The sequence below is a fragment of the Thunnus maccoyii genome, chromosome 15, assembly GCF_910596095.1.
Source record: "Thunnus maccoyii chromosome 15, fThuMac1.1, whole genome shotgun sequence".
Taxonomy (NCBI): Eukaryota; Metazoa; Chordata; class Actinopteri; order Scombriformes; family Scombridae; genus Thunnus; species Thunnus maccoyii.
This window is the reverse complement of record NC_056547.1, coordinates 1,491,114-1,633,187: the sequence shown is the minus strand read 5'-3', so window position 1 is coordinate 1,633,187 and position 142,074 is coordinate 1,491,114. Positions and strand designations below refer to the sequence as shown.

Genomic DNA, 142,074 nt, shown 5'->3' with positions numbered 1-142,074 from the left:
CGGGAAATTCAAATCAATACAGCTCAGTGACAGCATCGGCACCGCTGATACACTTAGAAAATGAAAATATCAAAGCGGTGCCCAAAAACGGCTTGACAAAGAAAAACCTGCGGAATTTTGTGCCAAATTTACGAAAATCACGACTATATTTGAAACGGTAAATCCTGTCAGACGTGAAGAAGGATGCAGTATGTTAACAGGTGGGTTCCTGCATAGTTGACAGTGTTTAGCTTAGCAGCTTAGCTTAGCAGCCTTATTGTGTGAAGTTAGTTAGCCTGTATGTTATGCTGAGTTTTTTTCAGAATAATATATTGTTATAAGGCTTTCATAAACGGCTATAGCCCACATACAGAGAAAAATATAGCTACTGCCACACAAGTGTCAGGATAGGATGAGGATAGGCTATTTCAAGGCCAAGCACGGTTACATTGCGGAGCTGATGAGGTTGCTGGTGTTGAAATTAGCAACACTAGTGTCAGTCCTCGAGACTAAAGCCTTGCACACTGTACACGTTGCCTCTTTACTGACGGGACTTTCCAGTGTAAAATATTGGCCAAATTGCTGATATTTTGCTAACAGCTAACGTTATACTGTTTATTGGAGATCAGTTCTTCTTCGTCGCTCTAAAACAGTAGTTGCCAGTGGTTGCACAGCGCAGCTTGCTCTGTAGGCTGCTGTTTTGAAGCAGTGAAGAAGAATTGATTTCTGGGAAAACTGCTGTTTTATCCGGGTTTATTAATAAATTACATGATATCAGATCAGTGCACAGACTGGCATACTCGCCGATACACAATCCAGCATTTAAGGCTGTATCGGAGGCATTTCTGATATTGATATCAAGATTGGAACAACTCTGATCTGGGGAGCTGGAATCAGAGAATTTTGACATTTTCTTTCTTAAAAATGACTCCAAACAATTTAGCCTATCGATTATCAAAACAGTTGCCGATTAATCGACTAATCATTGCAGCTCTAGTATCAAGTTTATAAACTTTTAATACATATTTTTCTATAATGTGTGTTAATTGTTTCCTGCAGATGTCCAGCAGCTGTTGGAGAATAAAGAAGTTCCCTCTGAGCAGCAGGAGAGGAGCTCCGGTCTGGACCAGGAGGACCCAGAGCCCCCACACATTAAAGAGGAACAGGGGGAACTCTGGACCAGTCAGGAGGGAGAGCAGCTTCAGGGGCTGGAGGAGGCTGATATCATCAGGTTCACATACATTCCCGTCCCACGTGAAGATGATGAAGAGAAACCTCAGTCCTTGCAGCTTCAGAGCACTGGAGAGCCTCCAGCCAGCAGCTCAACTGAACAGATGAAGACAGAAGCTGATGAAGACCACTGTGAGGGACCAGAACCAGTCAGCAGCTTCGATCCAGATAGTTATTTACAACCACTCAGTGAAGACGAAACGTGGACGGAGACCAGAGACCCTCTGTCAGGTTTAAAGGCTCTGAATAATAATATTGTTAATGACAATATCGTTCATAAACTCCTTGAAAGCGAGGACGAGCGAACTGATGGTACAAAATCATTTACCTGCCCTCAGTGTGATAAAAGTTTTGACCGCAGGGAAACCCTGAACAGACACATGAGGTGTCACACGGGCGAAAAGCCGTACAGTTGTCTAGTTTGTAAGAGACTTTTTAGATGGAGAGCAGACTTTGTGGCACACTTGAGAACCCACACAGGGGAGAAACCTTTCATGTGCAGCGACTGCGGGAAATGCTTCATCAAACACGGAACTCTCACGCGACACATGAGAACCCATACCGGCGAGAGACCGCACGTGTGCACGGTCTGCGGTAACGGTTTTCATCGCAAAGAAGATCTGACCAAACACACGAGGACCCACACCGGGGAGAAACCCTTCAGCTGCAGAGTTTGTAACAGACAGTTCTCTCGCTTGTTTCGTGTCAAAAACCACAAGTGTGTCGTTGAGAGCAGCGATACATGAAGCTGCTGAGAGAGTTGGATGTTTTAGCTTCCCGTGTTCGATATCTTACCACCTACCTCAGTGTTTGAAATTAGAAAAACTAGTCGTAGTTACAATTTGCTTAGAATCATTCAAGTCAGTTTTTATTTATATAACCCAGTATCACAAAGCAGCAGTACAACATCCTCTATCCTTTGATCCCTCTGTTCAACTCAGGCATTATCTATTAATCTTCATTTTTTTTCTTAAATAGTTGTTTACTCCTGAAAATGGTGAAAAATGTCAATAGATGTTTCCCAAAGCCCAAGATGACGCCCTCAAATGTCTTGTTTGGTCCAGACCAACAGTCCACAACCCAAACATATTCATAGAGGACTAAAGAAACCAGGAAATAATCACACTTGAGAAGCTGGAATCAGAGAATTTGTGCATTATTATTTCTTAAAAATGACTCAAAATGATTAATTGGTTATCAAAATAGCTGGCGGTAATTTTACTGTTGATGGACGAATTGATAAATCATTGCAGCTCAAGATTCAAACTGTCAGAAAAAAAACCTTTAGTGGAAAAAAAATGGAAGAAGCGTCAGGAAGAGTAACGGAGAAGAAATCCCTTACAGATCTGCAGGATGAGAAAATTATAGAAGGATTGATAACATATGAAGAAACTGATCAGGAGCCGCCAAAAGACAGATAAGACCTGAGCCCAGCGACCACCATCACCATGGAGACAGTCGAAACTATAAACATAAGATCCTGATTAAACTTTACAAGACTTACATGTATTTAAAAGTGTTGAAAAAGACCCTTTTTTATCATTAATCTTCATTGAATTTGTCATATTTGTTTTTCAGCCTGTGATCACATGACATCTGTACTGTATAACTGTCCTGATAAACCAGACATACAAAAAATATGTGCAATTAATAAAGTCTGAAGATTTTTTGAAAAGGACTTTGTATGTGTTGCTTTTCTCTACAGACAGCAGAACATTCTGGAAATGCATATCTGGCATTAAATATAGCCGATCCGTTGGTGTCTTGGTGTTAATATAACTTCACTTATTCAAAATAAAAATAATAAAGAAACCTTCGAACCTTTGAGGGCTGTAACTAACCATTATTTTTTTTTTATTTTCAATCAATTATCTTGCCTGTTAAATGAACTTGTGGTCACGTCTTCAAATACCTTGTTTTATTTGATCAACAGTCGAAAAACTAAAAGATATTCAGTTCATGTGTGACACAGAAAAGCTTCAAGTCGTCACATTCGAGCAAAACTGCAACCAGAAGATTTTTTGCATTTTTGCATTGAAAAAAAGCATGAAATTACTAAAGCTATTATTTGATTATCAAAATAGTTGCCTCCTAGTCTTTGGAGTCGTTTCTAAACAAATTAACCAAACTTCATGATGAAGGAACATGTCACTCAGTGCAGCGATGTGGCTCACTGATGTGTTTTTTATAGTTTCTGGACAACAACAGAGGAATAAGATATATCAGGCTTTGGTACACACACAATACTTGTTAATAGATCAGTTCGTTGTTGGTTTGGATGCAAACATGAAGAAAAATATGGAAAATCGCCAGACTTATCCTTTTATCTGTCTACATTAATATCAGTAAAGTCAGACAGGAATCACCGCTAGAGGGCAGCAACTTAAAATGATCCTACAGTCTAAAGCGATCAGCCGTCAATGCGGAAGTCAGTCGCTCTGTTTTTTTCCTCTATGGCTGATAGTTGTGCCGTTATCACGGATGTATAACATGATAATAATGATAATAATAATAATATAAGAGAACCAAAGTGCCCAGAAAAGTTGTACACTGTTCCCCGTGGTGTCGGCTCATGAGCGGGTCAACCACTTTCTGCCGTCGGTGGAATGAAGGAGAAGAAGCGGCTGAAGTCCCGCCGCGGTTCACCGAGCGGCTGCTGCGGAGATGATCGGTGTCTTGTAGGCAGTGTGACGGAGTGACGGAGCGCTCAGAGCGGGCAGAGCAGCGGGTCTGCTGCCGGAGGACGAAACCACGATGAAGCCTGAAGACGAGCAGCACGGAGCGGGTCAGTCCAGACAGAACCACTGTTATTTAGTTATTACTTACTCATTTATTCACTGACTGACTGACTGACAGGGGTTGATAGTGTCAGTGGTTTGAAGAGGCAGACTTCAGGAAGTACTTGTTGGCAGCACTATTTACTCCCTCCAGGATTTCACTGAGGTTTTTGTGATTATTGCGGACAAAAATGTTTGATTTTGCTGCAGCTTTTCACAAAAATTGCGATACAATTTGCAATGTTTTATGTGCTCTCATTGTGGTAAAATTGCGGGAAAATTTGCAAGCAAAGTGATAAATAATGCGATTTAAAAAAAAAAAAAAAAAAAAAAACTACTTCCAATAAAGAGTCACATGTAATCACTTCCTTGATTAAAAAGCTTCCTGCAAAGAAACAACTATATCTCAGGACTAACTTTTAATGTATTTTCTGAACATGAGAATCATGGGCTCAAAGTTATGTAAAAAAGAAAATACTGTTCTTGAGTTATTTTATTAAATAAACTTTCACCTCAGTATTGGCACCAAATATGTTGTTCATTGATTGCAGAAAGTTTTCTTATGCTTCCTGATAGAAAAGTGACTGTCTACTGAAGATTTCCTCTTGTTGTTGACCACAATGTTACAAGGAATACAAAACAGTTTCCCTCCACTGTTCACTTATGTTGGCAGGTGAGATCTGTCCATCTTCCACCTGAATGTACCTGAATCTTTGCTGAATGCGCTGCGATGATGAAAAGGACCAAATTGAGACAACTGGTCCAAATCACAAGTGTCTGTTGAATTGGACATTTCATGCGGAAAAGTTGCGGAGATTTCTTGAATTTGCATTAATTATTGCGATCGCAAAATTGCAATTTCCTGGAAGGACTGACGATAGAAAGACTCCAGACAAAGAGTCGGGGAAAGGATTTTATTCTGTAAGTCACAATGACTCATATTTCCATTCTGTAAAGGTGTTGTGGTCTGAAAATAATATAAAATGAACAATATACATATATCAGGAATCACTGAAGTGTTGTAAAAAGCTCACTGACAGCTTGATAACTGAATCGGCAAAAATGCATCTCAAAATAATACCAGCGAAAATAACACAGTTTCAAATAAAAGTCTCCCATACTGTGAATTAACTAGTACTCATAACAGTCACTGAGACAGTCCGTCTGTTCAGATAAACATTAGCAGAAGCACAAGATGAAACATCTGACCACTATAGCAGTCACTGATTGGCTCTGGCTTAATCACCAATTAAGAGTGGCTGTAGCACAGGTTTTTATCATAGACTGTATAAAGATATGGACGTAGTTACCGTGACGTCACCCGTTGGTTTCTGAAGTGCAGTTTTGAAGCTCAAAGTGAGCCGCTCCGGCCGTCGCCATCTTGGCAGTGCGTGACGCTGTCTAACTCCCAGCCAATCAAAAATGGGCAAAGAGGCGAAACAAGCCACCTAGCGGCTGGCGGACCTGTCACTCAAAGCAGCCATGTCCTTCATTATGCATGACTTTACGGCTTAATGAAATTTAAACGGGTGAGTTATAAAAAAAATCACCCCCCGTACAGTTGTCATGAAAGGAGAAATTAGCTACAGAGACCAAAACCGTTGTTTGTACCAGGCTGTAAACATGTTTATTTCTGCTGTAAAGTTGGGCGTTTTAACATGGGGGTCTATGGGGATTGACTCGCTTTTGGAGCCTCAAGTGGTCATTCAAGGAACTGCAGTTTTTGGCACTTCCGCATTGGCTTCATTTTTCAGCCCCAGAGGTTGCTGCTTGGTTTTAATACAGACAGCAAACATGGTTAGAGAGAGAGAGGCGATATGTGTGAGTGTGGGGCTCAAAAGTATTATTCATTCATTAAAAGTGACATTTCCAGACAATATTCAGGTCTTAATTGGTGAATTCTGTTTGTTTAACTTTAAAAAAAACACACTTATATGATGCCTTATCAGTATCACATCCTCACCGGTATAGAAAATATTGAAATTTGTTTAAATTTATGTTTGTTTCACATTTATGTTTAACTTTTCTGTTGGGTTATACTTATGGTTCATATCAGTTAACTTCATACAAAGTTGAGTTAACAGAAGAAACCTTAATGAAATCAATATCTGCTGTCAGCCGATTCGCCTTAAAAGGACTCCTTGTTCTTCTTGTAGCTGAAGACAGTTCTTCATGACTCTGACTGGATGATGGTTTTGCATTATAGAGAAGAATCTAAACATCAAAACTGCCTAAAACTTTTGTACAATACTGTAATTGTTTTTACAGAATTAGTTTGAATTAGTTACTTTACCTGCTTGTGTTTAATTGTTTGATTTAGGCCCACAACCAACAATTATTTTAATCATTCATTAATCTGCCAATTATTTTCTCAATTAACTGATCATAAAATGTCAGAAAACTGTGAAAAATTCTCAGCAAAATTTTGTAAAGCTCCAAGCTGACGTCATCAAATATCTTGTTAAGTCCAGTCAACTGTCTTCAATCAATTTACTAGAATGTTAACAGAAGGAAAAGCAGCAAATTCTCACATTAATGAGCCGGGACCATCAAATGTTGGGAATTTTTGCTTGAAAACTGACATAAGAGAATTAATTGTTTATCAAAATAGTTGCAGATTAACGTTCTGTCGATTGATTAATCTATTAATCGACCACTCTTTGATTGTGGATACTGAACCATGACCAGAATGCACACATTATATTTATTTCGTTTTCACATTACAGAAGATCACGTTAACATGAGTCTGACAGTAAAACATGGAACTTTACATGGAGGCTGTTGATGGTGTGGTGTGCTGGATCTAAGTGTAATTGGACATTTTACCATTTCAACTAGTGTGTATTGATGAAAATGCATCAGAAATAATAGTGCCATGTTTCACCATGATAAATGTGTATTTACTGTCATTCAGCTGCTTTAATAATATAACCATTTTAACTTATTTTTGAATTTAGATACTTGACTCTCTGACTCATCAAAAAACAGACTCTTAGTAACAATTTACAACTGAAATATCAGAAGAAATTCACAATGTGTGTGTTTGTGTTTCTTGCAGACATCCAGCAGCTGTTGGAGAGTAAAGAAGAGGTTCCAGCTGAGCAGCAGGAGTTGAGCTCCAGTCTGGACCAGGAGGACCCAGAGCCCCCACACATTAAAGAGGAACTCTGGACCAGTCAGGAGGGAGAGCAGCTTCAAGGGCTGGAGGACGCTGATATCACCAAGATCCCATCTACTCCTGTCCCTGTGAAGAGTGAAGATGATGAAGAGAAACCTCAGTCCTCACAGCTTCATCAAAGACAAACTGAGGACATGGAAAGAGAAGCTGATGGAGAGGACTGTGGAGGATCAGAACCAGCCGGGAACTCACATCCAGATAGACATTTACAACCAGACACCATGAAGACTTCACACTCTTCTGAATCTGAGACTGAGGACAGTGATGGTGATACTTGGAAAGACACCCGTGAACCTCAATCAGATTTAAACATCCTGAACAACAGTGGAGTTATTTCGAATGATATGGGGTGTAATATTGAAACTAAATCATACAGCTGCTCTGAATGTGGTAAAATATTTGGCCAGAAAGGGACTCTGCAGAGACACATGAGATGTCACACAGGTGAGAAACCATTTAGCTGCACAATTTGTGGCAAAAACTTCACACAGAGCGGACCTTTGGTGTACCACCTGAGAGTTCACACAGGAGAGAAACCATTCAGCTGCTCAGTTTGTGGCACAAGTTTCAGTCAGAAGGGGACACTGGAACAACACATGAGAATCCATACTGGGGAGAAACCATTTACTTGCTCAATTTGTGGTAAAAAGTTGACTCGGTACCAGCATTTAATCGGTCACATGCGTTGTCACTCGGGAGAAAAGCCATTCAGCTGTTCGGTTTGTAATAAACAATTCAGATGGAGCGGAGACGTCGCGTCTCACATGAGAATCCACACAGGGGAGAAACCTCACTGCTGCTCAGTGTGCGGGAGACGATTCAGGCAGCGTTCGTCGTTGTTCACACACTCAAAGAGTCACACCGAAGAGAAACCGCTCAGCTGCTCAGTTTGTAACAGAAGATTTCATCTCAAAACAACATTAGTGAATCACATGCGAACGCACACCGGGGAGAAACCTTACAACTGTAAGGTGTGCGGTAAAGGTTTTAGTCAAATCGGAGCCTTGAACAGACACATGAGAATCCACACCGGAGAGAAACCTTTCAGTTGTGATGCTTGTGGGAAAAGATTTAGACAGCAGACACACGTCAGAAGTCACAAGTGTGTTGTTGAGAGCAGCAGCAGGTAGAGTTGGTTCCAGTAGCTGGTTCCATTCCAAAATACACATATTCGCTTAATATCTCAACAACTACTGGATGGATTGCCATGAAATTTTGTACAAGTATTAATTTTCCACATGGGATGACTCTTACTGGCTTTGATGATCCCCTGACTTTTCATCTAGTGCCACCAGCAGCTTGACATTTTTGGCTTTTAGTGATATACACTTTATTAGGAACACCTGTGTTTAGCGTTATATTGAAAAGTATATTTTGTCCACCAATTAACAGACATGAGGGGAGCAAAATATTAGGAACACTTCAATATAATGAACTCCGGTACACCACCACCACCACCCGCTACAACGTTGATAATAAAAAAAAAGTAGAATTCTCACCTTTCTGACAATCTCAACAAAAACATATAAATGTATAAGCTTTGTAAAAGTAGAATTTATGGCAGAGTTGTTGTATTGGATTGCCTTAGATCGCACAGGTGTTCCTCATTAAATTGGTTTACCATGAAATTGCAATGTTTCACCTCTGCAATGATATTTTTGGTGTCTTTTAAGTTTGCGCAAGACACAATAAGTAACATAACTAAGTATGTTTATTATCAGGTCTGTCATGTACTGACCGCTCAGATATTAACCAGTTAAAGCATGTTAAACAGCCTTAGTATAAACTGTACTTTGACTTTTGACTAGCAGGTCTCAACACCTGTTCAGGAGGTTCTGCCTTTTTAAAATACATCCCAGCAAGTTCTCCCACATGCAGCATTTGACTCTCGATGAGCAGAACGTTCTCTGTTTAAATGGACAGTTCTTAATATACTGACAGATACCACCTGTGGGGTTCCTCAGGGTGCAGTTATAAGCCTCATCTTTTTCTGTCTTTTATGTAATGTCTGTATTTCCCCGCCTGTTCTTCCTCTCTTGTAACAGATGGATTATTGTTTTTCATATTTTAATAAAATAAAACCTGTATTTGCATGTGTGTTTTTTTTTTAAATGCTGGTATTATAATTCTATAGATCAGCTCCACTGAACTGTCATGTGTTAATGTACTGTCCTCCAGTGTTAGATAGCAACAACTACAGTCTGAGTTTAAGTATTCTTTACTGAATAGCCTTAAAATAACTTTAATTCAGTACAGTTGTGTGTACCAGGAGTGTGTGTTAGATTCAGTGCAGAATACTGCATTTGTTCTGCTGCCTGCTGGGAAAAAACAGCGCTGACAGAGCAGCCGATAGTGAACTCATGCAGAAGGTTGTTGGTTTGACTCCATGCTGAGTGCTGGTTGTGTTGCCATGTGTGACAAAGACACAAACATGGTAAGAAATGTCAACAGAAAATGAGACAAATCAATTTTCCAACTCAAATGACCTTTATTTAAAACAGGTTTTCAGCAGTCAGCCATAAACTAGTGAAGTATTGTGTTAGATGACGTAGCTGAGTGAAACGATACTGACAGAAAGAATCGAGCTGATTTTACTCTACATACGGCAGGTTCAAAGTCGCCTTGTGTACCCATATTACAAAAATGTGTCCATATATTAGTAATTCACCTCAAAATTACTTCATTTCTTTCTTCTACTTAGTAATTTGTAAGCACAAAGAATATAAACAATCTATTATCCCATAAAATCAGTGTATGGCAGCAGTTCCCAACCTTTTTTTTGTCTTGAGGATTAGAGGAAAGTCTGAAAATAAAGATTTTTGTGTTGCAAAGGATGCCAAAGAGATTTTAACAGTCAAAACTCAAAGTACATCTATACATTTCATCAAAGTATCAGCACTTTTCAGAGAGTTTTTCATTTTCTACAAACAAAACCAGATGCTATCATATGAATCATATGAAAGACACTATAATCACATAATGCATCCATCACATTATGCTTTTACATTGTCCATAACCTCATGACACTGTCTTGAAGCCAAAGCAAAAAATTAAACAAGTAGTGCCAAAATAACAACCAATGTAGCATCAAAACTGTATGACAGAGTGTACGGGGGCAGAAACAAATGGAATTAAAGCTGCAAGCAGCGTTGGACGGGCCTTCGCGCCCTTGCGCACGTCGGGCCGCGGCGCAGTCAGTTGAGCTTGTGGGAACCAAGAAAACGTTTGGAGATGATCAGTGTGAGAGTCTTTTGACACACAATACTAACTACTTTCTCTCCGTGAGCGCACGCCTCTGTTTATCACAGATAATTATGGCTTATGAAATTAAAATATTGTTAACCTTAATCAATAATTCAGGCACCAACTGTAGCATGTATGAGGAACACAGTTGATTATTTGCCATAATTATCAATTATCTAAGATAATTAACTAATTATAATAATTAATAGAATTATTAATATGAACTAACAAGCACGGAGCACCACCCGGAAACCAGGACCAATAACCGAACAAGGTAATCTCATAAATGGGATTTCACCTAGAATGCTAATATCTGCGAGATATCAACATTCAAGGGTGAACAAAGAAGGGTTGAATTCAAGCTCTGACTCCTTTAATCAGCCACTTCTCACAATGTGTTACACACAATAATGACAAAAGAACTTCTCTTTAAAGATATAACATTGTTTATTAAACTTAGCAAAATTAACAAAGTTAACAAATACTTCATTCAATAAACAGCTATTCTAAAATCTAATTCTACCAAACAAAACACAAACAGCTTTGCACAGAGTTGGACACTTGCAGGGGAATGCGTGTGTGTGTGTGTGTGTGTGTGTGTGTTAGTAGCAAGAGAGGAAGGAGGGAAAGCGATCGTGAGAGGGAGAGAAGCGGCTCTTTTGACCACAGAGAGCGCACGTACGGACGGCAGTCTGTAACGTACGTTGTCTGGTTTCTGATCGACAAATCAATTTACTTTCTCACTCACGGTGGCACAAAAGTAGCAGTTGTCCCGACCGGGAAAAACACAAAATAGTCTAGCGTGGTGAACACAACTAACAGGCAGCAAACTTAAAATACTCCTCAGAGTAAAGCAGAGAAAAATGGACTCGGCGGTCCGTCAACTCACACAACAAGAACAACAGCGATAAAGCTAAAAAGGCTAAATGCTAAACAACAGCAACTGATGCTGAAAAGAACACACAACTAACACTGCCTATGCCCAGACTTATGCCTCTTACTTGGTCGCTTCAGAAAGTGCGCAGGTTGTGTGTGTGTGTAGTCCGTCTTAATGTCCATCTTTGTTCTTGGCTCGGAGGCAGACGGTGCCGTTCTCGCACGTCGTCGAAAACACGGCAGCTGGCTCTGAGTGGAGTGGCGGATAGAACAGCAGAGACGACTCGGCGAAGACGCGCAGGGCAGAGCCGGTCCACGTTATCCCGAAGTAACTTCATTTCCTCTTTCTCGGGGGAATTTGAGGACGCTGGTTGCAGCAGCGGTCTCTCTCGGGTCCAGGAATGTGTTCGGGTGAACACGGGCAAAGTCTCGTCTCGTCCGACGAGGGGAGTCTTCGATGAGGGGAAAACATGTTCGTGGGGTAGTCAAGCTAACTCACAGGGGAACAGGAGTTACCCCTTGCTCAGTGACATGGGAAAGACGTGTAGTTTGGGCGTGCTCGCTTATAAAGGGGTGGTGATGTCATGGCTGCGTCCTCAGGACGCTCCGCTGTGCAGGAGCGTCTCCGCCAATGAGGGACCGATGTTGACTGCTCCCTGCTGAAGTGTGAAAATCGCAAAGCATCCTTGGAAATGGAGTTTGCTCCACCCTCATGGCAGGTCCATTACAGTTTTAATACGGAGCTCCGGAACTCCAGCCTTCCTGAGTTTTTCCCTCATATAGGCTATAGTTTTTCTTAATCATTACTACAATATATGATTACATATGTAATAGTCTCCTCAGCCAAGTTAGAAAAAGTATGTGCATGTATGAACAACAGCAATTGGAGAAGATGACAGTCAAAAAGTAATCATGTTAAATAATCATGATCTCAATATTGAACAAAAATGATTGTGATTATAATTTTTGCCATAATCAAGCACCCCTAAAAACAGCAAATTGTGATTTACATACACATACACACACACACACACACACACACACACAGTTTAAATATGTATGTGATAAATTGTAAATATGTATGTAATGAATTGTTTTCTTTAAGAAACTCTTACTTGAACATTTTTCAGTGTGCTCCTAAAGTTATATGTATGCTCCTAATTTCTGTCATTTAGGAGCACATACGCTCCTTGAAAAAAAGTAAGGATTGAACACTGCTGTCACTGCTGCAGTCCAAGGGCTTCTGTCACAGGCAGTAGATGTTTACTTTACCCATCCCCCCCCTCCCATTCTCTCTCTCTCCCTCACAGCTGCAGAGAAGATTTTAGTGTACTCTACTTGTGAAATATGCTCATAAATCCCATAACTTTGGCCAAATCCTACATAAAAATATCATTTTTTTGTAGGAATTTTCGTCGCGAATCCATTGATACAGGTTTGAAAGTGGTCGGACTTATAGTTTAGACGCCAGATGCCCCAGTTTGGCACAAAGTCCATGCCCAGAATTTGCCTCCCCATTGGTTTACATTGTAAGGTGTAATGTCGCACTCCAACTTTCAGGGCTTACTAAATCTAAACCGTTCGAGTTATTACAAAGTTTTTAATAACTTTTGCTCAACACAGTGTGATAAGTCATGTATTCAAGTTTGAAGCCGATACCATTAACGCCCTAGGAGGAGATAGCGTTTATTCAAGGTCCAAAATTGGCAAAAAATCATACTTTGAAACTGACATTGCAGATTTCCTGTTGGATTTAGGTCAGGGGTGTCAGCGTATGATTTGTAGGTCTTGATGAGACGAATAATTGGGTTTTGGTTCGATCTCTCTACGACATTCCTACGGGCCGTGGTGGCCGTTTTAGATACATAGGTGGCGCTAGAGAGCACATTTTGGCACTTTGGGGTTTAATTTTTACATTTTATCAACTTTTTCACCATTCCTGATGTGCGTGCCAAATTTGGTGAGTTTTTGAGCATGTTTAGGGGGTCAAATTTAGAGTTAAAGTGGCGTAATAATAAAGAAGAAAGAAAGAAACACACGAAAAACAATAGGGTCTTCGCCCTTTGGGCTCAGGCCCTAATAAATGTTGTAATTGAATGCTATCAAACAAAGAATCAGTCATTCTCGAGAAAGATTGTTGATATTTGAACTAAACACCCAAACGGTGAACACCCTTCCCTTCGTGCTCCTTCAGAAGCTCCGCCCCCCCCCCAATTCATGGACGTGCATTGCCATGGCAACGACGAAAAGAAGCGGGGAAAAAAAAAATTGTCTCATGTGAGCACAAGAGTCCGTCCACACTCTCCTCTGTTTGTTGATAATGAGACAAACTTTAAAGCACTTTACGGACACAAATAAAGTGATTCTAAAACACAAATGACTAATTAGACAAACTATTAATTTGACAGTATGAGTCATCAATTCCTGTGGACAATTTTTCCAATTTGAAGATATAGTTTACTATATTTGTGTGCATAAATTATCAAAGATTTTACCCCTGACTCAAGCTTTACAGTTTGCAGACATGGCTCCACTCATTTGTAAGATTCGTCTTTTCTGTTAATCTTTTACCACAAAGTTGCCAAATTCGCATCAACAAGCTGCTCTGCAACATGCTGCTCCTCTCAACAACACATTTATAATAATAATATCAGTATTTATAAATCAACTGTATGCAGTGTTTTTAAATGTACTAAAAAAGGTTCCTCTCCTGTGTCGACTCTCAGGTGTCTTTTTCTTTAGATGGAAACGTTTGCTACAGACTGCTGCTCCTCTCAGCGACACACTTATGATTCTTGACTCGCGACCGTCTGGTGAAGCGTTTCTCACAAACGCCGCAGCTGAACGGTTTCTCCCCCGTGTGGACCGTCATGTGGCCTTTCAAAATCCTCTTTTGCGTGAATCTTTTAGCGCAGACGGAGCAGCTGAACGGTTTCTCCCCCGTGTGGACCGTCATGTGGCATTTCAGATTTCTCTTTTGCGTGAATTTTTTTGCGCAGACGGAGCAGCTGAACGGTTTCTCCCCGGTATGGATTCTCATGTGTTGCTCTAATGTCACCGCCTGACTAAAATTTCCATTACAGACCGAGCAGGTGAACGGTTTCTCTCTCCTGTGAACTTTTCTCACGTGTCTCCGCAGAGTCCCCTTCTGGCTGAGTCTTTTACCACACTCTGAGCAGCTGTACGATTTTATACCAGTATTACACCTCATATCGTTTATAGGTGCTATACTATTGTTGAGAGTGTTTAAATCTGGTTGAAGTTCTCTGATCTCCACCCAACAGTAAGTCCTGTCTTCAGTCTCGGGTTCAGGAAAGTGAGAGGTCTTCACATGTCTATCCGGTTGTAAATGTCTTTCTGGACATATGTTGCTGGCTGGTTCCTCTCCGTCAGCTTCTGTTTTCATTTCCTCAGTTTGTCTTTGATGAAGCTGTGAGGACGGAGATTTCTCTGCATCATCATCATCATCTTCACTCGTCACAGGGACAGGAGTGAAGGTGAACTTGGTGATATCAGCTTCCTCCAGCCCTTGAAGCTGCTCTCCTTCCTGACTGGTCCAGAGTTCCTCCTGTTCCTCTTTAATGTGTGGGGGATCTTCTGGGTCCTGCTGGTCCAGACCGGAGCTCCACTCCTGCTGCTGCTCAGGGGGAACCTCTTCTTTACTCTCCAACAGCTGCTGGATGTCTGCAGCAAACACTGAAATACAGACAAACAAACATATTCATTTGTTTGTTAGCTAAACACTGATACCATGTTTCATTATAGAGCTCAGTGATGTACAGAGGGACATTTTATTCACCAAAGAAAATAAATTCAGAGGAATGTTTTCGTAATAAAAACCTACACAGATCTTCATATTTGCCAATATGTCAAATGATCTCATAATGATGAGAAAGCTAAATTGGAGATTAGCTTTATAATAATCTTTCTTTAATCATAAAATTAGTCCAGGTTCTTGGCCGAGCGCCCCCTAATTCTCTATTAACAGTAAGAAAACACAACTCGATGAAACTTCTGAACCACTCATCTATTTTTCACTCATCAATCAGTCAGTCATCAATAAACGGGTGATGAATCCTTAAATAAACTTTCAGAGAGCAGAGAGAGTATATTCTTTAGGTTTATGGAGAAAAAACATTCACAATCACATTATATTATGGTCCTGTGTTACTTAAAACAACAGGACATGACAGTCATATAGGTTCCAATTAATGTTATTGATTGTGAAGAATGCAACAACATTTCTGAATGGTGATTTTTTACATTTTTGAATAAATGCAGTTCACATTTAACCCAGAACACCCTCTGTAGTTTGTACAAAAATTAGTCTCAGCTGCACAAAATTTTTTTAAAAAGTTGAAATATTTCAATATATTTGTATATTCTGGGTCACTTTAGGAAAAGTCATCAAATTTAAGGCTAAAATAAAGATGTTCAGCCGTGGTGGAAAGTAACTAAGTACTCAGGTTGATGCCATTTTATACTTCCACTCCACTACATTTCAGAGGGAAATATTGTACTTTCTACTTCATCACATTCATTTGACAGCTGTAGTTACTTTTCAGGTTACATGAAATGATATATAATAAGTGTATGAATAGAAAAAAATCCTCCTTGTTACAGATGTTTAAGTTGTTCACAGTTCTACCAAATAAATAAATTGTTCGAAGCCCAAAGAGGAAACACTTTCCAATATTTCACAAAAGAGCAACGTTCAGAGAAAAGTCTGAAAATTAATCAAACTTTGTGTGGCAGAACTTATACCCGTCTGATTTAATATATCTGTCACAGCGGCCGATTTTCTGCAAAACGAGTACTTTTACTTTTAATATTTCACGTAAATTTAGCTTGTAATTCTACTTTTACTTAAGTATGATCTTAACTGCAGGTATTTAACCCGTAACGGAGTAATTTTACTAAAGCCTGACCCATTTTTCTGTCAGCTGATTTTATCGGCTGATATCGGCCTATCACGGATATATCAGTATCGCAGACATGTTGTCCGATATACACCAATATGAAACCTTTTTTTGTTTTTTACAGAGCGTAATGCAGAAAAAAAATGCTTGGGGTAAGTTATGAATGGTGTCATCACATAGTGCTCCGACTCCATTGGTGGTTCAGAGTCAAGCGGTGTCTTCACTCAGAATATTAGCCGATACTCCCTAATATCGGTATCAGCGCCAAAACTCCAGTAGTGGTTGGGCACTAAATTTTACATTGTGGTAATATTACTTTACTTAAGTAAAGGACCTGAGAACTTCTTCCACCGCTGGTGTTCAGAGTGTTTTTACTGCTGTCAAATATAAAAATGGGTCAAATTTGACCTTGACGGTGTTTAAGTGTTTAAGTAAAAGTACAGAAATATTGGCAGCGAAATGTACAAAAAGGATCAAAATTAAAAGTACTCAGTATGTGAAATGCTCCTATCAGAGTGTTATATTAATCTTCTATATTAATGTAATATTAATGAATACAGATTAATTATCGTGTCCATGTAAGCAGCACTGTGATGTTGTCAAGGTAGAGCTAATTTCAACAACTTAAACACTGCATATGTTATGATCACTTTATGTATAAAACATTGATCTGAACAGTATCCAGTTACTACAGTTATTAGGCTAATTAATTAATGTAGTGCAGTAAATAATATCTCCCTCTGAAATGCGGTGCAGTAGAAGGATTAATTATTACCGCTGGTTATAATTGAGTCAGTGCAACATTAGTAGAGAGATAAACATGTTTCGGTCGTAGTAAGACAACAGACCTGCTGTAATTCCAGGTCTGGAAACCTCGTCCAGCAGCCTGCGGTGTCGGCGGTCCATCTCCTCTTCATACTCGGTTATTGTCCTCTCAACATGTCCAAATATCTCCTCCACAGCCGCAGTTAACCGCTGCTGGACGAAAACCTTCAGACCCTGAAAGCTGCACATTTCCCCCCGGAGTTCAGTCACAGCGGAGGAAAAGAGAAAACTAACTAATTAACGACGATCTCTCTCTAGTTGATATTCTTCTTCATCTATTTCTTCTTCTTCTGCGTCTTCTTTCTTCTTCGAGTTTTAATGGCGGTTGGCAAACCAGCTTATAGGCGCATTACCACCACCTACTGGACTGGGATGTGGAAAAGTACAATGGCAGAAAAAAAGCAACTTAATTAATGTGAATGCTGAAAGCTACATACTTTGAGCGACAGAAACCATTCAAATATCAAAATGTTCAGCTCTTTATCTTAATCCAGTGATTTTATATATTTTTTAATATTAAAATTCCTAATGGAAAGTCTATGGGAGGAATGTTTGAAAGCTAATATCTCAAAAACTAAAAGTACTAAACTGCTCATGTTTTATATACACGTGTCCCATCTGGAAAGGCTTAACATATGAAAACATGGTATCAATAGCGCCACCATGTGGTCAGTAATTAACTGTTTTGCGTTTTGGCTAATGACTCATGAACGATAAGACCTATCAAAAAAATATTTGGTCAGGATATTCCTTGAATGATGCTGAGTAGATTGATATAGGCCACGCCCATTTGCGCCTGTATAATTTTTCCGCCATTTTGGTTTTTTTTTAATAAACATATGTTTTGCTTCTGTTGGCACATATTTCATACAATCTTCACCAAACTTGGTACATACGATGTTTAGAGGACCCTGAACAAAACGCATTCATTTGTTTTCAGATATCATTTCCGGTTTGTCTGTTATTGGTTAGCAAACTTTTGAAGGCGTGGCCTAATGCACTTAATGGTCAATAACTCCTGAATACTGAATCGGATTGCAACCAATTTTGGGAATGTTGTACACAATGTGACCTTACAGAACTGTGTAACATTTCATAAAAGTCTGCCCAAAGAGGGCGCTAAAGTAACTTTTTAACATGATATTTCTGCAATTCTGTTGTCTTTAATGAAATGAAACTTGGTAGATAAGTTTTCCATGAGAATCTGCACAACATACTGAATCATGGCACCAATAGCCCCACCTTGTGGTCATAAATAAAACACCGCCATACAACTCATTAACTGCCAAATCTGTTAAATGTAACATGCCATGGTAATCAAACTGTATTCGTACAGATGGGGATCCTGAACGAGTCTTTAGTATTTTCAGCAATGCTTTGCGATTTAGTATTCAGCATTCACACGCATTTCCCGCAGGAAATGCATTTCCAGTTCTCTCTAATATTCCTGTTACTCTCAAGCAATTAATTAGAAGATTGATGATGATATATTTCCCAGCATCTTCACCAATGTAATATTGTGTTTTCCATCATTTAGTACTGATATTTATTCCCTTCTTCCTTCATCATATCTGTTGCCATCTATCAGTACATGTCTGACCGTTTCAGGTTTATTATAGTGTGTACATAGTCCAGATGGCTGCTCGCCTGTTCTATGCAGTGTTTGATTGACCTTCTCTTCTCTTGGGCCCCCACCCCGTATTATACCAAAGCCTACATGTTTTTGAATACTGTAAAGACGTCTTCCTGTGTCAATTAAGTTCCAGTATTCCTGTCAGGTTTTTCTCATATAATCCTTTACGGTAGTTTTAACTTACTGGGACCACCTAAAGATGTTTGTGTTGTCCAGTAGAAGAAGAAGAAGTAGTGAGTCATTTTATTTAAATAAAAGGATCAACACCTCACTATGAAAGAAAGTAAAAATTTGTAAAAATCTTGAATTTCATTCAAAATTTTACGGTACAGAAGTTTCACAAGTTCCTTAAAGTCCCCTTCCACTCAAAAACATGTGTTTCTTCTTGTTCCTTCAGCTGGAAGTTGTTCTCTGTGCAGAGTTTGTTTTCATATTCATTTGCTGAAAGTGGCAAATGGAAAATCCAGTTTTAAGGGGCGGGCCTATGAGCATGACTTGTGACATCACAACTACTTTGGAGCCAATCGTGGTCCAGAATGCAACCTACACAAGTGTGATGTGAAAACTTAAAGCCTCCGGTGCACAAACACTGAAAATGAACTTTACGGTGAAGTAGGAAACATCTGGTGTCCAGCAGTTGAATATCTAAAATTAAATCTATATTTGCATATTTATTGATTATAGAGTTTGTAATGAGAGAGAAGGAGGAGATTTTTTTGTGGAAAAAACATATCAGACACACATTATTGTAATAATGTCTTAAAGGATGGGTTCACAGTTTTTCAAGTGTGTCTTCAAACAACAGTCAAATGAACAGTGAAACCTGTTTTTCTTGCTGTAATCATTCCTCCTGTTCATACTGACCATTAGAAGATCCCTTCATAATGACCTTACAATGGAAGTGATGGAGGACAAAATCCACAGTCCTCCTTCTGTGCAAAAAATGTATTTCAAAGTTTATCTGAAGCTAATATGAAGCTTCAGCGTCCAAATGAGTCAAATCAAGTAGATATCTTTCAATGTTACAGTCTTTTTAGTGCCAAAGTTCCTCTTTTTGTTACTATACTTCCACCTGCAGCTCAACAGGGAAACACTGTCCGAGGAAACACAAAGAAAGAAAGACTGTAAATGTGTCAGATATCCACTTGGTATGACTAACTCAGACTGATGAAGCTGAATATAAGCTTTTTGTGATTCTCCCTCCGAACAGTAGATCCTGTGCAAGATTCTGCAAATGAATTATTGCATTAAATACAACTTTCCACTGATGTATTGATGCTAATGTTACACACAAACACACTGAATCAAAAGCAGACTAGTAAGGTATCCTCCAAATCCACCACTAAAGGGCAGCACATTAACACAGATCAAACCTGCAGTTCAGTCACATGACTTCAAAACCAGAGACTCCATAGAAAACTGAGTTTGTTTGTTAAATTGTTGATAATGACTGATGAGACCTAAAAAATCATTTGATGCTGGCCCGAAATTTAACCTGAATTTACAGCAATGACTTTCTAAAGAATACATCTTGTGTTATATGTATTTTTCTATGTGTCAACAAATCTCATGAAAGGACCAAATCAGCAATGTGTTAGTCTGTCTCCTAACCTGGATGTGACTCTCGTTCAAAGTCCCACTGGTTTTTTAATAAAGACATAACCATTATAGTTTGTAGTAAACAAACAGGAGGAAATAGTGCATTTGTTGGGGTCAGCAGCAGATGACATTTGATGATCTAGTGAGTATTTCTGACAGCAGGATGGTTTGTGTGTGTGTGTGTGTGTGTGTGTGTGTGTTCAGTGAACTGTATCAGTCTCTGCAGTAGCTTCCAGCTGCAGCAGTCAGTTCAGTTTCTGCTCAGTCTGACTGAGGGAGGTTTTTGTACGATGCTTTTTCACTGTGTGAACACAGCCTGACTGTTGATATACTGTGTACTCTGACAGTAATAAACTGCTGCATCTTCAGCCTGAACTCCACTGATGGTCAGAGTGAAGTCAGTCTTTGTGCCACTGCCTGTAAAACGATCTGGGGTTCCTGACACGCGATTATTCGTCCAGTAAAAGAGGAGTTCAGGAGTTTCACCATCTCTCTGGTGGTACCAGGATAAGACGAAGTCATTGTACACAGCACGATCAGTTTTACAGCTGATGGAGACGGATCCTCCCAGAGCAGATCTCACTGCTGCAGACTGAGTCACTGTGACCTGGCCTCTGGACTCTGAGGATACAGAGACAAAAACATAAAGCAGCGTCATGGTTTTGATGGTTTTGATGGTCTTGTGGGCTTCATTTCAGAGGGACGGATGTTCATAGAGGAGAGGAGTTTGATTCTCTGGACTTTACCTGTGAAGCAGCAGCAGAGGAGAGTCCAGATGAGGACGGAGATCAAAGTCATGTTTTTGATGAGGAGGATTTCTGTGGCTTCTGATGTGATGAAGGACAGCTGTCAGTCATCCAGTGTTCAACTCTCAGGACTATAAACTCTCCCAGAGCACTGGAGCATGGTGCTGCTGATGCAAAGTGGCTCTCTATGGAAATGCTCTGACTGAGGTTTTAACAAAATGCGTCAGTGTTCACGTTTTTGCTGATTTCTATCAGTTAATTCACATCTTCAAATGTCTACTATCTTATTTAGAACTGTAAAGGCTGTCAGTTTCATTTTACCACAAATTTAACATCATATATGAAACATAATTATTAAGTTTGGAAATTTGTGGGGTTTTGCTTTAGTGAGTTTCTGTATAAACCAGCTGTGTTTTACAAATACATAACGGTTTTAATGAGTTTCTTGACTTCATAACCAGAGAGCCTGCCTTTAAAACACCTCTCTTATTACACTTACTGTTCCTCGGGTTTCTTCATCTGCACATTTTAAAGCTGCTGATCACACTGATATCATCATATATTGTTTTATATCACAACACTCTTTAGATACAAACATGATGGAATCACTGGTTAATTCACTGACAGACTTCATTCACGTCAGTGTTGCTCTGAGCTCAGTTTGGTCTCACAGAAAGTCACAGTACAAACCTGCTGCTACATGATAAACAGTATATGTAAGGTCTGACCATACAAGTCCTTATTCTGTAGTAACCACTTTCTTATCTAGTTTTTTTGAAGACTGAAAACATGTGATAGTGTTCAAAAATAAAAATAATACTTTTTTTTTTCATTGTTTTCTGTGCAGCCAGTTGATTTAAAAGCATCTTTCTCATATCTCAGTGTGTTACTGCTAATGATGAAAAACCCCAAAGTTTTGCCTTTTTGCAGATGATATAATTTTCTACACTGAAGTAGTTTAATTGATTGACATTTGAATGATCTGCAATTACACTGAGGCTGGTTTTAGTGAAAGTGGTGTAAGGTTTGATAAAACTAAGAATATATATTTTTCTGGCTTCTGCTGCCAAAATAGAAAATAAACATACATTCTCTGTATGTGACTTTGTTGAAATCTAATTCCTGCCTCTGTTGCTACAGTATAAATCATGTCTCATTGATTGTTGTATGAATGTAAACTGCTTGAGCTTAGATTTGTAGATTTGTCAGTCTGGGTAATGTCCACAGATGAGTGATGCAGGGATGATAAATAACAGGAGTGAAGTACTGACAAGGTATTGTTCTTTGTCTGTTATTAAAGTGTCCTTTACTGAAAGAACCACAGTTTATGTCCTCAAATGGAAATATGGGTCTTAAAAGAACAGTTTTTTTCAGTCTAGTGAAAGAGTTAGGGTTAGGCTGTTGGTTGTGATGGTTAAGTTGAGGTTAAGGGGCAGAAGAATGCATTATTTCAATTAATGTCCTCAATAAGATAGAAATACAAACATGACTGTTCGAACGTCTGTGTGTGTGTGTGTGTGTGTGTGTGTGTGTGTGTGTGTGTGTGTGTGTGTGTGTGTTCAGTGAACTGTATCAGTCTCTGCAGTAGCTTCCAGCTGCAGCAGTCAGTTCAGTTTCTGTTCAGTCTGACTCAGGGAGGTTTTTGTACGACGCTTTTTCACTGTGTGAACACATTCTGACTGTTGATAGAGTGATAACTCTGACAGTAATAAACTCCTGAATCTTCAGCCTGAACTCCACTGATGGTCAGAGTGAAGTCAGTTTTTGATCCACTGCCTGAAAAACGATCTGGAATCCCTGATGCTCGCTCATTAACCCTGTAAATCAGTGGTTTAGGAGCTTCTACATCTCTCTGGTGGTACCAGTGTAAAAGATCTTTACGGCTACTGCTTCCTATTTCCACCTGTGGATTAGTTTTACAGCTGATGGAGACGGATCCTCCCAGAGCAGATGTCACTGCTGCAGGCTGAGTCACTGTGACCTGGCCTCTGGACTCTGAGGATACAGAGACAAATACATAAAGCAGCGTCATGGTTTTGATGGTTTTGATGGTTTTGTCGCCTTCATTTCAGAGGGACGGATGTTCATAGAGGAGAGGAGTTTGATTCTCTGGACTTTACCTGTGAAGCAGCAGCAGAGGAGAGTCCAGATGAGGACGGAGATCAAAGTCATGTTTTTGATGAGGAGGATTTCTGTGGCTTCTGTTGTGATGAAGGACAGCTGTCAGTCATCCAGTGTTCAACTCTCAGGACTATAAACTCTCCCAGAGCACTGGAGCATGGTGCTGCTGATGCAAAGTGGCTCTCTATGGAAATGCTCTGACTGACTCCAACAGGGATTTGGATTACTCTGATGATGCGGTTTCATCAATGGATCAATCAATTTACCAGCTTATTGATTAATTATGTGTCAGTGATCATTTTCTGTGTTTCATTTTCACTGAGCTGATCTAAAACACTTTAAAGTCTCAATTTTATTGTTCATTTCTCCTCTTTAACCTTGAAGTTGAACTCAAAGCAGCTTTACTGAACTTTTCTTTACATGTTCCAGTTAGTTTGTTAAATGTGAACAGCAGAAAGATTAAAGAACAACAATCCTACTTTTAAACATGTTTTTAAATTTTAATCTTTAAATCTCCATTTTAAGTGAATGTTGAGTTAAATTTATTCTGAACAGTGTGGGTGATGATAAAAAATGCTGCACATCTCTCATCATATAAAATGACAGAAATTGTCTTTTAACCTCAGTTTGAAATATTTCTTTGTTCTTAAAGATATTTGTTTCTTTAATATGTCTCAACATGTTGTGTATATTACGGCTGTCTCTTAGTTTTTGCTCATAATGTCCTTTAACACTGAATCTGAATAACTGTTGCTCTTTTGATAGTTTTGAAAGTAAATATGTTCAAAATCAATTTATAAGATATATATTCAAACTTTATGTCCTTATTTTCAGTAAATAGTGTAAAATAAAATGCAGTAAAGAGTCATATGAGGACTCTTTCTGTGCTGATCTGCATGAGAGGTTTCTTAAAGGGAAGTGAAACAATGTGTGAGTGAGTGACTGGGGGAGCAGAAAAAACATCTGACAGAAACTCCTTAAAGGGGAAAATCCACTCTCACACAGTAAAGGTGTCCAATTGTCTGGTGTTCAACTGACAGCTGTGTGGTCCCTGTCCTCTAATCTGATTGGTGTCTCCTAGGTGATGTCCGTCCCACCCTGACGGTGCTGCCCCCCTCCAGCGAAGAGCTGCAGCAGGGGAAGGCCACGCTCATGTGTCTGGCCAACGATGGCTTCCCCTCAGACTGGAGTCTGGCCTGGAAGGTGGACGGCAGCAGCAGCAGCAGCTTGGAGCAGAGCAGGAGCCCCGGGGTGCTGCAGAAGGACGGTCGCTACAGCTGGAGCAGCACCCTGAGGCTCCCTGCAGACCAGTGGAGGAAGGTGGGCTCTGTGACCTGTGAGGCCACCCAGGGCTCCCAGACTCCAGTCTCAGAGACACTGAGGAGAGACCAGTGTTCCCAGTCCTGACCTGACTCACTGCTACTGCTTTTACTCTGCTACTGCTCTCACTCTGATCTCTGCAACTATCTCTCTCTTTTATTTCACATGTTTCAGTAACAATATTTACTTGCTTGTTGTAATGTTTCAATATAATTTCAGTATTTCCAGACAATAAAGATCTGTTCATCAAATCACTTGTTTTCATCTTTATTATTATAAATGTGTCTTTATTATTTTCTCTTAATGGTAACAGTAATCATATTAAATCCTGATAAAAACTGAGTTATAAATGTTTCAACTGCTCTATGAAGACTTCAGAAGGAAAATGTAAGATCACATAATGTATTGATTCATATACTGTATATTAGGAAAGTATTTACATTCAAACAACACTCTTAGATATTATGTGATTAATGCTACACAGTCATGGTGGTAGTAAGTCCATAATTTGTTTTCATACTTTACAGTAAAGTCATAATAATTGTAGAAAATGCTTTGCTGGAGTCACTTCAGATTAGTCAGTAATAATTAGTAATTGAGTAATTTTAATGAAAAATCCTCCAATCATCTTATGTTACTCAAGTGTGTCAGTGCAAAGAGTCTAATATTTTTATTTTTTCAGATGTATTAAAAGCATATACATAATATTTTAAGCAAATTCACAAAACACTCAGAAATATGTTCTAATTCTGAAATAAAAAGCAAAATATCATCAGCATAAAGAGATATAAAATGAGCGTGATCTGACATTTTAACCCTGGACATTTTTACAAACTGCTTCTGCTGAAGAGCTGAAACACAAAGACAAATGAAAGAGATGAAAAGGGGAAAGAATTCAAGTATTAATTAATTACATAATCAATTAAATGTGTTTTGGTTTATATTATAAATACTTGCTGCTGGAATAAAAACATGCAAAATGACAAATATATGTCACATGACATGATTAGTAATTTTACAACACAAATGATAGTAGATTTTATCATGATAACATTTTGTAATTTATTTCTAAAAAAATTGAGTTTGAGTATCTATGAAAAATTGTAAGAGATCAAATAAATAAATAGTCATAATAATATAGTTTTAATATAATAAATAATAGTTTTAGTGTTCATGTGTTGTAGTCAGTAGATTAAACTTATTAAAAAATTTCAACAGAGGTTAGATTTGATGTTCAGCCAAATGTTTCATATTCTGTATTAATGAAGTATTTAAAATAAATCTTTTTTTTGGTAAAATACAATAAATGTTTAGTGTTAAAATGTTCAAATTAAAAGATTAAAACCTCTGTTCTTTTAGTTTGAGTGCAGCTGTTGAGTCAGATCAGTTCCTCTTCAGCTGAGGGAGGTTTTTGTACGACGTTGTATCACTGTGTGAGTGGCCAGCTTTGACTCTGCTGACAATAATAAACTCCTGAATCTTCAGCCTGAACTCCACTGATGGTCAGAGTGTAGTCAGTCCCAGATCCACTTCCACTAAAACGATCTGAAACTCCAGAACGACGGCTTGTAGCATAATAAATCAGGAGTTTAGGAGCTTCTCCATATTTCTGAAGGTACCAGTCGAGGTTGCTATTAGCATTTGAACTGGTTTTACATCTGATGGAGACAGTCTGTCCTGGAACAATAGACTGAGATCCAGGAGACTGAGTCAGGATGATTTGTCCTGATGAACCTGGAAAACATGAAAAAGAAGAGAAGTGTTATTGAGACAAATCCAGCTTGGAGAAAGATGATCAACATGAAAACAGAAGAGTATCATTTCTTTAACATGGAGAATAGATGGAAGAAGGTAAATGCTGCTTGTTTCAGTGTTTCTCCATCACAGCAGAACATCATTGTGATGAACCTGGTTGCATCCTGAAGCAAAGTTTTCACAAGAGAGTCTCACCCTGAACAAGGAGCCCCAGGGTGGCCAGCAGTAGAGTCAGTGACATCATCATTGTGCTGCTGGCGTGTCAGTGGCTCTGAAAGGTCTGGACAGCCACTGATCAACACTGGCCTCTTAACGGCTGGGAGCAGAGAGGTAGGACAGATATGCAAACACACAGAGTCAGTCAACTGTAGCTGTCCTCAACATATCATGCTGTTTCCTCCTCACTGCTGGGAGAACTCAACATTTACATCATCCATAACATAAAGGAGTGAAAATCTGAGGGAGAGAATTTCATTAAGCAGTTAGAAAGACTGATGTGAAATGTGTAAAGGAAGGATTTTGAGGCTTAATTCACAGAATTGTTTTCAGTTTTTTTCAGCATGGTTGATATTTTGTTTTTTTCTCAAGTACAGAATGTGCAACGAGTGATGTGAAAGGCCCCAAATCCACCAAAGGTTTGTCAATAAATCTAAGCTTGTCCCACGTTAAAATCTATTGAAAACACCTTTCAGAGAGCCAGTCTGAATGTGGAATGGCAGCTGGTGTAGCAAATGAGAAACTGATTCTCAGACGGACATGAAGAGTTTTGTAGGTGTTTATCAAGTCAGACATCAGGAAAAATTATTCTGAAATTCCTATTGATCTGCAATGTCTTTAACATCGAGGAAATACTTGAGTTCTAATTCTTTCATGTCAGTTTGGTAAAATGTGGATTTCAAACAATGCAAAAGATTTGCTGCACATTTAAAATAGGATTGAGAATAGTTAGAACACCTGTTGTAATTTCTGATATGATTAGTAACTGAAAGAAGGCAAGATGAGGATTTTGTGATGATTAATAGGATGTCATCAGCATACAAAGTGATCATTTTGATAGTGTGAATGAAATGATGCCTGAGATACTGATGGATTTGCAAATGGAAAAAAGAATCAAAGTCTAAAGAGCAGTGGAGAAACAAACCATTTATGTCTAATCAATATTTCTATTTCGGGGGCTGTTGGGCCATTGCATTTTTGAGGGGTTTGGGATGCTGGAAAACTCATGAATATTGGCACATATGTCAGAACTGGCGAAAATTGCAAATTTCTGTAGTGATTGCGCTTGGCTGTGAATAATAAAGGTTGTTTTACACCTCTCTGTCTGAGCGTCTATATTTACACCAGCAGATGTTTGTGCTTCATCTGTTGGAGCTCAAAGGATCATAATGTAAGTTATCTGCAACTTTTCAAACAATAATCTTCATGTAGCTGCGATTCACAAACTGTAGACACCACGAGAGCTTTGATCAGTCTGCAGCTGCTTCCACATGTTCAGTGTTCTCACTGAATATCTGCTCTTCCAGTGGAGCTTTTTCTTTTCATTCTTTATTTATTCATTGATTTAATTCTTCATTTAAAGGACCAGTGTGTAAGATTTAGGAGGACCTATTGGCAGAAATGAAATATAATATTCATAAGTATGTTTTCATTAGTGTATAATCACCTGAAAATAAGAATAGTTTTTGTTATCTTAGAATGAGCCCTTTATATCTACGTAGGGAGCGGGTCCTCTTCCACGGAGCCCGCCATGTTGCACTACCATGTTTCTACAGTCGCCCAAAAGGAACAAACCAAACACTGTACACAGCAGAGTATTTGAACCCACTTTTTCCAAGTTCAGTGTGAACAAGAGGTTCAGCTGATGTTAAAATACATTGTAAGTACTGTATTTAAATGTAACCAGAGATCAGAGGGAACCAGGCAGTTTTTGCAGTAGAGCCTCATAAATAAACAACATTCAATGCTGCTGCCTTCTGTTTGTTAAGGAGGACCATCCCACCTTTTCATATAAGATGCGATGGTGAGTGAGGAATTCATCAACTGTGATGAAGAGCAGTGCTCTGTGATACACTGAGTCAAGAAGCTTTAAGGTGGAGGGAGAAGCATGCATATATAAAATATCACCATAATCAAGCGCACACAGAATTGTAGATTGTACAATGGTCTTTCAACTAGCAGAAGAGATTCTCAGGATGAGAGAGAGGAGGAACACAAACCAGTGTTGGAGAGTTGCTGACCACCATGAAAGTAGGAAAGGTGTGAAGGAAGGTAGTCGCACACTCGTAGCCATGATTTGATATTTATATGGAGATCTTTACTGATGTTCTTTTGATATATTGTATAACTAACCTTTTTTCAAATGTATTGTGCATTTATATTGAGATGTTTTTTTGATGCACTGTATGATCTAAGCTATTGATCAAACGTATCATGTTTTTCTGATGTGACTTTTAAATGTCATGTGAATCAGGTACTCGCTCCTCCAACAGTATGTAAATGTGATTGAGGACACTCCTCCCCATGACAGACACACCTGTGTCCTATCTCCTATATAATGTCTGTTGAGCTGTTATGTCCCTCAATACCCTGAAGAAGACTGTCATGTCAAAACGTTGGTAAATTATTAAAGTATATTTTTAGTAAAGTGGTGACGAGTGTGCGACAACCTTCCTTCACAGACTAGCAGAAGAGAAACATGATTTGTTTCTGTACAAAAATCCATTCTTGACCTTCAGTTTGCTTGATAGGTGTTCCACATGGGTCTGAAAAGTGAGTCTGGTTTTTGATTTTTGACTTTAATGCTGCAACAATTATATTATCCTCATCTAACAGGTCCACCACTGCCAGTCCAAACTTTCTCTTCAGCAGTGTTGTTACTGCTCTGTATAACAAAGTGAATATGAGAGAAAGTAAACACAGCTAGAACAGGTAACAGGTAGAGTCTACACAGAACTGTCAATCACCTGCTGAGCTGTGGAGACACCTTGATACAGAAGATTATTTCAAGCTTTAAGGAATCTGATGTTCTCAATGTATAACTTCATATCACATTTCATATGTTTTAATAAAGGAACAAAATACCTGTTCTGCCTCTTTTTTCATTTACTTCAATGTTACTAATTCGTTTCCTTCAGTTTCTATCAGGTCATCAGTACAAAGTTGTTACTGTGTTTGTACCACTGTGAGACCAATCATGAAAAATATTGTGATTATTATCTGTGATAGATTCATATTCGTTACCACAAACGTATAAATTAATTGTCTAATGGCTTATTCTAAATTTCGCTGTGTGTGTGTGTGTGTGTGTGTGTGTGTGTGTGTGTGTTCAGTGAACTGTATCAGTCTCTGCAGTAGCTTCCAGCTGCAGCAGTCAGTTCAGTTTCTGTTCAGTCTGACTGAGGGAGGTTTTTGTACGACGCTTTTTCACTGTGTGAACACATACTGACTGTTGATTTCATGAACACTCTGACAGTAGTAAACTGCTGCATCTTCAGCCTGAACTCCACTGATGGTCAGAGTGAAGTCAGTTTCTGATCCACTTCCACTGAAACGATCTGAAACTCCAGGCTGAAGGGTCGTAGAATCATAAATCAGGAATTTAGGAGCCTTTCCATGTTTCTGAAGGTACCATTGGATGTAGTTACTAACACCTGTACTGGTTTTACATCTGATGGAGACAGTCTGTCCTGGAACAACAGACTGAGATCCAGGAGACTGAGTCAGGATGATTTGTCCTGATGAACCTGGAAAACATGAAAAGAGGAGAAGGGTTATTGAGACAAATCCAGCTTGGAGAAAGATGATCAACATGAAAACAGAAGAGTATCATTTCTTTAACATGGAGAATAGATGGAAGAAGGTAAATGCTGCTTGTTTCAGTGTTTCTCCGTCACAGCAGAACATCATTGTGGTGAACCTGGTTGCATCCTGAAGCAAAGTTTTCACAAGAGAGTCTCACCCTGAACAAGGAGCCCCAGGGTGGCCAGCAGTAGAGTCAGTGACATCATCATTGTGCTGCCGGCGTGTCAGTGGCTGTGAAAGGTCTGGACAGCCACTGATCAACACTGGCCTCTTAACGGCTGGGAGCAGAGAGGCAGGACAGATATGCAAACACACAAAGTCAGTGAACTGTAGCTGTCCTCAACATATCATGCTGTTTCCTCCTCACTGCTGGGAGAACTCACTGTAATTTGTAGCTGATACCTCAGATTTTTACATGGTACATACTGTAAATAATTAGATGTAGACATGCTGATGTAATTGAAGGCTTGTTTTGGGACTCACACACGTGTTGAATCAGGTGGAGTTTATATACAGACCTTCTTTGTCAAATGCTGAGTCAGGTCACAACCAACGATCACATTCATTTGATGTGACGGTATGCTGATGATATTATGTTTTTTATTTCTAACGCTACAACAGTTTTACAAGCTCACATTCATTCAGAAGGTCAAAGACGTCATGTCAAAATGGCCCAGGTGCACTCAATAAAACATTATTGGGAGAATAATTCAGAGGGCTTCCTCGTGATGTTAAAGCACCTGAAATAATATTTTAACACACAGTATAAACACAACTTTATGGCCTTCAAAAAATTTTAAAAAATGTAGGATTTAACGAGTTTTCAGACCTTGAAAGACATGTTTACAATATCTGACAGTATATCACATGGAATATGTGCACTCACAAGTAACTGTGTGTAGACTGTCATTGCTCTGTGTTATTTAAAACATTTTATTCTTTTATCTGAATTTAAATACTTTCAGAGTTTCATTCTTGATGTTTAAACTGGAATTAAAGTCTATTTCCTCTTTGTGAAAGTTACATATTTATCTCAGCCATCATCCCTCCTCTGATGTCTCATTTGAGGTAAAATACAAGAAACATGGAGGTAAAACTTTCCAACCAATTGTTACGATTTAGAGATGAAAACACAAAAAATCAAAAAAAACAGAAGACTTGTGAACTTCTACAGAATCTTTGACTCATGTCTGCACACATTTTGGACTAACAGGTACAAAATGAATCTGTCAGTTTTTTGAAGGCCTTTTTAAAAACATCTTTATATTTTATATCAAACTACACAAACTTTTAATAAGAATAAACCTCAGAGATAAAAACTATCTCTGTATTTACAGTCAGTTGTTATCATGGGCTCATCAGTTTGGAGTGTTTGGTGTCTTTAATGTATTTGGTCCACAAACACAGTTTGTTCAGTGACATGTAATGTATGAATTGCTGAACACAATAAATTATGATCATCATGATCTGCAGATGTTGATGCTACATATATTATGTCTCTGCTAGATGTGATTGACACTTTTAGTACCTTTATTTATGTCATCAGTGAGTGTCATTAAGATACAGATCTGTTATGACAAGAGAGACCAGAGAGCAAGAAACAATTATGATCAGAAAACCAAACAACCAGCAAACAAGAACAACACGTCTAAAGTCAGACAACAAACAATAAAGCAACAATTACAATTAATATCAATTATTACAGGAATCATGAAAACATCAGATAAAGCTTAAAAATCTTCAAGGGGAATGAAAGAATCTAGCTCGGGGCAGTTTGCACTTCATTTAATTTTAACAGATGAAGAGTATCTGGAGCAAATTCTGCCAAGTTCACTATGTACTTTAGTTTACTAGATTGAAATGAGAGAAGACGTGAGGTAGTTTGGAAGCTTTTACAGTTGACTTTTATGAGTGAACATCATGAGATGATTATTCTATCTTGTCAGTTATGAAGTTCATCCAACTTTTTTATACAGAGAACGATGATGAGTGTGACATGTGTCATAACATAATGTGATGAAGAGGATTTAACAGCTGAGGTGATGATGGGGCAGCATGAAAGAACAGAATGTCTCTGTTTGATAGATTTTACATTTTTGAGTCAAGATGAATCTTGAATGACTAAATATTTGTTTGGCTCAGTAAGAGGTTGTTGAGGTGGGAGGTGGACTGTTTGACCTTCAGGAGGAAAACTGATAGAGACACTATGAACATCATAAATCATCTGTGTGTGTGTGTGTGTGTGTGTGTGTGTGTGTGTGTGTGTGTGTGTGTGTTCAGTGAACTGTATCAGTCTCTGCAGTAGCTTCCAGCTGCAGCAGTCAGTTCAGTTTCTGTTCAGTCTGACTGAGGGAGGTTTTTGTACGACGCTTTTTCACTGTGTGAACACATACTGACTGTTGATATTGTGACGACTCTGACAGTAATAAACTCCTGCATCTTCAGCCTGAACTCCACTGATGGTCAGAGTGAAGTCAGTTTTTGATCCACTGCCTGAAAAACGATCTGGAATCCCCGGTGCTCGCTCATTAACCCTGTAAATCAGTGGTTTAGGAGCTTCTACATCTCTCTGGTGGTACCAGTGTAAAAGATCTTTACGGCTACTGCTTCCTATATCCACCTGTGGATTAGTTTTACAGTTGATGGAGACGGATCTTCCCAGAGCAGATCTCACTGCTGCAGGCTGAGTCACTGTGACCTGGCCTCTGGACTCTGAGGATACAGAGACAAAAACATAAAGCAGCGTCATGGTTTTGATGGTTTTGATGGTTTTGTCGGCTTCATTTCAGAGGGACGGATGTTCATAGAGGAGAGGAGTTTGATTCTCTGGACTTTACCTGTGAAGCAGCAGCAGAGGAGAGTCCAGATGAGGACGGAGATCAAAGTCATGTTTTTGATGAGGAGGATTTCTGTGGCTTCTGTTGTGATGAAGGACAGCTGTCAGTCATCCAGTGTTCAACTCTCAGGACTATAAACTCTCCCAGAGCACTGGAGCATGGTGCTGCTGATGCAAAGTGGCTCTCTATGGAAATGCTCTGACTGATTAACAGAATCATCACATTCTCAAGTGATATTTTTCTTTGCTTGCAATAATGCTGATATTCTCTTTATGTTAAATTATTTAAAACATAGTCATCTAATCATATGTGTCCAAGGCAACATATAATTTCAAGAATGACTGCTGTCACATGTTACTGTGTTCAATGAATCTACAGACACTGAGTTTGTCTCTGGGTATATTCACAGGGATTTTATCATTTTTTTGTCACCATTTTACACATAAATGATGATATATTTTTTAAAGCCTGTCAAAGTAAAGGATGAAAGGAGAACATTTTAACAGAAGTATTGAGTCTGTTCTACATGGTGTCTTTCACATCTGTCCAGCTGTGTACTACTACAGGAGACATGGATTACTCTGATGATGCTGTTTGATCAATGGATCAATCAACTTTCAGAGTATTGGTATGGATGTGTTTATATTCATTTTTATGTGGTTTGGGCTTTTTTTTAGGATGTAATTTCTTCCATCTAAATGTATTACCACAAAATACATCACATCAATTAAATTTAAAATGGATTCACTTCACACTACAATATAGAAAATATAATGACACTCAGTTGATGTCAGAGAGCCGTGTCTCTCTACAGTGGGAGGTTTTTGGTGGAGGAACCAGACTGGATGTTGGACATATGTTTCTCTGCAAATATTACATAAAATTTTCCATGTAATACATAAATGTATTTTTGTGTGCTTAAATAACCTTTGCCTTGACTTATATGAAAGATCTTGTTTTAATTTTAACACTTTGGTGATTTAGTTTAACTCAGACCACCTTCAATGAACTGGTCTTTACACATTATTGTCAAACTGAAATGTGAACAGCTTGAAATGAAGAAAAGATTAAAGAAAAATAAATACAATTTAAAAATGATTACCAAATTTACTTTTACATTTACACTCAATAGTTAACTATTATTAAGTTAAATTGAAATTAATTTCAACAATGTACATTAAAAATAAAAATGTTTTCATATCTCTGTCTATCTTACTGTAATTAGTTTCTTACTGTAAGATAATATTTAGTGTGATTTATATTTTTTGGTGGTGGGAGCTGTGATTATGAAAGTTTCTGATGCTGATCTGTGTCTTCATAATTTCTTTTAAGGGGACATATTTGAGATAGATGTGATCCAGTAGGAGGCTGAGGTCAAAGGTCATGACCAAGACATTTCTTACCAGTCAGGTCAGGAAATGGGTTCATTATCATTTAAAGACATTGGATCAAACCGTAACAGGCTAAGAATGAATGATGAGAAGCTGTGATGAAGAACTTTGTTGATTTCCACAAAGACAATCATCATCCAGAAACCGTTTTACTTTATACGTAATACGTTTTTACATATTTTTATTTGTCCTAAATGCTACAATGTGCGAGTTGTTAAATCCATTTAATGAAATGTGTGTGTGTGTGTGTGTGTGTGTGTGTGTGTGTGTGTGTGTGTGTGTGTGTGTGTGTGTGTGTGTGTTCAGTGAACTGTATCAGTCTCTGCAGTAGCTTCCAGCTGCAGCAGTCAGTTCAGTTTCTGTTCAGTCTGACTGAGGGAGGTTTTTGTACGACGCTTTTTCACTGTGTGAACACATACTGACTGTTGGGATAGTGGAGACTCTGACAGTAATAAACTGCTGCATCTTCAGCCTGAACTCCACTGATGGTCAGAGTGAAGTCAGAGTTTGATCCGCTGCCTGAAAAACGATCTGGAATCCCTGATTCTCTGTAAGTAGATCTGGTAATGAGCAGCTTAGGAATTTCTCCATCTCTCTGTTGGTACCAGGCTAAATAGTGGTAGCTCCCAATAAAAACCTGTGGACTGGTTTTACATTTGATGGTTGTGGAGCCTCCCAGAGCAGATCTCACTGCTGCAGGCTGAGTCACTGTGATCTGGCCTCTGGACTCTGAGGATACAGAGACAAAAACATAAAGCAGCGTCATGGTTTTGATGGTTTTGATGGTTTTGTCGGCTTCATTTCAGAGGGACGGATGTTGATAGAGGAGAGGAGTTTGATTCTCTGGACTTTACCTGTGAAGCAGCAGCAGAGGAGAGTCCAGATGAGGACGGAGATCAAAGTCATGTTTTTGATGAGGAGGATTTCTGTGGCTTCTGTTGTGATGAAGGACAGCTGTCAGTCATCCAGTGTTCAACTCTCAGGACTATAAACTCTCCCAGAGCACTGGAGCATGGTGCTGCTGATGCAAAGTGGTTCTCTATGGAAATGCTCTGACTGATTAACATAATCATCACATTCTCAAGTGATATTTTTCTTTGCTTGCAATAATGCTGATATTCTCTTTATGTTAAATTATTAAAGACATAGTCATCTAATCATATGTGTCCAAGGCAACATATAATTTAAAGAATGACTGCTGTCACATGTTACTGTGTTCAATGAATCTACAGACACTGAGTTTGTCTCTGGGTATATTCACAAGGATTTTATCATTTTTTTGTCACCATTTTACACATAAATGATGATATATTTTTTAAAGCCTGTCAAAGTAAAGGATGAAAGGAGAACATTTTAACAGAAGTATTGAGTCTGTTCTACATGGTGTCTTTCACATCTGTCCAGCTGTGTACTACTACAGGAGACATGGATTACTCTGATGATGCTGTTTGATCAATGGATCAATAAACTTTCAGAGTATTGGTATGGATGTGTTTATATTCATTTTGATGTGGTTTGGGCTTTTTTTTAGGATGTAATTTCTTCCATCTAAATGTATTACCACAAAATACATCACACCAATTAAATTTAAAATGGATATGGATCAATCAAGTTATGAGGTTAATGTACAGAATGTTTTTATGGTTTCAGTTTCCTCTCACTGAAAGAAAGTTATTTTACAATGTTTCATATTTATTTCAATATATTTCTACAGAAATGAAAATCAAATTCACTTAACACTACAATATAGAAAATATAATGACACTCAGTTGATGTCAGAGAGCCGTGTCTCTCTACAGTGAGAGGTTTTTGGTGGAGGAACCAGACTGGATGTTGGACATATGTTTCTCTGCAAATATTACATATAATTTTCCATGTAATACATTAATGTGTTTTTGTGTGCTTAAATAACCTTTGCCTTGACTTATATGAAAGATCTTGTTTTAATTTTAACACTTTGGTCATTTAGTTTAACTCAGACCACCTTCAGTGAACTGGTCTTTACACATTATTGTCAAACTGAAATGTGAACAGCTTGAAATGAAGAAAAATAAATATAATTTTAAAATGATTACCAAATTTACTTTTACATTTACACTCAATAGTTAACTATTATTAAGTTAAATTGAAATGAATTTCAACAATGTACATTAAAAATAAAAATATTTTCATATCTCTGATCCTTTTACTGTAATTAGTTTCTTACTGTAAGATAATATTTAGTGTGATTGATATTTTTTGGTGGTGGGAGCTGTGATTATGAAAGTTTCTGATGCTGATTTGTGTTTTCATAATTTCTCTTAAGGGGACATATTTGAGATAGATGTGATCCAGTAGGAGGCTGAGGTCAAAAGTCATGACCAAGACATTTCTTACCAGTCAGGTCAGGAAATGGGTTCATTATCATTTAAAGACATTGGATGAAACCGTAACAGGCTAAGAATGAATGATGAGAAGCTGTGATGAAGAACTTTGTTGATTTCCACAAAGACAATCATTGTCCAGAAACTGTTTTACTTTATACGTAATACGTTTTTACATATTTTTATTTGTCCTAAATGGACAAATGTGTGTGTGTGTGTGTGTGTGTGTGTGTGTGTGTGTTCAGTGAACTGTATCAGTCTCTGCAGTAGCTTCCAGCTGCAGCAGTCAGTTCAGTTTCTGTTCAGTCTGACTGAGGGAGGTTTTTGTATGACGCTTTTTCACTGTGTGAACACATGCTGACTGTTGATATAGTGTTTACTCTGACAGTAATAAACTCCTGAATCTTCAGCCTGAACTCTACTGATGGTCAGAGTGAAGTCAGACTTTGATCCACTGCCTGTAAAACGATCTGGAATCCCTGATGCTCGAGTGGTAGCACGGTAAATGAAAAGTTTTGGTGTTTCTCCATCTCTCTGTTGGTACCAGGCTAAAAGGTGGTAGTTGTTCCAATATTGAACATCCTGACTGACCCTACAGTTGATGGTTGTGGATCCTCCCAGAGCAGATGTCACTGCTGCAGGCTGAGTCACTGTGACCTGGCCTCTGGACTCTGAGGATACAGAGACAAAAACATAAAGCAGTGTCATGGTTTTGATGGTTTTGATGGTTTTGTCGGCTTCATTTCAGAGGGACGGATGTTCATAGAGGAGAGGAGTTTGATTCTCTGGACTTTACCTGTGAAGCAGCAGCAGAGGAGAGTCCAGATGAGGACGGAGATCAAAGTCATGTTTTTGATGAGGAGGATTTCTGTGGCTTCTGTTGTGATGAAGGACAGCTGTCAGTCATCCAGTGTTCAACTCTCAGGACTATAAACTCTCCCAGAGCACTGGAGCATGGTGCTGCTGATGCAAAGTGGCTCTCTATGGAAATGCTCTGACTGACTCCAACAGGGACTTGGATTACTCTGATGATGCTGTTTCATCAATGGATCAATCAATTTACCAGATTATTGTACAGAATGTAATTTTTATGGTTTCAGCTTTTTCTCTCTGGACACATTTTCTTTCAGAATGTCTCATGTTTATTTATATGCATATTTCTAAAGAAATTAAGATCCATTTATCTTTAAAACATGAAATAAATGTACACATTCTGGAAATATCTGTCACTCAGGTGATGTTACTTGTAATTTTACTAACAGAGACTTGTTTTTTTGAGTGAGCCGTGTCTCTCTACAGTGAGAGGTTTTTGTACGACGACTCAGTCGGTTTGTATCACTGTGGTTCACGTTCGGTGGAGGAACCAGACTGGATGTTGGAAGTAAGTTTGTACTCAAATATTACACATAATGTTGACATTTAAAGCTTTAATGTGTTTAAATGTTTGTAGTAGATACAAATATCATCTGTGTTGATTTATATCACTTATATTCTCTTCTGTTTTAATCATGATGTAACTCAGACCAGCTTCAATAAACTGGTTTTTACACATTATTGTCAAACTGAAATGTGAACAGCTTGAGAAGAAAAAAGATTAAAGAACAATACTTCGACTTTTAAAATGTTAACAAAAATTAGTATTTAAATTTCCACTTAATAGTTAACTATTATGAAGTTGAATTAAAATTTATTTCAACGATGTAAAAATGAAAAATGTTTTCATATCTCTGATCCTCTTACTGTGATTGGTTTCTTACTGTAAGATAATATTTAGTGTGATTTATATTTTTTGGTGGTGGGAGCTGTGATTATGAAAGTTTCTGATGCTGATTTGTGTTTTCATATTTTCTGTTAACAGGATATAATTGAGATAGATGTGATCCAGTATGAGGCCGAGGTCAAAGGTTATGACCAAGTAATTTCTAACCAAAAGTCTCCAGCCAATCTCTCTCCTCATTGGACGGTAAATGGGTTGATTATCATTTTAAAACATTGGATCAAATCATAATATGGTAAGTATTGATGGAGAGAAGCTGTGATGGAAAACTTAATTGATTTCCCCCGAGGCAATCATTGTCCATAAACTGTTTTCCTTAAAGTGTTCTGACATATTTTCATTTATCTTAAAAACTGCAATGTGCAAATTATTTAATCTATTTAATATGTGTGTGTGTGTGTGTGTGTGTGTGTGTGTGTGTGTGTGTGTGTGTGTGTGTGTGTGTGTGTTCAGTGAACTGTATCAGTCTCTGCAGTAGCTTCCAGCTGCAGCAGTCAGTTCAGTTTCTGTTCAGTCTGACTGAGGGAGGTTTTTGTACGACGCTTTTTCACTGTGTGAACACAAGTTGACTGTTGGGATAGTGGAGACTCTGACAGTAATAAACTGCTGAATCTTCAGCCTGAACTCCACTGATGGTCAGAGTGAAGTCAGAGTTTGATCCGCTGCCTGAAAAACGATCTGGAATCCCTGATGCTCGAGTGGTAGCCCAGTAAATGAGGACTTTAGGAGCTTCTCCATCTTTCTGTTGGTACCAGGCTAAGGAGTCTAAAGAACCATAATATTTGTACACAGCAGGATTAGTTTTACAGTTGATGGTTGTGGAGCCTCCCAGAGCAGATGTCACTGCTGCAGACTGAGTCACTGTGACCTGGCCTCTGGACTCTGAGGATACAGAGACAAAAACATAAAGCAGCATCATGGTTTTGATGGTTTTGATGGTTTTGTCGGCTTCATTTCAGAGGGACAGATGTTGATAGAGGAGAGGAGTTTGATTCTCTGGACTTTACCTGTGAAGCAGCAGCAGAGGAGAGTCCAGATGAGGACGGAGATCAAAGTCATGTTTTTGATGAGGAGGATTTCTGTGGCTTCTGTTGTGATGAAGGACAGCTGTCAGTCATCCAGTGTTCAACTCTCAGGACTATAAACTCTCCCAGAGCACTGGAGCATGGTGCTGCTGATGCAAAGTGGCTCTCTATGGAAATGCTCTGACTCACTCCAACAGGGACTTGGATTACTCTGATGATGCTGCTTAATCAGTGGATCAATCAATTTACCAGTATATTGATTACCTATGTGTCAGTGATCATTTTCTGTGTTTCATTTATGTTCTGTGAACAGATTGTCTTCAGAAATGTCTGTTTTGATTCATTTTACATCTACAACACTCAGTTTTAATTCAAGACATAATTTAAAATACAGTAAACATGAAACTAAATTATTAATTTTAAAATAAGAATATAAATTATTGACCTACTGTGATATATTTTCATATCATCCAGCTGTGTTTCACAGACTGAGGCTGTTTTTGTAGAGTTTGTTGTGTTCAAAGTCAGAGAGCCGTGTCTCTCTACAGTGAGAGGTTTTTGTACGACGACTCAGTCAGTTTGTATCACTGTGGTACACGTTCGGTGGAGGAACCAGACTGGATGTTGGAAGTAAGTTAAACTTTTAAAGTATTTTATTAAATCCTGAGTGATATTTTGGTTTTTGCACACATGTTCTCTCTAGAAATTGAAATTTCTGATTTTACATCTTCACTTCTAATTTTTGACCAACAGTTGTCCACCAGCAACAAAAATAAGAGTTTTGTGTTTGAAATTTAAATGATGAATCAATATATTCTAAGTGTTTGGTCCACAGTAGAAATCATGTAATGTTTTAGATTAAGGCTGAAATTTGAGGACTTGTAGTTTTAGTTTAATGTGACAAAGTCAGAGAGCCGTGTCTCTCTACAGTGAGAGGTTTTTGTACCACGACTCAGTCAGTTTGTATCACTGTGGTGGACTTTTGGTGGAGGAACCAGACTGGATGTTGGAAGTAAGTTTCTGCTCAAATATTAAATATCGAATCATCAGTTAAGTTTATAATTTCTGTGTCTGAACATTTGTAGTCGATATAAGTTTCCACTGAGCTGATCTAAAACACTTTAAAGTCTCAATTTTATTGTTCATTTCTCCTCTTTAACCTTGAAGTTGAACTCAAAGCAGCTTTACTGAACTTTTCTTTACATGTTCCAGTTAGTTTGTTAAATGTGAACAGCAGAAAGATTAAAGAACAACAATCCTACTTTTAAACATTTTTTCAAAATTTAACCTTTAAGTCTCAATTTTACGTGAACGTTGATTTAAAACTATTCTGAACAACGTGGGCGATTAAGACGAAAAAATGCTGCATCTCATCATTTAAAGTGTCTAAAATTGTCTTTTAACCTCAGTTTGAAATATTTCTTTGTTCTGAAAGATATTTGTTTCTTTAATATGTCTCAACATGTTGTGTATATTACGGCTGTCTCTTAGTTTTTGCTCATAATGTCCTTTAACACTGAATCTGATTAACTGTTGCTCTTTTAATAGTTTTGAAAGTAAATATGTTCAAAATCAATTTATAAGATATATATTCAAACTTTATGTCCTTATTTTCAGTAAATAGTGTAAAATAAAATGCAGTTAAGAGTCATATGAGAACTCTTCTGTGCTGATCTGCATGAGAGGTTTCTTAAAGGGAAGTGAAACAATGTGTGAGTGAGTGACTGGTGGAGCAGAAAAAACATCTGACAGAAACTCCTTAAAGGGGAAAATCCACTCTCACACAGTAAAGGTGTCCAAGTGTCTGGTGTTCGATTGACAGCTGTGTGGTCCCTGTCCTCTAATGTGATTGGTGTCTCCTAGGTGATGTCCGTCCCACCCTGACGGTGCTGCCCCCTTCCAGCGAGGAGCTGCAGCAGGGGAAGGCCACGCTCATGTGTCTGGCCAACGATGGCTTCCCCTCAGACTGGAGTCTGGCCTGGAAGGTGGACGGCAGCAGCAGCAGCAGCTTGGAGCAGAGCAGGAGCCCCGGGGTGCTGCAGAAGGACGGCCGCTACAGCTGGAGCAGCACCCTGAGGCTCCCTGCAGACCAGTGGAGGAAGGTGGGCTCTGTGACCTGTGAGGCCACCCAGGGCTCCCAGACTCCAGTCTCAGAGACACTGAGGAGAGACCAGTGTTCCCAGTCCTGACCTGACTCACTGCTACTGCTTTTACTCTGCTACTGCTCTCACTCTGATCTCTGCAACTATCTCTCTCTTTTATTTCACATGTTTCAGTAACAATATTTACTTGCTTGTTGTAATGTTTCAATATAATTTCAGTATTTCCAGACAATAAAGATCTGTTCATCAAATCACTTGTTTTCATCTTTATTATTATAAAAGTGTCTTAATTATTTTCTCTTAATGGTAACAGTAATGGTGTTAAATCCTGATAAAAACTGAGTTATAAATGTTTCAACTGCTCTATGAAGACTTCAGAAGGAAAATGTAAGATCACATAATGTATTGATTCATATACTGTATATTATGAAAGTATTTACACTCAAACAACACTCTTAGATATTATGTGATTAATGCTACACAGTCATGGTGGTAGTAAGTCCATAATTTGTTCTCATATTTTACAGCAATATCATCATATTTGTGGAAGATGCTTTGCTGGAGTCACTTCAGATTTGTCTGTATTAATAGACTTTTGTCACAAAATCTATAGTTGTCTCAGTGAAAACACATCCAATCATTTCTGCTTACCAAAGTGTGTTAATGTACAGACTATAATATTGTTTTAGATTTATATAAAGAAACATACATCTACATGTTTTTATACAATCCAAATTTTCAAATATATTTTTCAAATCTGAAATAAAAATCAGGATATCATCTGCATAAAGAGATATAAAACAAGTGTGATCTGACATTTTAACCCTTCAGATTTTTAAAAACTGCTTCTGCTGAAGAGCTCAAACATAAAGACAAAAGAAAGAGATGAAAAAAAGAAAGAATTAAAATATTAATTACATATTCTATGAAATCCTTTTTGGTTTTAATCATAAATACTAAATAAATACTAATAGTAAAATGACTAAAATATGTCGAATGAAATTATTCATAATATTACAACACAAATTATTAGATTTTATCAAGATTATATTCTGTAATTCATTTTGAAACATGAGTAAGATTGAGTTTCTATAAAAGAGATCGTATAAATAAATAATATTTATAATTTTAGTGTTCATGTGTTGTAGTCAGTAGATTTAACTTATTAAAGAATTGAAATTTACTTCAACAGAGGTTAGATTTGATGTTCAGCCAAATGTTTCATACAATGTTTCAATGAAAGTCTTAAAAATATAACTTGTTTGTTTAAACACAGAATATTTAGTATTAAAATGTTCAAAGTAAGTTATTAAAACCTCTGTTGTTTAAGTTTGAGTGCAGCTGTCAGATCAGTTCCTCTTCAGCTGAGGGAGGTTTTTGTACGACATTGTATCACTGTGTGAACGGTCTGCTGTAACTCTGCTGACAGTAATAAACTCCTGAATCTTTAGCCAGTTAGCTTGATAATCTCCTGAACTCCACTGATGGTCAGAGTGAAGTCAGTGTTGTATCCACTTCCACTAAAACGATCTGAAACTCCAGACTGACGGGTTGTACCATAATAAATCAGGAGTTTAGTTGCTTCTCCAGATTTCTGAAGGTACCAGTGGAGGTAGCCCTTACTATTACCATAATTGTAAACACTTGAACTGGTTTTACATCTGATGGAAACAGTCTGTCCTGGAACAACAGACCGAGATCCAGGAGACTGAGTCACAGTGATTTGTCCTGATGAACCTGGAAAACATGAAGAAGAGGAGAAGGGTTATTGAGACAAATCCAGCTTGGAGAAAGATGATCAACATGAAAACAGAAGAGTATCATTTCTTTAACATGGAGAATAGATGGAAGAAGGTAAATGCTGCTTGTTTCAGTGTTTCTCCATCACAGCAGAACATCATTGTGGTGAACCTGGTTGCATCCTAAAGAAAAGTTTTCACAAGAGAGTCTCACCCTGAACAAGGAGCCCCAGGGTGGCCAGCAGTAGAGTCAGTGACATCATCATTGTGCTGCCGGCGGCGTGTCAGTGGCTGTGAAAGGTCTGGCCAGCCACTGATCAATACTGGCCTCTTAACGGCTGGGAGCAGAGAGGCAGGACAGATATACAAACACACAGAGTCAGTCAACTGTAGCTGTCCTCAACATATCATGCTGTTTCCTCCTCACTGCTGGGAGAACTCAACATTTACATCATCCATAACATAAAGGAGTGAAAATCTGTGGGAGAGAACTTAATTTGATCTCCACCAAGCAGTTAAAAGGCTGATGTGAATCCTATAATGGAGGAATTTTGAGGCTTATTTTAAAGAATTGTTTTCAGTTGTTTTTTTCTCTTTTTTACCATGGTTAGTATTTTCTTTTTTCTAAAGTACAGACTGTGTAATTAGTGATGTGAAAGGCCCCAAATTCACCAAAGGTTTACAGATAAATGCAGGTGTTTCCACATTGAAATCTGTTGAATACACTTTTAAGAAATCCAGTCTGAAGGTGGAATTGCAGCTTTTGTAGCAAATGAGAAACTGATTAAGACATGAAGAGTTTTGTAGTTGTTTATCAAGTCAGACATCAGGAAAAATGATTCCAACATTATTGATCTGCAATATCTTTTAAAACGTGGACATGTTTCAATTGTAACTATTTTATCTCAGTTTGGTAAAATGAGGCTACCAAATGATGTAAAAGATATGCTGACCATTTAAAATAGGATTGAAACTAGTTGGAGAAAACCTCTTCTAATCTGATTAGTAACATAAAGAAGGGAAGACAGAGATTTTGTGATGTTTAGTCGGATGTCATCTGCATACAAGCTGATCTTTTTGATGGTGTGAATGAAATGATACCTGAAATGCTGATGCATTTGTTCATGGAAGAAACCAGGGGTCCAATCAACATCTAAAGAGTAGTGAAGAAACAAGTCATCCCTGTCTCATAAACATTTGTTATTATATTTGTAGTGATAACTTCACATGATTAAAGATAGAGTGAATGATCTGGATAGACTTGTAAAATAACTGCTTGTGTGTGTGTTCAGTGAACTGTATCAGTCTATGCAGTTGCTCCCAGCTGCAGAAGTCAGCTCAGTTTCTGTTCAGTCTGACTGAGGGAGGTTTTTGTATGAGGCTTTTTCACTGTGTGATCAACCACTGACTGTTGGGATAGTGGAGACCGTGACAGTAATAAATTCCTGAATCTTCAGCCTGAACTCCACTGATGGTCAGAGTGAAGTCAACTCCATTCCCTGCTCCACTTCCACTGAATCTGGACGAGATTCCTGAAAATCTCTCTGATGTTCTGTAGATAAGAGGTTTAGGATTTTCTCCAATTTTCCGATGATACCAGGCCAGCCAGTATTGTGAACCAGAGTAGTGATATGCTTGTGTATTAGCTTTACAGTCAATAGAAACAGTTTGACCAAGCTCCACTGATTTGGCTGCTGGTTGAGTCAAGACAATATTTTGTCCAACAGACCCTGAGGAGAGAGAAGAAACACTGGACATGAGATGGTGAAACTCAGCTACACTCCAAATGATTTTCACATGACAGAAAAAATGATTTTCCTCACCCTGAGTGAAGCAGAGGAGAGTCCAGATGAGGACGGAGATCAAAGTCATGTTTTTGATGAGGAGGATTTCTGTGGCTTCTGTTGTGATGAAGGACAGCTGTCAGTCATCCAGTGTGCAACTCTCAGGACTATAAACTCTCTCAGAGCACTGGAGCATGGTGCTGCTGATGCAAAGTGGCTCTCTATGGAAATGCTCTGACTGACTCCAACAGGGACTTGGATTACTCTGATGACGCTGTTTCTAAAAGGATCAATCAATTTACCAGAGTACTGATATTTTTTAACATAGATTTGGTTTGATGATTGCAGAGATTATCTTTCAGAACATCTTCTGTCCTTTGAATAAAGTTATGTTTCAAGACTCTATGAAAGAAAATATTCTTCATTATTTTAACATAATGATTATATAGTTTCATCTGATGAAATCTACAAGGTATTTATATAGTGGGTCTATTATTTGGAAACATTTCATGTGTTTCACTCAATCATTATAATAGTGAGTACCATAATATCACTGTAGCTGGTTCAACATCATGTTGTAACAATGTTGTAAATTGGAAAAAGCATTTTGCTGCAGTAGTGAAGTCCATCTGTTTTCATGTTTCATAAGTTGAGCCTGTGTAGGGGAGGACAAACACACACTATTTTTTATTAGTTTGGTATTAAGCTGAAAATGTTTAATTAAAAAAAAGTATTAAAGACTATAATGCATAACATTGAGTTCTTTGAAAATGATGTTTGAGTATATTTATTAAACTTAAATAGGAGCTTTCAGCTTGAAACTTTTTATCTTTAGTAGTGAAACCTGTCTGTTGCCATGGTTCATCAGTGATGCCTGTCTGTCGTCATGGTTACTGAGCTCAGAGAGGGAAGTGAAACACTGAAGACCAGTTTCATCCAATCAGAGGAAGACCAGAGACGTGATTGGTCCAATGTAGAGCCAAAGTAGAACAAGATCATGTGCTTGAAAGCGATCAGAGTGAACGTGAACACGTGAACATGCCAGTCTGTCTGTGGCTGAATCCAAACTGTTTCAACAACCACGCCTTCCTCCACCCACAGAAACTAAACTCTGTTTGCCTCCACAGCAGCTTTCAAGTCAACTGACTGAACACAGCAGAGAAAGATTATCCACAGTGACAGACAGTCATCAGTGGAAGTACATTTACTCAAGTATTGTACGTGAGTATAATTCTGGGGTACTTGTACTTGAGTATTTCCATTTGATGCTACTTTATACTTCCACTCCACTACATTTCAGAGGGAAATATTGTACTTCCTCCTCCACTACACTTATTTGACAGCTTTAGTTACTTTTCAGATGAAGATTTGACACAATGGATAATATAACAAGCTTTTAAAATACAACACATTGTTAAAGATGAAACCACACTGTAAAAAAAAAGAAGTTATTTCACAGAAATTTACTGTAGCCTATTATTTTACAGTTTTTTTGTTTTTTCTACATTAAGTGTAAATGCCATTTAAAAAAAAGCCATAAATGCCATAAAAACACTTACTTTAAAATTACCTAATTTAAATGCAGGCTTGTTTTATACAGTATTCTTTTGTAAATTCATAGAATTATCCATACAAAAACATAATTTCAATCATTATTACTTCATATAAACTTTATTTGAAAGTAATTACAAGCAACTGTCTTCAGATAACATAGCGTTATGCCAGTCCTAATGAAGCTATTAATGTTAGCCTTGAATCAGAATCTCACATCAGTCATAGTAACGTTAAATAAATTACATTTGTCAGTTGACCATTTACATGTTTCAGCTCCTATTCTGTCCTGCAAACATTAAATAAAAGGCTGTGGCAAGTTGTGACCTGAGAAAGACTTTAAGTGACAGCTAGTATGCTAGTGTTAATAAGTTTAGCCAGTTAGCTTGATAAGTTACTAATATTATTTATTAAAGAAACATCAGACCGCCCAGCTGCTCCTATTTACTGCTAGTAAATACGTTACCAGTAACCTGCTGTCTACCGACTAAGTTAGTGTTGGTGTGAAGAACATACAATGAAACACAATGCAGTAAGATTTACTTTGTGGTAGTGAAATGAGTGTGGTGTGTGTAAAGTGCTGTGTATGTGTGTGTGTGTGTGTGTGTGTGTGTGTGTGTGTGTGTGTGTGTGTGTGTGTGTGTGTGTGTGTGTACTGTGCAGACAGGCAATTAGTGTTCATTTTTCATAGGCCTGGTTGTCTGGTGGAAAAACCTGTCTCGAAGCCTGCTGGTCAGGGCTTTGAGGCTGTGGGACAGTTTACCAGACGGCAGAAGCTGAAACAATCCATAGTTGTGGTTAGTTGTGGCACTACAGTTTTAATACACTTGGAAAATAATAGAACACCTCAAAATATGTATGTTTTAATGTAATGTTAGTATATCAATGTGTCACAAATTTATTGATAAAATAAATATTTTAATCATGATAATTATTTGAACTTTGCATCCCCCAGCCTCTTCTTGAGTTGTTTTGCATTGCTGGCATGGTTTTCCCAGGCACAGCCTTCACATACAGCCTGCATGGTTATTGGAAGGTTCTGGGCCTCAACATCCCCATGGTCATACCCAGCCTCACCACCCTGCAGGAGGGCGTTCTCAGCCAGGGGAAAGCCAAGTGGAGCTTAAGGAACTGCTTCTGGGTGCTGCACTGCATGACCCAGGCCTACTATCTGTTTACCAGGTGTGTGCACTAGCTCGCTCATTATATAGATCAGTGGCTAAACCGCACTGTCACGCTGGAACTATTGCATGACGAGGCTAGGTAGAGAGAGCGTAATGAAAACTGGAGGAAACTTGGATCATGTCAACACTAACGCACCTCAGAAGTGCTGTGTGTAAGCATTTTGGATTTTACTCTATCAATGGCAACATTATTGATAAAGATAAGGCTGGTTGCCGACTTTGTATGAAGCAACTACTTTACAGTAACGTTACCACAACAACAAATGGAGTCACCTGTTAGCTTCTCACCCAAGCGAGGCTAAAGAATCAGAGCACCAGCAGCTACACAACCTCGCCCTATTTTTTGCCCATAAATTACACAATGCTAATGTTCTATATAATTTGAATGAATTCCATAGCACTGTGAATTAATTCAAAGTGACAGCCGTAGCGCGTATGCTGCACGGGAGATGGACCTGCTTTTCTGCTGCTCTGTTCGTTTAAGCTTCAAGTCTATGTTTTCCCAACCCTGGGCGTCAGTGAAGCATGGATATACATACTTTGACTGCTTTGTAAATAAATTATATATTCACAATAAAGAAATCCATACATAATTATGTTAACCTAATTTGGACATCTGCACCAAGATTTTAGTTTCTACTGATAGGCTAGATGATCAGTAATTTAGAGAATTTTCACTGTATTGATGATAGAGATTTAATCACGTTATTTTATATATAATGTGCATATTTGTTGTTTGTTTTTTATTTTAAACTGTATATTCTGCATAATTCAATCATTATATTGCAAGTCAAAAACTGAAAATCACTCTCTTGCCTAAAGCCTGTGCAAAATACTGCACCAGAGTTTTAACTGGTTCCAAATGTAGAGACTACTACATCACTCCAAATTAAGCATCCCAGCACAGGATACCAGTCAGTTTTACAAATGGTTTTAAGATTTTGTTGATCACATTTAAAGAACAGCTTGTTCTGGCCCCAACCTTAATTTCAGACAGTCTTAAACTCTTAATGTCCCTGCACTAAAAGAGGCAAAGTTTGATCATGCTTAATTTCTGCTCAAGTGGCAAACTGCACTCCTTAAGAACGGCAGCCTCATGGCTCCCCTCTGCCGCTGCTGTGAGGGTCGGAAGCAAAGTTGCCATTGTGTGTACATTGAAAAAAATACAGGCAACAACGTTGACACCTGTTGGTGTGCAGGTACTTTTAAGAGCATGATACATATTTTCTGCTTTTGTATTCTCAGGACAAGGCTTGCTGAGGCTCATTGCAGAGGATCACAGCCATTGTTGGAATTCTGAAAGGAAATGGTTGGCTTTCAATCTGTCCTATGAACTTGAGGCTTTTTTTAGCATGCAGGTCTAGTGAAGTGTGTGCAACCCAGGCTTTGAAGACAGTGTCTAGCAAGACCTAGAAAACAATGCAAGATAGGATTGAGCTCAAAGCTTATTGAAAGCATTTCCCCATACCTGCGCTGATTTTCTCTCAAGCTTAATATTACCAGGCCGTTTCTGATTCAGACAAGACAGCTTATAAATTGACAGCTTTTTATGACAGAGCTTCACTGTTCTGTTTGCAGTCCCTCACTAGTTCAAAATCAATGTAACTCAACCACAGCAGAATGGTCTCTTTCTCTTTAATCAACTGTGTGACAAATGCAATCCTTCAGGCAAACAAGTTGGTATTTTTCCTTGATGATGCTTGATGTTTGAACAATTTCAGTGTTCTAAATGAATGGATGTATTAGTCTACACAATCCACAGCAGAAAAAAAGGATTCATCAGATAGAATACTGTTTCGTTGTGCAAGCGCCAAATGCAGGTAGATTTTCCATTTGGCGAGTAAATATACCAAGTAGTCATGTGTTGCAGACAGACACTCAGGCTGTAGTATAACTTGCAGTTTCTTTCATCTGCACACTTTACAACCACAACAAAGCAATATGTGTAGCTTACAGTCCATCAGCATATTTTTGCAGCTGTTAAAACCCACTAGCTTTGTGCTAACTACTGCAACTGGAGGAAGTTCCTCTTCCTCTACTACTTCTGTTTCAAAACTGTCACCTTACTCAAAGGCACAACCTGGTGGCAGAATGGCAGAAGTCATACAACACATCCACACACATTAATACTGCATAAAATACAAAATTATGAACCCTAGATCCTGGAAAACATGTTAGATCAGATTATTTATTTTTGTTCAAATAGTTCATTAATGTGAAATTAATTTATAAAGTTAATCAACCTGCATGATGTTCTTTAGTTTTATGTTGACATTCAAAATTGTAGTTGATTTAATCCCCCCAAAAACAAAACAACTACAAAAAACAAGGTATGAACTGAACCATAAATAGCTGTATTTATGAATCCTAACCGTAGCCATCCCTAGTTGTAGAGACTAACATGTGCAGTTCTCTCATGACATGGTTTGCTATTGTACCCTTTTCTCTCGTGTTTTAAGTGCTTCTTTCATGGTGACTGACTTGTGACTTAATTGACTTTTCTCGCTTGACGTTTAGAATTGACTTGACTTGGCTTACTTGAGTCTAAGTCACAGTGAGAGTGACAGTGATTTAAGACTTGCTTGAGCCTTTAAGATTAAGACTTGAGACTTGCTTGTGACTTGCACATGTGTAACTTACTCCCACTTCTGATATTTGTGAACATGAACTACTTTCTCCCAAAGCCACAAACCACACATAAGTATCACATAAGACTCAAATTTGTGATGCCATCCAGAATAAAGTCTGGAGCTGCTTTATATACAATGAATGTGAAACTAATTTTGTAGTATTTTTTTAATACCCAAATAAGCTTTATTCTATAGTAAACTTTCATATCTGAAACATAAAATGTACCTGTATACTAGGCTTGGGCAATGTCTACAGAATTACTTTGTAAAGCAAGCAGTAAAAGGTAATTTTATGATATATTCTGGTTATTAAACGTCTTGAAATCTCATACATCTCAAATGGGGATCTCCATTGAATTAATTGCACAGTATTGTAAAATGTCAGTAGAAAAATGTATATATTTATTCAGTGTCAAAGTTGATATAAAGGTACTTTTACATAGACCCTCTGGTTTTTGTACATTCAGAACTCCATATATTAATGTGAAATGTCTGTAGATATATTGGGGAGTTGCTTGCAATTACTGTCACATAATGTTTATATAATGTATACCCCATACATTTATGGGAAAAGCCTGTAAATATATTGGAGAGTTGCTTGTAATTACTATCAAATAATGTTAGTAAAGTAATGATTATTAAAATTATGTTTTTGTAAACTATTATCACATGATCTTATTTTTTTGTACACTATAAAACCAACATTTACCAGGGATCTACTGTAAATAGATTGGATAATCACATAAAATAAAAGCTTAAAGCTCTCAAGATACCATTAATGGGTGTTAAAGGAGGGTAATTTGAATGTAATTTTACATATTTTTTCTGTGTTTTACATCCAGAAATCTGTACTTTGATGGGGAGTTCTTGTGGATGGATTGGATAATCCTATGAATTTACCAAAGATTACTGTATAAAAACAAGAGTCTTCATTTAAATTAGGTAATTTTAATCTTTTTATCTTTAATCTTTTTCATTTTTTGTACAGATTTATACATTTGTTTAACATTCTAGCAATGTCTAATAATGAGATTTTCTTTTTATTTTATAATGGTTGGACTGTAAAAATGCAGACAATGTCCAAAGTAAATATCCCTATTTTTAAAATAAATCTCTGTAGAATGACTAAAGATTTTTTACTGTTATTTGACAATAAGTGTTTGGCAACTTTTGCTGCCAGACTTTTTACCTTTTTTTTATGATTTTTTTTTTATAGTGCAGTGGTTTCCAACCTTTTTGGCTTTTGACGTCTTACAAAAAGCAGTGTGTAGTCGGGGTCACATTTCACATGTCTATGAGTTGTTAACAGCTCCACCAAATAGTGATTTTTCCCTCTAAACTTCTCACATGCTTTCATTTCAAATGTTCAAATGATCCAATATTTCAGGGTTCAGGGTTGGAGGGGCCCGATCCCTATTTTGGGAACCACTGGACTAAACTAGCTAACTGTATATAAAGTAGTGTAAACTAGCTCCACCTCCAGCAGCTACAACAGTAACATGCTGCTCTAACACTGATGCTTCACTATTAATAATCTAATGATGTCATATATAATAATATATCAGTCAGAGGGACCAAACCACTACTTTTACTGCAATACTTTAACTACATCAAGCTCATAATACTTATGTACTTTTACTGCAATACTTTAACTACATCAAGCAACTACATTTATTGTAGTAGGATTTTTTATGCAGGACTTTTACTGGTAATGGAGTATTTTTACATTGCTGTATTGGTGCTTTTACTGAAGTAAAGGATCTGAGTACTTTTTCCACCACTGCACACAAATAAATTTATATATACAGATAATATATTTTAAACTCAACTCTTTCTCTGTTTTCCTTAAATTGTTTCTGTTGGCCTGCGCTGCTCTCTGGTGGCTGCTGGGTTACAGTTTTTTATATAAGTTTCTGTGTCCTTCATCTTTGAGCTACAAAAAAAACTACCAACAGACTAAACACATAATAAAAACTACAAAAACTAAAAAATCAACAACAGCTAAGTGCATCTTTCATGTGTTACATGTTACTTTGATGCTGTAAGTACATCTTGCTGGTGATATTTGTGTATTTTGACACATGTAAATGTTTGAAAGCAGGATTTTTACGTAAAATACATACCTGTCTTCTCCAGAACAATGTTGGGTGTAAGTAGTGGAGCTCCGCCTTTCAGGTGTAGCTGTTGTCTGTTCATTGGTGATCACATGATGTGACTGTAGCCTACATACTCTGAGAAAGGCTTCATGCTGAAACACGTCAGCAGTTTTGTCAGCCTGTTGATTGAAAATAAATTAATCTTAAAGATCAATCCATGACGTTATTCTTTTTGCTGATTTTTAACTATGGATTTCTGCTTTTTTTCCCTGACTTTGTCCTGGAGAATGTAGATACTGCTCTTTTGTAAAGGCAGAGCACCTGCCTGAATTTTCAGTCTAAACGCTTATAATACATCCATTGTCTCGACCTAATAAGGAGGAGCTCCGTCTCTTCTTCTGACCCTTAAATACCATAATAACATACTAATAACACTATTGCATGGCCTAACATTACTATAATGTGGAAAATGAAAACAGCATAATCCAGCAACATGGGTTCTAAATGCAAATAATGGGGAAGGGAAGTAATTGCATAACGCAAATTCCATAGCATGACAAAAACTGAATTTCAACATGATTATTCTGATTATCTGGATATTGTTACTTGCACTTGTAAATTGTTTGCTCAGACATTCTTTCTGTTTATTCCGATCACAAGCATCTGTTTTTATTTATTATGTTTATTGCAAAACATAACAATTATAAACATCAATAGACATTATATGCCAAGGTTTAAGGAGTATATAAATTATGTAATGAAAGAAGAAAAAGGGGAAAAGGCTTTGGGTTTTGAAGAATAGTTTGTATGTATTGTTGCATTTCATTTATAAAAAAATAAATAAAGGTTTGCTATTATAAAATGTACTCTTGTGTAATTTGAAATTTTGCTAAGATAATAAAAAGATTTGTGGTATAATACTATTTTTTGCTCTGAACTGCAGATGTCATAAAAACCAAACAGCACATATCTGTATGTTAATGAATATTGAACAGACTATGTTGGATAAATTATTTCCAAAACATAACAGTTATAAGGACAACAAACATCTGTTTTAAATACTCTAACATACTCTACTCAGCAGCTCGTTGACGTCATGGCGAAAATGATGAGAAACCGCAAAGCACAGTGGGTAATCTGCAGCGCTGAGTGACCATCGTTGTTGATGACTCTCTCCCTTCAGTCCATGAAGAGGCGAACTCACTAAGTTCACTTGAGTTTTTCAGAGAATTGGGACGACACTTCACGGCTGCGGGGATTCCCCGGAGGAGAAGTCAACGAGGGCACGTTGAACGACTGATGAAACGCAGCTTCACGCATCATCCCAACCAACCCAACCAGCGAATGTAACCAGTACTAGCCAATCAGAGGCAGAGTAGGGCGGGTCATGACTTCGCCATCCTAGGAAAAGAAATTTGGCGAGCGGTTTGTAACTAGCTGTGAGCCGCCATCAGAGCTCCTGCTTCCTGGTTAAAAATGTCTAAAATAACCGAGTTGCGGGTCCTGGTGAGACGCAGACTGAAGGCAGCTGCGGAGGAGATCTGCGGGGTTCTGGACCAGACTCTGGAGGAGTTGGAGAAGGAAGTCTGCCGCCAGCGGAAGCTGCTGGACATCGTGCTCAGTCCGCAGATCCGTCTGCACAGACTGGGTTAGTGACCGACTGCGGAACTCTGTACAAAAACCTGCTGATTTTAAATTAATGTGCGTACTGTACCGCGAACGTACCGCATATCACTTGATAAACGTCTATGTCACAATGAGAAGATGCATCTGCATGATTCGGCTTCTAGACAAGTCACCAAGAAATGAATTGTTTTACAGAAATGTCAACTTTATTAAAGGACCAGTGTGTAAGACTTAAAGGTATCTGTATTTGCAAAAATGAATATTGGCAGACATGGAATATAATATTCATAGGTATGTTTTAATTAGTGTATAATCAGCTGAGTATAAGAATCATATTTTCGTTACCATAGAATGATCCCTTTATGTCTTTTCTTTTTAATTGAACAATTTTCATTTACAAACTCAAGAAGCTTGCATACAAACTAGATACAAACCAGACAATAAACATATACATACTGTATACTCTGAGTTATAAATATAGTTAGTGTATATATACACAGTGTCCAAAATTAACTTTTTGACTCACCTGCCAAGGGGGCTGGTAGATGAAAGAAATACACTGGCCAAGTATATTTTTTACTAGCCAAAATAATGAATGGACCTGTTTGTGTCACATATACATTTGTTTCAGTATATTTCATTGAGATAATAAGGTATTATTTGTATACAAATATAAAGAAGAGGCCAGAACAAAATCTGGATCAAAATTATTTTAGTTTGACAGAACAGTACAGTTATAGGTCTGTGTTAATCAATACAGCTGTCTACGCCGTGTGTCAAGCGCGCTATTTTTCTCCATTTTACACACATAACCACAGTCGTGATCGGCTCTGAGCACTTTCAAAACGCAGGTGACCTACGCTTTACACTGTAGCTGAACGCCTCCTGTGTAGACACACAGACGGAGGTGGATCAGCTGTCAGTTGGCTTTAAAGCTATAATATGTAATTATTCCACATTAAAATGTCTAAAAACAACTAGACCTGTGTTATATATGTTGTTGAGTTGTGTACTTACATTATCCCAAATGTTTCCAACAATGTTCAAACTCAGAGAAATCTGTAATTTAATCAAAGTAACGGACCGTTTCATTTGGTCACCTGTCGATGGCGTCATACCTCCTCTACCAAAGAGTAAACACGCACAAGATGCATACGGCGGCGCTGTGTTTGTCCGCTACAATGGCGTCTACCAAAGAGTAACTTACACACACACAAGATAATACATCGGCGTTGTGGTTGTTCCACACAAACTGTTATAAATTGACTTTTATTTAGTTTTAAGACACATTTTCATGATAAATTTAGGTGGTTTTTAACTATATCTTTTAGCCAGAAGAAGGATTTTAGTCATTGGACGTCTGGATCTTAAGTTATCAGAGAAATAAACTGGACAAACGTTAGCAGCAGCTCGGCTAACAGCCCCTCCAGGAAGTCCGGTGGTCACTGTACATCATCGGAGAAACATTGATTTTTTTAGGTAAAACAGCTTTAATTAGTATTTTAACGATTTTAATCTGCGTGTATGTTTGTTTTTGGAGAGGAGGAGACCTCTGCGGATAATTGGGCTCCCGGGAGAAACCGACCGAACGTCTGGATCTAAAGTTATAAGAAAATTAGTCATTTGGGATAAAACATAATGCACTATGATACACAGAATTTAACTACTGAAGTATTGATGGTGCAGCATGACAATACACTGCTTAGGCAAGGACAGACATGAAGGTTGACTGCACAATAGTTTTACGATTAGAGGAAGACAGACATCCATTAATTCAATACAAGAAGCTTAGTTTGATTTTCAATTTTTGAATCAATTGTTGAATATGAATCTTGAATGATAGTCTGCTGTCAAGCTAAAAAAAAAAAAGTATTTGTATGACTCAGCAAAAGTAATATGGGTGCCATTTAAAGTTTTAATGGCAGGATACTCAAAATCTCTGGTGGAGGTGGAGAATACCATGTACTTGGTCTTTTCTGTATTTAAAACTAGTCTGTGATTAAGAAATGATATTTGGGAAGCATCAAAGGCAGACTGGAAATGAGTGCCCGGACTGGGGTGGAGCTTGGGGCATATAAAATTGTGTCATCTTTAAAAAAATGTACATTGAAGTATTGATTAGTGAGAATTACATTATTTATGTATAATAACAAAAGCAATGGACCAAGGAATAGACCCCAAGGATAGAGTTGACACAATGGATAATATAACAAGCTTTTAAAATACAACACATTGTTAAAGATGAAACCAGTGGTTTCCAACCTTTTTGTCTTTTGACGTCTTACAAAAAGCAGTGTGTAGTCGGGGTCACATTTCACATGTCTATGAGTTGTTAACAGCTCCACCAAATAGTGATTTTTCCCTCTAAACTTCTCACATGCTTTCATTTCAATAAATGTTCAAATGATCCAATATTTCAGCAAAAATCAAAGATTAGAGAAAAAGTCCAAAAAACTGAAAACAGATTTGTGTATCAGAACTTTGTTTTTTCTTCTTTCCTCTCCCATTAATCATCTCACCACCCCTCAGATTTATCTGCTGACCCTTTGGAGGGGCCCGACCCCTAGGTTGGGAACCACTGGACTAAACTAGCTAACTGTATATAAAGTAGTGTAAACTAGCTCCACCTCCAGCAGCTACAACAGTAACATGCTGCTCTAACACTGATGCTTCACTATTAATAATCTAATGATGTCATATATAATAATATATCAGTCAGAGGGACTAAACCACTACTTTTACTGCAATACTTTAACTACATCAAGCTCATAATACTTATGTATTTCTACTGTAGTAGGATTTTTCATGGAGGACTTAACTGGTAATCAAATATTTTTACATTGTTGTATTGGTACTTTTACAGAAGTAAAGGATCTGAGTACTTCTTCCACCACTGCCTCTAAACTACTGTGGAGCTTCTTCCCTCTGAAACGATCGTTGGCTGAGTTGGACAAAAAACAGTAAAGAAAGGATCTACATTTTATTGAGTTTATTTAGTCAGATACCAATCAATTTAAACATTCCCAGATCAGTCAAGGTACAATCTGGCTCAGGACATCTCTAAAAATCTGTAGTCACCCCTCAGAAGTTCAGATTGACCTTATAAACAGAGTTCAAATCTTGGTTTAGGTAGGATTTTTGTGACTGCACTGGTATCCCACAACCAATTCAGGTGTTCCTCAAATGGACAGGAAGAAGAACTCCTCATCTGGTTGGTATCAGTAATCCAGTGCTGAAGCGACACTGAAAGTCATGCATGACTGAAAACAAAAAAATCAAGTTCTGTCTTTGTTTCCTGATGTCTGATGTGTTTCCTGTTTCCTGCAGACGTCCAGCAGCTGTTGGAGAGTAAAGAAGAGGTTCCCCCTGAGCAGCAAGAGGGGAGCTCCAGTCTGGACCAGGATGACCCAGAGCCCCCACACATTAAAGAGGAACAGGAGGAATTCTGGACCAGTCAGGAGGGAGAGCAGCTTCCAGGGCTGGAGGAGGCTGATATCATCAGGTTCACATACATTCCTGTCCCACATGAAGATAATGAAGAGAAACCTCAATCCTCACAGCTTCATCAAAGACAAACTCCAGCCAGCAGAGCAACTGAACAGATGGAAACAGAAGCTGATGGAGAGAACTGTGGCGGACCAGCCAGAAACTTGGTCCTTCATAGGGGTAGGAGACATTATGCTAGGAAAAATATGTTTCGTGTCTTTGGTTGCTCTGAGTGCGGTAAATCATATCACTACAGTTACCTTCTGGAGAGACACATGAGAACTCACACAGGAGAGAAACCGTTCAGTTGCTCGTTGTGTGGAAAAGAATTTACACAAAAGGGACATGTGACACAACACATGGCTGTCCACTCAGCTGAGAAACGATTCAGCTGTCATCTTTGTCACAAAAGATTCACCTGGCGTTCACAGATCAAAAAACACAAGTGTGTTCGAAAGTCCTCACAGCTTCATCAAAGCCAAACTGAGGAGAACAGAGAGGCTGAGCCTCCAGCCAGCAGCTCAACTGAACAGATAAAAACAGAAGCTGATGGAGAGGACTATGAAGGATCAGAACCAGCCAGGAACTCACACACAGATAGACATTTACAATCAGTTAGTGATGACAAGACTTTAGACTCTACTGAGACTGGATTCAGTGATCATTGGAAGGAAACCAGGGAACCTCAGTCAGGTTTAATCTCTCTGAAAAATAATAAAGTCTGTGTAAGTGATGAGAGATGTAACACAGATAAGAAATCATTCGGTCACTCTACATGTGTGAAGAGATTTGGTTCCAAACCATGTGTGAAGGGACACATGAGAACTCATGCAGCAGAGAAAAGATTTAGTTGTTCAATTTGTGGTAAAAGATACACAGTTAGGGGAAATTTGGTATCCCACATGGCACTTCACTCAGGGGAGAAACGTTTTAGTTGCAGCGTTTGCAAAAAAAGATTCACCTGGCATACACAACGCAAGAGACACATGTGTGTTAGTAAATCCTCCCAGCTTCATCAAAGCCAAACTGAGGAGAACAGAGAGGCAGAAACTCCAACCAGTAGCTCAACTGAGCAGATAAAAACAGAAGCTGATGAAGAGGACTGGAGGATCAGAACCAGCCAGGAACTCACATCCAGATAAACATTTACAACCAGTTTGTGAAGACTTAAGACTCTAACCCAAATCTGAAGGCACACATGAGACTCAGGAGAGAAACCATTCAGCTGTTCACTTTGTGACAAAAGATTAATTTGGCAACATCAGCTTTAAACTCATAAGTGTATCCGTTATGAGTCCTCATGGCTCTGTCAAAGCCAAACTGAGGAGAACTGAGAGGCAGAGACAGTAGCTCAACTGAACAGATGAAAACAGAAGCTGATGGAGAGGACTGTAGAGGATCAGAACCAGCCAGGAGCTCACATCCAGATAGACATTTACAACCAGTTAGTGATGATAAGACTTCAGAATCTTCTGAAGCTGAGACTGAGACTTTCAGTCAGGTTTAAACTCTCAGGAAAATAAAGAAGTGATAGAGATGTAGAGATGTAGTACTCATAGGAAATCATTAAGCTGCTCTGAGTGTGGAAAAAGATTTGGCCAGTTAGGAAGTTTACAAACTCACATGCAAAGTCATACAGGAGAGGAACCATTTAGCTGCTCAGTTTGTAATAAACACTTGTGGTGCATTGATTGATGTAGATTAACTTTAACTAAACACATGCTAATTTACACTCCATCTTAAAATGTCTTTCAATTACTGACTCAGTCTCCCTGGTTGAGACAGGAACAACATGGATTGAAATAATAACATCAGAGGAAGGAAGAGTTCATCTTCTGCTTAAAGCCTTTACAATAATCGACTGGTAGTCCACATACAGTTCTACGGTTGAGTACCCCCCCCCCTCTCTACTTTTCTGGTACTGACCAAAATGTAAGTTTCTTTATTAGAACTATTTACAGCAAGAAGATGGTTGTCACAATAACAATACCAGCAGTAACACATTGATAATAATAATTATAAAAAAATAATACATCAAAAAGGGACAAGGAAAAGAGAAGACGATGGAGAAAAAAAAAGGTAAAAATAAATAAATAAAAAGAATTGTCAGTGAGCACACTGTGCAAACAGGCTTATCTTAAATGATTATATTGCATCTCACATGATGTATGGGAAGGGAAGGAGCAGGCAATGCCAGTAGACTATGTCTTCTAATCTTTGTTAGGTGAAAAGTTAATGTTTCTGATGTAATCAGAATGGATGAGCCCCTTTAAGTCTATTTTTTTCCAGTTCAAGGAAGTAAAGAATATCTGTAATCCAATGAAAATGAGAGGGAGAAATTTTGGCCTTCCAATTAAGCTGTATCATCTTACCAGCGAAATGTCAGTTTCTAAAACTCTCAAGTATCTGATCTTAACGTCTGTTCAGATTCATCATTTTGTTTTCTACATTTACCGTATTATTTTCAACTGGAATTGTTTCCACTGATCTCACAACCTCACACCTTCTTCAGAGATCATTTTGTAATTATCAGTCTCTCAGCTCAAATGGGTGATGTACAATGTACAGCAAGGTATTTCTGCCACCATTACAAACATATTTGCTCAGCTTCTTGTAAGATAATTTTCTTATTTTAACAAGATCCCTTTCACATTGTGACAGTTTTTTTTGTGTTTTCATGTTGATATTTTTGCTATTACAACAAAACAAATATTTCATTTTATCAAGAAAACCTTGTTATTACTACATATTATTTATCTTATTACAACAGAAACTTTGTCATCATTACACAAAATCTACTCAAAATGAGAAACATGTACATAACTTTAAAACAAGAAAAGTGAGATATATCGTTATAACAAAAAATGTTATAGGGTAAAATGATCTTTTAAAAAGAGAATGTTTTGTCATGTTGGCTGCAACATGCTGCTGTAATAGAATGTTTAAGACACGGCTGTTCATTCATACAGCTTCGATCAGTATTGGATGTATTTGTGTATTTTTATGTTTATCAAAAGCTGTTGATACTGGTGATTGTAATATTTTGCTTAAATTATCTTGTTAATGCTCCATAATTATATTATTAACCAACAACACTTTGTAAGTGTAAATGGAAGCTCATCTATTATGATCTGAGCTGGTTCTGGTGTCCCACAGGGTTCTATTCTTGGACTTGTCTTTATCTTTCATCCATGTTTCTTTCACTCTTTGCAGATGATACCAGTCTGTTTCTGTCACATCAGATAAATTATTCCACACTTACTTCTGATGAAAGTTCTGAACTAGATATAAAATTTCAAATTCAACAAACTTTCGCCGTATATCAAATAAATCTAACTTTATTTACTGCCAAAACCCAAATATACTGTAAATGTTATTCTTTCCCTTTTATTGGACATTATTACTAATGCCTCAATTTTCAAGATTCTTTGTTGTCTTTAATTGAAAAGTTATCTATTTTGTTTTTTTTAATTTTTTAGCTATTATTGTAACTTTTTCATATTTTCCTGATTACTATATATCATTTTATTGTAGTTTTAGTTTTTATTGATTAATTCTTGTGTGCGTGTGTGGTTATTTAATCTCACCAACATGATCCTTTTATCAGTTATGTTTCATGTGTTTTACTGCTTTTTTGTTTGTTTGTTGGTCTTAAGTCTCAAAGATAATGGATAATTTTTTGTGTCATATTGACACCAGTAATAAAACAGTTAAAATGATACCCAGCCTTATACACTAGTCAAGTCAGTTTTATTTATATAGTCCCAAATCAAAACAGACATTATCTCCGGGCATTTTTCACATAGAGCAGATCTAGACTGTACTCTTAAATTTACAGAGACCCAACATTCCCCCCATGAGCAGCACTTGGCGACAGCAACAAGGAAAAACTCCCCTTTAACAGGAAGAAACCTCAAGCAGAACCAGGTTCTAGGTGGATGCTGGTTGGGTTAAGAGAGAAAGAGACAGGGAAGCAGAGCAACAACTATAATAACAATAACAACAACAATAATAACAATAATAATAATAGAAATATGACTAATTATAATAGAAGTAGCAGTGGGCAAAAATGACTAATAATAGCAGCAGCGGTGAGTGTCAAGCTGGACCACTATGTTAATATTATTCTGAACATTAAATGTAATACTTGTATTTTATGCTTCTGGTTATGTGACTGCTGATGTCTGAATACAGAGCTCCAAATAAAGTAGATTTTGGAACATGACTTGGTCTTGTTTTCTTTGTTGTTGCAGATTATGATTATAATTATCCATGATTATATATCATAAATGATTATTTCGCATGCATACATGGGTCACACGTGTTTTGGGTTTGTTTTTTATTTTTTTAAGTGTCAAAAATGAATGTTAGAGGAAATGATCTTTTGTTGGAAGTCGCAGCTTGCATGAGGACCTGATGGATTTCTGAATCACACAAGACTTGAAATTAGGCCACCAGCACCGAAACCTGCACAGCTCGATCCAACACTCACCTGTAAGGAGTTGTTGACGTGTAATTATTCCTGCTGTTCATACAAACTGTGAGGTCATCTCTTCATAACATGACTGTAAGAGATTAACTCTACAGTCCTCTCTCTAAACCTCAACTCAAGATGATATGGCTCTAGAACTAGACCAGTAGAACCTTCCTAATGACCACTATAACCTTCATCATGATGACTAGAATATTAATGATCACTAGAACCTTCTTAATGACCACTAGAACCTCATTAATGACCATGAGAACTTTCTTATTGATCACTACAACCTTCTCAATGACCACTAGAACCTTAATGACCACTATAACCTTCTTAATAACCAGCAGAACCTTCTTATTTGCCAACAGGGCTGAATGGACGGCATGAATCAATGTCAGCAGGACCCTCTAAGGCGACTACTAGAACCTTGGCAAAGATTATAAAATCTCTCAAAGACCTACTACAACATCCCCAATGACCAGTGGAACTGACTGAATGGCCTCTATAAATTCCTAAAAGACCCCTTAAACGTCCTTAAGGACCATTAGAACATGAAATAGGACCCCCAAACCCCTTCATTGGCAACTACAACCTCTTAAAAGATAACTAGACCCTCTTGAATGACCCTTGGAACCTACTCAAAGACTTCTAGAGCCTAATTGATGACCACTAGAACCTTGTATATGTATCCTCCTTAATTACCACTAAAAGCACTTTAAGAACCCCACGAATCTCCCAAAGACCTTCTAGAACTCCCTAAATGACTAATAGAACCTCCTGATGGACTACAAGTGTTTCTTTCTTTCTTCAGTAAGTGGGGAACAGCAGTTTACATATTCCTGCTGTGGTTTAAATAGTTTTTATAATTAGAGGATTGATGGATTAAAATATTTACAGTGTTTGAGAAGAATGCAGAGGGAAACAAAACCCCACACACACATTTTAGAAAGCATCATACTTCAAGGAATACTCTGATCTTTTGGGTAAGTCCTCTTGTCGTCCATTTTCTCCAGAGTCAGATATTTGAGATGATACTAGTTTCATCTCTGAGTGTCTAAGATGTATTAGCCTCACTAAGCACAAAAACTGGAGACAGTTATCTTCATGTAAACAGGATATATATTGTCAACATTTATCCTAATATGATATTACTGACAGCTGGAGTAAGATGATGAAGTTCACAATGTAATTTTAATGACCAAAAACCTTCAATCAAAACAATAATGAAAAACATGAACATACGAAAGAATAACTTCTTTGACTGTGGCTGAATGCAAACTGGTTTATTCAACTGTTCCCTCAGAACATCCAGAAATTGAAAAAAAATGATTTCACAACCAATTTTTAAGTCAGAAAACTGTGTTTTCATTGGTCCTCTACCATTCATAAATGATCACATGTGGTTCTGTTTCATCACACAAATATACTCTAGACTGAACATGTCGACGTTCAGTTAATAAAGAACAAAATACAATCATTTTCTCTTTAAAAAATAAAATTAACATTTCATTTAAATTTAAAAACAATGAACCTGGAATCTCAAAGTATTTTGTTTTTTTACAGCATGTTTAAGTGTGCAGTTAAAACACTGGGAAATCCATTCAGACTGTTTATGAAAGCTAAAATCTGAAATAACAAATACTTTTAATTAAATACTGTATTAACATTTCAGGCTGATTCCCCAGGGAATGAACTTACTTTCTTTTTTTATACACAGTTCCTCAGTTTTGGTGTACAAAAAATAATATTTGGACACAGGAACATTCATGCTAAGTACAACTATGCTGATATTCATTTTTCTTCATGTGCAGAGTCAAACCAACAGTGAATGATCCACTAACAAGTCACAAGTATTATGTGATATATCTTCGTCCTCTGTGCAGTGGAGCTCCGTTATTGTCCAAAAAACTATTAAAAACACATCAATGAGTCACATCGTTGCACTGGATGACATGTTCCTTCATCACCATGAACACACACTATAGTTTATTTTGCCTCAATCAATGAAATATACAATAAAACCAGAGTTATTCTATAAATAAAATCTTAGTATATAATATTTGGTGTCAAAGATGATATTTGTTCTCATTTTCATGACATATATTCAAAACATTCTGGTTTGTAAAACACAGTGGAAAACAAGGCAGAACCTAGAACCAAGACCTTAGAGGTTCTTACAGGTTTGTGTTAACGGGAAGCTCCAAGTTACAGGTCATTAATTTCCCGTAGTGGAGAAGAAAACAACTTTCTGAAATAGACAATCTTCACGCTGTGATTGGTCAGGTGTGCAGAGGTATGAAAGGCTGATGGGATTCATTAGTTTGAATCCTGTCATGACCTGAAGTGTTGGACATGTTGAGAATATTTTCAGCTTTAATTTGAGGCTGTTTACATCAAAAGAATCATGTAGGATCTGTAGCACCTCTTAAGTATATGTGTCCACTTTGGGAACTGAAATATATTAAACAAATTAAAACAATGTAAAGCTCTGATATAATAATATATATGATATCAGTTGTCAGGTGGTTTGCAGTCAGAGACATGTGAAGTCAGAGTCCCTCAGTCATCAGTAGACTGCTGATACTCTGTCAGGTCTGAACTCATCACAGCTTCGCTTCCTTCTTCCTGCAGCTGACTTGTTTCAGCCGCAGTGTGTTGTGTCATGTGTCTCTTCATATTTGACACTTGTGTAAAGCTTTTCCCACAAACTGAACAGCTGAACGGTTTCTCTCGCGTTTCTCCCGTGTGCTGCGCCATGTGTCGCTTCAAGTTTCCTCCTTGTGTGAATCTTATACCACAAACTGGGCAGCTGAACGGTTTCTCTCCTGAATGAGTTCTTAGGTGTTTCTTCAGAGCTCCACTTGTAATAAAACCTTTACCACAAACAGAGCAACTGAACGGTTTCTCTCCTGTGTGAATTCTCATGTGAGCCTTCAGATTGTGCTTGTGATTAAATCTGTTACCGCACTCACGGCAGCGAAATGGTTTCTCACCTGGTTCTACCTCTGAGTTGTCCTCAGCTTCATCGAGCTCTGACTGCTCAACACCACACTTGTGTCTCCTGAACCCCGATAGCCATGTGAATTTTTTGTCACAAACGCTGCAACTGAACTGTTTCTCACCTGTGTGGACAGCCATGTGCTGTGTCATGTGTACCTTTTGTGTAAATCCTTTACCACAAAATGGGCAGCTAAATGGTCGCTCTCCTGTGTGAAGTCTTTCATGCGTCTTCAGATTTACCATGCGACCAAATCTTTTCCCGCACTGAGAGCAGCTGAATGGTTTTTCTCCCGTATGACTTGTCATGTGGCCCAGAAGTGACCTCTTGCAGCCGAATGTTTTACCGCAGTCAGAACAGCTAAAGGGTCTCTCTCCTGTATGAATTCTGACATGAGTCTGCAAATGTTCCTTGCGGCCAAATATTTTACCACATTCAGAGCAACTAAATGATTTTTTGCCAGTATTTATACCTGTATCAATTTCAGTGATTTTCACAGAACCTGACTGAGGTTCTCGGGTCTCATTCCAATCACCGTCACCAGCTTCAGTCTCAGGAAAGTCTGAAACCTTGATGTCATTTTGTGATTGTAAATGTCTATCTGGATGTGAGTTCCTGGCTGGTTCTGATCCTCCACAGTCCTTTTCTCCCACAAAGTATCTGTTCTCCTCAGATTGTCTTTGATGAAGCTGTGAGGACTGAGGTTTCTCTTCATCATCTTCACTCTTCACAGGCACATGAGTGAATGTGAACTTATCAGCCCCCTCCAGCCTTTGAAGCTGTTCTCCCTCCTGATTGGTCCAGACTTCATGAGGCTCTGAGAACTCACCACTACAGTTATGTCTTTTGAGCTGATAAAGCCAGGTGAATCGTTTGTCACAAACATTGCAACTGAATCGGTTCTCTTTTGTGTGGACTGACATGTGTTGTGTCAGATGTCCTCCATGTTTAAAACTCTTACCGCAAACTGTGCAACTGAAGGGTCTCTCTCCTGTGTGGATTCTCATGTGAATGTTCAGATTATCCTTGCGACCAAATCTTTTCCCACACTCAGAACAGCTGAAGGATTTCTCACCGGTCTCTGCATCTCTGTTTTCCTCAGTCTGGCTCTGATGAAGCTGTGACGACTCACAAACACACTGGTGGCTTTTGAGCTGAGTATACCAAGTGAATCTTTCATGACAAAAACGGCAGCTGAAGCGTTTCTCCCCTGTGTGTACTGACATGTGGTATGTCAGATTTACCTTTTGTGTAAAACTTTTACCACAAAATGAGCAACTAAACGGTTTCTCCCCTGTGTGAGTTCTCATGTGTATCTTCAGATGTGGGCTGCGGCCAAATATTTTCCCACACACAGGGCAGCTGTATGTTTTCTTTCCAGTATTACATCTCATATCACTAACAGGTACTTCAATAATTTTCAGAGAGTTTAAAACTGACTGAGGTTCACTGGTATCTGTCCAATCATCATCACTGACTTCGGTCTTGAACTCAGAAGAGTCTGAAACCTCAGTATCTGGTTGTAAACGTCTATTTGGAGTTAAGTTCCAGACTGATTGTGACGGACTGGTCCAGAGTTCCTCCTGTTCCTCTTTAATGTGTGGGGGCTCTGGGTCCTCCTGGTCCAGACTGGAGCTCCAGTCCTGCTGCTCAGAGGAAACCTCTTCTTTACTCTCCAACAGCTGCTGGACGTCTGCAGAGAAGAGGAAACACACAGAAACAAGTCTGAGTGATTGATATGTTTTAGGGGGTTTTTTTTGCATTTGTTGCATTTTATACACAGAATATTTGCACATTCTCTCATTTAGTATTTCAGTTTAGTGATCATAGACTGCATGTAAAGATGGATGACATGACAGCTCCCCAAAAGTGAAGTCAAAATATTGACTCAATTGCCCCCTAGTGGCTGGTTGTAGTATAGGTCATAAATCCCACCGCCTACATGTAAGCAGATGGGACATGGACCAAACTAAAAACTTTAGTTTTTCTCGAAAGATGGTTTCTGTCATTTTAGGTTGTTCTTATCATGCTGATGTATGTTCAAGTGCTCATTTTTTCTGATAAGTTTGTTTTTAATTAGTTATTTGACGATAAAAAGAGGGGGTGTGATGTCATGATTGACAGCTGTGATTGACAGCCGCCCTCAAATCTCCCTCAGATGAGTCAAGACAGGCAGAGCATTTTCTGCTGTTAGACGCTAACGTATATCTTCATTTGTGATTCACCACAAGCCATAACTGCTGGTCACCGGCTGGTTTCGGCCAGTTTACCTCCATCGCAGCTGCTGGGGTTCACTTGGCTCTCAGCGGTGGGGGGGCTGTCAGTCAAGTTGAGGGGGCGTGTCCCGCAGTCCACCATCCCACCCCTGACTCTACTGCATAGATTCTGGTTGCCAATGACGTCACACAACCAAGATGGCAGCTACCGAAAACGCAATATTTTGGCTTCATTTTTGCATAGTGGTAGGAAGTGGGGACACATCGTCCATATTTATATGGTTTTGGTGGTGGTGGTCTGACACATTGCTCCAGAATCTCCTAAAAGAGAACTAGAACCACCTGAAGCACCACTGGAACCACCTTCCTGAAAACCTCATTAATGATCACAAGCACCACGTAATGATCCACTAGAAACTACTAAAAGACCCCGAGAATCTCTGCAATTACCTCCAAGACCCCCTCACCAATTTGAAATTTTTTCCTTGGTCTCTTTGGTGGTGGAGGGAACTTAAACTTCTTACTGCTCTAAAAATTTAAAACATCCATGTTGTTCAAACCTGAATCATCATCATCATCATCATCATCATCAGGAGTGAATGTGAACTTGGTGATATCAGCCTCCTCCAGCTCTTGAAGGTTCTCTCCTTCCTGACTGGTCCAGAGTTCCTCTTGTTCCTCTTTAATGTGTGGGGGCTCTGGGTCCTCCTGGTCCGGACTGGAGCTCCACTCCCGCTGCTCAGGGGCAACTTCTTCCGTCCTCACCAACAGCTGCTGGACGTCTGCAGGGAACACGAAACACATCAAACATCAGAAAACGACGACTGAACTTCCAACTAGAGTACTAGAGCCACCATTAAGATCTTCTCAGTTACTTAGAGCACCAATTTAATGAACATGCTTGATCCATAAATCTTGATCCATGAAAAAAAATACAACAACCAACCAAGTGTAAAGTTTCTCAATTCAAATGTAATTTTCTTTTCTTTTTTCTTTGTCATTTTATTCACATTTCTTTTCCAATTTAAAAATATTTTCCCTGAGTTATATAATTGTTTCAAGATCTTTTGTTTCTTAAACTGACTTTTGGTTTGTTTCTATTATGAGAACAAGATATAAGAAAGTTGTGTTGATCATCTCAGATTGACATTTCCCACATCCACACACGTCTGTGAATGCAGCATCTACAATATACTGTATATTCTATATATACATATCTGAGTTAGTTGGTTATTTATTGTGAAACATTTGTCAAACACCGACAAGAATAAAACATCATACGTTACAAAGAAAGAACTTTGTCTTCTGCACCAAAATCAGCCGAACTAAAGGCTTCCTTCCTGAAACACTGCTCAAGTTTTTTAATATCTATATTATATATGTAAAGAGAGAGAGATGACTCTTGGAAATAATACTGTAACTGTGCTTTTTAGATATAAAATAGTTTTTGTTATTGGTTCATTGCCACTATTACTGAAGTATTTTTCTTGTCCTACTTTATTGTATTTATTTATTCTCATTTTTTACCTATTTAACTTTCTATTCTATGGAGCCCGTGTGTTGTGTTCTCAATTTAACTATTTTGCCAGTCAGCCGGAAGTTTGAAGAAAGTGATGAAGATGTTTCCCCAGGTCAGTCAGGAAGCACTCCACAACCACTGATGTACTAAGAGAATATAATACATAATATACTGTATATATCTATACATATATGCTCTCTCTGGATGCTCTGTCTTTATCCCACAGACCAAAAATATGCAGGTTAAGTTAAGTGGAGACTCTAAAAATTGCCCACAGGTGTGAATGGTTGTCTGTCTCTACGTGTCGGTCCTGTGATTGACCGGCGACCTGTCCAAGTTGTACCCCACGTCTTAACCAATGTCAGCTGAGATGGGCTGCAGCTTCCCCCAACAACCCTCTAGAGGATAAATGTTATAGAAAATGGAAAGATGGATGGGTGGGTGGGTGGGTGGGTGGGTGGATGATACATCCATGTCCACAACCTTGAAGCTGAGTTTATATGCAATTGAAGCATCAAAGTGTTTACAGTGAATAAGTCTGTCATCCCGTAGAATTCGCTCTATATCATAAGGGATCACACAGTGTTGGGCTTAATATCCACAAATCTCTGAATCCAAGATCAAAATAAAACCTTATTAAATCCAAGCGATCCACAGTGAGGATGTACATCAGATGAGAGAATGGCATAAATTGATAACTCAAATTAGTTATTTATTTTCTCCATGGCCCCTCCTGTGGTCCGTACTATCCTACTGTAAACTGTTATTCACTGAGTTTCTGTGTTTGTGGCATGTATGTGGCTACAATCTGCATGTCTTTGTGTAAAAATAAAAAATAACAATAAAAGTGAACTTTAACTTCTAACTGGAAAAGAAATCAGCTGTTGCAGGTTTCAGTTTTAAACCAGATTAAGTAAATCACTTCATCTGAAACCTGCAAACAGAAGCTCTGGATTATTGAAGATCTGCTGCAAACCGATCCTGCTGCAGAGCGGCGCCAGGTTACCATGGTGACGTGCCTCGGTTACCATGGTGATGCACCAGGGTTAAAGGTGAACCTACTTCATGATAACAGAGAGCTTCAGTCCGGCTGCTAACTGCTAACGCGCCGTTAGCTTGACGATGCAGGCCGCAGGTCTGACGTGACAGTCAGCTGATTTCTGTCTGATATTTTTATTTTTTATTATTATTATTTACAGTTTTTGAAGCGTTTTTAAGTCTGTTTACGTCCCAACGGAGAACACGTGACTCGCTTCGTCATGATTAAAATGTCACAGCCGACGTGTTACAGCTTCAGCACACTGAATAAGATGAGAGAAAGTAAAAATGTGTTAAAAGTCCAGCAGCCAGAAATCAACTGACCGCGGCCAGCTAGCGTTAGCATTAGCAACATTAGCAGCGCAGAGTTTGCAGCAGTAAACAGGAAACAAACCTGCTCCTCTCAGCTTTATTTCAGGGTTTAATAACACATCCCGCAGTTTACGGTGTCGGTCCATCTCTGCTCTGTTTACTGAACTCAACTCGGACGGTTTTCTGCCGTTATTTGATGCAGCTGAAGGTTTACTCCGCTAACGGCGATCACCGTCAAGCCGATAAAATGTCAACGGCTACTTCCGGGTACATGTTTCAATATAAAACTATACCTGATAAGTGTTTCTGAGTTTAAATGAAAGAATATCAGTGTGAAGGGAACGTTTTTTTCATTTTTATTCTCTCCATCCTTTATTAAACAAAACACATAGTACAAAACAACATACAACTTAGAGCCAGGAGACACCGACATGAATGACAGATCAATAATACACATCAGAAAAAAGGAGCAGCGAGAACAGTATCAATTAATAAATAGTTTTTAAAATGGGATTTTAAATACATATATATCAACGCAGATCTTTCAGAAGCCTTGTAAATCTCTCTTCTCAATTGCAAAAACAGGCAGGAGGCTGTGAAGTGAATGTATTTTTTCCCGTTTTTCTTTATTGTAAACATGTTCATATACAAAGGTACAAATAGACACATAGATAATATAAAAAAAGAAGACAAAAACAAACAAAAGAGAGATTACATTTTAAAATGCCAGAGTTTATTTTACATATTACATTATTATTATTATTATATTCACTTAATAACTTAAAGGTCTTGAGAGCTTTTTTTGTTTTAAACAAACAAACAAAAATGTTTTAGATAAAGTGGTGCTATGTTGTTTAAATTCATTAATAAAGTACAGAAAAGGTTGCTTGGTTCCTGACCATTTTTTCTATAATAATAATAAATAGTTGTATGATAAGGGCTTGTTATTTTCAATCTTAACTTAAACAAAATATAGCATTATATCAAACAAATCTATTTCAACATCCATCTTACGTTTCTTTTTTTAGAAAATTGGCTACATCAATCCAGTACAGTGAAAAAATAGATGGGAAATACTCTCTTCTTCTAGTCCACAAAAATCACACTTATAAACACGTACAATCTCTATTACGTCATTCTACAGTTATTCAGTAAAAGTTGAGAAAGGTCTTTAGGAGGACTGATGCTGAGCTTCATCTCTGCAGACACTTGGACTAACTCCCCCTGTTAAAGGACGAGTTCACAGTTTTTCAAGTGTGTCTCAAACCAACAGTCAGGAGCCCAAATGAACATTAAAGCTGTTTTTCTTGTTGTAATCATTCCTCCTGTTCATACTGACCATTAGAAGATCCCTTCATAATGACCTTACAATGGAAGTGATGGGGGACAAAATCCACAGTCCTCCTTCTGTGCAAAAAAAAAAGTATTTAAAAGTTAATCTGAGGCTAATATGAAGCTTCAGCATCCAAATGAGTCAAATCAAGTAGATATCTTTCAACGTTACAGTCTTTTTAGTGCCAAAGTTCCTCTTTTTGTTACTATACTTCCACCTGCAGCTCAACAGGGAAACACTGTCCGAGGAAACACAAAGAGGGAATTTGATGCTAAAAAGACTGTAAATGTGTCAGATATCCACTTGATATGACTAACTCAGACTGCTGAAGCTGAATAGAAGCTTCACACAGACTTTTAAATGACTGTGTGGACACACTGTGGGTTTTGGCCTCCATCACTTCCATTAAAAAGCACATTTGAAGGATCTTTTAATATCCAGTATGAACAGGAGGAATGATTACAGCGAGGAAAACCTCTTTCACTGTTCATATGGACACCTGACTGCTGTTTTAAGATCACAGTGTGTTCTGCACAGGACACTTTGCAGACACACCTGAAAAAATGTGAACCTGTCCTTTAATACATCCACGGTGTAAAAAAAAAAAAAAACAGCAGTGAAAGGCAACAACTATTTAGGGTTATCTTCTTTTTTTTCCAAGACTGTTTTCTCCTTTTATTGGAAGCACAGTTTCAAGATATTTTCACTCCATCTAAAGAAAAGTATAAACTAATTTCTGACAGCGGGGGGCAGCATGACGCTTCTCAGCCTGCAGTCTACTGAAATCCATCAGAAGCAGCAGCAGCAGAGATATTTGCGGAATAAAATCCACTGGATGAGAGAAAAACAACAGAGCAAAGATGAACCGACACCGTAAACTGATGGATGTGTTTTCACAACCTGCACTGAAGCTGAGAGGAGCAGGTTTGTTTTCTTTCTTCTGCTGGAAACACGTTTACTGCTCTCCTCATGTTGCTAAGCTAACGGTAGCTGTTAGCCGCAAAGGATTCAATATGTACTTATAAATAAATACAATATCTTAGTAAATGCAGTTAGGCTCCAACACACACAAGTACTACCAGGTCAGGTAGCACACAGTCCCAAGCAGTGCTGGAAAGTAACTAAGTACATTTACTCAAGTACTGTACTTAAGTACAATTTTGAGGTACTTGTACTTTACTTGAGTATTTCCATGTGATGCTACTTTCTACATTTCAGAGGGAAATATTGTACTTTCTACTCCACTACATTTATTTGACAGCTTTAGTTACTTTTCAGATGAAGATTTGACACAATGGATAATATAACAAGCTTTTAAAATACAACACATTGTTAAAGATGAAACCAGTGGTTTCCAACCTTTTTGGCTTTTGACGTCTTACAAAAAGCAGTGTGTAGTCGGGGTCACATTTCACATGTCTATGAGTTGTTAACAGCTTAGATTAGAGAAAAAGTCCAAAAACTGAAAACAGATTTGTGTATCAGAACTTTGTTTTTTCTTCTTTCCTCTCCCATTAATCATCTCACCACCCCTCAGATTTATCTGCTGACCCTTTGGAGGGGCCCGACCCCTAGGTTGGGAACCACTGGACTAAACTAGCTAACTGTATATAAAGTAGTGTAAACTAGCTCCACCTCCAGCAGCTACAACAGTAACATGCTGCTCTAACACTGATGCTTCACTATTAATAATCTAATGATGTCATATATAATAATATATCAGTCAGAGGGACCAAACCAAGGCCTTGTTTTCAGTTAGCGTAATTGAAATTGTGAGGATGGATTAGGCTACATCTTACAGTAGTAACCCAGCGTTGCTTCCAAGCAGTATGGGGCAAGTCATTAGCTAATGATGGTATTTTGTTGGGTTACAGGGTACGTGTTAAAAAACCACCTGTTCCAGATTTTGTCTATCACTATCCTCTTCTAATTAGTTCAGTAAAGCTTATGAAACGTTAAGGCAAGCAAATTTTATTGATACATCACCTCAATGTGCTTTCAATTGACATTTATACAACAAATTATATATGAGTGCAACAACAAAACAGTATCTCATAATTCTGACTTAAGTATAAGTCAGAATTATGAGATACTGTGGCATTATTCTGACTTATTCAATTCATAATTACAACAAACCAGCTGTGAAAATAACAAATAATTTTAGCAAGCTCAGGTTAGTATCAATAGCTGTCTGTCTGTGTTTCAGCTTCACCTTCAGATGTCCGAAAAGTGATTGTCGGTGAAGACGAGCAGGCGGAGTGCAGCTCCGATCTGGACCAGGAGGACCCAGACCCCCCACAGATTAAAGAGGAACAGGAGGAACTCTGGGTCAGTCAGGAGGGAGAGCAGCTTCAACGGCTGGAGGAGGCTGATATCACAGACTTCATATTCAGTCCTGTCCCCGTGAAGAGTGAAGATGATGAAGAGAAACCTCAGTCCTCACAGCTTCATCAAAGACAAACTGAGGAGATGAAAACAGAAGCTGATGGAGAGGACTGTGGAGGATCAGAACCAGCTAAGAATTCTCATCCAGAAAGACATTTACTTCAAGCTACTGATAATAAGACTTTGGACTCTTCTGAAACTGAGGCTGAAGATGGTGATGATGATTGGATGGAGACCAGGCAACCTCAATCAGGTTTAGATTCTGTGAAAAATAACAAAGTCTCTGCAAATGATGTGAGACATAATACTGGTTGGAAATCATTCTGCTGCTCTGGGTGTGGGAAAAGATTTGGCTGCAAAGGAGGCCTGAAGAGACACATGCAAATACACACAGGAGAGAAACAGTTCAGTTGCCCAGTTTGTGGTAAAACATTTACATACAAGGCAAATATGACACAGCACATGGCCGTCCACACGGGGGAGAAACGATATAGTTGCAGTTTTTGTGACAAAAGATTTGCCTGGTCTATACAAGTCAAAACTCATCGTTGTGTTAGTGTGTCCTCACAGGTGAATGAAGGGAATTTGTTTAGCTGCTCTGAATGTGGTAAGATATTTCGCCACGACACGAACCTGAAGGCACACATGAGACTCCACACAGGAGAGAAACCATTCAGCTGCTCATTTTGTAACAAAAGGTTCATTTGGCATCATCAGCTCCAAACTCATAAGTGTGTCAGTTTTCAGCCCTCACAGCTTCATCAAAGACAAACTGAACAGATGGAAACAGAAGGTGATGGAGAGGACTGTGGAGGATCAGAACCAGCCAGAAACTCACATCCAGATAAACATTTACAACCTCATACTGATGACAAGACTTCAGACTGTTCTGAACCTGAGATGGAAGACAATGATGATGATTACAAGAAGACCAGAGAACTTCACTCTGGCTTAAACTCTGAGAAAAACAAAGTCCCTGCAAGCGATATTAGATGTAATATTGCTGAGAAACCATTTAGCTGCTCACTGTGTGGTAAAAGATTTGATCACAGGGACTATCTGAATGCACATGTGAGAATTCATGCAGAAGAGAAACCATTTCACTGCTCCTTTTGTGGTGAGAGATTCCCTCGAAAGGCAACCCTAATTAGTCACTTAAGTGTTCATACGGGAGATAAGTCTTTCAGCTGTTCAGTTTGTAAGAAACGTTTTAGTTATAGAGTAAATGTTTGGAGTCACATGAGGAACCACGCATGGAAAAAACGATTCAATTCCAAACTGACTAAAGTCAGAGATGATGATTGTCAAGCAGGCAGGGAATCTCCATCAGGTTTAATCTCTCCAGAACATAATGAAGTCCCTGTAAGTGATATTGGATGTAATACTGCTGAGAAACCATTTAGCTGCTCTGATTGTGGGAAAAGATTTGGCCGCAAAGCACTTCTAAAGTCACACCTGAGAATTCACACTGGAGAAAAACCGTTTAGTTGTTCCGTGTGCGGTAAAAGATTTGCACATAGGACTAATATGACACAACACATGGCGTACCACACAGGAGAGAAACGATACTGCTGTCGTGTTTGTGACCAAAGATTTATCTGGTATAGTCAGGTCAAAAACCATAAGTGTGTGGGTGGGTCCTCACATTATCAAAGACAAACCGAGGAGAACAGAGAGTCAGAGCTTCAAGGGCTGGAGGAGGTCGATATCATCAAGTTCACATTCTCTCCTGTCCCTGTGAAGAGTGAAGATGATGAAGAGAAACCTCAGTCCTCACAGCTTCATCAAAGCCACACCGAACAGGTGAAAACAGAAGCTGATGGAGTGGATCCAAATAGACATTTACAACCAGATACTGATGTCAAGACTGAAGACTGTCCTGACTTTAAGGTGGAAATCAGTGACAATGACAAGAAAGAGACAGGCGGGGAACCTCAGTCAGGTTTAAACCGGCCTAAAAATTATAAAGACCCTGCGAGTACAACGGTATGTAATAACAATGAGAGACAGTTTAGTTGCTCTGAGTGTGGGAAAAGATTTGGTTGCAATGGGAATCTGAGTAGACACATGAGAACTCATACAGGAGAGAAACCATTCATTTGTTCCGTATGTGGTAGAGGCTTCGCTGACAAGGCAACTCTGATGAAACACATGAGAACTCACACAGGAGAGAAACCATTCAGTTGTTTGGTTTGTGGTAAAAGATTTTCACATAGAGTAAGTCTAAAACCGCATATGTTACACCACGCGAGGAAGAAACAATTGGGCGATGAGACTTCTCAGCTGATCAGAGTGGAAACATTCAGCTGCCCTGAGTGCGGTAAAACGTTTGTTCGCAAAGACACTCTACAGGAACACGTGAGAACTCACACGGGAGAGAAACCGTTCAGCTGCTCTGAATGCGGCAAAACATTTTGCCGTAAGACAAATCTGAGGGCACACATGAGGATCCACACGGGAGAGAAACGATTCAGCTGCAGGTCTTGTCACCAAAGATTCACGTGGCATCATCAGCTCAAAAGCCATCAGTGTGTTGGTAGTGGAGGTCCAGTCAGAAACAGATTACTGATGCCACGGCCACACAGTGATGAAGTAGTTCTGTTGGTATACTTGTAGGGCTGCTACCAAGCGGCAACCTCCGGGGCTGTAAAATGAAGCCATAAACTGCAGTTCCTTGAATGGCCACTTGAGGCTCCAAAAGCGAGTCAATCCCCATAGACCCCCATGTTAAAATGCCCAACTTTACAGCAGAAATAAACATGTTTACAGCCTGGTACAAAAAACAGTTTTGGTCTCTGTAGCTAGTTTCCCCTTTCATGACAACTGTACGGGGGTGAATTTTTTTATAACTCACCCGTTTAAATTTTATTAAGCCGTAAAGTTCTGCATAATGAAGGACATGGCTGCTTTGAGTGACAGGTCCGCCAGCCGTGAGGTGGCTTGTTTCAGCCATTCGGCCCGCCTCTTTGCCCATTTTTGATTGGCTGGGAGTTAGGCAGCGTCACGCACTGCCAAGATGGCGATGGCTGGAGCGACTCACTTTGAGCTTCAAAACCGCTCTTCAGAAACCAACAAGTGACGTCATGGTAACTACGTCCATATTTTTATACAGTCTATGGCTGCTACTGAAATGTGTCTGTTACACTGAGTATCAAAAACTAGGAAATACTCAAAGCTGACATCAGAATTATGGTCAGATGAATAATCTTTTGAGTTATTTTCTGTTTTAATATCATATTTTTTTGTATATTTATTGTATATTATTAGTACCAGAATCACCAGGGGTCACTGTATACCTAAAACCGCCAACGGGTAAAATTTACCCATGCACCTGGCTACCGCATTTCTCACACAAATAAATGTACTCTGTCACTGTATTGTTTTATTTATTAGTTTATTTGTCAGGGACAATGCAAAAAACATAACAGGTTAAAGAAACATGAAACAGATGTATTGCATGTAGGATTTCTACCCAAGGCTTTCTACCCTAAGGCATTGTCTTCACAAAGGAATCCCTAAAGTCATGAAAGGAGTTTCTTTAATCATTGGCTCCATTTCAGTCCTGTTGTTTGATAATCTCAGTATCTTTAAGAACACTAATCAATTTGGTGCCGTGCCATTGGTCTGACGGCCCATTATTCCAAAACCCCAATAGTTTGAAAAACTTCCATTCCATTGATCCATAATAATAATATTAAACAGCCACCGCACTTAAGTGTGATTTAATATCGATATGACAAAGTCAAGCACACAATTTCACCTAATCAATTATTCATTTCTGCATTTCAACAATGTGTGAATAAGAGAACATCACAAAGAAACTTTAAACCATCAAAGCTTTTTTTTATTTATAACATGATAATGCTAATATATATATTTATCTTTCATTGTTCCATTCATGAAAACAGAGGCTACACTTATCAGTGTTATGATATTTATACTTGGTGGCAGCTGATAGGAAATATACCTCGGAGTCTTGTGTATTACAGCACAATAAGAGAATTTGACTGAACAGAATTTTCAAATCCAAGCAGAGAGAGATGAGATAATTTTGAGCAGAAAAAAGTAGTTTTTACACCACAATATGTGTATTGTTGGAAAAAAATCACCTATATTAAAATCATATGCAAACATAGAACTATATGATTATGTGTACAGTGTAAAAAAAACTTTTTGGTGTCTTGACCTACACTGGATGATTTGTGTAAGGCCAAGCTTTGCGCAAAGACCTTCCGCCTGACAGTGTAGTGAAAAATTAGGGTTTCAGGCTGTTTATAGTGCACTTCTTTTCTGTAAAACTAATGTACTACTAATAAACATTGAACTTTATTGACTTATTTCCTGCCTTTTGAAATTATTTTTTCTTTCATCCTCAGTCACAGATATCATGATGTATCGTAGATTATTTCTGTGTGATACGTTGTGTATCGCAGAATCGCCTTTGTTGTGATATATCGTTATCATGGGAAGAATATCATGATAGTATCGCGTTCATCTGTGATTCTCACCCCTACTAGTTAGTAGAAGATAATGATAGACAAAGGGTGTGTTTAAACACTATTACTCTTCTCCTAATGCCATGAGACAGTGATCTGGTTTGTTTATCCAGGACTGACTGACCCACATAGTTCATGTTTTTCTTTTTTTTTACCTGTAACCTCAAAAAATACTATCATTGGCTAATGGTGTTGGAAGTAGTGCTGGGTTACTACTGTAGTAAGCTAGACAACACACAGTTTAATCCCTCTGTACGCTGTCAATGATGCTAACTGAAAACAAAGCCGGTTAAAGTGTAATTTAAGGATTTCATGATGTTTTTGTGTCAGTTTAAGGTGTTTTTCAAAGCAAAACCCTTAAAGCATGCAGATAATCCAAAACCAAATTATATCAATTTATGAAATTCTCTGCTAATTATCCCTTTATAATCCCAATAAAATGCCTTAATTACACCATTGTCAATGAGAAAATTAATTTCATGGGTTTTTGAAATAAAATTACAGGTACACCTTAATAATTATGATTTCCTGTTTGGAGGCAATAATGAACTTAATGGACTACAAAATATTAAGGAGTTTTAATATCGTATCTGCCTAAAAGGACGACTTCACAGATTTTCAAATTGGTCCCTATGGTTCTAATGTGGGCAGTCATCCAGCTGGAGATCTGCTTTGGACTGCAAACTGTTTTTCCTCATTTTTGTAGTGGTGCCTTCAAGGACAGTCAACCATTTTTAATTTACATATAAAATATGTAAATTAAGGAGATGTTAATGCAAAATGATTTACAGTGTGTGGTGTGAACAGGTATTTCTGTTTCCTGCTGTAAATTAATCTCTCCAGCAGTCACCTCCATTTCAAACTGAGTTGAAACCAGAATTCATACAATTGGCTGAGTGCTGATCATGTGACTGCTGTTAAACGAGGTAAGTGTATTGGGAATCCTGCCAGCATGAACTGGAGCAATAGATTCATGACCATAAGTAATTTTCTGTGTTCCTGTTCTTATTTTGTTCTACATTTTTCTCCACAATGTTTCTACTGTTTCCACTTTCCTCACATAAACCTTCTAAAAACTTCAGAAACTGCTGGTTTGAGGGGGGGCTACCAACTCAGCCGGTAAGTTTACAGGAATTTGCAAAATTTTAAGTCTTAAAACAGTCAGGTACCTTTGACTTTTACTCTGAAGGCCAGTGGAGTATACCGGAAGTTGTGTTTTTGTTTCCGGATCTTTGGCGAAACACAGGGGAGCGAGCATGTTAAAAAAAAAAAAGTAAACAACAGAAAAGGCTTCAGAGTTTAGTTCTCTCTTCTTTGACTCTACAATCTGTGGAAAATGTCCAGATTTCAGGAACTTAAAGATTTATTCAAACAGCGGCTGATAAATGCGGCTCGCGGTGATTTGTTTGGATATTTCGAGAGATCGATATCTGGAATTGAAAAGGAGATCGATCACAAACGGAAACTGCTGGATATGGTTTTAAACCCCGACATGAAGCTGCAGAGAGCAGGTTTGTTTTCTTTCTGCTGCTTCTGGACTTTATTACTGCCTGTTATATATTGATTATTCTCTGTATGGGTCGTTTTGTTGGCGCTTCTTTTTTCCTTTTTTTTTTTGTTAAAGTTCAAACTCCAGTGGTGGTGGAAGTATTGAGATCCTTTATTTCAGTAAAAGTACCAAATACTCCATTACAAGTAAAAGTCTGCATGAAAAATCCTCCTACAGTAAAAGTACATAAGTATTATGAGCTTGATGTAGTTAAAGTATTGCAGTAAAAGTAGTGGTTTGGTCCCTCTGACTGATATATTATTATATATGACATCATTAGATTATTAATAGTGAAGCATCAGTGTTAGAGCAGCATGTTACTGTTGTAGCTGCTGGAGGTGGAGCTAGTTTACACTACTTTATATACAGTTAGCTAGTTTAGTCCAGTGGTTCCATATTTCCATTAAGTGTATAATATTTCCCTCTGAAATGTAGTGGAGTGGAAGTATACAGTAGCATCAAATAGAAACAGTCGAGTAAAGTACATGTGCCTCAAAATTGTACTTAGGTACAGTACTTAAGTAAATGTACTTAGTTAGCTTTCCACCACTGACAAACTCTCAAGACAACAAAAGATTTTATAATGTTGAGTCGTGTGAGGAGCAGGGCCAGATTAACCTCTATGGGGCGTCGGGGAAAAAGCTTGTTGTTGGGGCCCCTATTGACCCCCAGTAAACAGGGTAGAACTCTAAAGATGAAATGATTACATGATTTTTTTGAATCTTAATTAATACAAATTAAAAATTAATAATTAGTCTACAGCTGTCACTAAGGATTATTCTCATCATGTATTAATCTCTTGATTACTTTCTCAATTAATCAATTACAGTGGAAACCACTTATAGTGATCACATCCGTCCAGGTCAAATTGATCACTATAAGCGGATGATTATTATAACCAATTTTTGTTTCTTTTTTTCTTAATTTCTCATGCAGATTACCATCTAATTGAGATTTGTATATTTATTAGATGAATGTATAGTAATGAAACACACATTGTCTCTATTTACTGAATTTTACTGACTGCTTCAAAATACAGAACAGCTGTTTCAAACGCTTGTTGTTTCACTGCTTCATCTCGTTGACTCGTTTTTGGCAGCTTGTCAAAAGTTTAGAGGAGACTACGTTTTCCCTTCATGATTTCATTGTGCACGTACCTCCAGCCTCAGATCACCAGCTGGCAGCGGACGGGTTGTGCGTTGTGTGTTTAGGCTGCGGGGGCGGGGGCTGTAAGAGCACCGCAGAAAGTTGAACCAAAATCAACTTTTGTAGAAATGCAACCTGTAACCCTGTACGACCCTGTACGACCTATCTCTCGATAGAGAGAGAGAGAAGCAGTGGAAGAGCAAGCTAGAGAATGGACGAGGAGAGCGAGCAGTGGTAGCAAGAAAGCTGGTGAATGAGAGGAATAACATGTTATTTTCTGATTGTTTCACAGCGGTTACAAATAAACACGCCCATACCCTGCACCTCCACACAAACCTGCGTTCGCATTCACCATTTCTCAGAGCCAGTGGTTACAGTCCAAAACCAAAAGTTTTTTGTTAATTTGAAGATCTGGTTTTGTGTTTTACATCTACTTAGGAACTCCATGGTTTTTGTGACTACATTCATTATCCTTACCCTACACTGAGATTTACCATGGAGTATAGTCAAGAGAAAATTCACTCTTTGGATTTATTGGTATCTGTGAATGAGAATGGAGAACTTGATACCTCTATATTTCAAAAAGATACTGACAGAAACTTTATCTTACATGCCTAAAGTCCTAAGGAAATGCTGGCCAACATCAACAATGGGCAGTTTGTAATCGAGACAGTGATTTTGATGTCAAAGCAAGAGAAATGAAGGCAAGATTTATCCAAAGAGGTTACAAAGACCATGTTATTGATACAGCTATCAACAAGTCTAGTTTCCTAAATAAAGAATAATTATATCAGTCTAGACCTGCCCCAAAAATTGAATTGAATTGAATTACATTGCTCATCTCATAGACATAAAGACAACAGAGTTCCTTTTGTGTCTGAATACAATACTACAATAACCCTCTGTATCTCTGGAAGGTTTAATAACATAATCAAAAAAAACACTGGGATCTACTGAAATGTGACTCTTCTTTGCAGCATATTTCCAACATTTTGTTATAAAAGGGGTAGAATATGTGGGACTTTACTGTGACAACTATGTATGGAGAACCTATGAAAAAAACTGTCCCTATAAGGAAGTATATGGAAATTATAAATGTGGTAGATTTACAGATTGCTCTAACACTTATGATATTAATTAATATTATTAACTATATGTCTACACATCATCTAATATGCCAATGTGTTCATGTGGCTTTATATATGTAGGCCAGACGAAGCTGAAGTTGAGAATAGCTGAACATAAAGCAGCTATAAGATATAAAAACATGGATTACGCTATTGTGAGGCACTACAAGGAAAGAAACCATGGTTCTGCTGCCTCCAATAAATTCGTTGGGATCGATAGTCACTTCTAACCATGGGGGTGGCAATATATATGGCATATATATCATGAATCAGTTATTGGAAAGGGAAGCATATTGGATATTTTTGTGACAGATTGATGGATGACAGCTGTTCTTTGATGATAAAAAATCAGGAGTCAGAGGTCCAAGCAACAAAGTGTTCTTTAATGCTGACAAAAAAGGAGAGCAAACAGTACATACAAGATGAACCAGGTTGCTCTGAAGTTTCTTGCCTTCAGGACGTAGTTTTTATACCCTTGGGTCTGCATAGGTCACACCTATTGTCCATCCTCTTTATCTTTGGCCAATTACACCATTGTATTTTATTTTAATTATTAAGTTATTCTGGCCACTTTACACCCTTATTTCTTGATCTTATTTCTTCTATTTTTAAAAAAGGTGAAGACTTTAATGCAGACCCAAGCAAAGTGACATGTAATACAAACACACTCAAATTTATCCAGTGTATGATTATGATTCTTTTACCGTGCTTCTACACCTATATCGTGATTAAATGTTATTTATGAGATTACAGATACATCATCAATAAGACTTTAACACACTATTACTTATAATGTTTATGAATCACCCTGAATAGCTTAATATTGTCTGTTAGCACACCATGACTCTCAATGAAAATACACCACAATATATACTCTCAACTCTTTGGAGTCACATGGGTTGAATAAGGCATTAGACTTGAGTCCATTTTTGTAACTTGTGCTTGTATCTACATTGTTTTTCTGTGCTTACAGGTGATCTCATATGTAAGGAAAAGTTGAGCTACTAAAACCTTGTGGCACCGCCCCTCCCTCCCCTCCCTTGTTTAGACAGGTATATTTCACATCTACTCTGTAATAATGGTGAAAAGTATTATGTATTTTGTATAGTACCTCTTTCTTCTAATATATATATTTTCTACTATTTTTGATATGTATCTTATTACGAGGAAATTCATGTATTTTGTCCTCCATGATATTTATAGTATTTTATGGTAATGTATATATTCTAGATCTACTTTAGTATTAGAGATGAGATAGCCTAACTATGTATTTTGTAGTCTGACATTAATTGTATTTTGTTTTATTATGGAATGGTGCTTATATAATGTAATATTTAGATTTTCTTTGTAATTTTGTATGGTAGAATTATATTTGCTGTTGCCTATCATTATTATTATTGACTTGAAGCAACATGCGAAATGCATAGTTTGCGCCTTTTGTTTTAATGTAATCCATCAATAAAATAAAGTCGATCCTAGTATCCTGGTGTATGTTGGAATATTGTTTTTTGGTTTACTGTTGTTTACTTTGTGCCAGCTGGCACCCAGGAGAGAAGCACTGCTGTGCATGTGGTACCTTCAGTTTTTAGTAAATTAATTATCTTTGGGTTGTCGACAAAACAAAACATTTTAGGTTGCATCTTTGGCTTTGGGAAACAATGATTGGCATTTTTAACCATTTTCTGACGTTTTAAAGACCAAACAACTTAATCAGTTAATCGATAAAATAATTAACAGATTAATCATCAGGTTGTTTTGTCAGAACAGAACAGTCCAAACCCCAAAGATATTCAGTTCACTATCATGTATGACAAAGAAAAGCATTAAATCATCACATTTGAGAAGCTAAAAGCAGCAAATATTTTGGTATTTTTGCTTAAAAAATGACTAAAACAATTATTCAATTACAATTGTATGAAATACTTTGGCAAGGAGGCTCCATTATAGTACAAAAGAGTAAAGATATAAAGAAAGACATAAAATATAATAACAAAATATAGAAGGCAATAATATATATATATAAAACAAGCCGTTGTTTGTAACTCTACAACTCAGTCAGATAACAAACAGCGTAGGAGTAGTCTAGTAGTTAAACAGAATAAAGTACAGACACAAAGACTATGTTGCCACATCTGAATGAGCTGCAAACATGTTATTATATTCACGACATGAAAGTGTGGACTAAACCAGCTGTACAGTATATTAGAAATGTGTCTGCTGAAGATCAGCATGAGGCTAGCCTCGTCAGGTTGCCATAGTGACTTTTATGTAAAAGTGACGTGGGCGTTTATTCAGACATAAAACCAACATGTAAAACATTTACATGGTGAGTTGCATGTTTGAAAGAAGGTGGAGATACAGAAGTAATATCTGTGATTTCAGTGTGAACATGACATTACTTTTCCCTAATGTGTTTGTATTTCAGTGTTCCCTGACGCTCTGCAGCTGTTGGAGAGTAAAGAGGAACAGGAGGAACTCTGGACCAGTCAGGAGGGAGAGCAGCTTCAAGGGCTGGAGGAGGCTGATATCACCGAGTTCACATGCACTCCTGTCCCTGTGAAGAGTGAAGATAATGAAGAGAAACCTCAGTCTTCACAGCTTCATCAAAGACAAACTGAACAGATGGAACCAGAAGCTGATGGAGAGGACTGTGGAGGATCAGAACCAGCCAGGAACTCACATCCACATAGACATTTACAACCAGATACTGGTGACAAGACTTCAGACTCTTCTGAACCTGAAGACAATGATAATGATAATGATGATGATGAGGGCTGTAAGGAAACCAGTAAACCTCAGACAGGTTTAAACTTGCTACATGATGAGGTCCCTGTAAGTGATGTGATATGTAACACCATGAAAAAACTATATACCTGTTGTGACTGCGGTAAAACATTTGTTCGCAAGAGGTCACTGCTGAGCCACATGGCATGTCATACAGGAGAGAAACCATTTAGCTGCTCACTTTGTGGGAAAGGATTTGCCCGCAAGGAGACTCTGAAGGCACATAAGAAACGGCACGCAAGAGTGAAACAATTCAGTTGCTCAGTTTGCAGTCGAACATTTACACAGCCGGGATATCTGACACAACACATGGCCATCCACACAGAGGAGAAACTGTTCAGCTGCAGTGTTTGTGACAAAAGATTCACTTTGCATTCACAGCTGACAACCCACAAATGTCTTGGTGAGTCCTCACAGTTTCATCAAAGTTCTTCTCAAACTGAGAATAGAGAAGCAGAGCCTCCAGCCAGCAGCTCAACTAAACAGATGGAAACAGAAGCTGATGGAGAGGACAGTGGAGGATCAGAACCAGATAGACATTTACAACCTGATACTGAAGACAAGGCTTCAGACACTTTTCAGTTAAAAACTGAAGTCAGAGCTGATTGGAAAGAGGCCAGGGAACCTCAGTCTGGTTTGACCTTCAAAAATAACAAAGACTCTGTCAGTGATGGGAGATCTAATTCTGACAACTCACTCTTTATTTGCTCAGTTTGTGGTAAAACATTTGGTTACAACACAAATTTGCACAAACACATGAGAATTCACACAGGAGAGAGACCATTTAACTGCTCAGTTTGTGATAAAAGTTTTTCTTGGAAGCAAGACTTAACTCGTCACATGAAATATCACTCTGAAGAAAAGTCTTACAGCTGTTCAGTCTGTAACAAACGTTTCAGAAACGGTACAAACCTTATTACGCACATGAGAATCCACACTGGAGAAAAACCCTTTAAATGCTTGGTTTGCAGTAAAACTTTTAGCCGTAAGTTTCTTATGCAGGAACACACAAAACTGCATACAGGGGAAAAATCCTTCAAGTGTGAATTTTGTAACAAAAGTTTCATGCGGAGAACGGCGCTGGTTGTACATACACGGATCCACACAGGTGAAAAACCGTTTGAATGTTCCATTTGTGAGAAGAAATTCAGTCAGGCTTCGACTTTAAAGGCTCACACGAGGACCCACACGGGGGAGAAACCACACAGCTGCTCTGTCTGCGGTAAAAGTTTCATCCAGAGGTCTAACTTGGTGAAACACATGACCTGCCACTCTCAGGAGAAATATTTCAGCTGTAGCATCTGTGATAAAAGATTCACAAAGAGGTCACATCTTAAAAAGCACAGGTGTGATGACGAGAGCAGCGTCAGCAGCAACGAATGAAGCTGCTGCTTCGGAGGAACTGTTCAGCAGTGACGTAAATTTTTCACGAGATTGTGATGGGATCTCAATACGCAAACTAGAATATTTGCCTTTCCTGAAGAAAACGTGTAATTGATGTGTACATTTATCAAAGTTCTGTAAATTGTACAAAACATATTGTAGCATTTGTTTTGAATTTTCCATCTTTAAGGGCTAAGAATAGGGTTATATTGGGTCAAGCATCGGCCTTGAGGTCAAACTAAAATTCTTAAGCGGAAGGAGACATTCTCTCCTGTCCTGGAGACTCAGAGTAACTGTCTGTGATGTTTGGGGAAGCAGAGGCCTTTCTGATAAAGGGTAAATCGGCGTTGCCGTGGTTACCGAGGTCCGAGGGGGCCCTTCCTAGACAACACAGATAGGTGGCTGCATAGATTCCATTGGCATAATCAGACTGCCGTGCTGACGGTGACCTGAAGCTGCGTGCAACGTTACCTGAACTAACACGGGTGAAGTGCAGTGCCTTGTTTAGAAACTAATGAACTTAATTGAACTAATGTAATTATTCATATTGTTGGATGATCTGTTGGGATTAAAGACCTAAAAGTCAGATCTTCATCTCTAGAACAGTAAGAGATTGCATCATGTGCAGACAACCTTGATGTTACTGTTTCTGTTCTCCGCTTGGCCAAGTGTTCAATAAATATTCTCAGCATAAGACATCAAAGGCCTCTGGACACTTTCTTCACTGATGAGTTGACCACTGATCAGTGTTTCTCCACAACAGCATTGCTTGGTAGCTCAACGGAGCACATTTTTATTCCTTTGCCACAGCAACAGCTAACCTGAGGTTCAGGTGTACTCAGTAAAACAATAAAACAGTGCATCTAACCCACTGGGTCTCTGAACTTATATTTCGCATTAACTCTTCATTAACATGTCCCGGCACGTAATGTAGCAACTTACACACATTACCCATTTCACCTCCAGGGAACTACTTCTCAGCCAATTACCCGTTACAGTGGACAACTCCCTCAATAAAACCAGTGCAAAACAATGTACATAAACAGAAACTTATATCTTATATTGTATATATTGCATTTTCACAGTAGATACAAGTGATATAGGTACTATTTTCTGAAAAAAGTATTTTGATGATAGTTAGTATTTAAGGCAAAAATAATGTTCGTCTTTGTTTGTTTGATAAATATTTAAGGTCAAAATTTTAAATGCCAGAATGAACATTACACAAATGACAAAAAGAAAACAGAAAAAGCATTTTACTGTTTTTAAAAGGATGTTATCAGAGTTAAACCAAAGGACATAAACACACAAGGAAAAGTATTAGATATAAAATATTAGTAAAATATTGTATGAGTAAGTTTGTACTCACACATAAATATTTACAAAAACTATTTCACAGTTGTCACACTGTTACACTGATGGAATATAATTCCTATAATATTGTATGTATATATATATATATATATACACACACACATATATATATACAGAACTGTGCAAAAGTTTTAGGCACATTAGATGTTTAGATCTTTATCCTTTATGCAACACTATCAGGGAGGCGTCTGATTGGTCCCTAATTCATTCTGCAACATCACAACAAGCCCAAACATGCAGCCAGAGTCATAAAGAACTATCTTCATCAACAAGAGTCCTGCAACAGATGGTTTGGCCCCCACAGAACCCTGATCTCAACATCATGGAGTCAGTCTGGGATTATATGAAGAGACAGAAGAACTGTGGCAACTTCTCCAAGATGCAGGAACAACCGACCTGCCAAGTACCTGAAACACTGTGGAGAACTGCTGCTGTTTAAAAGACAAAGCTGCTCACAACAAATAATGATTTCATTTAGGTTTCTTCTGTTTACTGCACTTTGTATGAAGTTAATTGATAAATAAAAACTATTCATGGCATTATCTTTGAAAGCATCCTCACTTTACTTTTAGTGCCTAAAACTTTTGCACAGTACTGTATGTATCTGTGTGTGTGTGTGTGTGTGTGTACAGTGCTGCTTGAAAGTTTGTGAACCCTTCATGTGACCTAAAACGTGATCAGATTTCTATTCAAGTCCTAAAACTAGATTAAGGGACATCAGGGACATCACTGATTAAAAATATTTTAACCAATAATGCAGAAGACAATGGAAGCGACAGGTTATTCGCTATTGAAGGCTGCAGCAATTTTGATTCATTGTTAATTAATTGTTGATATATCGAACACATCTAGTCTGATCTAATTTATGTCCTAATGAAGCTGGAAGTTGTGCAGCTGTTTGCTGTGTTTAATACTTGAATACTTTGGATTTTGTCGGGCCAGTTGTTGAATAGACCGCAACAGACCAGAGGGGGAGCTTCGTAATTTTAAATTAAATCGTTATATTGTGATTTTTAATTTATCATTAAGTGTTTATTTTATCTGTTCTTTAAACTCCTAATTAAGCCTGTTCATGTCAGTGGTTAAAATGGTTTTATAATGCAAAAAAATCCAGCGTATTTCATAAATTAGTAATGATTAACCAATAATTGATTAAAGAAATTGCTTAAAATTCGTTTAGACACAAAAACCATGCATACGCCTTTTCCTGCACACAAACTGGTGTTTATAAAAGCAGAGTGTGCGGTGAGAATGTGAACACTTCAGCTGACTTCAGATCAGTGCACATGTTTCTCTAAAGCAATGTCAGGGTGATGTGATGAGGTGGAGATGAAATATAAGGTGAAAATCTTTTAGTAAAATATTGTTTAGGTTGATTATCATTGTTATTATTGTTGTTATTATGCTTCTCTGTGTCTCTCTCTCACCCGAAGATATTCAGTTTATCATCATGTTCCACAATCTGACCAGCTTATTCCTTCATTTTTGCTTAAAAAGTGAGTAAAACAATTTTTTGATTATGAAAATAGTTACTGATTAATCTTCCCTCAATCGACTAATCAATGAATCAACTAACCTTGCAGCTCTGGAAAGAGGATTTTATTTGAATAACTTTTACAGACTTGAGTTAAAACACAGTAACACCACAAGAAATAAAGCAAAAATTAGAAGAAAGCTCCATTTAAAACTTTGTGTCTAATGTTTTTTTTTTTGGTATTTTATTCTGTCCTATCATCTCGCAACCCCTTGTGGGGATCCCAACCACTGTTTTATATGAATATTAATGAGCCTCATGGTGGGAAGTGAACTGACAGGAAAGTGATCTGATTGGATCAAACTGCCTTATGAAGCTTTTCTTCACTGTTTAACTGACTGCAAAAGAAAAAGAAGGAAAACAAGTGAAATCAAGTCGTCTTTAATCAACTTAACAAGAAAAGAATCAACTATTGCTGTAAAGTTTACAAGAAACCAAACTTTCAGCTTATCTTGCAAAAAAACAAAAATCTACTACATCATGTTAACAGAAATAAAATTTCATTCACAGAAAGCAACAATAACAGATGAGTCACACAAAATCAATGTCTGAACCACTCAGAGGAGTTGTGATTTAAGATATTTGGGCATAGACATGTTTTACATTAAGACCTTTGGTTCTCACTGAGAGATTTGAACTTATAATACAGTTTTTAAAGTTTTAACAAGACAATCAAGAAAAAACTTCCAAAAACATTTCTACATATACTGACTGACAACTGACAGAAACTGTTAATAACTTGTCAGAGACTAGTTTCATATGAAGACAAAAATGTCAGATACAACACATGCTGAATAATAGTGGAGCGATGTAGTGCCGCTGCTCGTTCTTCTAAAAGCGTAATGAGCGTCATCATGCATATTCAAGATTTTGTTCTTTAGTTCAGGAAAGCTATGAAAAACCCTTTTTATATATTTTTTCTTCTTTGGAGGTTGTTTAACCCTTACATACTGTTCAGGTCAAATGTGACCCATATTTACATTTGATAGCAGTAAAAACTCCCTTTACTTTAGTAAGTGTTGAGTTTTCCCAAAAGTGACCTGGATTAAACAAAAATGGAAATAATATTTCAACTTTTATTATTTGTGCGCAGCTGTCATACATTTTTTTAGACCAGTGGTTCCCAACTTTGGTTGGTGGTCGCTGGATTAATGAAAAGGGTCTCAAGATAATTGGATAGATAGTTATTCCAATAAAACAAAATGAGTCCTCTTTCTAGAGCTGCACAGTTAGTTGATTAATTGATTAGGTGATTGACAGAAGATTAATTGGCGACTATTTTGATAATTAAAAGATTGTTTTACTCACTTTTTAAGGAAAAATGAAAAAATTAATCACCTTGTTTGTCAAACATGATGAACTGAACATCATTTGGTTTTGGACTGTTAGACAAATCTAGTCATTTGAAGATGTAACCTTGGGACTGTGGGGAACTTAAAATAAGGCAAAGTCTACCAGGGACCCCTCGTCACATGTTTCAGTTAATCATTTTGTCCATAAAATGACAGAAAAATAACGAAAAGTATTCATTAAAGATGTAGCCCAAGGTTACATCTTCAAATGTTTGGTTTTGTCTAATAGTCCCAAACCCAAAGATATTCAATTTATCATCATTTATCAATAACTCATCGCATTTGAGGAGTGTAACAAAGAGTGTAAAAACCTGAAGAATACACTCTCTGCTCTCTGAAAGCTTCATTACACACCCATTTATGAATAAACATGGGTTGTGTTTCAGAAGTTTGGTATGGAGACTAATTATGAGGAGATAAGGTAAAGAGTCAGAATATGAACAGTATATAAGGGTTTAAAGTGGCCCTGATGTTTTCCACTCATTCTGATTCTTTCGGCAGAAACTGATCAGCTGGTTTCCGCCCGACATACGTTTTCATGTGCTGAATCCACTTTCCTTTGTTAAAGTAAACTGCTCTACAGAAAGGACAGATGAAAGGTCTGTGGTTTCCTGCATGAGTCCTCAAGTGAACTAGCACATCCTTATTGCTCTTGAATTTTCTGGTGCACATAGGGCAATCACTGAGTCTCTCTGTAGAGTGGCTCCTCATGTGGTAACTGAGACGTGCACGATAGGCAAACCTTTTGTCACACTGAGTGCACCTGAATGGTTTATCTGCTCTGTGATATTGACTGTGTTGCCTTAAGTCAACGTCGTGACAAAAAGCAGCACCGCAGAACTGGCATCTGTACTTTTTCCCTTCTAAATAAGTTCTCATGTGCATCTCCACTGCTGCCTGTGTAACAAATCTTCTGCCACACTCGGGGCAGCTGAATGGTCTCTTATCTTTCACTGGTTCCTCGGGCACCTCATCATCACTGATTTCAACTTCAAGTTCAGGATGCTTGTCATACTTATGCCTTTTGAGCTCACTGTAAGAAGAGAATATGTCGCCACAGTCGCTGCAGCTGATTTCCTTCATGAAGTGGCGTTTCATGTGTTGTTTCAGACCGTTCTCTGATGCAGATTTTTTACCACAAACTGAGCAACCGTACAGTTTCTCTCTTTTATAACTATAATCTCTCCTATCACTTACAGGGACTCTCTTACTTTTCAGACAGTTTAAATCTGACTGAGGTTCTTTGTTCTTCATCCCGTCATCACCATTCCTTCCATATTCAGGAGTCTCATCAGCAGTATCTGGTTGTAAATGTCTATCTGGATCTGGTTCTAGTCCTCCACAGTCCTCTTCATCAGCTTCTGTTTCCATCTGCTCAGCTGAGCTGCTGGCTGGAGGACTTGGATGAAGCTGTGAGGACTGAGGTTTCTCTTCATCATCTTCGCTCTTCACAAGGACAGGAGTGACTGTGAACTGGTTGATATCAGCCTCCTCCAGCCCTTGAAGCGCTGCTGCTCTTTTCTCCTTGATTCGGCTTTTATAAAGCTTATAGTACTTATCACGACTACATTTGTGGTTTTTAACCTGATAAGGCCAGGTGAAGCTTCGGTAACAATAACGACAACTGTATGGTCTCTCCCCTGTGTGCATCGCTATGTGTGGTATCAGATGTGACCTGCAGAAAATTGCTTTATCACAAAATGGGCAACTTAATTTCTTCTCTGAATGAGCTCTCTCATGTCTCTTCAGAGCATGAAAAGTGGCAAAATTTTTTTTACACTCAGGGCAGGAAAATGAACTAAATAAGTTTTGGCCATCTCCACATCTCAACTCACTTATACGGACAGAGTTCCTCACTGGTTTTGTTTCTCCACCATTCAGTTGTGAGGATTTACCAACACATTTATGTCTCCTGAGCTGGATACGCCAGGTGAATCTTTTTTCACAAATATGGCAACTGAATTGTTTCTCCTCTGCGTGATCACCCATGTGGATTGTCAGATATATCTTATGTGTAAATGTTTCATTACATAACGGGCAACTAAAGGAGTTCGTTCCTGTATGTTGACTCAATGTCATGTGTCTCTGCAGACTTTCGTCGCTGTCAAATTTTTTATCACACTGAGAGCAGATGAACGAGTTGTTGCCAGTATTAAATTTCATATCATTAAGAAAGATTTCTTTATTCTTCAGAGAGTTTAAATCTGACCAGATCTGAGGTTCTCTGGTTTCCGTCCATTCACCATCACTAACGTCGGTCTCAGAAGAGTTTAAAATCTTGTCATCAGTATCTGGTTGTAAATGTCTATAAAGATGTGAGTTCCTGGCTGGTTCTGATCCTCCACAGTCCTCTCCATCAGCTTCTGTTTCCATCTGTTCAGTTGAGCTGCTGGCTACAGGCTCTGCTTCTCTGTTCCACTCAGTTTGTTTTAGACTCTTCATTGACACAGGAGAGGATGGGATATCAACACCAACCAGCCCTTGAAGCTGCTCTCCCTCCTGATTGGTCCAGAGTTCCTCTTGTTCCTCTTTAATGTGTGGGGGCTCTGGGTCCTCCTGGTGCAGACTGGAACTCCTCCCCTGCTGCTCAGGTGGAACCTCTTCTTTACTCTCCAACAGCTGCTGGACATCTGCAGAAAACAGGAAACCAATGAGATGTTAAAAAGGTCAAGTCAGCAATTCTTATCCAATAAAATATTTATTTCCTTTATTTTATTTGAAAGGGACCATGTACAGTTTTAAACATAGATGTTGTCATTTGATGTACTATACCAGAGTTAGCTCTTAGCTAGTTTTCATCTACAGTATGTTGCAAGACAATATGAGTCAAAAAATATAATAAAAAGGATAAAGAATAATACAGAATAAGCACAGTACATAGGGTACAAAATAATACAGGATAAATATAACAAGGCTACACACAATAGCTGTGTAAATGTCTGTTATTTACTATTGTTGTTACTATTTTGGTTCAGTAAATGTCTGCTGTCAGTCTCCAGGATCTGCAGGATCACAGACCGCTGCTTCTGCGGACAGAGACACTGAACGCAGGTCGAGTGGAAGTGAGACGCCGCAGAGAGGCGGAGAGTGTGGAAGGACTGTTGTGCTTACATGAGACAATTATTTTTTTCCCCACTTGTGATGAAGAGTGAGAGGAACAGAAGTGACTCTACAGCTGATGCATCACTCTGGATTCTGCCATATTTCTCTTTTGGTTGTTGTCTTGGCAATGAGCGTCCATTAATTTTGGGGGGGCAGAGCTTCTGAAAGGGAGCGGGGGGGATTGGTTTGGACGTTTGTTGTTCAAATATCAACACTCTTTCTACCTTCAATGCAGAAACACAAAGATGTTTATTCAGGTGGATTTACAGTAGTTTGACCGTCTTGTCTTATTTAAATGTACACCTGTTTTCAGTAAGATTATAGACTGATTTGGACACATACACAGTTTACTCTCTTGGATGCTCAGTTTTATCCAGCTGGAGACTCAGATGTGGCCTCACACCATAGGCGGTGCCAGGGCTGAGCTTTTCAGCCAAATCCCTGAATATTTTACTGTCCACCATGTGTGGCATTTCTGGTACTAAATCCAAATTATAGCTGCAAAGGAAATTAAAGCTGCAAGCAGCGTTGAACGGGCCTTCGCACCCTTGCGCACGTCAGGGCGCGGTGCAGTCAAAGGGCTTCTGTCACGGGCATGTAGATGTCTCCAGACCTGGGCTGACAGGTCTGACTTTACAAACATGTTAAGTTTGGTGCAGATTGGAGCATGTACAATAAAGTTATAGCAACTTCCTCTGTCATGGCAAAACATCAAAACTCAACAGTGTGAGGATGAGAATTTCCTGCAGGGTGAGACATGTCTGTCTTGCTCACACCTGTGTCATCAAAATGATGCAAGTTTTGGGCACATTCACTTTAATTTCAATTAATAATTTGAAAACTTTTGATGAGTTTGTGTGTAAAAGAAATTCACTTCCTAATTTTCATCGTCTGTTTTTAGAAGAGTAAAGATTTTAACCCACATGACCTGGTTAAAGTTTGATTGACATGTGTACTGTCAGGTGTGTAGAGACAATAAGTAACTGCAGCTGGACACAGAAAAATACTCATATTTAAATGGAGAGTGTGAGTGAACCGCTAGGTGCTCGGGCCCTAATAAAGGAAAAACTGCAGTACAGAGATACAAATTTTAGTTTTGATTTTATTTTTCTGCAGCACTTTATCATTAAACTGTCAACCTCACTCTATTTTCCCCTTCCTCTCATAGGTCATCCCCACTACTGAATTACACATATAAAACTCAATTATTGTAAAATAAATGATAATAACACCAAACTCCATACAAAGTTTATATATAATGTACTGTATGTATATAGTCCTTTCTGCTGTATCCTTCAAAAATGAGCTGCATTTAACCCCCACACCCATCCCCCCACTTCCCTCCCTCTCCCTCTCAGCTGGAGAGAAGGATTTCAGAGCACTCTTCTAGTGGAAATACCTTCATAAATCCCCTGACTTTGGTCAAATCTCACATCAAAAATCACATTATAGTGGGATTTTTTTGTGGCGAATCCATTGATACAGGTTTGAAAGTGGTCTGACTTATAGATTAGACGTCAGACACCAAAGTTTGGCACAAAGTCCATGCCTCCCCATTGGTTTCCATTGTAAGGTGCGATATGTATCAAATTTTTCACCAGACATGATGTGCGTGCCAAATTTGGTGAGTTTTTGAGCATGTTTAGGGGGTCAAATTTAGGGTTGAAGTGGCGTAACAATAAAGAGAGAATAATAAGAAAGAAACAAACACACGAAAAACAATAGGGCCTTCGCCCTTTGGGCTCGGGCCCTAATAACAAAGAAAGAAATAAACAAAGACAGAAAGAAAGAAAGAAAGAAAGAAAGAAAGAAACAAACAAACAAACAAACAAACACACGAAATACAATAGGGCCTTCGCACCGCTAGGTGAACAAACCTGCTCTGTGTAGCTGAAGTTGAGGGTTGAAAACAGCGTCCAGTAGTTTGCGTTGTCGCTCGTTCTCCTCTTTTGATCGAGAAAGTTCCTCCTCGTACTCTGCTATCGATCTTTCAAACAGCACAAATATCTCTTCAGCAGCCGCAGTTAGTCGCTGCGTCACCGACGCTCTCAGCATTTGGACTTTAGACATTTTAACACGATGACAGAAACTTTTTCTCCATCAAACTCTGAGCCGGTCCGTTTACAGCTAGCAGGCTAAGCTAACTTCTATCTATGGCTTTGAAAGCTGGCGAGAGATGAAGAAAGATGAAAAACACCTTTCAGACAGTTCATTAAACATTCAGCGGCTCTGAAGCTTCTTTCATGTTAATATCAGAGGAGACGCTTTACAAGAGAACCTCATGCAACAAGGACGTTGAAGCTGTCTGCCATCGTTGTCCGAGACGACCACAAGAGAACCCCGTCCCCTTCTTCTTCTTCTTCTTTCCGTTTAATGGCGGGTGGCAACCAGAGTAAAGGTGCATTAACGTCCCCCACTAAAGAAAAACACTTCCGGTGCAATTTACGATAAATTTCAAATTTTCTTTGGAAATTCAGCCTTAACGATTCTGACTAAATATAATAGAATACGATTAAAATATAATAAAATGTAGAGTAAAAATAAAGACTATAATACAAACTAAATAAAAACAGAATCAATCTTTTTTCTAACTTTTGCTTTATTTCTCGTGGATTTCTGTATTGTACCTCCTCAAGCCTCTAAAAGCTCTCTCTCTCTAAAGTTGCAAGGTTAGTCGATGAATTAATTAGTCAACTGACAGAAGATTAATCAGCAACTATTTTGATAATTGAATTATCATTGTACTCACTATTTAAGCAAAAATGGAAAAAATAATAAGGTTTCAGCTTCTCAGATGTGATGATTTGTTACTTTCTTTGTCGAACATGATGATAAACTGAATATATTTGGGACTGTTGGTCTGACAAGAACAGACATTTAAAGATGTAAGCTTGGACTATGAGGAGCTTTAACATATAGGCCTATTTTCTCATTTTTCTAACATTTTATGGACAGAACGATAGCTGGCAGACAATGCAACATGTGACAAGGGATCCCAGGTAGTCTTTGCTTTATTTTAAGGGGTCACAGGCCAAAAAGGTTGGTAAGCACTGTTGTGGATAACATTTCAGGTATGACCATGTGACCAGATGTCAATCACTTAAACACACACAACCAGGTGTTAATGTCTGTTGGGAATGCACTAAAAGCAGGTGAATACTGATCGCGGTGATGTTGCTTAACGACCTGTAGCATCGCTCTCTGTATTTATTAATAAAGGTACGCCACATTACATTTCTGTTCAATGAAATCTCCCCGCTCAGCCACGAAAAAGGACTTGATGTCACATTTCTGATGTAAGAAATAAATACTGTAGAATAAGTCAGAGCAGATGTCTGCACATCCTCAGTGGCATCAGCGCTGGATACAAAAATCTATAAACTTCTTGTAAACTTGTGATCCCAACCTTAGTATTTGATTAGATATTTCTATGTTGTCATTTATTGATTAGACATTTTGTGCAAGATTGTGATGTCTGTTTAGATGAATGAGTGATTTGATTGGCTCAAACTGCCTTATGAAGCTTTTCTTCATTGTTCAACTGACTGCAAAAGCAAAACAAGGTAAACAAGTGAAATCAAATCGTCTTTAATCAGCCGTAAAGTTTACAGGAGAAACCAACCACACAGGTTATCTGTGTGTTAGTTAGTTACAGTGTGCTTTTAACAAAAAAAAAATCTCCAACTGATAAGAGTTGGAATTAGAAGGAGGGAGGTAGTGGCCTACAGGTTAGAGAAGCAAGCTTGTGACTGGAGGGTCACTGGTTCAATCCACCGGACCAGCAGGGTAAATCTGGGTGGGAAAAGTGAAGAAGCAGTGCATGCCCCTCTCTCGCATTACCACCACTGAGGGGCCCTTGAGCAAGGCCCTTAACCCCATCTGCTCCAGTGGATCAGACTGTGGTTGTACTGGGCAGCTTCCAGGTAAGAATGTGCAACTGTGTCAATGTGATCAGGGCTTTCCTGAAAAAGAGAGCATTGTTCTCAGTGAAACTTCCCCTAAATAAATATAGACACAGAAAGCAATGATGACAGATGATCTAGAATTTGCTTTAATACACAAAATCAATGTCTGAACTACTCAGGGGAGTTGTGATTTAAGATATTTGGGCACAGACATGTTTTAAATTAGGACACATGGTTTTCACTGAGGCCCTGTTCACACCTTTCATTAACTTGCGTCTTGGGTGACCAATCACAAGTGGACTGCTCTAAGTACAGGTGTGAATGCACCCAAGACGCATCGCTCAGACCACATTCTTTAGCAGTGTGTACCGAATATTTCCAGGACCACATTGAAGGGCCAGCTAGAAGGGCTCTGCGTAAGTGTGAAACAATAAGGAGGCTGGCGACCGGAGCAAAGAGTATGAATTAAGCAGCTGTGAACGAAGCAGTGCGGTGTATGTGGAGCTATTTGTCAGTGAATAAATGCTACAACCCAAGCCAAGTTCCCGTGACCTGCTTGCCACCTGCTGATTAAAGTGAAGGGTGTTAGCCCCATAGTTAGCGACAATGGGTTAGCCTAACCTGACCAGGCTCACTTAAGGTGGACTGACCTTTAAGCTGCTCCTAACAGAGAAATGTCTGGCAGCTGAGTATCTCCCAAGTTTGCCGCATTGGGGAAATGAGATCCAATCACAAGTGGTCATCATTCGAGACGCATTCTAATGCCAGGTGTGATCTGACGTACTTAGAGCAGCATGTTAACGGCAGGTGTGAACACAGCCAGAAAGATTTGAACTTATATCATTTTTAAAGTTTTAACAAAACAAAAAAAAAAAGACAATCAGAAAGTGTTCCTAAATACATTAACTGATATTTTCTCTCCTTTTAAACTACTTAAATAAAACCTACACAAAACATTAGATTGTCAAAGACTAGTTTCATGTGAAGATACAATTATGATCTTATACAACACATAATAGTGGAGCGATGTAGCGCTGCTGCTCATTCTCCCTGAAGCGTAAATGAGTGTCATCATACATATTCAAGATTTTGTTCTGTAGTTCAGCTAAGCTGTGAGAAACCCTTTTTATACGTTTCTTCTTCTTCTTTTGGAGGTTGTTTAACCCTTACAAATTGTTCAGGTCAAATTTGACCCATATTTACATTCAAGAGCAGTAAAAACTCCCTTTACTTTAGCCTGAGTTTTCCCAAAAGTGACCTGGATTATACAAAAATGAAAATAATATTCCAGCTTTTATTATTTTTGTGCAGCTGTCACACATTTTTTTAGACCAATGGTTCCCAACTTGGGGGTCAGGAACCACAAAAGTGGTCACTGGATTAATGAAAGGGGTTGCAAGATGACAGGACAAGATGGATGCGAGATTGCTGATGGATGTGGATTGCTGTCCTCTTTCTAGAGCTGCAAGGTTAATCCACTCATCAATTAATCAATCAACAGAACATTAATCAAGCAACTACTTTGATAACTGAATATCTTTGGGTTTTGGACTGTTAGTCAGACAGTTTCCACAGTCCAAGGTTACATCTTCACATGTCTAGTTTTGACTAACAATCCAAAACCCAAAAGATATTCAGTTCATCATTACGTTCCATAAAGAAAAGAAATAAACCATCACATTTGAGAAGCTGAAATAAACAGTGTTAAGGATTAAACACCTATTTATTAATGAATGATGAAGCATTTATGAATGAAACACAGATTTGTGGTTCAGAAGTTTGGTATAGAGATTAATTTTGAGTCAGAATATGAACAGTATGTAAGGGTTAAAAGTGGCCCTGATGTTTTCCACTCATTTTGATTCTTTTGCCAAAAACTGATCAGCTGGTTTCTGTCCAACGTAGGTTTTCATGTGCTTAATCCAGCTCCTTTTGTTTAAGTAAACTGTTTTACAGAAAGGACAGATGAAAGGTTTTTGGTTTCCTGCATGAACCTTCAAGTGATTTAGCACATTTAGATTGCTCTTGAATTTTCTGGTGCACATAGGGCAATCACTGAGTCTCTCTGTAGAATGGCACTTCATGTGGAGCCTTAGACTGGAATCGTAGCCGAAGCTTTTGTCGCACTGAGTGCACCTGAATGGCTTATCTGCTCTGTGAGATTTCATGTGTTGTGCTAAGTCATTGCCCTGACAAAAAATGGCATTGCAGACCTGGCAGCTGTACTTTTTCCCTTCTAAATGAATTCTCATGTGATTATCCTGTGCTGCCCGTGAAGCAAATCTTCTGCCACACTCGGGGCAGCTGAATGGTTTCTTATCTTTCACTGGTTTCTTGGGCACCTCATCGTTGTTGATTTCAACTTCAAGCTCAGGATGCTTGTCACACTTATGCCTTTTGAGCTCACTGTAACAAGAGAATCTTTTGTCACAATTACTGCAGCTGAACGACTTCTTTCTGAAATGGCATATCATGTGTTGCTTCAGACCGCTCTTCGATGCCGATTTTGCGCCACAAATCGAGCAACTGAATTGTTTCTCTCCTTTGTGAGCTCTCCTATCACTTACAGGGACTCTATTATTATTCTGACAGTTTAAATCTGACTGAGATTCTCTGTCATCACCACTCCTTCCAAATTCAGGAGTCTTATCATCAGTATCTGGTTGTAAATGTCTATCTGGATCAGATTCTGGTCCTCCACAGTCTTCTCCATCAACTTCTGTTTCCATCTGTTCAGTTTGTCTTTGATGAAACTGTGAGGACTGAGGTTTCTCTTCATCATCTTCACTCTTCACAGGAAGAGGAGTGAATGTGAACTTGGGTGTATCGGCCTCCTCCAGCCCTTGAAGTTGCTCTCCCTCCTGACTGGTCCCAGGTTTGTGAAGCTTGGAGGACTCACCATTACATTTATGTCTTTTGATCGCAGAAAATGAATAAAATGTCTCGTCACAAACACTGCATTTGAATCTGTTGATCTCTTTGTGGGAGTTTGAGTGCAGCAACAATTGTCTTACATGTGTAAATATTTTACCACAAAATGAGAAACTAAATTCGGTCTGTCCTTCGTGCCATTTCTTATGTGCCTTCAGAGTTTCCTTGCAGACAAATTCTTTCCCACAAAGTGAGCAGCTAAATTGTTTCTTTGTATGATGTTTCATGTGTCTCACCAGTAAATTTTTTTTAAGAAACATTTCACCACACTGACAACAAGTAAATCTTTTTGTTGAGGATGTAAGACTCATACTGCTTACAGGGACATCATTCTGTAAACCTGACTGAGGTTCCCGGGTCACCTTCCACTCATCCTCCCTGACTTCAGGACCAGGATCAGGTTCAGGAAAAACTGAAGTCTTCTCATCGGTATCACATTGTAAAGGTGTATCTGGATGTGAGTTCCTGGCTGGTTCTGATCTTCCACAATCCTCTCCATCAGCTTCTGTTTCCATCTGTTCACTTTGTCTTTGATGAAGCTGTGTGTGCTTCTGACGAACACATTTGTGGTTTTTGACCTGTGAAGGCCAGGTGAACCTTTTGTAACAAAGACGACAACTGTATGGTCTCTCCCCTGTGTGCATCGCTATGTGTGGTGTCAGATGTGCCCTGTGTGCAAACAATTTACCACAAAATGGGCAACTAAATGGTTTCTCCTTTTTATGAGTTCTCAGATGTCTCTCCAGAGAATGAAAGTTGTCAAAATTTTTTTTACACTTAGAGCAGGAAAATGAACTAAAGGAGTTTTTGGCATCTCTACATCTCAACTCTCTTACACGGACCGAGTTCCTCACTGGTTTTGTTCCTCCACCGTTCAGTTGTGAGGATTTACCAACACACTTGTGTCTCCTGAGCTCTGTACGCCAGGTGAATCTTTTTTCACAAATACGGCAACTGAATCGTTTCTCTCCTGTGTGAACACCCATGTGGATTGTCAGATATATCTTATGTGTAAATGTTTTATTACATAACTCGCAACTAAAGGCGTTCATTCCTGTATGATGACTCAATGTCATGTGTCTCTGCAGACTTTCTTCACTGGCAAATTTTTTACCACACTGAGAGCAGATGAACGAGTTGTTGCCAGTATTAAATTTCATATCACTAACATGGATTTCTTTATTTTTCAGAGAGTTTAAATCTGACTGAGGTTCTCTGGTCTCTGTCCAGTCATCACTGACATCAGTCTCAGGAGAGTCTAAAGTCTTGTCATCAGTATCAGGTTGTAAATGTCCACCTGGATGTAAGTTCATGACTGGTTCTGATCCTCCACAGTCTTCTCCATCAGTTTCTGTTTCCATCTGTTCAATTGAGATGCTGGCTGTAGGTTCTGCCTCTCTGTTATCCTCAGTTTGTCTTTGATGAAGCTGTAAGAGAGGTTTCTCTTCATCTTCTTCACTCTTCACAGGAGCAGGAATGACTGTGAACTTCGTGATATCAACCTCCTCCAGCCCTTGAAGTGCTGCCTCTCTATTCTCCTCAGTTTGTCTTTGATGAAGCTGTAAGAACTGAAGTTTCTTTTCATCATCTTCACTCTTAACAGGAACAGAAGTGAATGTGAACTTGTTGATATCAGCCTCCTCCAGCCCCTGGAGCTGCTCTCCTTCCTGACTGGTCCAGAGTTCCTCTTGTTCCTCTTTAATGTGTGGGGGCTCTGGGTCATCCTGGTGCAGACTGGAGCTCCACTCCTGCTGCTCAGGGGGAACCTCTTCTTTACTCTTCAACAGCTGCTGGACGTCTGCAGGAAACAGGAAACAAATCAAACATAAATGCAGAAACACAAAGAGGTTTATTCAGGTTAATTTACAGTAGTTTGACTGTTTTGTAGGCCTGTTTTCAGTACGATTATAGACTGATCAGGACCAGGATCAGGATCAGCATCTAACGGGTCCGCAGTGACATCTGCAGGTATGTTTACTGCTGTTTAATGTGATGCAGCTGAGCAGCTAATTAGCTACCTAGCTGCTAACTGATGTTAGCGGTGCACTTTTCCCTGCTGAGTGTTTGTTTGGTGGCTCGTTCAACAAGCTGCAGGACAAGACGTGTGTTCATATTTGTAAGTTATCAAGTTGTGATGATGTGGACACAGGCTGTTGTTTCATTTACTACCATGTTTAAAAGAGGAAGGTATCAGGCCTCAAACTGCAATTTAATTTAACAATTGAGCATTGAATATTTTATATATTTTAAGATTTTATTTAAACATTGGACATCTTGAATGTTGTTTTCATTTAAGACCATGGGCAAAAGTTCCTCGCTGTAAGTGTTTTACGGAATATGGGTTAGGGTTAGGGTGTTAGGGCATTAGGGTTAGGGTTAGGGCGTCAGGGCGTTAAGGTTAAGGTTAGGGCGTTAGGGTTAGGGTTTGTAAGATCTGGTAAATGTTCAAATGATCCAATATTCCAACAAAAATCAAAGATTAGAGAAAAAGTCCAAAAACTGAAAACAGATTTGTGTATCAGAACTTTGTTTTTTCTTCTTTCTTCTCCCATTAATCATCTCACGACCCCTCAGATTTATCTGCTGACCCTTTGGAGGGGCCCGACCCCTAGGTTGGGAACCACTGGACTAAACTATCTAACTGTATATAAAGTAGTGTAAACTAGCTCCACCTCCAGCAGCTACAACAGTAACATGCTGCTCTAACACTGATGCTTCACTATTAATAATCTGCACACACACACGCGCCAAAATTTCTGCCACATCATTGGCTTCCACCACGCTGTGGGGCGGATGTTTGGCCAGCATGTTTGTTTCCACCGAGATTTGTTCACTACGCATGTTGTGTAGGGCCTTGCAAATTACACAAGGGCCCCACCTCACCACCTCTAAAGCGGGTGTCAATGTTTACAACTTCAATGAAAGAATGAAGCAGAACTATCCTTCAAGATCCTGCCAGATGGAAAGCAGCGGATTGACACTGACTATTGATTAAATATGGAATTTAAAAAGGTTGATTAGCTGGGCATACTGGGCAATATGGATGCACATCTCTCAGTAAATAATAAGTATTCAGCCAAGCCGTAGTATAAATAGTTTTTTGTATTTGAAAATGTATAAACGAAGGTGAGAGCCAGTTTGAATGGGCCTGATGCAGCTGACAAAATAAGAATAGTATTGTTATTTATAATTTACAGGTGCTATGATTCTATAGAAAATATTTTATTCAGTAAATATTGTTTGTTCTGTATAGGTCTACATATTCTTGGACCAAGAAATGGAGCAAACTGTTTTAAAGGAGGGAGGATTGTAGTGGGAGCACTGGGGTGTCAGGAGTGCTGCGAAGGCAAATGGTTTACATGGCTCACAGGTCAGGTAGGAGAGCCCATTAGAAGCTGCGTTAATAGTTCAATTCTACCTTAAAGGCATGAAAGATTAGAGCTGCTCTGATAATATATTTTGGATTTTCTGTTTTGTATCACCAGGGCCGTAAACGCTCTCTCGCTCTACCCATTTCTTGTAATGTCTGTTGCCCAAGTCCACACTCCTCCTCTCACAGTCTGTAAATTCTGGATTATGATTATTACAGGTGCTGGTGATATGAACATGCCACTTGTTTAATCCAGATCTACAGATCTTCTTAACAGCGTTAAATACCTTCAGAACCTGTTTTTTTATTCTTAACCCAAAAACATCCAGGCTAATTGTCTTATTATATCAGTATATGCTATAATGTATGGCATACTATATAGTTCAGGTTAGTATTTTGAGTTAATTTAGAGGACAACAGAACCCAGGGTTTGCATGATGCATTTTGTTTAGTGGTTTGCTAATAGCATTAATCTACTTAATCGCCTTTACTTTTATAAATGAGCTCAGAAAAAGGTCCTATTTATTTGACTTTATCAATGTTAGCCTACTTGACTATAAAGACTGTGCAAAATAGGATACTGACCATCAACAGGTCTGTGTATGCATGTAGCTTATTAATTTATGTTTTAATTTATTATTAGTAGAATATTAATGCACATAGAAAATTCTGCACGCCTTGCCTGCATGTTAACTTCACATTGTGGCCACCCCGGTTAAAAACTCCTAGAACCGCCTCCAGTCATAAATAATAATACTAATGTACTTTTACTGCAATACTTTACATCAAGCTCATAATACTTAAGTACTTTTACTGTAATACTTTACATCAAGCTCATAATACTTATGTACTTTTACTGCAATACTTTACATCAAGCTCATAATACTTATGTACTTTTACTGCAATACTTTAACTACATCAAGCTCATAATACTTGTGTACTTTTACTGCAATACTTTAACTACATCAAGCTCATAATACTTATGTACTTTTACTGCAATACTTTAACTACATCAAGCTCATAATACTTATGTACTTTTACTGCAATACTTTAACTACATCAAGCTCATAATACTTATGTACTTTTACTGCAATACTTTACATCAAGCTCATAATACTTATGTACTTTTACTGCAGGAGGATTTTTCATGCAGGACTTTTACTTGTAATGGAGTATGTTTACATTGCTGTATTGGCACATTTACTGAGGTAAAGGATCTGAGTAGTTCTTGCTGCTGTATTTATTGATTGAAGTATGACCTCAAACTGATTTAAATATGTATATAGATGATAAATGAACAAACCTGCTCTGTGTAGCTGAAGTTGAGGGTTGAAAACAGCGTCCAGTAGTTTGCGTTGTCGCTCGTTCTTCTCTTTGGATCGAGAAAGTTCCTCCTCGTACTCTGCTATCGATCTTTCAAACAGCACAAATATATCTTCAGCAGCCGCAGTTAGTCTCTGCGTCACCGACGCTCTCAGCATTTGGACTTTAGACATTTTAACACGATGACAGAAACTTTTTCTCCATCAAACCCTGAGCCGGTCCGTTTACAGCTAGCAGGCTAAGCTAACTTCTATCTATGGCTTTGAAAGCTGGCGAGAGATGAATAAAGGTGGAAAACACCTTTCAGACAGTTTATTAATCATTCAGCAGTTCTGAAGCTTCTTCCATGTTGATATCAGAGGAGACGCTTTACAAAAGAAAAGAAAATAAACTCATGTCACAAGGATGTTGAGGCTGTCCGACATCTTTGTCCGAGATGACCAGAAGAAACCACTTCCGGTTTAATTTAAGCTAAAACAAGACTTTGATTTTTATTCGAAATTCAGGTGTTACAGCAGCTGAACGAGTCTGAATAAATATACGCAGAATACGACTAAAATATAATAAAACGTAGAGTCAAAATAAAGACTATAATACAAAATAAAATACAAATAGAATAGAATTACTTGTTACATTCAAAGTGATTGTGAGGACATACAGGACTGTGGTTCCAAAAGTTACAGTTTGGGAAACATTTTACTTTTATCAAAAAAAACAACTCCTACTGATAGTGTTGTACGTTTCTGTATGCTGAGACTTCACAGAAAGCAACAGATGAGTCAGGCTTTGTTTTAATACACAAAATCAATGTCTGAACTACAGAAGGGAGATGTGATTTAAGATATTTGGGCAAAGACATGTTTTTATTTAAGACTCGTGGTTTTCACTGAGAGATTTGAACTTATAATACAGTTTTTAAAGGTTTAAGAACAATTAAATTCAAGACAATCAGGAAAAACTTTCAAAAACATTTCTACATTCATTAACTTATATTTTCTCTCATTTTAGATAAACCCACACAAAATGTTAATAACTTGTCAAAGACTAGTTTCATGTGAAGACAAAAATGTCGGATACAATTATGATCTTATACAACACATGCTGAATAATAGTGGAGCGATGTAGTGCTGCTGCTCATTCTCCTTGAAGCATGATGAGCGTCATCATACATATTCAAGATTTTATTCTGTAGTTCAGGTAAGCTGTGAGAAACCCATTTTATACATTTCCTTGTCTTTTGGAGGATTAAACACCCAACACCCTGAGTTTTGGGCTGTTGGTCTGACAAAACCAGACATTTGAAGACATTTGATTTTATGGACAAAACAAATAACCAATGAATCAAGACAATAATCGGTAACTTAACTGGCAGACAATGCAACACATGACCAAGGGTCCCCAGTAGATTTTGCTTTATTTTAAGGGGTCACAAGCCAAAAAAGGTTGGTAAACTGCTTTGTGAAGCTTTTCTTCACTGTTTGACTGACTGCAAAAGAAAAACAAGGTAAACAAGTGAAATCAAGTCGCCTTTAATCAACTTAACAGGAAAAACATCAGCAACTGTTGCTGTAAAGTTTACGAGAAACCAAACTTTCAGCTTATCTTGCAAAAAAAAATCTTCTACATCATGTTATCAACAACAGAAATAAATCTTAAGCCCAAAGTTACAGTTTCAAAAATCATTTTGCTTTCAACAAAAAAATTCTCCAATTGATGAAGTTCAAATGAAAAGTTTGTATTTGCTGAAGCTTCACAGAAACCAATGATGACAGATGAGTCAGACTTTGTTCTAAGACACAAAATCAATGTCTGAACTACTCAGAGGAGTTGTGATTTAAGATATTTTAGCACAGACAAAAACATTTCTACATATAATAACTGATATTTTCTCTCATTTTAAATAAACCCACACAAAATGTTAATAACTCGTCAAAGGCTAGTTTCATGTGAAGACAAAAATGTCAGATACAATTATGATCTTATACAACACATGTTGAATAATAGTGGAGTGATATTGTCCCTGAAGCGTAATGAGCGTCATCATACATATCCAAGATTTTGTTCATTAGTTCAGTTAACGTGTGAGAAGTCCTTTTTATACATTTCTTTTTCTTTTGGAAGTTGTTTAACCCTTACATACTGTTCAGGTCAAATTTGACCCATATTTACATTTGAGAGCAATAAAAACAGATGTAAATATGGTAGAATGGCACTTTATGTGCAGCTTGAGATGGGAATTATAGCCAAACCTTTTATCACGCTAAGTGCACCTGAACAGTTTATCTGCTCTGTGATATTTCATGTGTTGTGTTAAGTCGTTGCCCAGACTTTTCCCTTCTAAATGAACTCTCATGATATTGGCCAGTTATTCACTTATCATCTTTGTCAGCTGCTTCAAATTATGGTTATTATATCTGCCTTTAAAAATCCACTATTGGTCAACCATTACTCCTCATCATCGCTGATCTCAATTTCAAGCTCAGGAGGCTTGTCACACTCGTGCTTTTTAAGCTCTCTATACCAAGAGAATCTTTTGTCACAATAACTGCAGCTGAATCTTTTCTTTGCGAAGTGGCGCTTAATGTGCAGTTTCATACCTCTCTTCGAAGCAGATTTTGTGCCGCAAATTGAGCAGCTGAATGGTTTCTCTCCTTTAGCTCTCTCATCACTTACAGGGATTTTATTTTTCTCGGAGTTTAAATCTGAGTTCCTGGCTGGTTCTGGTTCTTCACATTCCTCTCCATTGGCCTTTGTTTCTATCTGTTCAGTTGTGCTGCTGACTGTAGGCTCTGCCTCTCTGTTCTCCTCAGTTTGTCTTTGATGAAGCTGTGAGGACTCACCAACACACTTGTGGTTCTTGAGTTGAAAATTCCAAATGAATCTTTTGTTACAAACACCGCAGCTGAATTGTGTCTCCCCTTTGTGGACTGTCATGTGTTGTTTTACATGTGAATTCTGGGTAAATCTTTTACCACATATCGAGCAACAAAATGGTTTCTCTCCTGTGTGAGTTCTCATGTGTTTCTTTAGCACATCATTGCGTGAGAAACCTTTCCCACACTTCTGGCAGCTAAAAGGTTTCTCATCAATATTATATCCTTCATTACTTACAGGGGTTACATTTTTTTTTTGAGAGATGAAAACTAACTGAGGTGCTCTGATCTCCATGCAGACAACATTGACAGTCTTTAACTGAAAAGCGTTTAAAACCTTAAGATCACTAACTGGCTGTAAATGTCTATCTGCTCCATTAGCTTCCGTTTTCATCTGTTCAGCTAATCTGCTGGCTGGAGGAGGTCCTTGAGGCTGCTCTCCCTCCCGACAGGTCCAGAGTTCCTCCTGTTCCTCTTTAATGTGTGGGGAACCTGGGTCCTCCTGCTTTGCCTCCCTGTGTACCTGTGAATGTATTATCATGTGTTGGCTCAGACTTTTTGGTTGTTTTTGTTGACTACTCTCTTCCCTGTCATCAGTATCTGGTGGTAAATGTCTATCTGGATGTGAGTTGCTGGCTGGTTCTGATCCTCCACAGTCCTCTCCATCAACTTCTGTGTTCGTCTGTTCATATTGTCTTTGATGAAACTGTGAGGACTGATGTTTCTCTTCATCATCATCTTCACTATTCACAGGAAGAGGAGTGAATGTGAACTTGGGTGTATCGGCATCCTCCAGCCCTTGAAGTTGCTCTCCCTCCTGACTCGCCCCGGGTTTGTGAAGCTTTGAGGACTCACCATTACATTTATGTCTTTTGAATGCATAAAATATATTAAATGTTCTGTCACAAATACTGCATTTGAATCTGTTGATCTCTTCATGGGAGTTCAAGTGCAGCGACAATTGTCCTAAATATTTAAATTTTCTACCACAAAGTGAGCAACTAAAGTCAGTATGTCCTTCGTGCCATTTCTTATGTGCTTCCAGAGTTTCCTTGTGGACAAATTCTTTCCCACAAAGTGAGCAGCTACATTGTTTTTTGGCATGATGTTTCATGTGTCTCACTAGTGAAACCTTTTTGTCAAATGTTTCACCACACTGACAACAAGTAAATCTTTTTGTTAAGGTTGTAAGACTCATACTGCTTACAGGGACATCATTCTGTAAACCTGACTGAGGTTCCCGGGTCACCTTCCAATCATCCTCCCTGACTTCAGGACCAGGATCAGGTTCAGGAAAATGTAAAGTCCTGTCATCAGTATCAGGTTGTAAAAGTCTATCTGGATGTGAGTTCCTGGCTGGTTCTGATCCTCCACAATCCTCTCCATCAGCGTCTGTTTCCATCTGTTCAGTTGAGCTGCTGGCTGGAGGCTCTGCCTCTCTGTTCTCCTCAGTTTGACTTGGATGAAGCTGTGAGGACTGAGGTTTGTCTTCATCATCTTCACTCTTCACAGGGACAGGAGTGACTGTGAACTGGGTGATATCAGCCTCCTCCAGCCCTTGAAGCGCTGCCGCTCTTTTCTCCTTGATTCGGCTTTGATAAAGCTTATAGTACTTCTCACGACCACATTTGTGCTTTTTGACCTGTGAAGGCCAGGTGAAGCTTCTGTAACAATAACCACACCTGTATGGTCTCTCCCCTGTGTGCATCGCTACGTGAGGTGTCAGATGTGCCCTGTGTGCAAATGATTTACCACAAAATGGGCAACTAAATGGTTTCTTCCCTGAATGAGCTTTCTCGTGTCTCTCCAGAGAATAAAAGTTGTTAAACTTTTCTTTACACTTAGAGCAGGAAAATGAACTAGATGAGTTTTTGGCATCTCTACATCTCAACTCACTTATACGGACCGAGTTCCTCACTGGTTTTGTTTCTCCACCATTCAGTTGTGAGGATTTATCAACACATTTATGTCTCCTGAGCTGGATACGCCAGGTGAATCTTTTTTCACAAATATGGCAACGGTATCTTTTCTCTCCTGTGTGAACACCCATGTGGATTTTCAGATATATCTTATGTGTAAATGTTTTATCACATAACTCACAACTAAAGGCGTTCATTCCTGTATGATGACTCAGTGCCATGTGTCTCTGTAGACTTACTTTGCTCGCAAATTTTTTACCACACTGAGAGCAGATGAACGAGTTGTTGCCAGTATTAAGTTTCATATCACTAACAAGGATTTCTTTATTTTTCAGAGAGTTTAAATCTGACTGAGGTTCTCTGGTCTCTGTCAAATCACCATCACTAACATCAGTCTCAGAAGGATCTGAAATCTTGTCGGGAGAATCTGGTTGTAAATGTCTACCTGGATCTGAGTTCCTGGCTGGTTCTGATCCTTCACAGTCCTCTCCATCAGCTTCTGTTACCATCTGTTCAGTTGAGCTGCTGGCTGTAGGCTCTGCCTCTCTGTTCTCAGTTTTTCTTGGACTCTTCACTGACACAGGAGAGGATGGGATATCAACACCAATCAGCCCTTGAGGCTGCTCTCCCTCCTGACTGGTCAAGAGTTCCTCCTGTTCCTCTTTAATGTGTGGGGGCTCTGGGTCCTCCTGGTCCAGACTGGAGCTCCACTCCTGCTGCTCAGGGGGAACCTCTTCTTTACTCTCTGACAGCTGCTGGATGTCTGCAAGAAACAGGAAACAAATCAGACATTAATGCAGAAAGAGATTTATTCAGGTGATTTCACAGAAGTTTGACATCTTGTCTTATTTAAATGTAGGCCTATTTCCATTTCCTGGTGCCAGGGGTGAGGTTTTCAGCAAAGCCCTGAATATTTTACTGTCCATCATGCATGGCATTTCTGGTACTAAATGTAAACTATAGCTACAAAGGAACTAATTTGTTTTAACCAAAATGGTCAGTAGGTTTCCAGTTTTATGTCCTGAATTGTTTCACTAACATGAGGGAAGTGAAATAAACAATGCAGAACAGAGTGAAGCTGCAAAAGCTTTAAAAAATGTTCACTACATTGAGAACTTTATAGTTGGAAGCACATTTTATACAGTTCTAAACAAAACTTCAGCCACCCCTTCACAAATAACATATTTTGGTGATTTTTTTAATTGAAAAAAATGTAAACACAGTCTCTCTAGGATATGGAAAAAACACTATTTTCAGCAAACAATAATGCATAGTTTTTATGACATAAATTGAACAAAAATAAAAACATCATTGTGAGTCACTGAGTTTAGTCACATCCCATCTGGCAGATGTCACAGCTTGCAAATGCTTTTTGTAGCCACCTAAAAATCTTTCATTTCTTGTATATGGGATCTCCCTTGCAAAAGCCTTCTAGTTCTGCAATATTCTTGGGCCGTCTTACATGCACAGAACTTTTCAAATCTACCACCCACAGATTTTCCATTATGTTAAAGTCAGGGGACTGTGAGGGCCATTCCACAATCACATTCAGCTTGCATTTATTGAGGTAGTCCATAGTGGATTTCAAGGTATGTTTAGGATCAGCATTTGAAATAAACAGGGGTCAAGGGCAAAAATGCCCCAAGAAGTCTAATAACGCCCCTAAAAACCATGATCCAGGGGCAGAAATTGCCCCCAAGATTTCAAAAAAATTATTTTGTATTTAACAGTTTAGGCCAATATCCTAATCCTACATTAAGCCATCATTTTATTTTCATTCAATTCATTTAATTTCCATTTCTGTCTCTAGCACTCACTCACACAAACAGCACTGTTGTTCACACTACGCTGCTGTTACGAGCAGAGGCCATGCAACCCTGCAACTGCAGTGAAGTTGGCTGCTGCGATGGACTGGTACCTCATTAAAAAAAACTCTTACCAAAGAAGGAAAGAAACCCAAATCCTGGGCCCGTCACCAGCACCACCACCCCCTCGCAAATAAGACAGCCAAGAAAGTTGCTGCTTCTACAATTGAAAAATGGAAAATAGACTGGCTTGGTGTTGAAGAGGTGAATAAGACGACTCTCCTCTTCTGTAAAGCCATCTCTTAAATTAGATTTCACAGTCTGGAAACTGCAAGCTAACAACGCTTTGCTATCTTCTTGCTACCTTCCCTTGCATTGTGAGGCATCAATAACTTTCATTTTCGGAGTCTAACACAGCTGCTTAGAGGAACCCATGGTTGCTGAGTGTTCACACAAGGTTTGAAGAGTCAGAGTATTTGTAAAGCTTTGAAATTGGCACCAGCTGACATTTCCTAATGATAGTTGTTGACATGCTTTTGACATGTTTTTCACACAATTAACTAATATTTAATAATTCTTAAACTTGCATCTCCTCTGTCTCCCTTATCCAAAAATCCAGAATCTATGTAAACTGGGGGTGTCGCCATTTCGAATCTAAATCGAAAATCGATCAAAATGAGTGTTTGATTTCAACCTTCAAAATCAAAAGCAGGATCGACAGTTCTCCCACCCCCGCCTACTTGCGCGCATCTGACGTAGCCTGCAGCTACATGGCCATGGTTGGAGTAGGAGATGATGGAGAAACAACACAATTAGAAAATCTCCTGTTTCCCTGAAGTCTCCATTGTGGAAACATTTTGCCTTCGCTGTGAGTTGTATAAACAATAAACTCGTCGTTGACAGAAGAAGTATGCTATGCTACACACTTTCATAAAGTTGGACATATGTTGATAGATTGAAACTTCCTGGATCAATAACTCATAGTGAAACGTTGTTAAAACACAAATCTTACCGCAGTAAAGTAGACAACAAGCCTAATTTTCACACTTAAACACTTAAACTTTGTTTGCTGCAGATGAGTAAACTCAAGTTGTTGTTGTTGTTGTAAAGTACCCTTCTGCCATCTAGTGGCTTTTCTTTTTGCTTTTGTGTTTAAAAGTTTGTTCCAAATGGAGTGGTGAAATAGGTTACAATTATTACATTTTAAATAATTATTTAAATTTGACCATATGGCCTAAGTGTGGTAACACCTCCCCAAAAAAATATGGTAGTTACATAACACTCAATACCATGTAGCCTATCCTTTTAAAGAGGAATCTGAAAGTGTAAATGACAGTTATCAGGGCATAGAACCAATGGTCTGTTGATCTTTATAAATAAAGACTCTAATAGTTTAACAATGGTGTAGCCATCGGTGCTGTGAAAAACATTTAAATCGAAAATCAAATCGAATCGTGCATTTGGAGAATCGTAACACCCCTAATGAATATGCATGTTTTTAGTTTCAAAAAGTTAAATAATACTCCTACATCACTGTAAAGTCCATTCTCAGTGTATATGCACTGGACCATGATTGGCTCCAAAACACATTTTTGAGTGGAGAAGATTTAAAATGATCTATTAATCTATCTATTTAATTAGTTTCATATGTTCAGGGATGTAAAAGCTGTTTCTGATGGTGGACTGTGTGTTTGTAGTAATAATAACATTATTTATTTATACAGCACTTATTGATATTCCGATATACAGCAGTGGAAAGTAACAGTACATCTACTCAAGTACTGTATTTAGGTACAATTTTTTGGTACTTGTACTTTGAGTATTTGGAGGGGCCCGACCCCTAGGTTGGGAACCACTGGACTAAACTAGCTAACTGTATATAAAGTAATGTAAACTAGCTCCACCTCCAGCAGCTACAACAGTAACATGCTGCTCTAACACTGATGCTTCACTATTAATAATCTAATGATGTCATATATAATAATATATCAGTCAGAGGGACCAAACCACTACTTTTACTGCAATACTTTAACTACATCAAGCTCATAATACTTATGTACTTTTACTGTAGTAGGATTTTTCATGCAGGACTTTCACTTGAAATGGAGTATTTTTACATTGCTGTAAATGTACTGAAGTAAAGGATCTGAGTACTTCTTCCACCGCTGTTGTTGTATTTATTGATTGAAGTATGACGTCAAACTGATTGAAAGATTTATATAAATGTTTAATGAACAAACCTGCTCTGTGTAGCTGAAGTTGAGGGTTGAAAACAGCGTCCAGTAGTTTGCGTTGTCGCTCGTTCTCCTCTTTTGATCGAGAAAGTTCCTCCTCGTACTCTGCTATCGATCTTTCAAACAGCACAAATATCTCTTCAGCAGCCGCAGTTAGTCGCTGCGTCACCGACGCTCTCAGCATTTGGACTTTAGACATTTTAACACGATGACATTTTCTCCATCAAACTCCTTCTCTGAACCCTGTCCGTTTATATCTGAAGCTTCCTCTATGTTGACATCAGAGGAGACGCTTTATAAGCGAAACGGAAATAAACTCATGTATTGGATGTTGAGGTTGTCGCCATCCTGGACCCTGATGACTATGGGTGCATCCCAAGTCTCTTAAATTGCATCCACGTTTCCCTCACTTGCGTCTTTTCCTTGAGTCCTAATCTTCCCACCGTGGATGCATGGAGAGACGCAAGGAAACCGAGCGAGGAGAGAGGAAAAGAGGAAGTTTGTTTTAAGAGACATGAGACGTCCTCTCCTCTGAGGCGTCACGTGAAGCGACGTCCGTTTCTGATGACGGCATCAGCTGATCACAGCTGGATCAGCTGTCAGGCGGTTTTTAACAGCTGTAGAGACTCCTGATGGAGTTTGTGTCTGTGCACATGTGCACTGTGCTGACACTAATAAAGGTGATGCTGTTTCCTCTCTGCAGCCTGTTACCTGTTTAACAAACACCTGAATAAAAACCTGCATTCTGCTTTCATACGGTGTCCTGCTCAGACGCACAGGAACCATTTCTACTCGCGGAATGCGTTTATACTATTTATTGATTATTTGCATCTGTATTTTTTGATAATCATGATAGTGAATTCATTATTCAATAACCCAAAATATGATCGGGGTGTCTTCTGAACACTGGAAAATATGTAATTGGCTGAATGTTTCAGGGCAAATGGAAATGATTTAACTCATATCAAAACCTTTGCTCAGGAATTTTCAGCCTCACGTGTGACTGAATGGAAATGACGATTAAAAAATATAAAATATAAATGTGTTTAACTGTTATTATGAATAGAATTAAAGTCAGGAAGAGTCTGTCTGTCAGCAAGAAACAGTTTAATGGAGGAAATAACATCATGAAAAGAAAAATCTTGTGTTGTTTATGGTTCTTTTGTTGATCAGACCGACAATTAACATATTTTTAACTATATGATGAATCAGAAAACAAGTAAAGCATAAAATTTGGGAGAGATAAACATAAATTTAATAAGTAATCTGTCTCCACTTCGGTATGAGACTGCAGTGATGTATCATTTGCATACATTACATTTACATTTTTCATTTAGCAGACGCTTTTATCCAAAGCGACGTACATATTAGACTGATACAACACAAGCGGGGATCTAGTCAGGAGACAATAACACGAGTGAGTGCCATAAAGCTTAAGTTTGGGCCAAATAGGACGTAGATGCCAACAGGCAGTGCAACAAGGCAATAAACACTATAATACAAAACGATATAAAAATATAATAGAATTAATTGTTAACCGTCAATGTGATTGTGAGGACATACAGGACTGTGGTTCCAAACCTGGGGGTCCCGACCCCCACAGAGGGTCACTGAATTAATCAAAGGGGTTGCAAGATGATTGGACAGGATAGGATACAGAAGAAAAAACATATTTTGGATGCAAAATTGTGATTTTTTTTTTTCAGGCTTCCTTCTCATTTTTGCTTCATTTCTTGTGGATTTCTGTATTTTACCCCCTCAAACCTTCAAATAAAACAAAAAAGTCCTCTTTCAAGAGCACAAGGTTAGTCAATAATCAATTAGTCAATTGACAGAAACAACTATTTTGATAATTGAATAATCATACTCACTTTTTAGGCAAAAATGAAAGAAATGGGCTGGTTTCAGCTTCTCAAATATGATGATTTATTGCTTTTCTTTGTCGAACAAGATGATAAACTGAATATCTTTGGGTCTTGGACTGTTGGTCTGACAAAACCAGACATTTGAAGATGTAACCTTGGACTGTGGGGAACTTTAACAGATATATTTATCTATTTTCTGATATTTTATGTATGAAACGATAACTGGCAACGTGATGAAGGGTCCCCAGTAGATTTGCTTTATTTTAAGGGTTCCCAAGTCAAAAAGGTTGGTAAGCACTGTTGTACACAACATTTAAAGTATGACCATGTGACCAGACGTCAGTAAAATAAACGCACGCAACCAGTTATTAATGTCTGACGTTGTTGAGAACGCACTAAAAGCAGGTGAATACCAGTGGCGGCTGGTGACTCAAAAAATTGGGGAGGACAGGAGGAAAACCAACATGAAATCTTACAACAAACTGCATCATACTATATCATTGTCTCTACCTGATGACATCGGAGGGGTGGGGGGCAATTTTATATGCCGTTAAAACAATTTGCTTTCAAAAACAAAAACCCCTGAGTGGTGAAAACATAGCATAGGCCTATACATATTGTTTCTAAACAAAGAAGTGCTCATTTTAGCCATGGAGTGGTTCAGAATGTGTCATTTTACCAACAAAGCAAAATTCAAATTTATGGCATTGTTCTATTGTTACAACAGATTTATGTTCTCATCAGAAACAGACAACATATCACATGATTTACATGTGTTTCCTATATATTTTCTTAGTATACAGGAATATATAAAGTACCACAAAGCTTATAATCTGATACAGGTACAGATCAGTGCTGAATACTAGAAAGACTGAACACTAAAAACATTCACAGATCTAAAAGTGAAGGTTCACATCAGAAAGTATTAATACATGTATCAAATACATGACTTACACACTCTTATATATATGCACGACATACAAAATGTAGTCTACAAAGTTGACATGTTAACACTTATTATTCTAGTTACTTTAAGCTTATTACTCAATATAGACTCATCTTAAAAACAAACTGAAGAAACTGTCACAACAAGCAGCCAGACCTCCTGCACACTCACTCACTAATCACACAACATCAACAGGTGACTGAACAACTACTCAATTAAAAACTGGATCAATTACAAATGAATGAGTGAGTCCAGAAACTTCAACAAGCAAACCACCTACAACACATTAACGTTATATGATCTCTGCTGCATTCTTGTTAAGGAGATAAATTCACACAACAGCCACGGAGAAATATTTAACCACCAGTGATGAAATTAGCGACCAAAGAGACAGAGAGAGAGAAGCTGTAACTGACTCACGTTATCTGACGTCTTCTTCTTTCTATCATAGAGATGAAGTATTCATGTCATAGCATCCATTTGTAGCTGTTGGTCATCTTGTTTGTTAATTAACAGAACTTTGTGGCTGCTGGTTAAACAGTCTGATATCATTAGCAACAATGACAAACAAGCTAACTCTCTTGGTTGTTTCTCCGGTTTCTTCTCTCTCCAGCCGCTCCCTGGCGGTGTCCTGCTGCTGCTGCGCTGCACAGTCCAGATAGTTTCTCCCATTAGCTTAACAGTCCTTAACAGTCCTTCCATGGATGTATAAAGAGTCCTTCAGGCTGCTACAACAAGCTAACTGTTGTGTTGGCTAACGTAAGGAGCTATCTACTGCTGCTACTCTTCCTTACAGTGGAGAGAATTGAAGATGAAATCTGGAAACTATCATTGGACCAACTCGATGTCAATATTGCATTCTGGTTGTTGATTGGTTAGGGAGGACGTCCTCCCTTGGAGCGTTATTTTACGTGTCTTTGCCAATCATAGATTAGCATGAAAAAAAATGAAGTACATTAAATTGATGTAAGAGATCCGGCCCTGCGGAGGACAGCGGGCACCCGTCCTCCTCTACCCCTACTCCCCCTCACTCTCCCCCTCTGCCCCCCACCACCACTTCACACGCTGCTCTTTCTCCTCGCGCCCTGCAGGTGTCGCAGTTGAAGCATTTTAACCAGAATTTCAATGATGGATTTCTTCCAAAGAAGAGAGAAAATATATTTTATAAATAATACTGAGATTGGTAATGTTTTATTTCAACCAAATATTCTTTTTTATATTTTGACCTCCCTCTTGCCTCTCAAAAAATAGAGGAGCAACCTCCTCTGCCTCTATGGACCAGCCTCCACTGGTGAATACTGATCCTGGTGGTGTTGCATAACAACCTGTAGCATCGCTCTCATGCACTTTTTAATGTTTGCGATCATCTCTGTATTTATTCATTGAGGCACATCACATTACATTTCTGTTCAATGAAATTTCCCCACTCAGCCATTAAAAAGGACATGATGTCATATTTCTGATGTAAGAAATAAATACTGTAGAATAAGTCAGAACAGATGTGTGCACATCCTCAGTGGCATCAGTGCTGGATACAAAAATCTATAAGTTTTTCATTAACCTGTAGTGCCCACCTTAGCGTTTGATACAATATTTCTATTGTGTCATTTTCATTTATTGATTAAACATTTGTGAAAGACTGTCATGTCTGTTTAGATGAATGTTAATGAGCCTCATGATGGGAAGCAGCAGTCCTGCAACTGACAGGAAAGTGATTTGATTGGATCTTCACTGTTTGACTGACTGCAAAAGAAAAACAAGGTAAACAAGTGAAATCAAGTCATCTTTAATCAATTTAACAAGAAAAACATCAGCAACTGTTGCTGTTAAGTTTACAAGAGAAACCAAACTTTCCGCTTATCTTGGGAGAAAAATTTGCTACATCATGTTATCAACAACAGAAATAAACCTTTAGCCCGAAGTTACAGTTTGAAAAACATTTAGCTTTCAAACAAAAAAAATTCTCTAATTGATGAAATTCGAATTAAAAGTTTCTATCTGCTGAGGCTTCACAGAAAGCAATGATGACAGATGAGTCAGACTTTGCTCTAATACACAAAATCAATGTCTGAACTACTCAGAGTGATATAAGATATTTGGGCATAGACATGTTTTAAATTAAGACCTGTGGTTTTCACTGAGAGATTTGAACTTATGATACAATTTTTAAAGTTTTAACGCCAAAATTGAAGACAATCAGGGAAAAACTTTCAAAAACGTTTCGCAATATATTAACTGATATTTCTACTCATTTTGATTCTTTCGCCAAAAACTGATCAGCTGGTTTCTGCCCAATGTAGGTTTTCATGTGCTTAATCCAGCTCTTTATTTAAACTGTTTTACAGAAAGGACAGATGAAATGTTTTTGGTTTCCTGCATGAACCTTCAAGTGATTTAGCACATTTAGATTGCTCTTGAATTTTCTGGTGCACATAGGGCAATCACTGAGTCTCTCTGTAGAATGGCACTTCATGTGGAGCCTTAGACTGGAATTGTAGCCGAAGCTTTTGTCGCACTGAGCGCACCCAACCATCTGCTCTGTGAGATTACATGTTTTGCGTTGAAGTCGCTGCACTTCAGAACTGGCAGCTGAATTTTTTCCCTTCTAAATGAATTCTCATGTGATTATCCTGTGCTGCCTGTGAAGCAAATCTTCTGCCACACTCGGGGCAGCTGAATGGTTTCTTATCTTTCACTGGTTTCTTGGGTACCTCATCATCGCTGATTTCAACTTCAAGCTCAGGATGCTTGTCACACTTATGCCTTTTGAGCTCACTATAACAAGAGAATCTTCTGTCACAATTACAGCGGCTGAATCTTTTCTTTGTGAAGTGGCATGTCGTGTTTTTTCAGACCACTCTTTGATGCAGATTTTGCGCCACAAATTGAGCAACTGAATGGCTTCTCTCTTTCATGAGTATTAGCTCTCCTATCACTTACAGGGACTTTTCTGAGTTTAAATCTGACTGAGGTTTCCTGTTCTCCATCCCATCATCACCACTCCTTCGAGATTCAGGAGTCTTATCATCAGTATCTGGATGTAAATGTCTATCTAGATCTGATTCTGGTCCTCCACAGTCCTCTCCATCAGCTTCTGTTCCCATCTGTTCAGTTTGGCTTTGAAGTTGTGAGAACTCACCGACACACTTGTGGTTTTTGAGCTGATAATGCCATGTGAATCTTTGGTCACAAACACTGCAACTTAACGGTTTCTCCCCTGTCTGACGTGCCATATGGCGTGTCAGATGTACTTTTTGTATAAATGCTTTACCACAAACTGAACAACTGAACGGTTTCTCTCCCGTGTGAATTCTCATGTGCGTCTTTAGATTGCCCTTAAGGCTAAATGTTTTACCACACTCAGAGCAGTGAAATGGTTTCTTACCAGTGTTACAGCCAATATTTTTCAGAAAGTTTAAAACTGACTGAGGTTCACTGGTCTCCTTCCAATAATCTTCCCTGACTTTTGTTTCAGGTTCAAAAGAGTCTGAAGTATTGTCTCCACTAACAGGTTGTAAATGTCTATCTGGATCAGATTCTGGTCCTCCACAGTCTTCTCCATCAACTTCTGTTTCCATCTGTTCAGTTTGTCTTTGATGAAACTGTGAGGACTGAGGTTTCTCTTCATCATCTTCACTCTTCACAGGGACAGGAATGACTGTGAACTTGGGTGTATCAGCCTCCTTGAGTCCTTGAAGCTGCTCTTCGTCCTGACTCGTCCCAGGTTTGTGAAGCTTTGAGGACTCACCTTTACATTTATGTCTTTTGATCGCATAAAATGTATGAAATGTTCTGTCACAAACACTGCATTTGAATCTGTTGATCTCTTTGTGGGAGTTCAAGTGCAGTGACAATTTTCCTACATGTGTAAATATTTTACCACAAAGTGAGCAACTACATTCGGTCTGTCCTTCGTGCCATTTCTTATGTGCCTTCAAAGTTTCCTTGCAGACAAATTTTTTCCCACAAAGTGAGCAGCTAAATTGTTTTTTTGTATGATGTTTCCAGTGTTTCACCAGTAAAATCTTTTTGTCAAATGTTTCACCATGCTGACAACAGGTAAATATTTTTTTCAAGGTTGTCAGACTCATACTGCTTACAGGTAAATTCTGTAAACCTGACTGAGGTTCATAGGTCACCTTCCAGTTATCCTTCCTGACATCAGGATCAGGATCAGAAAAATCTGAAGTCCTCTCATCAGTAGGTTGTAATTGTCTACCAGGATCTAGGTTCCTGGCTGGTTCTGATCCTCCACAGTCCTCTCCATCAGCTTCTGTTTCCATCTGCTCAGTTGAGCTGCTGGCTGTGGGCTCTGCCTCTCTGTTCTCAGTTTTTCTTAGACTCTTCACTGACACAGGAGGGGATGGGATATCAACACCAACCAGCCCCTGAAGCTGCTCTCCCTCCTGATTGGTCCAGAGTTCCTCCTGTTCCTCTTTAATGTGTGGGGGCTCTGGGTCCTCCTGGTGCAGACTGGAGCTCCACTCCTGCTGTTCAGGGGGAACCTCTTCTTTACTCTTCAACAGCTGCTGGACGTCTGCAGGAAACAGGAAACAAATCAGACATTAATGCGGAAACACAAAGAGGTTTATTCAGGTTAATTTACAGTAGTTTGACTGTCTTGTCTCATTTAAATGTAGGCTTGTTTTCAGTACAATTATAGACTGATTAGGATACATACACAGTTTACTCTCTTGGAAACTCACATTTTATCCAACTAGAGACTAAGACACCATAGTTGGTGCCATGGCTGGGCTTTTCAGCAAATCCCTTAATATTTAACTGTCCATTACGCGTGGCATTTGTGGTGCTAAACTCAAATTACAGCTGTAAAGGAACTAATTTGTTTTAACCAAAATGGTGTAGGTTTCCAGTTTTATGCCCTGAATCAGTCCACTGACATGAAGCGAGTAAAAAATAAACAATGCGGGACAGAAGGAAGCTGCAAAAGCTTTAAGAAGTGTTCGCTAAATCTAGAACTATATAGTTGGCACACAGACAGATTATTAATATTATTCATATTAAACACAACATTAGAAAACAAGTCCTGGATATTAAAATGTCTCAGAAAGCTGAACAACGCAGCAGACACCATCTTGTTCCTGGACCATTATTGCTTCTTATTATTATTGACTTTATTGTCCCATTAGGTACACCATCTAAAATCAATGAAATTAAATTAATATTCAGTCAGATTGATGGATGAGTAACTTATAGACTGTTTATAGATCAGCTCCAAGAGTGTTTTAAGACATAAAATTACTCTGCCTAAATAATGTTTGTGCTTAATCAGGTTTTTCAAACAATTTAATAATAATTAATAATTCTTAAACTTGCATCTCCTCCATCTCCCTTATTGAAAAATCCAGAATCTATGAATATTCATATTTTTAGTTTCAAAAAGTTAAATACTACCCTTACTTCACTGTAAAGTTCATTCTCAATTTATGAGCACTGAACAATGATTGGCTCCAAAACACATTTTTTGAGTGGAGAGGACTTAAAATGATCTATTGTCTGTTTTTAATTAGTTTCATATGTTCAGGGATGTAAAATCTGTTTCTGATGGTGGACTGTGTGTTTTACGTAATAATAATGTTATTTATTTATATAACACACATTAATATTCTGATATTCAGTGGTGGAAGTACATTTACTCAAGTGCTGTAGTCCATTTAATATCATTTGATCTTACTTTCTACTCCACTACATTTATTTGACAGCTTTAGTTACTTTTCAGATGAAGATTTGACACAATGGATAATATAACAAGCTTTTAAAATACAACACATTATTAAAGATGAAACCAGTGGTTTCCAACCTTTTTGGCTTTTGACGTCTTACAAAAAGCAGTGTGTAGTCGGGGTCACATTTCACATGTCTATGAGTCGTTAACAGATCCACCAAATAGTGATTTTTCCCTCTAAACTTCTCACATGCTTTCATTTCAATAAATGTTCACATGATCCAATATTTCAGCAAAAATCAAAGATTAGAGAAAAAGTCCAAAAACTGAAAACAGATTTGTGTATCAGAACTTTGTTTTTTCTTCTTTCCTCTCCCATTAATCATCTCACAATCCCTCAGATTTATCTGATGACCCTTTGGAGGGGCCCGACCCCTAGGTTGGGAACCACTGGACTAAACTAGCTAACTGTATATAAAGTAGTGTAAACTAGCTCCACCTCCAGCAGCTACAACAGTAACATGCTGCTCTAACACTGATGCTTCACTATTAATAATCTAATGATGTCATATATAATAATATATCAGTCAGAGGGACCAAACCACTACTTTTACTGCAATACTTTAACTACATCAAGCTCATAATACTTACGTACTTTTACTGCAATACTTTAACTACATCAAGCTCATAATACTTACGTACTTTTACTGCAATACTTTAACTACATCAAGCTCATAATACTTATGTACTTTTACTGTAGTAGGATTTTTCATGCAGGACTTTTACTTGTAATGGAGTATTTTTACATTGCTGTATTTATTGATTGAAGTATGACCTCAAACTGATTTAAAGATTTATATAAATGTTTAATGAACAAACCTGCTCTGTGTAGCTGAAGTTGAGGGTTGAAAGCAGCGTCCAGTAGTTTGCGTTGTCGCTCGTTCTCCTCTTTGGATCGAGAAAGTTCCTCCTCGTACTCTGCTATCGATCTTTCAAACAGCACAAATATCTCTTCAGCAGCCGCAGTTAGTCGCTGCGTCACCGACGCTCTCAGCATTTGGACTTTAGACATTTTAACACGATGACAGAAACTTTTTCTCCATCAAACTCTGAGCCGGTCCGTTTACAGCTAGCAGGCTTAGCTAACTTCTATGGCTTTGAAAGCTGGCGAGAGATGAATAAAGGTGGAAAACACCTTTCAGACAGTTCATTAAACATTCAGCAGCTCTGAGGCTTCTTTCACATTGATTCTTCTTCTTCTTGTTGAGTTTTATGGCGGTAAGCAAACAACCTTATGGCGCATTACCGCCGCCACCTGAAGTGGAGTGTGGACCAGGAATCCAACTAAAATCACTACTGCTAATAATAAATAAAAGAAGGGAAAATTAGAGAAAAATAAAATTAATTAAATAAAGTTATATTCTCTCTATCAGCTTTGTTCTCCTAAGATATTATTCTTACTGAATTACAAAATTTCATTCCTAGTCTTTCCTACCTCCTCGTCCTCCTTCCCCCTCATCTTCCTCTACTTCCTCATCCTCACCTTCCTCCTCATGCTCCTCTTCCTCACCTCTCAGGTGTGGTTGATGTAAGAAATTAGCTCCAGAGTTCGAGAAAGCAGCAACCAGACTGAAGGGAAGCGTCCAGTTAGCAAAGGTAACGTTATATTATTATTATTGTTGTTATTATTATTATTATTATTTATTTTAATTTAAGTCTAATTGTGTTTATTTATTATTATTTGTTAACTCATTTAATGAGTGTTTATGACATTTATTCTCTGTAGACGTCATTGTCATCAGCTTTAATTTCTTTTGTCTGTCTCAGGTGGACTGTACAGCTCACTCAGAGGTGTGTGTGTGTGTGTGTGTGTGTGTGTATGTGTGTGATGTCATCATGATGTCATGTGACTCTTAAACCAGACTAAGAGGATTATCATGTTTCCTCCCTCAACTGCCGACTGCTTTTATTCCCACAGAAGAAGAAGACGAGAGATCAAGCGGTGGATGAACAGAGTCCTTTTTTATTGACAGTTGATTGACAGTTGATTGACAGATGAAGCTGTGTGCAGTCTTTCTGCTGCTGATCTGCTGCGTCTGTCTGCAAACAGTCAAATGCAGTCTGCCGACACCTCCACCGCAGGTAGGACAGGTGCATGCTGGGAAAGAACACAGTTAAGGTTAAACTACATGTAAATTGTTAAAAATTCATTCAAATATGTAAATATTAATATTTCTAAAGTTTAACTTTTGGACACAGGAGTCTCCTACTTCACTGTAAAATCCATTCTCAGTGTTTGTGCACTGGAGGCATCAAGTGTCTACATCACACTAGTATATGTTGTATACTGAACCACAATTGGCTCCAAACTAGTTGTGATAAATCATTCAGGTACGTCCAGGTGTTCAACAGAGATTTAAAGGACAGGTTCACAATTTTTCAAGTGTGTGTTAAAACAGCAGTCAGGTGTCCATATGAGCAGTGAAAGAGGTTTTCCTCGCTGTAATCATTCCTCCTGTTCATACTGGATATTAAAAGATCCTTCAAATGTGCTTTCAATGGAAGTGATGGAGGCCAAAATCCACAGTGTGTCCACACAGTCATTTAAAAGTCTGTGTGAAGCTTCTATTCAGCTTCAGCAGTCTGAGTTAGTCACATCAAGTGGATATCTGACACATTTACAGTCTTTTTAGCATCAAATTCCCTCTTTGTGTTTCCTCGGACAGTGTTTCCCTGTTGAGCTGCAGGTGGAAGTATAGTAACAAAAAGAGGGACTTTGGCACTAAAAAGACTGTAACGTTGAAAGATATCTACTTGATTTGACTCATTTGGACGCTGAAGCTTCATACTAGCTTCAGATAAACTTTTAAATACATTTTTGCACAGAAGGAGGACTGTGGATTTTGTCCCCCATCACTTCCATTGTAAGGTCATTATGAAGGGATCTTCTAATGGTCAGTATGAACAGGAGGAATGATTACAACAAGAAAAACAGCTTTAATGTTCATTTGGGCTCCTGACTGTTGGTTTAAGACACTTAAAAAATTGTGAACCCGTCCTTTAAGGTGAGCACAGAGAAACTTCCCTTCATCAACAGACGATTGTGAAAACAAACTTCTGTTGACACGTTCTCACTTTACATCATAAAAACAAGACATTGTTTTCATTTTACATTTGCATTTTGTCATTTGGCTGATGCTTTTATCCAAAGAGACTTACAAGCGAGACGAGACAATCAAGCATTAGAGGACAGTGACTCAGAAAGAGCCGTACTACAAACACTTAAGTAGCTGAGCAGGTATAAGTGTGATAAGACTGAGAGATGATTAAAGTAAGAAATGACTGGAAGTAGACACGTGCATAAGAAACAACAAGGAAGTAGTGCAACAAACGATCAACAAGTGCTAAAAGGTTTCAGGGGCTGAAGTGTTGAGGTATTTGATCAAAACAGAACAAATTACAACAGAAGGAAGAAAGTTTTCAACATTTAAATCCTTCATTCAAACATGTCAAAATAAAACAGAAACAAACTGCAGAACATTCAGACAGTAAACATCTACCTGTGAGCTTTGTGAGGCAAAGAGTAATAAAAGATGGATGTTGTCGTCTTGATTGACATGTTGGTGTTTCTGTGCGTCAGGTTGAAGCTGCAGTGAACTCGGAGTCAAACATCGTCACCTCTCTGAAGAACGACGGCTTCCGTCGACTTCCTGGACTCTGTCGACGCCTGAAGAGACGCAGAGTCACCGTTCTGGTAAAAACAAGCATCTCCGAACCTTAAAGCACAAACTGTGTGATGACAACTTTAAACGGTTGAGTGATTTATGCAGCAGAGCTTCAGTCTGTGATCATTCACTAACACGAGTTAACAAATTAACAAGAGTTTGAGAGCTTGTTTGGAGGATGGAGGGGAGAATAAAGCAAAGATTTTAGTTTGTTGTGTTATTTGTTGTAACATAACCTTGTTTGGAACAAGCAGTAACCTCCGGGGTTATAAAATGAAGCCAAAAACTGCAGTTCCTTGAATGGCCACTTGAGGCTCTAAAAGCGAGTCAATCCCCATAGACCCCCATGTTAAAATACCCAACTTTACAGCAGAAATAAACATGTTTACAGCCTGGTACAAACAACGGTTTTGGTCTCTGTAGCTAATTTCCTCTTTCATGACAACTGTACGGGGGGTGAATTTTTTTATAACTCACCCGTTTAGATTTTATTAAGTCGTAAAGTTCTGCATAATGAAGGACATGGCTGCTTTGAAACTAACTCTGGAGTGTGAACTTCCCCAAATGCCTAAATAAATATCAGGACAGCTATGCTAACGTTTTGTGGACATTCCACTCCTGAACAAACCTGTAACCCCATAAAATCAATGTCGTTAAACCTGCAATAACTGATCAATAACTAATGTTTTGTCAACTAGTTTCCAGCAGAAACATGCAGTGAACACAACACTGACATAGCATCAGCTTTTAAGTTGATTGCTTTTAAGGTAGTGTACAGCGGCTTTTTACAGCTTTTTCTCTGAAAACGACGCTATGAGACACTGAGAGTGAACCAGAACAGTAAAGTTGCAGCCGGACAGATAAACAACGAGCTGAAACTCACTATAAAGCTCCATAAAGCCGAGAGGAGCTGCAGAGTCACTGAGATGGCGTTAGCTTGAATAACAACAGAAAAACTCATCTATATTTTTTCTGCATTGTCCTAAATGTAAGACAATATTTTATGCTGGAAATGACATTTGAAAAGGTTGTCTTATATTTGAGGATGAGAAATATAATAATACTTTAACTTATGTACTTTTACATAAGTGGGATTTTTCATGCAGGACTTTTACTTGTAATGGAGTATTTTTACACTGTTCTCAAAGTGTTGTATCTTCAAAATGTCTTTTCTACTTAAACAGCTTCAGGAAAGGGAGGCGTTGTCTTATAATCGGGACATTACAGTAATTAAATCTGCTTTGGGCTGTTTGTTATTTAGAGGGATCAGATGGTCTCCCGTCTCTCTTTCAGTGTAACCTGGAGAAGTACTGCTGGTGGGGGCGGACTTGGGGGCGGAGCCAGTCTGGTCAGGTGTGTCGTTGTCCACGCGGCTCCAGGTGTTCACACTTCTTCCTCCGCAGTCTGTGAAGATGATGATGACATGTTTGACCTGCTGGGACTCAACTTTATCATAAACTGTCCTTTGTGTTTATTTTGTCGGACAACAAACATTCCCTCCATGAATGGAACTGAACTGTGAGAAAAAACGTTGTTCTCGTCTTTGTTTTTAAACTTCAGAAGTGTAAGAAAAGTCGTCCCGTGGCTTTAAAACATTCACACACAAACTTTCAACACAGAATATGAATAGTTTAATTTTATATTTTAGTTTTGAGCTGTTTATTGTGGATTTCATTTGTTTTATTATTTATGATGTGTTGTATTAATATATAAAAAAAGATGCTAAACATGTATGGAAAATATATATTGTATCTGATAACAAAAGAAAAACATAAAAAAAATGAATACATGAATAAATAAAAGCTGAAATAGAAGCTGATAAAAAAAATCACACCACAAGGTCCATTTAGTAGCTGTCCTGGAGCTTTTGATGGTCTTCCTCAGCAGATAGAGTTATCCCAGTTGTGAAAGGAAAAGTTCTATAGAAGCTCTATAAAAGTATAAATGAATGAAAGTCATATTTGTTGTTTAATTTATCTTATTCAACCATTAACCTGATCATGAACCTGAAGGCTGCAGAAACACTCTGATGACGTAACATGTCTGTCCAACGTTTACGTTTCCAACACAACACCAGAACGAGGCCACGCGGGGACCGGAAGTGACGCATCTGTCTACCTTCAAAGTAAAGGTTAATTTTTACATTTGGGAAAGCAGAAGCAGTTTTGTATCAAAAACGGTTTAATGGTGGAAGCTGAGGTAACAATTACACAGATTTTCAAGACGGTTGTGAAATGTTTAGAACTAGGGCTGAAATTATTCATTAGTTAATGACACAACATTTTATTGAATTTTCAGACACAGATCACAAACCTTAAGGGATGAAAAGGGGGACATACACATTACATGAGATGACATTATACACAGATCTGAGAGCCTGAAAGATCCAAAAGAAACAAACCTGGATCAATTTGTTATTTCCTTATTATACATTCATATTTATTTATTTATTTAATATTTATTTGCATAGGAGAAAGTATATAGCACTTAGCCTAAGCTAGTTTGCAACACAACACCCGTCCCTAGATGTGCTTTTAAGATACATAAAACTCAACAGTAAAATACATAAAAATAAAACTGAACGAAAGTTTCATGAAATACGTGAAACTGCACAAGACTCAACAATACATATACATACATTTAAGCACAAAACACAATTCAACAATACATATACATACATTTCGACATGAAACTCAACAAGGACAGTACAAAGCAGCACAAAACACAAACATACCATGAATTTAAATATCTCTAATGAAAGCATGAAGTGACTCTCATATATAATAATATAATGTAATGTGTGGTGTCCCTTTTTCTTTTCTTGCTTTTTTTGTAGAATCCATGGAAATTACACGTTTATTGTGAAGGTTCTCTACCGGAAGTGTTAACTGTGTAATTAGACACCACCTTGTCGGTCTCGGCTGCTGATCGATCCTGTTAACAGTCGGTGGATTATATCAGAACCCCGTCAAACGGCAGCTTTAGCCCGTTTTCGGACAGTTTTTCTTTCTCCTGTCGCTTCCCGGCTTGATGTTAAGATGGCGGCTGTTTCAGCGGGTTCCGGTGAGTGGTCAGACCCGGAGCTATGCTAAGCTAACGTTAGCATGTAGCTGCGGATAAAAACAGTGTTCGCATGTTAACTGTTAGCATTAGCAGGCAGACAGCTGGATAACATTTCTCAACGACACAAACACTCAGCGTTAATTAAGGTGTTAGATAACACTTAACCGTAACTCGATACTAACTTTAAACTGAGATCATTTACTGTGTCATTTATTTTAGTAAAATAATAATCTGGAATCGTGATTAGCTTCGTTAGCTCCCTTGCTAACTCAGATTTGTTTTGGGTCTGAAAGTTTCAGTGATTTAAACGTCAGAGATAAAAACGGAACAACAAGAAGTAATACGAACGTTTTACTTTACTGGTCTCATTAAAGGAATCATTTCTACCCAGTTTCCTGTTTAAAACTGTAAATTTAGATGAAACTGAGACTTTGATGAAACTGAAACTGTAGTTATTGTAAAGTTGTTTGATCCCAACTTTTTCCTTTTACCAAGAATTAATTATTGTAAGGGATTACCAATTATCAGTATTAACAAACGTGGAATATTTTAGTTATGTATATTGTGTTCACAGCAACACATTTTTTATTAATTCTTAGTCACGATGTATAATTCAATAGCCCTTTTCACTTACCTTCTGTTTATTATTTTCATGCACCACAACACCAAAGCAAATGCCTTGTATGTGCAAACCTACTTGGCAATAAACCTGAATCAGATGAACTTTTCCCGACGCTTAAGTCATTTCCAGGATCATTATTTCTATTTGCTTAATATCTTTCCAAAAAGAGGTCGATTTTGGAAACATTCTGAATTTATCCCTTCAACTTGAAAAATTAACATTTTTAATAAAATTAATAATATAACTATTTGTTTCTGTCACATAACCCAGTACAACCGAGAAAAAGTTTGGCTGGAAGTTGGGCTCATTTTTGAATGTTTGAATTAGAGATGTGCTAATAAAACGTATAATATTATACCACAGTGACGTGTGCTTAGAATCCAACACTGAGCTGCGTTTAAAGTGATTTGAAGTTAGCTGTCCCAGTATTTAACTGTTTAACTGTAATAAAACTGCAACATACAGATCATGAATATAATCCAAGATGATCATGGTGTGGAGTCATTTAACTATATTTTAGCACTAATAGTAGGATTTCAGTAAACTTTCTTTTTGTGCTGATATCGTTTACCGTGATATTTTTACCTACAATAATCGTAGCGTGAAAATTTGATACTGGCACATCCCTAGTTTGAACCTAACTCCAAAAAAACAGAACTAACTTTACAGAAGAAAAACAGCATTCACCCAACTAAAAATAAAAAAAAATTAAATAATTATTGCAGAGTCTGGAGACAGAAATCAGAGATCACGATGGAGAAGATTATTATGTAAAATATGAAATAAAGTACATGAACTTTGTGTTTATCAAACTTTCTCGTTCTAGGAGAACATTCAGAATCTAATAAATGTTTTCTCCAATGCAAAGATTGTACAAATGATTCAGAACTAGAAGTAAATGAAGTAAAACTCTTCGTGTTGATAAAAAAGGAAATGTATGTTGAAACTGTGATGAAACAGACGATACATAATAGTATTGATCAATCATCTGCAATCAGCTGACTGATAAACTTCAAAACACAGTGAGTCGTCACCAGCTGAGCTTCAGATTAACTTTTTAAAAACAGAATGATTCTGTTAACGAGTGTGAATGCTGTGATTGATCAGAGTGGTGTTGATCAGAGCTAACCAGCCTGACTGATTGATTGATCTGTTCTGTTTTATCTTTCAGGTTTCGGCAGCCTTGAGACTTTAAACCAAAAATGAACCCACAGTTCAGTTAGATCATCATGTAAACAGACAAACAGACACTCAAAGAGAGACAAACAGAAACTCAGAGAGAGACATATAGTCAGTCAGACATATAGTCAGATAGATAGACAGACAGTCAGACAGACAGACAGACAGTCAGACAGACAGTCAGAGAGACAGACATTGTGGCTGTGGTATCGTCCTGGTGGAGGAGCAGGCTGATGGAGAGCGACTGTCGGATCCCCGTGGCGTGCTGTCGGCCTCGAATCCTCGCCCTGCACGCCCTATTCTGGGGCCTCGTGTCCCTCAGGTAAGTCCAATCTAGGGACTGGGGAGTTTCTAGTGGTAATTGAGATGATTCAAGTGGTCCTCATTAGGGTTAGTCATCTATTGGGGATCCTATTAGTCATTTTAGGTGTTTCTAATGGTCCTTTTGGTAATTCTACTAGTCCTTTAGGTATTTCTAGTAGTCCTTTGGATGGTTCTAGTGATCCTTTGGGCTGTTGTAGTAGTCCTGCCAAGGGTTCTAGTAGTCCTTTAGGTACTCTTATTAGTCCTTTGCGTAGTTCTAGTAGTCCTATATGTAGTTCTAATGGTCATTTAGGTGGTTCTAGTAGTCCTTTGAAGGGTTATAGTAATCCTTTAGGAGGTTATAACAGTCCTATATGAGTTTATAATGGTCCTTTACGTGTTTCTAGTAGTCCTTTGGGTGGTTCTAGTGATCCTTTGGACTAGTCTATTAGTTATGTAGAGGGTGCTAATAGTCCTTGAGGTGATTCTAGTAGTCCTTTAAGAGGTTCTAATGGTCCTTTAGGTGGTTCTGGTGCTTCTTGTAGTCTTTTAGGGGATTCTAATGGTCCTTTATGAGTTTCAAATGTTTTTTAAGTGGTTCTAGTGATCCTTTTAGAGGGTTGTGGTGAGTACTTCAAAGGGTCATAATGACTGTTATGTTGGGTTTGTTCACTTTGATAAAGCCACGGTACACTACCTGCTCAGCAGCAAACAGCAGATAGACTAAGTGAAGAACATCTAGCAGCTGAAGAGCCAGATATTTTTTTCTCAGGAGAACTAAACCAGCACTAAAAGAACACCTGAAACTGAGTGAGAACCAGAACCTGGTCTGATTTGTTCCTGTTTGTTTTTCAGAGTGTTTGGAGCGGCTCTGCTGAGTGAAGAGAAAACTGCAGGTACCAAACACCTCAAACCAACTCAGTGTTCTGTCAGAACATTAGGTTCTCCATCAGAACAATCAAAGTGTGACCTCCGATCTCTGTTTGTCCTGCAGCAGCTGCGGTCGCCCCCTGCTGGCTGCTGGAGGAGTTCGTGGTGACGATGGAGTGTTCTCAGTGCAACTCCTTCCAGACGGTACGAGTTTGATATTTCTGAATGAGTATGAAGAACATTTAAAGATTTGAAGATTAACATGTTGTTAGCTTAACATACTAGTTAGCTCATCGTGTTAGCTTGCATGATGTTAGTGAACTGGTGAGACTAATGGAAGCAGCTATTCAGTGATGGTGGTTGGATGATGATGTTGCATGACAGACTAATATTCAATGGCTCTTATTGAAAAAAGCAGCCAAACTTATGATGCAAGAATATTTAATGTATAAAAATACTCACACTGAGTTAAAATCCCAGTTACAGATTCTAACTGTGTGAGTATTTTTACACATCAGATTTCAAACGTATCAACAATAAACACAACGTTACATAACAGCGTCAGAGTTCAACATCTCAACAACATTGCTGATTGTCTGCATGTCATGTTTGGCACTCTATGGTGTAAAATAACATGCGCTCTGACAGCTCTGGTAGCTTTTTAAGCCTCAGGGCTCAGCCACTGTCCTCATTTCTTAACCTGCTTTCATTTCCAACTGACTGTGACTCAGTTGGAAGTGTGAAAGGTTTGCGAAATAAAAAAACGCTCCATGTTGGTAACGTTGACGCCTCACAACCTCACAGCACTGGAGCAGGAGGAGGAGGTACGGAAGCCCAGCTGTCCCAGACATTTCCCAGTCACACTATGAATACAGAGCAAAATCCAGACATGCTTTGCAAAATACATTAGGTCTTTAACCACCGTCCCAATTTCAAGGTTAACTTTACATTTTTTAGAGGCATTTTGCCCCGTGAATTTCCCTCCCTGGTATGTGTGTTGATGGTTGACGTGATAAATGTGTGTGTGTTGCGTTTCAGAAGTCGTGGTTGGCCTGCGGACAGACGGGATACGTGGAGAGAGTCAACTGCACCAAATCCAACAAAGACGAGTACAAGAGGTCAGACTGAGATCCTGAAATGTTATTTAGTTTCTCGTCTAGTTTTCTTTTTGTTTTTGTTATTTACTTTTTCTTAGGTTTTCTTTTAAAGAACACATATAAACAAAAGTGGTACGTGTGTCTCAACCAGACACAAAACAACATGATGTGATGTTTTATGTGCTTTTTCTGCAGCAAAATAGCAGGAATTAGGAAAAATTGCACATAAAGGAAAATAATGCGATTTTTTTTTCTCTGTCTTACTACCAATGAAGAGTCATATGTTATCACTTCCTTGGATAAAAAGCATACTGCATATCACATAAACAACTATGTTTCAGTGCTGATCCTTGAATGTATTTTCTGAACATGAGAACCGTTGAAAATACTGTACTTGAGTTTCATTTATAAGCCTTAATTAAAGGACCAGTGTGTAGAATTTAGTGGCATCCAGTGGAACAGACTTGGCAGGAATAGAATATAATATTCATAAATATGTTTTAATTAGTGTATAATCACCTGTAAATAAGAATCATTGTGTTTTCGTTACCTTACCCCTGAATTCCACCGGGTGCGTGTGCGCCGCGTTCCAGCTCCAACGCGGCTGCTGGAGCTGATCGCGGCCACTCTAGTCAATGTATCTGATTCCACCAGGCAAGCAAAATTTGCAGAGATTTCTTGAATTTGTGTTATTGTGATTGCAAAAGGAAGGACTGCTTCATCAGTTTCTTCTATCTGTTCACATCATTCAGCCAGATATGAAAATTGTTTTGTAGAATTTAATTCAGCACAAAATGATCAAATAAATTCAGCTCGTGACAGGAAGTACAGCAGGATTTTCACAGTACTGTTTGTGTTTGTAACTTCCTGCAGCTGTCGCTCTGCAGTGATGGAGGAACATCTCTTCTGGAAGTTCGAGGCGGCCATGTTGGCTCTAACGGCGCTCTTCGCCGTACTCGTGGTCATCCGGCAGCGCTGGCTCGACCGCCTCGCCTCCGAGAAGGTCCGCCGCCAGATCGAGTCCATCTAGGACACCGGGACCAGGACCGGGTCCGGTTTTGAGCAGTATTTTAACATCACGTAGAGTTTAAAAGTGATGTGGACTCTGAGATCCAGCAGGGACCAGGACTAAAGAACCCTGCAGAGAACTCAACTGTTTTTATTTTTTTCATTTTCAACTTTATTTAAAGAGAAGTCAGAAACGAGACGAGCAGCAGTGACACGGAGACTCTGAGCTGATTTCACTTTTCCATTTTCCTTCATCAGTAAATTAACTTCTCTATCAATAATCAATAATATCAGCTGTTGGATTATATTCTCTGTAATAAGTTCTACACGCAGCGTGAAACACGAGAATATAAAAATGTCGACGTGAATCTGAAGATGACGTCATGTTTAGATGATGAAAATTAATTAAATGACCTAAAGCTGATCCGCTTTGAACTGGAGGGTTTTAGGACCCTGAGGTTGTTGAAACACTTTAAAGATAAACACTTCAAAATGTTTTAAAAAGTTTAGTTTTTGGTTTCAGATTTTAAATTGTTGAAATGTGATTTTGTGATCGAAGGAAAACGTAAAAAAGTGAAACAGATCAGAAGGGAACCGGATCGCTCTGATCCTGGATCCAGAAAAGAGTTGAACTCTTCCTTCACCTGATTGGATGGCGTCACTTCCTGCCGGGCTCTGATTGGTCAAACTGAGATTTGAACTGAACAGATGTGACGGACTTGTTTTCCTCTGAAATCTAGTTTGTGAATAAATCCGATGGAGAGACGAAGTAGTTACATCATCATCATCATCATCATCATCATCCTCATCTAAACCTGCTGTGATGTCAGAGATGCGACTAAATGTTTCATTCAGCAGCTGATAGTTAAATGTCTGAGTGTCTGTGAACGCAGCGCCGGTTAAAACAGACGGAGGTTGAAATTATTTTCTGGTTTTGATTGTAAATACGTTTTGTTGTATTTTTCTGTTTCAGATGAAATAAACTGAGCCAGAATAAGTTTGTTAAAAACTGACCAACTGAAACATGTTTGAGATAAAAACTTTTAAAATGTTAAAAAACTAAAATAGAAAAATCTGAAAAAACTAAACAAAGTTGAACATGAAGCATGAAACAAATTTAATTCATGACTTTGTGTTTCTGTTCAACATTTCAATGATTTTATCTCTGAAGTTAAAGAATAAACTGACTGTATCTCAGCAGGTGACATGTTTGTAGTTCTTTAAAGCAAGAGGATCATGGGAAACGAAGGAAGACTCAACATTCTGTCAGTTGGAATTTCCACATGTGGCCAAGACACAAAATCTCACTTTAACTGGAAGAATTCAGTAAAACGAAACAGTTTTAATTTAAGTAAAAATCAGTTTTCAGTCTGATCAGAAACCTTTTGAACATTTTACATTCCTCCCGAACTCTCCAATAAAACAAAGCAACAATCATTTAATATGAAAATAAACAGCTTCCTCTGACGTTTAAGGACTCGCTGCATCAAATCTGAAGAACAAAAACAAACTGAATAATATTTCCAACGATACATCGAGTCTCAAACATCCTCTCAGCTTTTCTTTTCAATAAGAGATGTTGACACTAAATGTGTCTTTGTGGTTGAGGAAATATTTTGTTAAGGGGCGGCTGCGGCTCAGGAGGTAGAGCGGGTCGTCCACTAATCGGAAGATCAGCGGTTCGATTCCCGGCTCCTCCAGTCCACATGTCGACGTGTCCTTGGGCAAGATACTGAACCCCAAATTGGTCCTGATGGCTGAACCATCAGTGTGTGAATGTGATTCGTAGTGTAAGAAGCGCTTTGAGTGGTTGGAAGACTAGAAAGGCGCTATACAAGTACAGTCCATTTACCATTTACCAGTATTTTAAAGTTTGAAACCAGCATTGTTTACGAGTGTTTACCAGCCGACAGTCTTCTTCTCTGGTTCTTGTTGCTGCCACCTGTTGATCAGTGAACGAAAGGTTCTTTTACCGTTTTTCAGATTGCTGAGGCACCATCTTTGAAGCTAAAGGCTATTTTTTGCAAAACCTTACACCAAACCAGCAAAACAGACATCTCTCACAAAAGCAAACAATTCTGTGACAAAACAGTCACAAACCATCATTTGAATGAGCGCATGAAGCACCGACTACGCACTGATAGTATAAATGAAAAACACTCGTGGTTTTTTCTGTGCAGGACAAAGCAGTTGGCAAAGTTTCGTCATACATGTAGTAAACACACACACACACACACGGGTATCCAGATGTGTATTCCAAACATATTATCAATACCAATAAGGGGGAAAAACACTCCTCAAACAACAGCATCCCTCTTATTCTCTGTCCAATATTTGCCTCCATTGTTGTCCAAACCAAATGTTGACCTGTGATCTATTTATAGTGTTCCAACTCGTCATCTAAAAGTGTTTTCATGTGTCAGTGTTGGAAGACAACTTGGCAAAATAGCGCAGCGATGTGGAGACCAGCGTTTACAGTTTTGCTAGAAGTTTGTCAATAAATTGCAAACCGAGCGTAAAGCAGAGGAAGAAGCGCTTCCAGTTTTGACAAAGTTGCATCGACTACGAGTGTTGATGGTTTCAGAGATGCTGCTTCAAGAATCGCTGTTAAGTGTTTAAAGCGTTCAGAGAAAAACTGTCACATTTCTTTAGTTTCATCTCACAGCTTGAAACAGTTTGAAACCGCGAGCTTCCTCCGGCATTACGATCGAAAGCTCAGGAACTACTGCTAAACAGACCTTACTAAAACACGTTAAAGTAAAAATAAAACTTGATTTCATGGATTCATTAATGCAGGAAATATAATAAATATATAAATTAATGTATGAAGGTCGACATTAATGAAGAGTTTCCTGCTCAATGAATCCATGAAATCATCGTCACTTATTCATTAGTTGTTGTTTTTGCAACTTTAAGTGAAATAAAGATACATTTTCTGATTTTCTCATCGTCTCAGATGTTTGGATTTAATGATAATTAATAATCTGAATAATTAGTTTTATTGTAAAAAAAAAAAAAAAAGGTTTGAATCCTACTTGAGACAAAAATCAGTCAAATCGATCAGTTTCAAAACATCAAAACTAACGAGTCGATCTGTCAGCAGCTTTCTAACCTTTAAAAACTAAACAACTGTTGTCGTGTGGGTTCTGATTGGCTGACTGGAGCGTCACAGGCTCATCTTAAAGATGATGTCATCATGAAAATTTTGCCACTTATTTCAAATAATAATGATACAACACGAGTTATTAAAAATCTCTGGGGAAAAAAATGAAACAGGTAAAAAAAAAAAAAACATCTCCTGGATTCTGATTGGCTGATCGGACTGTCAGAGGCGGGTCTTCAGGTGAGTGACATCACCTTCATCAGTTCAACCAGCGAGTCTTTAAAAAACAAACTTTAAATTTAAAACTGTCTCTGTCCTCTCATTGGTCGGGACTCTGCTGTCAGTTGATTGGCTCGTAGACTGTCGAAGAGGCCGCCGCCCTCTTCCGGACGCAGACGCAGACTCCGCCCAGCAGCAGGAGGATCATGGGAGTTCCCAAACCGACCGCCATGATGGCGAGGACCAGCGGTGAGAATGAGTCAATGGGAGGAGAGCCGACGCCCACCAGCACTGTCCTGAAACACGTGAAGAAGAGGAAAACTTTATTCAAAACAAATACTAATAAATACAACAATAATCAATAATGATATTGAACAGATGAAGCAGAACACTGACCAGCTGAGGAACCTGGTGCTGTTGTAGAACGGTTCTCCTGCGAGGCCGAAGCTCACATTGAGTCCGAACGTTTCCGGTTGTGTGTAGAACGCTCGGATCAGACGGGACGATGACGCCGCCGCCTCGCCGCTCCGCTGCTGCGGCTCCGAGTGACGGCACGGTGTGGCGTCCTCGAGAGCTGGAGCGGAGCGCCGGTACGCCACCGGCTTCCACTGAACAAACCCGCCGACATCTGAGCTGCTGTTCACCGCCGACACCCACCGAGACACCTGAGAGGTCAGAGGTCAACACATGTTCAGCACTTAAATAGTAAAAAAACAAACAAACAAAAACAACAGTTTTAAATCAACTTTAAGTCAAAATTCCTTTTAATAATTATTTTAGATTAAAGTAATTGATTGATTGTTAATGATTAGTAATTTCTGATTGATCACCTGGAATATTGACGGTGTGTACTCGTCGTCAATCGATCGATGAACCTCCACTGTGTTCAGAGGATAAGCCCCGCCCACTGCCCGCAGCTCCAATAGGAACCTGGAACGAGTCGCCCGTGGCAACACACCATCAAGCCACACCCCCAACTGGGAGGAGTTAGCAGTGTGCAGCAAACTGGGCCAGGGCTGATCACGCCCCTCCGACTCAAATACAGACAGCTGCAGAAAAAAAAAAAAAAAGATTTATAACCTTTATTTATTGATTACTGACAGGCTGACACACTAATGATGTCACAGGTCAGCTGGTGTCACCATGACGACCCACCTGCAGGCAGAGTGACCCGTTGGTGAAGGTTTCAGCGACGCCGCAGAGCCGAGCGGTAAAATCCGACAGGTTGAGACGAGACCACGTGAAGTCCTGCAGCTCGTACGGAGGGAAGAGGTCAGAGGTCACCTCGGCCGTGTCGTTCACGTCGTTGTACTCCAACAGCTGATCAGAAACACACACACAGGGTTAAAGTGGACTGATGAGGGAAATACTGGTTTATTTGAACCTGCTGCATTTCCCATAAATGTGGCCATTGTGACCCTCGCCTACCGATCGTCTGGGGATTTCTAAATGTGGTGGTAAACCTACATTCTGTCAAGGACGCACCTTACTGGAAGTGATCCTCTCCCCCCCGTTCTCCTCGTCACCGCCCTGAAGACTTCGGATTGGTTCTGCAATGCAGGTTTTTTAAACTCTAATTGTTTCCACCCAGTTTCAACAACAAAAGCTGGGAGATTGTCTTCAGTCTCTCTGAGCGACGCGTTTAGAGACTCATGAGTCTAGTGTCACACTAACTTTGCTCTCTGCAGCTCTGTTATTGAGATTCAGCCGAACAAGGCCTTGCATTTACCGACGGTTACCGGGGCAACCTCCGTCAGCCTCCTACTGCTTTTGACAACAACAAAGACACACAACGGCCTCATTTATGGGAAATACAGGTTCAAATAAACCAGAATCTTCCTTTAAAAATGCACTAAGGATGTTTATTTGATTTAAGGTGGACTGATGTTGTTTGAATGTTTAAAGTGGACTGATGTTTGTGGATTTAAGGTGGAAGGACACTGACCCTGCTGAAGACGACGGAGTTGCTGTACAGGACGCTGCTCTCTGGCTCCACCTTCAGGCCGCCGCTGATGTTAGGATTCAAAAACTGAGTCCAGTTCACCTGAGAGGAAAAATACACAACAAACAAACAGAACAGGAACATGAACTGAAGCAGCTCAAAAAGAAAAACAGTCACTCACATGACCTCTCGCTTTATCTTAATCTGTTTATGATTATTATACTTTAACTGAAGCTGAAGGAGTCACAGTGTACAAACCTACCAAGACACTGCAGCATAATAACCTCAGAAAACTAAAATACCACAAACATGAACATTAAACAAAGTATAGTTACTTCATACTATTTATATCTTTAGTTATACATCAACAAGTGGGACTCAATTATTGTCGTTTTCTATGTGAAACAAAGAGATAAAACACTTTTTTCTATTTAATTCACTGGATTCATCAAACCAAACATTAGTGTCTGAATATTTTCTAATTTTTTATTTTCAACAGTTTCTCAGTTGAATTTGTAATATTTTTTCTGTGATATGACATCCACACCATCATATTATGATTGAGTTTTACACATTTCACCTGATCACAATCTGTTAAACTGAACAAAGACTGAAACTAACGAGTCAGTGAAAACGTGTTTAGATCAAATTAAATCATAAACTCTGTCTGTGTGTGTGTGTGTGTGTGTGTGAACCCTTCACACCTTGACAGTAGAAGAAGTCGTGTTGGTGTGGACCAGCAGCAGCGTTGGCGCCCCCAGGCTGCAGAACAGGAAGTGCAGCGTGTCGTTGTCTCCCACGGCTCTCGCGTGCAGCAGGTCGCCACCAGGAGGCGCCTCCCCGCCGGGGTTCAACTCTACTGTCACCTGAGAGAGAAGAAGAAGAGATGTTGGGTTAACCAATGAATAATCAATTATCAGTGATCAATGAAGGACACTGATTGATTGACTTTCACAGATCAATGACTCGTTCAGCAGACATGAAGAAAATCTGATCACAAACTCTCGTCTATCAATTAAATAGTTTTTTTCAGTTTCATATTCTTTCCCAATAAAACAAATAAATACATGATAATAATAATAATAATAACGATGACGTCATCACATGTAGTCATCAATAAGTTAACTGCCTGTTTATAAATTGTTGCAGGTAACATCATAACTGTGCACAAATATTTATGAAGATTTTTTATAAAGGAAATTGTTTAATATATTATTATGTTTATTATTTTAATAATCTGTTTAAAAAAATAATTAACCATTTTAACAGAGGTGGAAAGTAACTAAGTACATTTACTCAAGTACTGCACTTAAATACAATTTTGAGGTAGTTTGATGCTACTTCATACTTCTATTCCACTACATTTCATGTTCAAACTGCATTTTATCTTGTGCAAAAAAAAAGAAATAAGATGTTTTCAGGAGCTGCAGACTGTTTGTGTGAAACGTGTTAAAGGACGATATTTACCGCTGAATTGTAGTTACAGAAAAAGAAGAAAATTAAACTAAAAGCAGTAAAATAAATAAACAGTTTCACTTCCTCTGAGCCTGTCAGTCTGTTGTCGGCTTCGGCTCGATCTTTTTAAATGTTTCCTGGTAGATTTTTTTTATCTTTTCTCACCTTCCTCTTGAAAGTTTCTCCTCCGCTGAACAAACTTTCAGACAAACTGAAGGCAGAAAACAGAAAAATGAGAGAAGAAACTCTGCAGCTCCGCTTCTTCATCGTCGCCATCGTTGTTGTGACTGAGCAGCGGCGCAGGTCACATGACCGCTCCCTCATATGTCAGCTGACCACGGAGAAGCCCCGCCCCCCGACAGAGCTTTTTTTACTTTTATTTTTTAAATCTTTATTAACAACACTGATTATTAACAAGACAAAAACAGGACAATAAAAACTATCTACCTGAAACTACCTTTATTTTTTTAAATCTTTATTAACAACACTGATTATTAACAAGACAAAAACAGGGCAATAAAAACTATAAAACTACCTGAAAACATGACGAAATGTAAAATAATTATGTAAAATACAAATTACCTGATCAGATCAGCTGTTATCTTAATGAATAAGTACATTTTAAACTACTGTATTGTATTTTTATGGCAAATTATTTTCTACAGAAAGAAATTAGTCTGTTAATTCAGACTCTAGACACAAACTGTGACTGAAACAATCAGCTGGTTTATCAATAGACAGCAATAGAAGAAATACTCAGATCATTTACTGCAGTGAAAGTACCAACACCACAATGTACAAATACTCTATTACATGTAGAAGTCCTGCATGAAAAATCCTCCTACAGTAAAAGTACATAAGTATTATGAGCTTGATGTAGTTAAAGTATTGCAGTAAAAGTACATAAGTATTA

At 38.4% G+C, this 142,074-nt stretch overlaps 12 protein-coding genes and 6 gene segments (V, D, J or C); 8 read left to right on the top strand and 10 right to left on the bottom strand.

Annotated features, from left to right (window-relative positions):
- The window catches only part of LOC121913171 (zinc finger protein OZF-like), a 20,807-nt gene extending 12,170 nt beyond the window's left edge, over positions 1–8,637 (top strand). For 3 of the 9 annotated variants that reach the window (XM_042435854.1, XM_042435856.1, XM_042435855.1), the window contains exon 2: positions 7,045–8,637. In XM_042435854.1, the coding sequence (XP_042291788.1) occupies positions 7,045–8,294 (1,250 nt within the window). In that variant the 3' untranslated portion in view covers positions 8,295–8,637. Of the gene's footprint in view, positions 201–1,038; positions 2,226–3,561; positions 3,995–7,044 lie in introns of those variants that run through there. The other 6 variants (XM_042435861.1, XM_042435857.1, XM_042435853.1 and 3 more) reach the window with 6 other exon arrangements.
- The window catches only part of LOC121913210, a 756,822-nt gene extending 735,765 nt beyond the window's left edge, over positions 1–21,057 (bottom strand). The window contains 2 exon segments of the V gene segment in view: positions 20,581–20,880; positions 21,006–21,057. Coding sequence covers positions 20,581–20,880; positions 21,006–21,057 — 352 coding nt within the window.
- LOC121913212 overlaps positions 1–24,533 on the top strand; it is a 747,540-nt gene extending 723,007 nt beyond the window's left edge. The window contains 1 exon segment of the V gene segment in view: positions 24,208–24,533. Coding sequence covers positions 24,208–24,533 — 326 coding nt within the window.
- Positions 1–35,136, bottom strand: part of LOC121913208 — an 899,212-nt gene extending 864,076 nt beyond the window's left edge. The window contains 2 exon segments of the V gene segment in view: positions 34,644–34,959; positions 35,085–35,136. Coding sequence covers positions 34,644–34,959; positions 35,085–35,136 — 368 coding nt within the window.
- Positions 13,368–17,348, bottom strand: LOC121913191 (zinc finger protein 233-like). The gene is made up of 2 exons (XM_042435893.1): positions 17,051–17,348; positions 13,368–14,979 (listed from the first exon to the last, which is right to left on the bottom strand). The coding sequence occupies exons 1-2, from the start codon at positions 17,214–17,216 to the stop codon at positions 14,039–14,041; spliced, it is 1,107 nt and encodes a 368-aa protein (XP_042291827.1). The 5' UTR covers positions 17,217–17,348; the 3' UTR covers positions 13,368–14,038.
- Positions 35,137–36,944: 1,808 nt separating the features above from the next.
- On the bottom strand, positions 36,945–37,441 carry LOC121913224 (the record flags this gene model as incomplete). The annotated part of the segment is given in 2 exon segments: positions 36,945–37,264; positions 37,390–37,441. Coding segments are annotated over 2 exon segments (372 nt in total), but the record flags the coding sequence as incomplete, so codon positions are not given.
- A 1,476-nt stretch (positions 37,442–38,917) lies between these two features.
- LOC121913395 lies at positions 38,918–39,429 on the bottom strand. The segment is given in 2 exon segments: positions 38,918–39,252; positions 39,378–39,429. Coding segments are annotated over 2 exon segments (387 nt in total).
- Positions 39,430–39,693: 264 nt separating this feature from the next.
- LOC121913394 lies at positions 39,694–41,584 on the top strand. The segment is given in 3 exon segments: positions 39,694–39,723; positions 39,974–40,025; positions 41,259–41,584. Coding segments are annotated over 3 exon segments (408 nt in total).
- A 12,048-nt stretch (positions 41,585–53,632) lies between these two features.
- Positions 53,633–61,012, top strand: LOC121913170 (zinc finger protein 135-like). Its single transcript, XM_042435852.1, has 2 exons — positions 53,633–54,129; positions 57,435–61,012. Exons 1-2 carry the CDS (start codon positions 53,958–53,960, stop codon positions 58,733–58,735), a joined length of 1,473 nt encoding a protein of 490 aa, XP_042291786.1. The 5' UTR covers positions 53,633–53,957; the 3' UTR covers positions 58,736–61,012.
- A 2,326-nt stretch (positions 61,013–63,338) lies between these two features.
- Positions 63,339–70,435, bottom strand: LOC121913140 (oocyte zinc finger protein XlCOF6-like). The gene is made up of 3 exons (XM_042435818.1): positions 70,236–70,435; positions 67,845–68,066; positions 63,339–66,761 (listed from the first exon to the last, which is right to left on the bottom strand). Exons 1-3 carry the CDS (start codon positions 70,297–70,299, stop codon positions 64,630–64,632), a joined length of 2,418 nt encoding a protein of 805 aa, XP_042291752.1. The 5' UTR covers positions 70,300–70,435; the 3' UTR covers positions 63,339–64,629.
- A 1,681-nt stretch (positions 70,436–72,116) lies between these two features.
- LOC121913135 (zinc finger protein 665-like) lies at positions 72,117–76,560 on the top strand. Its single transcript, XM_042435811.1, has 2 exons — positions 72,117–72,410; positions 73,693–76,560. Exons 1-2 carry the CDS (start codon positions 72,347–72,349, stop codon positions 76,485–76,487), a joined length of 2,859 nt encoding a protein of 952 aa, XP_042291745.1. The 5' UTR covers positions 72,117–72,346; the 3' UTR covers positions 76,488–76,560.
- Positions 76,561–79,614: 3,054 nt separating this feature from the next.
- LOC121913148 (zinc finger protein 345-like) lies at positions 79,615–87,567 on the top strand. 2 transcript variants are annotated; one of them, XR_006100219.1, is made up of 3 exons: positions 79,615–79,878; positions 83,163–83,241; positions 84,615–84,698. XR_006100219.1 is itself a non-coding variant. In XM_042435829.1 (2 exons), exons 1-2 carry the CDS (start codon positions 79,704–79,706, stop codon positions 86,354–86,356), a joined length of 1,917 nt encoding a protein of 638 aa, XP_042291763.1. In that variant the 5' UTR covers positions 79,615–79,703; the 3' UTR covers positions 86,357–87,567. The 2 variants fall into 2 exon arrangements, 1 of the variants encoding a protein (XP_042291763.1); XM_042435829.1 differs by lacking the exon at positions 83,163–83,241 and having other exon boundaries at positions 84,615–87,567.
- Positions 87,568–90,521: 2,954 nt separating this feature from the next.
- LOC121913141 (zinc finger protein 135-like) lies at positions 90,522–123,924 on the bottom strand. Of its 3 annotated transcripts, none has more exons than XM_042435820.1 (2): positions 123,455–123,905; positions 90,522–93,246 (listed from the first exon to the last, which is right to left on the bottom strand). In XM_042435820.1, exons 1-2 carry the CDS (start codon positions 123,645–123,647, stop codon positions 91,097–91,099), a joined length of 2,343 nt encoding a protein of 780 aa, XP_042291754.1. In that variant the 5' UTR covers positions 123,648–123,905; the 3' UTR covers positions 90,522–91,096. The 3 variants fall into 3 exon arrangements, with proteins under 3 accessions (XP_042291754.1, XP_042291753.1, XP_042291755.1); XM_042435819.1 differs by lacking the exon at positions 123,455–123,905 and adding an exon at positions 95,596–96,105; XM_042435821.1 differs by lacking the exon at positions 90,522–93,246 and adding an exon at positions 118,660–121,426 and having other exon boundaries at positions 123,455–123,924.
- On the bottom strand, positions 98,580–105,700 carry LOC121913132 (zinc finger protein 600-like). The gene is made up of 2 exons (XM_042435808.1): positions 105,228–105,700; positions 98,580–102,352 (listed from the first exon to the last, which is right to left on the bottom strand). The coding sequence occupies exons 1-2, from the start codon at positions 105,418–105,420 to the stop codon at positions 99,477–99,479; spliced, it is 3,069 nt and encodes a 1,022-aa protein (XP_042291742.1). The 5' UTR covers positions 105,421–105,700; the 3' UTR covers positions 98,580–99,476.
- Positions 106,761–114,606, bottom strand: LOC121913130 (oocyte zinc finger protein XlCOF8.4-like). Its single transcript, XM_042435806.1, has 2 exons — positions 114,085–114,606; positions 106,761–110,802 (listed from the first exon to the last, which is right to left on the bottom strand). Exons 1-2 carry the CDS (start codon positions 114,275–114,277, stop codon positions 107,693–107,695), a joined length of 3,303 nt encoding a protein of 1,100 aa, XP_042291740.1. The 5' UTR covers positions 114,278–114,606; the 3' UTR covers positions 106,761–107,692.
- Positions 123,925–124,032: 108 nt separating the features above from the next.
- On the top strand, positions 124,033–127,995 carry si:ch211-191i18.4 (uncharacterized protein LOC799350 homolog). 3 transcript variants are annotated; one of them, XM_042435942.1, is made up of 5 exons: positions 124,033–124,231; positions 124,403–124,426; positions 124,554–124,717; positions 126,216–126,329; positions 127,594–127,995. In XM_042435942.1, the coding sequence occupies exons 3-5, from the start codon at positions 124,631–124,633 to the stop codon at positions 127,708–127,710; spliced, it is 318 nt and encodes a 105-aa protein (XP_042291876.1). In that variant the 5' UTR covers positions 124,033–124,231; positions 124,403–124,426; positions 124,554–124,630; the 3' UTR covers positions 127,711–127,995. The 3 variants fall into 3 exon arrangements, with proteins under 3 accessions (XP_042291876.1, XP_042291875.1, XP_042291874.1); XM_042435941.1 differs by lacking the exon at positions 124,403–124,426 and having other exon boundaries at positions 124,034–124,231; XM_042435940.1 differs by lacking the exon at positions 124,403–124,426 and having other exon boundaries at positions 124,183–124,231; positions 124,498–124,717.
- A 1,174-nt stretch (positions 127,996–129,169) lies between these two features.
- Positions 129,170–135,639, top strand: jtb (jumping translocation breakpoint). The gene is made up of 6 exons (XM_042435928.1): positions 129,170–129,363; positions 131,157–131,486; positions 132,323–132,363; positions 132,462–132,541; positions 133,376–133,455; positions 134,308–135,639. Exons 2-6 carry the CDS (start codon positions 131,398–131,400, stop codon positions 134,462–134,464), a joined length of 447 nt encoding a protein of 148 aa, XP_042291862.1. The 5' UTR covers positions 129,170–129,363; positions 131,157–131,397; the 3' UTR covers positions 134,465–135,639.
- Positions 135,640–136,676: 1,037 nt separating this feature from the next.
- LOC121913188 (glycosylated lysosomal membrane protein) lies at positions 136,677–141,480 on the bottom strand. Its single transcript, XM_042435890.1, has 7 exons — positions 141,327–141,480; positions 140,411–140,572; positions 139,710–139,808; positions 138,920–139,084; positions 138,595–138,813; positions 138,161–138,429; positions 136,677–138,060 (listed from the first exon to the last, which is right to left on the bottom strand). The coding sequence occupies exons 1-7, from the start codon at positions 141,435–141,437 to the stop codon at positions 137,886–137,888; spliced, it is 1,200 nt and encodes a 399-aa protein (XP_042291824.1). The 5' UTR covers positions 141,438–141,480; the 3' UTR covers positions 136,677–137,885.
- Positions 141,481–142,074: the final 594 nt, after the last annotated feature.

Excerpts from the sequence above, each read along its gene's own strand:
- LOC121913135 (XM_042435811.1), top strand. The coding sequence starts at position 72,347 with ATGAACCGACACCGTAAACTGATGGATGTGTTTTCACAACCTGCACTG. Across the intron at positions 72,411-73,692 it reads ACTGAAGCTGAGAGGAGCAG|CTTCACCTTCAGATGTCCGA; the intron begins GTTTGTTTTCTT and ends TCTGTGTTTCAG.
- LOC121913191 (XM_042435893.1), bottom strand. The coding sequence starts at position 17,216 with ATGTGCAGCTTTCAGGGTCTGAAGGTTTTCGTCCAGCAGCGGTTAACT. Across the intron at positions 14,980-17,050 it reads CAGACCTGGAATTACAGCAG|TGTTTGCTGCAGACATCCAG; the intron begins GTCTGTTGTCTT and ends TCTGTATTTCAG.
- LOC121913140 (XM_042435818.1), bottom strand. The coding sequence starts at position 70,299 with ATGGACCGACACCGTAAACTGCGGGATGTGTTATTAAACCCTGAAATA. Across the intron at positions 68,067-70,235 it reads AATAAAGCTGAGAGGAGCAG|ACGTCCAGCAGCTGTTGGTG; the intron begins GTTTGTTTCCTG and ends TGTTCCCTGCAG. Across the intron at positions 66,762-67,844 it reads TGATGATGATGATGATTCAG|ACGTCCAGCAGCTGTTGGAG; the intron begins GTTTGAACAACA and ends TCTTCTCTGCAG.
- LOC121913130 (XM_042435806.1), bottom strand. The coding sequence starts at position 114,277 with ATGTCTAAAGTCCAAATGCTGAGAGCGTCGGTGACGCAGCGACTAACT. Across the intron at positions 110,803-114,084 it reads ACTTCAGCTACACAGAGCAG|ACATCCAGCAGCTGTCAGAG; the intron begins GTTTGTTCATTA and ends TGTTTCTTGCAG.
- LOC121913188 (XM_042435890.1), bottom strand. The coding sequence starts at position 141,437 with ATGGCGACGATGAAGAAGCGGAGCTGCAGAGTTTCTTCTCTCATTTTT. Across the intron at positions 139,809-140,410 it reads CGACTTCTTCTACTGTCAAG|GTGAACTGGACTCAGTTTTT; the intron begins GTGTGAAGGGTT and ends TTTTCCTCTCAG. Across the intron at positions 139,085-139,709 it reads ACTCCGTCGTCTTCAGCAGG|CTGTTGGAGTACAACGACGT; the intron begins GTCAGTGTCCTT and ends GTTTCTGATCAG.
- LOC121913170 (XM_042435852.1), top strand. The coding sequence starts at position 53,958 with ATGTCTAAAATAACCGAGTTGCGGGTCCTGGTGAGACGCAGACTGAAG. Across the intron at positions 54,130-57,434 it reads GATCCGTCTGCACAGACTGG|ACGTCCAGCAGCTGTTGGAG; the intron begins GTTAGTGACCGA and ends TGTTTCCTGCAG.
- si:ch211-191i18.4 (XM_042435942.1), top strand. The coding sequence starts at position 124,631 with ATGAAGCTGTGTGCAGTCTTTCTGCTGCTGATCTGCTGCGTCTGTCTG. Across the intron at positions 124,718-126,215 it reads TGCCGACACCTCCACCGCAG|GTTGAAGCTGCAGTGAACTC; the intron begins GTAGGACAGGTG and ends TCTGTGCGTCAG. Across the intron at positions 126,330-127,593 it reads GACGCAGAGTCACCGTTCTG|TGTAACCTGGAGAAGTACTG; the intron begins GTAAAAACAAGC and ends TCTCTCTTTCAG.
- LOC121913132 (XM_042435808.1), bottom strand. The coding sequence starts at position 105,420 with ATGTCTAAAGTCCAAATGCTGAGAGCGTCGGTGACGCAGAGACTAACT. Across the intron at positions 102,353-105,227 it reads ACTTCAGCTACACAGAGCAG|ACGTCCAGCAGCTGTTGAAG; the intron begins GTTTGTTCATTT and ends TGTTTCCTGCAG.
- LOC121913141 (XM_042435820.1), bottom strand. The coding sequence starts at position 123,647 with ATGTCTAAAGTCCAAATGCTGAGAGCGTCGGTGACGCAGCGACTAACT. Across the intron at positions 93,247-123,454 it reads ACTTCAGCTACACAGAGCAG|ATGTCCAGCAGCTGTTGGAG; the intron begins GTTTGTTCATTA and ends TGTTTTCTGCAG.
- jtb (XM_042435928.1), top strand. The coding sequence starts at position 131,398 with ATGGAGAGCGACTGTCGGATCCCCGTGGCGTGCTGTCGGCCTCGAATC. Across the intron at positions 132,364-132,461 it reads GAGTGAAGAGAAAACTGCAG|CAGCTGCGGTCGCCCCCTGC; the intron begins GTACCAAACACC and ends TTTGTCCTGCAG. Across the intron at positions 133,456-134,307 it reads AACAAAGACGAGTACAAGAG|CTGTCGCTCTGCAGTGATGG; the intron begins GTCAGACTGAGA and ends AACTTCCTGCAG.
- LOC121913148 (XM_042435829.1), top strand. The coding sequence starts at position 79,704 with ATGTCCAGATTTCAGGAACTTAAAGATTTATTCAAACAGCGGCTGATA. Across the intron at positions 79,879-84,614 it reads CATGAAGCTGCAGAGAGCAG|TGTTCCCTGACGCTCTGCAG; the intron begins GTTTGTTTTCTT and ends TTTGTATTTCAG.